Genomic DNA, 144,179 nt, shown 5'->3' with positions numbered 1-144,179 from the left:
GCCATTTCTCTGCATCCTCTCCACCACAGGTTGGTTGTTGATTTGTTGACGATGGCCATTCTGACTGGTGTGAGGTGGTATCTCATTGTGGTTTATATTTGCATCTCTCTGATGGCTAGTGATGTTGAGCATTCCTTCATATGTCTATGGGCCCTCTGTATGTCTTCTTTGGAGAAATGTTTGTTCAGGTCCTTTGCCCATTTTTTAATTGGGTTGTCTGTCTTCTTGGTGTTGAGTCATATGAGTTCTTTATATATTTTGGAGATCAGTCCCTTGTCTCAGGTGTCATTGGTGAATATATTTTCCCATATGGTTGGTTTCCTTTTCATTTGGCTGATGTTTTCTTTAGCTGAGCAGAAACTTTTTAGTTTGATGTAGTCCCATTTGTTTATTCTTTCCTTTATTTCCCTTGCCTTAGGAGATATATCAGTGAAAATGTTGCTACGTGGGATATCTGAAATTTTCCTGCTTATTTTTTCCTATAGGATTTTTATGGTATCACAGCTTACATTTAAATCTTTGATCCATTTTGAGTTTATTCTGGTGTATGGTGTAAGTTGGTGGTCTAGTTTCATTTTTTTTGCATGTCCCTGTCCAGTTCTCCCAACACCATTTGTTGAAGAGGCTCTTTTCACTCTATTTGATGTTCGTTCCCCCTTTGTCAAATATTAGTTGACCATACGAACCTGGGTTTATTTCTGGGCTGTCAATTCTGTTCCATTGATCTATATGTCTGTTTTTATGCCAGTACCAGACTGTTTTGATTACCGTGGCCTTGTAGTATAGTTTGATATCAGGTATTGTGATCCCTCCTACTCTGTTCTTCCTCAAAATTGCTGTGGCTATTCAGGCTCTTTTTTGGTTACATATAAATTTTTGAAGTATTTGTTCTAGTCTGTGAAATACGTTGCTGGTATTTTAATAGGGATTGTATTAAATCTATAAATTGCTTTGGGTAGTATGGACATTTTAATGATGTTGATTCTTCCCATCCATGAGCATGGTATATGCTTACATTTATTTGTATCTTCTTTAATTTCTTTCTTCAGTGTTATGTAGTTTTCTGGGTACAGGTCTTTTACCTCCTTGGTTAAGTTTATTCCTAGGTATTTTATTTTTCTTGTTGCAATGGTAAATGGGATTTTTCTTTCAGTTTCTATCTTCGACTTTTTATTGTTGGTGTATAAAAATGCCTTCAATTTCTTAATATTGACTTTGTATCCTGCTATTTTGCTGAATTCACTTATTAGGTTGAGTAGTTTTTTTGTGGAGTCTATAGGGTTTTCTATGTGCACTATCATGTCATCTGCGAATAATGATAGTTTTACTTCCTCTTTTCCAATTGGGATGCCTTTCATTTCTCTTTCTTGTCTGATTGCTGTGGCTAGAACTACCAAGACTATGTTGAATAGGAGTGGGGAGAGCAGACATCCTTGTCTTGTTCCTGATCTCAGGGGGAATGCTCTCAGTTTTTGCCCATTGAGTATGATGTTGGCTTCAGGTTTCTCGTATATGGCCTTTATTATGTTGAGGTATGCTCCCTCTATTCCCATTTTGCTGAGAGTTTTTATCATAAATGGGTGTTGTACTTTATCAAATGCTTTTTCTGCATCTATTGTTATGATCATGTGGTTTTTGTCTTTCATTTTGTTTATGTGTTGTATTACGTTTATTGATTTGCGAATATTAAACCATCCTTGCATCCCTGGGATGATTCCCACTTGATCATGATGTATGATCTTTCTAATGTGTTGCTGGATCCGGTTTGCCAATATTTTGTTGAGGATTTTAGCATCTATGTTCATCAGCGATATTGGCCTGTAGTTTTCTTTCTTTGTTGTGTCTTGACCTGGTTTTGGAATTAGGGTTATACTGGCCTCATAGAACGAGTTTGGGAGTGTTCCCTCTTCTTGTATCTTTTGGAATAGTCTGAGGCGGATAGGAGTTAGTTCTTTCCTAAATGTTTTGTAGAATTCACTTGTGAAGCCATCCGGTCCAGGGCTTTTGTGTGCTGGGAGTTTTTTGATTACTGCTTCAATTTCACTAGCTGTTATTGGTCTATTCAGACTTTCTGCTTCCTCTTGATTCAGTTTGGGAAGACTATAGGTTTCCAGGAATTTATCCATTTCCTCTAGGTTGTCAAATTTCTTGCCATACAGTTGTTTGTAATAATTTCTTACAATCCTTTGTATTTCTGTTGTATCAGTTGTGATTTCTCCTCTTTCGTTTCTGATTTTATTTATTTGGGTCCTCTATCTTTTTTTCTTGATGAGCCTGGTTAAAGGCTTGTCAATATTGTTTATCTTTTCAAAGAACCAGCTCCTACTTTGTTGATCTTTTGAAATGTTAGTTTAGTCTCTATGTCATTTAATTCTGCTCAGATCTTGATGATTTTCTTCCTTCTACTTGATCCGGGCTTTGCTTGTTGTTCTTCCTCTAGTTCTTGTAGCTGTAGGGTTAAATTTTTTATTAGAGACTCTTTTAGCTTTTTTAGATAGACTTGTATTTCTATGAACTTTCCTCTCAGGACTGCTTTCGCTGTATCCCATAGGTTTTGGGTTGTTGTGTGTTCATTATCATTAGTTTCCAGAAACTTTTTGATTTCTTCCTTGATGTCTTTGTTAACCCATTCATTATTTAATAGCATGTTACTCATTCTCCATGAGTTTGAATGTTTTTGAGTTTTTTCCTTGAGGTTGATTTCCAATTTATGCCATTGTGATCTAAGAAGATGCTTGATATAATTTCAATTTTCTTGAATTTGTTCAGGCTTGTTTTGTGTCCTACCATGTGGTCTATCTTTGAAAATGTCCCATGTGCACTTGAGAAGAATGTATATTTTGCTTCTTTGGGGTGAAAACTTCTATATATATCGACTAAGTCCATTTGATCTAGAGTGTTGTTCAGTGCCTCAATATCTTTGGTGTTTCTTTGCTTCAAAGATCTGTCCATTGTTGACAATGGGGTGTTAAAGTCCCCTACTATGAGTTTGTTGCTGTCTCTATCTTTCTTGGAGTCTTTCAAAATTTTTCTTATATATTTGGGTGCTCCTAAGTTGGGTGCATATATATTTATAAGGGTTATATCTTCTTGATGAATTTTTCCCTTAAGTATTATGAAGTGCCCTTCTTTGTCTTTTTTTATGGACTTTGCTGTGAAATCTGTTTTGTCTGATATAAGTATTGCTACCCCAGCTTTTTTTCATCTCCATTTGCTTGAAATACATTTTTCCATCCCTTTATTTTCAGTCTGTGTAGATCTTTTGTTCTAAGGTGGGTCTCTTGTAGACAGCATATATGTGGGTCATTCTTTCTAATCCATTCAGCTACCCTATGTCTTTTAATTGGAGCGTTTAATCCATTTACGTTTAAGGTTATTACTGATAAGTACTTATTCATTGTCATTTTTCCCCCTTGTACTTGTGTTCTTCTCTGTCTCTCTCTGTTTCTTTATCTTCTTAAAGCAGACCCTTTAGCATCTCTTGCTTTGCTGGTTTGGTGGAGATGTATTCTTTTAGCCTTCTTTTGTCTTGGAAGCTCCTTATTTCACACTCCATTTTGAATGAGAGCTTTGCTGTGTAGAGTATTGTAGTTTGTAGGCCTTTGTTTTTCATTGCTTGGATTATTTTTTGCCATTTCCTTCTGGCTTGTAGTGTTTCTGCTGAGAAATCTGAGGATAGCCTTATTGGAGCTCCCTTGTATGTTATTAGTTGTTTCTCTCTTGCTGCTTTTAGGATTCTCTCTTTGTCTTTGAATGTTGCCATTTTAATGATCATGTGTCTTGAAGTGGGCCTGTTGGGGTTCATCTTCATTGGGACCCTCTGTGCTTCCTGGACTTGCGTGACTCTTCCTCTCCTCATGTTAGGAAAGTTTTATGTCATTAGGTTTTCAAAGAGGTTTTCTATCCCTTGCTCCTCTTCTTCTCCTTCTGGAATTCCTATGATATGGATATTATTACGTTTCATGTTGTCCTGCAGCTGTCTTAGAACCTCTTCAGTCTTGTTCAGTCTTTTTTCATTTTGTTGCATTGTCTGGGAGTTTTTGTTTACGTTGTCCTCCAGCTCGCTGATCCGATCTTCTGCTTCCTCTAGCCTGCTTTTAATTCCTTCTACTGTGTTCTTCAATTCAGAGATCGTATTCTTCATTTCTTCCTGGCTCTTATTAATAGCTTCCATGTCCTTTTTCATGCTCGTGTAATTCTCTGTAAGTTCCTTGTATTTTTTCTGGAGTTCCTTGTAGTTTTCCTGGAGTTCTTTGTAGTTTCCGCTAAGCTCATTGAGCTTCTCCATAATCCATGCTTTCAATTCCATATCTGATATTTTGCTCCCTTCTATTTCATTTAGCACTCTTTCTGGGGATTCTACCTTTCCTTTCGATGAGGGGTTGTTTCTCTGTCTCCCCATTTTTGTGACTCCTATTTTTTGTTGGTGCTTCATAGAATGATTTGCACTTCCTGGATCTGCCTCTGGTAGCATCAGATTATGTACCAGACTGGCCCTAGGCAGCCTATTGGAGACTTTCAGGGATCTACTGCCTTTGTCTGTCTTCTTTAATTGTTAATCTACTCAATATGTGATTAGCCATCAGGCTTAAGGACTGTGGGTGTGGCAGCTTAATTCCTGTAGGCAGGGCTTTTATTTCCCCTTAGTCTGACGCCACTTGGAGGTGAATGGTCTGCCTGCTGTACTGGGGCTGAGTCAGCACTGGCTGGTCCTGGGAGGAGGTTAGTGTAGCTTCCACTTACTCCTCCGCCATCTTGGATCTCCGTCTGTGTTGTCCTTGATGTTATTTCTTTAATCTGTCTGGTTGTATTTCAGCTACTCTTTGGTGGTTTTTTTCTCTGATTAGCTGATTGAGAGTCACTCTGCCCACCTTGTCTTGAGATCTTTTGTGGAGGTGCTGCTAAAACATAATCACACAACCCAGGCAAGAAACCCACACCCTCCAATATCTCCCCCAACTACAATCTCACTATAGGTTGCAAATGAGCCCATATTAATATACTTGTGGAGATATTGGGACTCTTATTTCGTAGGAGAAACAGATAGGAGTTGTTTTAAATGAAGGAAGGGTAATTTTTGAGCAGAAAGTTGATAGGGTAATAATATTAGCAATTAGGATCAAGGTTATGTCAGACACCAATTAACATTTGCACCGTATGTTTGAAAAGGAGGAGAGGGTTACAGTGTGTAGTGAGAAAGTGGAAGTGTGTAGTATTAGGATTATATAATCTGTATATGCTATATGTTTAGTGTGGAAGGGAGGATAGGCACAACAGACATCCAGGCAGACAGACAGACAGAAATTGAAGCAGAGAGTTGAGGAGGTTAGAAGGTAGGAAACAGATTGAGAAAGAATTTTTCAAGAATAATAATACAGAGTAGAAAATAGCAAGACAGGAAGGGAGAGAGGAAAGAGAGAGAGAAAGTAGAGAAGAGAAGGGTAGGAGAGAGAATGAAAGAAGAAGGGGAGGGAGAAGAGGGGGGACCAGATAAAAATTTTAAAATATATATATATATTATTTAAAAAATTAGGAGATTAAAACATGATATAAAATAGCAAGATAGAGAGAATATATAGGGAGAAGAATAAGAGATGGGAAAGCAAGAAGATGGGGGAGGGAAAGAACACAGGGGAGGGAAGGAAATCAAGAGGAAGAGGAGATATTAGGGAGGGAAAGATTGAAATTGAAGAGTTGACAAAAGATAGGATGAAGAAGAGAAATACAAGAGGGAGAGAAAGAAGTGAGGGGATGGGGTGGAAATAGAGAAGGGTTAAGAAGGGGAGGGTGAAGGGGGAGGGGAATAGATTAGAATTAAAATTTAACTATTAAAAGATTAGAATATAAAGTGGAATAGGGAGAGAGAATGAAAGAGAGAGAATATTTATAGGGAGAGAAAGAAAATAAGGGCAAGGGAGGGAAGAAAAACTAATGTAGACTGAAGGGGGACAAAATAAAGAAAGAAATTTAATAAAATTGAAAATGCTTAGCGCAGAGAAAGGAGAGAGAGAGAAAGGAAACTGAGGGAGGACAAGGATAAGGGGGAGGGAAGGGGATTAGAAGAAGGGAATAGGAAGGAAAGGGAGAGAACTTAAAATTAAAAAATTAACAAAGAAGAGAAAAAAAACAAAAAAAATTAAAGAATAGGATGAAGGGGAGACATGCTAAGGGGAGAGAAGTGAGGGAAGAGGAGGGGAGAAAAGGAGAGAGAATAAGCAAGGGCGGGAGGGGCAGTTAGAGAGAGAGTGAGAAATAAAAGAATGAGAGGATTTTAACTCAATTCAACTTTTAGGCACAGTCTCTGGGTATTTTTGATTTGTTTGTTTTTTGTTTTTCCTTCCTTCCTTCCTGAGTCCGCCCCTATTCAAAATTCCTTGGGTTTCCAATCTTTTCTGGTTGGTTGGCTGGCTGTGGGAAGGTCCTGCTTGATTCTGGGATTGCTAGTCTTTTATTCGTGGGCCTACCGCCGCTCTGCTGTGAGCTGCGTTTAGTTGTCCCCTCCTGTGGCACCCTCAGCCCTCCTCAGGCTTGTCTAGCTACTCCTTCCCACTGTTGATCCAGCCTGTGCCTGCCAGCAATCCCCGCCCTGCCTCCAGTCATGTCTCTATTCTCAGGCTACAGCTTCTGCTCTTCCCTGTCTATATGCCTGCGCACCCTACCTCTCTCCCTGTCTCAAGACCATCCCTTTGTTCTGCAGGACTCTGGCACAGTCGGTCAAAGCGCCGGGCCCAGTGGCCCTCTCCTGCCCATGACCTCTCCCCTGGTCTGGAGCTCTGCAGCGGCTTTCCCGCTGGGCTCTTCCCCTTGCCCCAAAACTGTCTCTATTCCGACTACAGGTTCCGCTGGCTTCCCTGTCTATAGGCCTGCGCGCTCTATCTCTCTTCCTGCCCCAGCACCCTTCCTTTGTTCTGCAGGATTCTAGTGTGGTTGGTCAGCGCAGTGCTCTCCTACCCAGGAGCTCTCCCCCAGTCTGGAGCTCCGCAGCAGCCTCTCCCTGCAGGCCCTTCTCCCTGCCCTAAAACCATCTCCACTCCAGAACCACCGCCTCCGCTCTCTTCCCTACTTACAGGTCCTGCGCATCCTATTTCTCTCCAAGCCCCAAACCCACCTTTTGTTCTGTGGGATTCTAGCATGATTGCTCAAAGCTCTGGGGGCATGCACTGCTCTCTTGATCAGGAGCTCTCCCCTAGTCTGGAGTTCCGCAGCAGCTTTTCTATCCGGCCAGTCTCCTTGCCCCAAAACTGTCTCTTTGTTCTGTAGGGCCCTAGCACAAGTGCTGGGTGCGCCCGGGATGCCGAGCTTTTGGTCGGAGGTTGCAGCTGAGGAGGTTTCCCTCTAGACTCAGATCACACAGTTTCTCCTCGTCCTGGTTGTTCACTGTTCTCTCACTCCTCTGGTTTTTTCAGCCAAATCCTCTTCCTAACTCCCTACAAGAATTCACTTATCGGTGTGCCCCTAGCAGGGGGAGCCTCCAAGCAGCTCTCGGCTAGTGAGCTCTCTGGCTTGGTACTGCAGATTCATGGGGTCCCAGAATGACTCAGCCTGCAGTGTGTGGTAAACCCCTCCACCCCCCTCCACGCTGCTCCCACGCTCTCCTCCCTGTTCACGCTATCAGAGATCCACACTCACTCAGTCACTCCTTTCTACATTCGTTCCTGGAGTCTCTCCTTAACAGGAGCGAGCTGAGAACACTGCCCCTACTCCGCCGCCATCCTCAATTTTTTTAAAGTTAAAAAATACTGGACACCCAGCTAAATTAGAATTTCAGATAAATGCTGAGTAATTTTTTAGTATAAGTGTGTCCCATACAACTGCTAACTTAAATTTCCTATGACTGCTTGTTTTCTTCCCAATTGTTCATTTCTCCTAGAAATTAGTAGCAGGAAGAAAAACAAGCAGTTGTTTGATTCATGTGTCTTCTTAAAGGAAATAATTCATGGTCTACGAGGTAGATTTCTCTCATAGGATTATTGTGTGGATTAAATGAGCTAATGGAAATGAAATCCCTTATCATCCAGGAATTGCTCAATAACTGTTACTCTCCTTCTTTCCTTAAACATCAAGAACTTTCAGACATCCTCAGTCTGACTGTGGCTCGGAGATAAAACCCAAATCATCCCCTTGAATTTGGAATGTCATTATTATTTTATTAACTAATGTTTTTATTGAAAAAATAAGACATGGTTAACAAAAATTCAGGAAGTACAAAATGGTATATGATGAAAAGGAAGTTTCTCTCCTACTCCAGGCCACAGACATCCACTTCCTCTCCCTGGAAGCAACTGCTGTTATCAATTTATTCTTCCGAAGGAGTTCTATGCCATATGGATGCCTATATATAACCCTTATTTTTCCCATAAGTGCAAACATACTAGACACACTGTTCTGCACCTTCATACACTATTTTTAGCTCCTAATTGCCTGACTGCAGTGGTATACAGGCAGTTGATCCTGAGGGTCCTTATGATAAACAGCCCGTTGGAACTTGTTCCTACTGCTGTATAAGGATGTTGTCAAGGATGTAGTTCATTGTGTCCCACAGCATCCTCTCGGAGGACCCCCAGGGAGGAAGTCCTGTCATATCTTAGTACTGAGGACAGTTGCCCTTCTGAGCAATGACTTTGTTTTTATCTCCTGGACATTGTGAATTGTGTAACAAGGTTTCCCATTTCCTGTTGGCTGCTAGAAAGCTTAGAGCCAACTTTTGGGCCTGCTCTTTGTGGGAGCAGAGGTTTTTATGATATGCATTTCTACCCTTATTCTTGGCTCCACTTTCTGCCCACCCTTGTTTTTCTATTTTTAACTTACGCTGCCTTAACTTATCTTGTGTGTCCTTGTAAGCTACTTGATTTTTCCTGAGGAAAGATGAAGTTAGAATAATCAAATAACCATCTGGATATACTCACTCACTACCTCCAGTCCCCACCCACCCCTTCCTTCACCCCCATCATATCCTTTCATCATCTTCCTGGTGCTCCTCTATGGCCTGCTTGGCAATTATACTCCTGCCAACCATTTATCTCAGTCAGACTTTATTGCTTTTTGGCCTTGGGAGGCTTCTCTTGCTTCTCCCCACCTCCCCACCCCTCACCTCCATATGCATTATGGGCAGCCTTTCAATGCTTGATTTGATCATTCTAGGACTGAAGATTCTGGCTCCTGGCCACATATTAGGACTATTATTCATCCACCCAAGGCTCAAACTTGTACCCTGGGCAGCCAGGCCTGCATTTGCTAACATGAATAGTGTGTGTTACAAGAAGAGAGCTCTCACAGGCTCAGGTTACCCCTCTGGACTGACCTGGGCAAAGCTTCAAGTGAGAGCTCCAGAGAAGAGATAGATTTTGAAGGGAGCTATATCCCAAAACAGCTAACCTTGTCTCCCACATGAGAGGCGTGAAGGACCAGGACGGCAGAGTGGTACCTGGAAAACAGCACAAAGCCCATGTAGAAAAATTAGAAGCTGTGAGTTGTGTTCCCACACCTGCCACTGAGTGGTTAGGCAACATCAGACAAACCCTGTGTCCTCCCTGGGCTCTGGTTTTCTAACCCATAAAGATCAAAAAATTAGATGATCTCTAAGGGCCCTTCCAGCTTTGACAGTTTATGGTCATATGCTTCCTACAACTTTTTTTGGCCTCTATCCCTGCCCCTGGGATTTTCCAGCCTCTGTTAGCCAGTCAACATATTTAAACAGGTCAGCAAAGTCTTCCCCCATTGGAGGATATGCTCATTCCCTCTGGTCTGCTGCTGGTCGACCAGATCTGGGCTTGATCATAAGATACTTCTACTCCTCAGCCAGAGAAGAGGGGTTCCTGCAATTACCAATCATCTACACTGGCAGAGATGCTTCTATAGACTACAGTATTCCCTCACTTATCGCATGTATTACATTCTAGACACCCCCGCGATAGGTAAAAATCCTCTAACTAGGAACCTTACATTTATTTTAGTATTTATACATATCTTAAGGCTTTATAAACCCTTCTCACAATTATAAACTGTTCCCAGTACTTTATTAACTTTCCCACTCCCTTATTAACCTTTTCCACACTTTTCTAAACACTATGTTCTTAAACATATTCTACACTCTCAAACCTATGTAACTTTAACAACATACATATACAGTACTGCAAAATCCTGCGATATAGTGAAAAATCCGCTATAAATAATTAAATATAATATTTTTTAAAATCCCACGATACAGTGAGGCCATGATAAGTGAACCGCGATATAGAGAGGGACTACTTGTACAGTAGTCTGAATTCCAGTTTAACATAGTAAGAGCCCAGATGGATGGTCTGATGAGTCCACTGCTTAGCTAGTTGCATTTTCCTTTCTATGCATCTGCAATATTGTCTATTTTGCACTGCAGCATTGTGGCTGATAGATGGTCTGGATCACAATGAATGCCATTTTACTGTGGTATTAATTAGCACAGCGATCATTCTTATGGGAGCTGAAATTGCTCAGAAGTTAGTGGTTACCTTTTTCCATGAAATGGAATATATATTTTTAAAATTTAGAAAATCTTCAAACATACAGAAAAAAATAGCTGATTATAATAATCATTTTTATGGATCAAGTCATTCTTTACAACAATCTATTGAAGTTGGTACCACTATAACAAATACCTATGTAGCCATGACCCAGATTTAACAAATGTTCACTTTTTTGCTATATTTACCTTAGATCCTTTAAAGAGAGAGAGAGAGAGAGAGAGAGAGAGAGAGAGAGAGAGAGAGAGAGAGAGAGAGAGAGAGAGAGAAAGGAAGAAAGAAAGAAGAATAAAAAAAGAGAAAAGGAAAGGAAAGAAATAAAACACTGGAGAAAGTTAACATTCTCCCCATCCCATTCCTCTTCTACCTACCCCATTGGCAACCAGTATTCTGAAGTTGGTAGTTGGTGAGAATCTTTCTTATTTATGTTTTTGTACTTTATCACATAGTGTATATCCGTAAATATTCTGTAGTATTGATTTATATTTTCTTTAAATTTTGAATAAATGGTGTCATGATGTACATTTCCTTTTGAAACTTGAGTGGTTAATTTTGTAACTTGCTATAGTAGATGACCTTGTTTACACAGTTCCCAGATCATAAAATGTCAACAATTAGGGCCCATCTAGACTCACCTTCACCATAGAGCTCCTAATTCCCTCAAAGCCTTGGCTTCAAGAGGTCTTCCCATCAGTCTTCTATGGACCAGCTTTATATCCTTTATACTAGGACCAAGCTAAGTAGCTCCCATCAGCCCAGTAGCCAGGAATTTCCTCGACTTCCAGCTTGCTACCCTCCTACTGATATGTGTCCTTATTCACTACCTTAACCATTTTTCTTCCAATTTCATCAATTCACAGAGTTTAAGTGAATGACTCACAAGTCTGTATACAGCCCTGACTTTGCTCCTGATATCCAGGCCTAACTGGACACTCTGGATGTCTTAGAGGCACCCCAGATTCAACTTGCCTCAAACTGAACTATTTCCACCCTCCTCTCTAAAACAAATCACAACTCTTGAAAGAATTTTCTACATACAGTTTTAATGTTTCACTTTCTATTCACTCTTCTTTTTTAATCCATTCATTCTTCAGCCTATTCCCATCTAGCTTCCATGCCCACCACTTCACCAAAACTGTTCTTGTCAAGGTCCCTAATTCCCTCCAAGTTACCAACATGAACGGTCAGTTGTCTGTCCTCAACTTACTAGGCCTCTCAGCACCAATTGGGCAAATGATCACTCACTCTTTGAAACACTTTCTTCATTTTGTTTTTGGAATCCCTCCACACTTTTCTCATTTTTCTACCTCACTGGTTACTACTTCTCAGTCTGCTTTGCAGGACCTTTTCATCATATTTTTTAAATGATTTTATTTATTTTTAGTACTCTAAGAAAGACAATTGGAAATCTTGCAGGAAAAAGTACAAATTCTTACAAAACAAAGAAAATACTAACAACAGAAAGTACTTCTCCATGCTCTGGGCCATGCTTCCCTGCCCATCTCCTGTCTAGGCCTCTACCACACTCCTTATGTTTTGGTTACAGCTGACCACTGGCATGGCTTTCAGCGCCCTTGGCTCCCCCGGCAGTTTCAGCCCTTAACGCACAAATGTCCTAACCTACCTTCCTGCTCTGCCACAGTCTGACAAGCTTCTCTTTCAAGTGTCTACATAAACATCAGCACTGCCTCTGCAAAGTCTTGCCTCAACTCCTCCAGGAGGATTTAGGGAGACCTTCTTCAAACTGTCTCAGCATACTCTGAACATTCCTTTTTCTTGGCCTGGGTACCTTGATGGCAGAGATCTTACTCTGCTTATCTCTGTATGCCACTGTCACCTAGTTTGTAATGGATGAGCAGACTGAAGTGATAGTCCTGACCCTATTAATAAACTCTATTAATATGTTGATTTAACCAACAGGACTAACTAAATATAGGGCTATATACTAATAATCATGAAATACATGGAGTCTGGTTTCTTCTCTCCAAGCCTGGAAGCCATAATCAATGTATGTACCCACTCTGTCACAGGTTCCTGAGGGGAAAGAGAGGTTTCTTAAAGCCAATTGCTGTTGGCAGCTTTCCTGAGCCATATTTGGCCTAAGTGGGAGCCCACCTGGACCTCCAGCTTATCATGCACACAATGGGTACAATATGCTGGGATTCAGGAGTGAAGAGAATACTGTCTATAGCCTTTATATTGTTTAAACTAACTTAACAAAAGCATTTCACACAAGTGGAGTGGTGCCAGACTGAGAAGACTATCAACACAGGGAAGTGGGTGGGAGTGGCCAAAGAGGGAAGTCTATCAGTTTAACACCAACCCTCCCCAGAAAACATACTGAGGTGGCTCCCACTATCTCCCGGATGTGTATTTTTTTGTTTGTTTGTTTGTTTTAATTTCAAAGAGGCAGTAAGGGGAAGAAAGGGGCCCTATCAATAACAGCTCCCATTTATTTAACATTTACTATGCATCAGGCATTTCACTTATGGCTTTCTGTATGTCATACTATTTAGTTCATCATAAGCCTTTCAGATATATATGATCATTGTCCTCATTTTACAGATGGAGAAACTGAGGCAGTGGAGCCAAGTAGCTTGCCCAAGTTTACACAATGAGTGAGCCAGGATTCAAACCTCGGCAGTTTGGTCCCAAAGCCCATGTCCTTAACCACTGCACAACACTGTCTCCCAAAGGCCATTTTGGGTAGCTAAAAAAGAGGGCAATCAAAGACTGACATGGTCTTCAAGGGGAGAGAATATGACCAGAAGTACACAGGGAAGAAATAGAAAATGAAGCCCAAAGAGGCTCACCAGTTAGAATTGGTGCTGGAGATCATTGGCAACAGGGTGGGGGTAGTATGGGATGAAGTGAGGAGTTTTCCTTACAGTTGCTAACAGGTGCACTGAGACAAAGCAGAGTCAGGGCAGAAATCTTCTAAGGCAAGTTTACTCTGAGGAAGGCCAGGCCTGACATGGGGAATGGGCAAACATCCTCAAACTCTACTCCCAGGTAGATATCCCCAAGAACTGAAAGCAGAGACTCAAACAGACACCTGTACACCCATGCTCAAAGCACCACTATTTATAATAGAAAAAAGTGGACATCCAAATGTCTATCAATAGATAGATAAATAATCAAAATATGATATATACGTTCAGTGGATTATTAGTCAGCTTTAAAAAATAATGAAATTCTTACACATTCTGAAACTTGGATGAACTTTGATGACATTAGACTAAGTGAAAGAAGCCAGACATAAAAGGACAAATGCTGTATGAGTCTCCTGATATGAGGTAGCTAGAATAATCAAATTCATAGAGACAGAAGGTAGCATAGTGGTAACCAGGGGCTGGGGGTAAGGGAGGAGTGGGAAATTGTTAAATGGGTACAGAATTTCAGTTTAGGATGATGAAAAATTTCTAGAGATGGGTAGTAGTGATGGTTGCACAATAATGTGAATGTACTTAATGCCACTGAATTATACACTTAAAAATGACTCAAATGGTAAAAACAAAAACAAAAACAAAAAAACAGCGAAAACAGGCTCAGCAGCAGCCTGCTCCATTGAGTTTACAGCCCATAGGGAATGGTGGTGGGTTTTGAGGTCCAGGGGACAGAGCCTCAGATGACAGAAACTGGTCACTCAGAGAGGCGTGGCAGTGAGTGTATATTGCCTGAAGAGGGTGCCAGAGAGCTCCCGGATGGTGAGTTTTCTTAGCTACTTCCTTCCCTTATCACACCACACCTCCAGATACCACTTGAGTGCCTGTACAAACACACACTCATGTACCCCACTGTAAAGCAGACACTGCCCACCAGCCCAGCAGAAACAGAAGTTGGGTGTGGTGTGACTCCCAGGGAGTCGTGGGGAATCCCTATAACTGAGCAAAGGTTGTGCCTGTCTCATCCAGCTTCTTCAGGGAGCTGTCCTTCGCTCTGAGGCCTGAGCAGTCTATTCTCTAGTGAAAAGATTGCCAAGAGGTGCTGCTTGTCCAGTCCTCAGGATTGTCATGGGGGAAGAGGAGGGAGTCCAGTCCAGTGGAAAGATCATGGATTCAGGAGTACACCAGACTTGGGTTCAAATCCTGAATCTACCACTTGGTAGTATCTGACCTTGGGCACACTATTTAACATCACTGTGTCTCAATTTCCTTTTCTATAAAATGTAGTTAGTAATAATACAAGAGTTTATCTTAGAATTGTTGTGAGAATTAATGAGATATGTCAAGTGCTTACAGCAGTGTCTGCACATAGTCAGTGTGAAATAAGTATTAGTAATTCCCTGACAAGGTGTTTGCACTTGAGTTGTGGTAGCTGATGATAATAATAATAATAATAATAATAATAATAATAATAATAATGTTAATACCAGATATCGAGGACCCTGAGCAATCACCATCATGGCCAGGGAAATGCGGAGACCCTGAATGCTACTAGAGAAAGGAAAGCCATGCTTCAGAGTCTCTTGGAAAGACAATGATAGCCAGTATCAAAAAAGCATGCTTTGCATCCAACCTAGATGATTGTTTGGTGGCTCAGGTGGCCAAGAAAGCATGGGGAGGGATCAAAAAACAAGCAGTAGACACTGTTGGCCTTCCCTGCATGGGATGCCTTCAGAGAAGGGGAAGGGGGCTGGTCCACCCAGAGTCTTCAGGGACCAGCTGTACGGTAACAGCCTCTGTTTCAATTCCTCCCTCCGTGTCTAAGCTTGTTTTTGTGGTTGGAGAGGAAAGGCATGGGCGGGGCTCTGCTGTACAGCACGGAGAACCACAAACCCGCCCCCAGAGTAAGGGTACAGAATGTACCGGGACTGCAAACCACACCCTGTGGCTTGGGGAGGCCCCTAGGGCAGGCTAGGGAACTGTCATACTACATTGAGAGCCCTGTGCATAGCAACTGGCCTGGGATTCCACAGCACTTAGACAATGGGATGTCCCACAGTGCCAGGATGGAGTTAAAGACTTCCTGCCAAAGGATATCCCAGGACTGAGTATTTCTCTGAGCTGAAGGGAAGTCCACAGGCCCCTGATACTCTCCTGGGGCCAAATTAGGTCTGAAGCTGGGCTAGGAGCGCTTCTACCTTGAGCCCACCATGAGGGGACACTCCTAGCCACAGCCAGACCCTCATCCACTCCCAACCAATTTAGAGGCACAGATTTGGCCTCCCTCCATGTATCTGCACCATTCCTCAGGAGCTTCACAAGGGTTCCCAGAACAGTGAAAGGAGGGAGGCAGATGGGACATTTGCAAAAAGTGGAGACAGTTTCCCCAGGTCTGAATTGACTTGAAAATGAAAGAAGATTGGGAGGTGGACAACCCCACAGGAGGTGGGGGGAAGAACTTTAAGTTGAATGGGTTGTAGGAAGAAGGTGCTGCAAAACCAGAATGCAATACAATGAGAACAAGTGCAAGGGGGCCGTTAGTGACAAAACCTAACAACATAATTTGGCTCAACACAAATAAACAAGCAATACACCAAGTGAAAGAGGGAGTTGACCACAAGTTGAATATGAATCAGCCTCAAAATAGAGCATGGCTCACTTATGTTGGCCACATTTTCCAAACCAAAGGTCAGGACACATATTTGACAAAGATTAGTGTAATTATGGAGAAACAAGCCTGAGTGTTTGGAATTGAGACTCTCCTCAGAGAACCTAGATCCTAGGTTCTCTGAGGCCATGCTCTGTGGTTGTTTAGTCTTCATCAAAGAGATATGTCCAGAATCTGGAGGAAATGGAGAAAATTCAGAAGAAAAAAAAGAGATTAAAAATGGAGTCTCTGGGCAAAGACCAGTAAAGTGGAGGCTGAGCGATGAAGTGCAAAGAGCTCGGGAACCAACGTCCAGGACCAGGACACTTAGCAACTGTGCAACATCCAGAAAGTTACTTCACCTCTCTGAGCTCTAGGTTCCTTGTCTTTAATACTAGGATAATAATATTTGTCATAAAGATTGTTGTAAAGCAAAATTATAATGTACCATCACAGGTCCCCAGTAAATGCATAGCTGTCAGTTTGGAGAAGGAAAGAATAAGACCTAAGAGGATTTTATGAGATGGCTATTAAGTAGTTATTCCTCCACCTCCATGTGACCTGAAACAAGGAAAAATGGACTCTGGCTGGAGTGGGAAGGATCTTGGTGGGCGTGGGTAAGAACCTGGTGACCATCAGGAATTGAAAACTGGCAACTGACAGGCTGAGTCCAGCCCTCAGGCATGTTTTGTTTGGCCTGAACAGTGTTTTCCAAAAATTTGAATTAGTTGCCAACCTTTTAAAAAGTGAAAGATATCACATAAAAATCCAGATTTCTGGCTTCTCTTAAAAAAGCAGAAAATCTAGCAGTTTTGGACCCACATGTCTGCATGACAAGGATGTGGGAGAGGAGAGAGGGCTGCTTCTTTTAGAAGATCTCTTACATTGGTGCTTCTCAAACTGTAATGTGCAGAGAAATTGCTGGGAATGCGGTTAACATGCAGATGCTAATATCCAAAATAGGCAAATCTATGGAGTCAGAAAGTATAATAGTGTTTGCTCATGGTTGGAGGGAGGAAAAAATGGGGAGTGAATTTGCTAATGGGTGATGTAAATGAAACCAGTTAGATAGAGGTGGTGGTTACATAGAATTGTGAATATACAAAACAAAAACAAACAAAAAACCCACTGAATTGTACACTTTAAAGGAGTACGTTGTGTGGTATGTGAATGATATCTTAAGAAAGCTGTTACTTAAAAAATACACGTGCTGATTCAGTGGGGCTGAAGTAGGGCTGAAGATTTTGTGTTTATAACAAGCTCTCAGGGGTCAAGGCTGCTAGTCCCCAACCAGCTTTGAGTTCTTATGCCACTGCTTTTCAACCTCTGCTGCACATTGGAACCACCTGGAGAGTTTTAAACATTACTCATGCATGGGTCTCACACTGCCGGCATTCTGGGTCTGGGGTGAGTCCTGCACATCAGGAGTTTTCAAGATGGCCCAGGTGATTCTAATTTGCAGCCAAATTTGGGACCCATGATCTTGCATTGCACCCTGGCCACTTTCCCCATCCCCTTACCTGCAGGTGCATTGAACCCTTACCTGCTCAGATCTCAAAGCTTGGCTTCTCAGGCACTGCCCACGACCTTCATACCATTCTAGTGCTGGGATTCTGAGCCAAATATTTCCTCCCAATCCTCCCTCCCCAAGTGCATTGTTAGTGTAGGTTGTTTTGTTTTCTTGGGTGGCTTTGTGTAAGGACATTTGTCACGGGCTTTTGGAAAACCTAAATAACTTCCATCTCCCAGGTACCCCTGGTAGGTAATCCAGGATTCTCCAGGAGCTGCCACTAAGCCTCATGCCACGCCCTCATCTGGCAGTCTGGTGGCAGGAGCGATGGTCCACATGTCCTTCCATGTCCCCCCTCCCCAACTCCCAGGGAGGAGGAGGCAGCATGGGGATAACATGTGCTCACAGAGGAGGGTGAGCAAGAGCTACAGGTCTGCTTGGGCTTGGAAGCTGCCTAAGCACCAACCACAGTGACTCTTCAAGTGGGAGGAGGAGGACCAAGGGAGGGGAAGAATGGGGGCTGGGCGGGGGAGGGGACCTCGCACTGAGGCTGACTGGGTAATTTAGTATATTGCATGAGAGCTTCTTAGAGTGGCAAGGTCCAGACCCGGGCAAGTAATTCCAACTGCAAAGAGGTTATAACCACAAAAGACAGAACATTTTGTTCTGAGTGGGAGGAAGACAGCTGGGCAAGGCCAATGGAAAGCACTGCCCCCCCCACCACGGCCAGCCTTGCTTTCACAGGACTGATACCACTTCCCAGATGTTTTAAGCATAACATCTCTTTTCCCCACCACTGACTACTTAGTTTCTCTGTGCAGTAGGCTTAAATGCAGTTATTTGTGTTCTATTTTTCTCAAGTGTTTGCTTGTATCTTTTCCTAGAGATTGGAAAGGCTATAATGAGATTCCACCTAGAAGGTGCAGTAAAAACTGGGGAAAAACTGGTATTATATCACAGGCTTGATTGCTAAGGTGATGCTAATAATTTAGCACTGGAGACATTTTCACACTTGGTCTTGGTAACTCTTCTGAAGGGCAGGGGCACATAAGTGCCCTTTGGGAGCCTGGTATACAGTTTAGGGAGAAAACAAAGGCCTCTGGGTGTGGGTCACTGCCTGGCCCTCCAGGACCCCCTCTCCTTTCAAGACTAGCTTTGTCCCTTGGGTTTTCAGTGTGTGTTGTGAGTCAGGACACATGGATATGTGCAAGGACAACAAAGGATGACAGCCCCACACTAGGCTGAGGGGTTACCAGAAGGGATATGTGGGAGGTGAGCTTTAGAGTTCTTTGAGCTTCTTTTTCCTCCCTTCCACCGAAGAAATCAGAAATCCTGCTGCTGTGAGGGCAGTGGCTCCAGGGCAGGCCTGCTTGGGACAGAAGCGGGGTGGCACATTCTCAGAAAGCTCAGTTCCTCAGCAGCCACACTGAGAAAGCACTGACAGGGCAGACTCTCAGCATTTCCTCTGTCCCACCTAGCCTAGTCAGCCTGCTCTCTGCTCCTGCCCTTTGTCCTCATCTCTGGCTCCTTATCCAACAATGGTACAAGAGATAACAGGAAAAATACTGAGGTATAGAGGGCAAGTGGCTCTGAATTAGAATGAGAGGTCTGGGCGAATTACCATCTGTGGAGCAAGGAAGGAGTTCCTCAGAGAAGTATCCATGGGGAGGGCTCTGTGGTCTGAAGGAGATAGTTCTCAGCCGTGACCTTGGGGGAAAAAATCTTATGAAGTGTGAGGTAGAACAGAGAAGCAATGGATGATGAAGGGGAATAATTATACTAGCTAAACTTTATTCAATGCTTACTAAGTGCTGGATGCAGGGCAAAATGCTTTACATGGGTAGTTAATTTAATTCCCTCAGCTACCCTAATTATCATGGTTTTATACATTGGTAGCAGAAATTCAGACTCAGAGAATTTGAGTAACTTGTCCAAGGCCACATCTAGTAAGGGGGGAGTGAGGCCGAGAACTCATCTCCATCTGAGTTTAGAGCCACTCCCCTTAACCAGGCAGCCTCCCCACTAATGGCATAAGTGCCTCAGAGGTTACCAAAGAAAGTGCTTGCAGCTCCATCACAGGCCCTGAAGGATGAGTGCATCCCACAGATCCTGGGGCAAGATGGCAGGGTCATAGGAAAATTCTCACCCCCACTCTCTATGCCCTCTTTTGAGCAGCAGAGAAGAGCCCTTCCCTGATGTCACAGCCTCCAGTCCCTGCCAGAGCCATGTGCAGATCCACGTGCACCCAGGAGGATAGGGGACGGATTTCAGCTTGGCACAAGTGTCTGGACTAGAGCAAAACAAATCAACACACAAGCCGGCTCTGCCTTCTTGGCTCTTGTATCCCCAAAGGCTGCAAGTCTTGAGCTAGGAGAGTATTCTAGATATTCCTGGCCAGCAGGGCAAGATGGGGCATCTCTTTCATCATCAGTGCTAAAAATCACCTCATAACAGGCTAACACTGTTTTGATACCTGTTGTTTTATGCCATGTGAACTTTTCCATAAGGATTTACACAGGGGACCCTTTAGAATGTTTTTCTGGGGGGATTGCCTGGTCCTTGCTGCAGCAGGCCAGCCCTTCTAGCCAGGGACAATGAGTCACCCAGTCCAGAATGCATGCATCTGCTTGGGAGAACACTGTGTGCCCTGGACTGGTGCTGGAGCCAGAGGGGAAAGGGAAATGTGCAAGACTGACTAGCCAGGGGAAAGACAGGGAGGGGTTTCTGCTATGGCAGCTAGCTGCTCAGACTCCTCCACCTGAGCTTCATTAGTGAGTGCCTCACCTCCTTTCTTTGGATAGCAGGAGGTCGTGGAAGAAATCACATGATGCTTGGCCAAGCCACCACTTACAGGCTGCTCCTTTGTGGGCCCTGACCATTGAGTCACAACCCCCATATATTAATCCCCAATGTGTACTTATTGCTGATGTAACATCATCTGATTTGAGCTGGGTTGCTCCTAAACTCTAGCCTTTTCTCTGCCCACCACCTCTGTCATTACTCAGGCCTTGATCCTCTGTCCTCTGAATTGCTGTCACAGCCCCCAGCCACCCCCCAACCCATTCTTCTCACCACTACCTGAGCCATCTTTCTAAAAGGCACATCTGATCATGTAAGTCCTATAGTTAAAACCCTTCAGTGGCTCCTCATTACCATCAGAGCATAAGGTAAAGATTTTGGCATGGCATTCAAGACTTTTATGGTTTGGTCCAACCTGTTGTCCCCCAGCATAGTGATGCTCAGTTAAATGTGTATTTCGGACACACAACAAATAATTTTTAAGTTTAAGTATGTCCCTTGTATTTTGTCCTTTATTTTTATTTGCTAAATCTGGAAAACCTACTCCAGCCACACAGCCATTCCTACTGATATAGCTGGGCTTCAGGCCCTTATCATCACTGTCTTTTATGAAGTCACCAGTGTCCAAACTGATTCCATGCTCCCCTCTGCCACAAGATGTTGCTCAGGCTATTTCATTGCTGCCATTGAAGAATGCTGTTTACGTTTTTCACTCCTGTCCAAACCCCTCCCCACCCTCAAGTTTCTTCTTCATGATGCTGTCTCTAAGAGTTTCAACAACAGTCATGCCCCTCTCTTCTGGGCTCCTGACACACCCCACTGTCCCACCTAACATTTGGTCATGTCATGTTTTGCATTGCAACCTGCTGATCTGTGGAGAGTATATCTTTTCGACTACATTATAAGCTCCAAGAGACCTTATCCTTTTGATTATCTACCTTCTCTCACTGTTGCATAATGGGGCCTCAATAAATGCAGGTTGGGTGATCAATGGCTTATTTACTCTCTGACAAGACAGCGAGATCCTCAAGGGCAGTTTCTGGACTGAGTCTCACGCAGTTCTGTTTGACTTAACAAACACTGAGTGCCCATTCTGAGCCAGGAGCTATTCCCGATGTGAGGATACAGAGATGGATAGGTTAGTTCCTGTGCCCTCAAGGAACTCATGGTCTAGTTAGGGAGTTCTGATGTGTATGGATATTTACAAAGCAACATGAGTTGTGTAATGAATAAAGCATATACAGGGTGTAGCATTCTTACAGAGGTGGAAATGATGAACAAAAATTAAGAAATGGGTTGTTGGACACATTATAGCAGAGGTTAGGCCTCTTTAGGTGGAGACTAAGGGCATTCTAGGCAGGAGAATCATAGGCAGAAAGCCATGGAGGCAAGAAAGCATGGTGTGTGTTAGTGAACCATAGGAAGTTCAAGAGCAGGGGCAGGCATGAAGGACCTTGAAAAGTAACAGGAGATGTTTAGATGGTGGATGATGGAAAGCTGTTCAAGGATTTTATTCTCACCAGCTTTATTGAGATATAATTGACACATAACATTGTATAAGTTTAAGGTGTACAGCCTGATGATTAAATATATGCATAAACAGGGGTGGACAAAAGTAGGTAAATTACCAGCCATCATTACATAAAAGATAAATCATAAGTAAGGATACAAATTAATAACAATAATAATAAGACAAAAAATACAAATAGTACAATAATTAATAAATAAGTAATAATACAAAAATAAACCTTGTTTCATGTACTCACAACTGTAAACCTACTTTTGCCTACCCTTGTATTGCAAAATAATTACTACAGTAAGGTTAGTTAACACATCCATCAACTAGTTAACATTTCATTCAAGGGTTTCAACTTAGCAAAATTCTGTATTAATATAGGCAATCAAAGCCAAACAAAAAAGACCACATGATGCTTGATTGCATTTATATGAAATGCTCAGAAAATGCAAATCCAGAGAGACAGAAAGTAGATTAGTGATTGTTTGAGGTGGGGGGTGGGGGTGGGATGGGGGGTTGGAACAGAAAGTGACTGCTAATGGGCACAAGGGACCTTTCTGGGGTGATTAAAGCTTCTAAAATTGGATTTTGGTGGTAACAAGTCTGAATATACAAAAATAATTGGGCTGTACACTTAAAATAAGTTAATTTTATGGTATGTAAACTATACCTTGATTTAGTTGTTTAAAAATAAGAGACCATCAGGCTGGTCACAGTGTGGGAAATGGATTGGAGTGAGACAAGCCTGGGTGTGGCAAGATCAGAGAAGAAACTTCTGCAAGATCCAGGTAGGAGTTAGTGATCTCTGGTACTAAGGCAATGGCAGAGGAGCTGGAGAGGAAGGTTGGGGTCAACAGACATTTAGAAGGTTGGACCAATAAAGTTTGGTAACCAGATTGCCTGGAGGGGATAAGTAAGAGAGACAGAAGAGTCTAGGATTACACTATGGTTTCTGGCTTTGACAGGTGGTCAGAAGGTGGCACCACCAAACTTCACAGCACTTGAGGTTTGTACAGTGCCTGGCCCTCAGCACACATTTGTAGAATGAATAAATAATTGAAAGAATTAATGAAGTACATTCCTGCTATTTCCTCCTGTGCTATTGCTCCTTTTCACCTGTAGGCTTGGCCTTTGGATCCCAGCATACTTGTTTCTACCACTGCCCAACTGGAGACATGGAGCAGTTTGGACATTCTGCTGTTCCTGAGTTCATCTCTAGAAAAACTCTCATCTTGTTTCTTCCCATCTGGCCCAGAAATCCCCTGAGAGATCCGTATCCTGCGGCAGGCAGAACACTCAGGAATAGATGGTCACCAAGACCCTGAGGACTGTTGTCATGGACTCAGGACTTCTCTCTTACACCATTAACCCCACCCTCACTCAGACTCTGCCACTTACCGACAAACTCAGTCTTTCCCTCATCAATCAGTGATGTACTCTTAAGTCCTCAAGATGCACTGTGGTCCTCAGCTTTAAGTTCCCACTTGCATCTGTCATGTGCCAGTCCACCTGACCAATGTTCCTTTGAGTGTTCTCTTTGGACCACCAACCTCAGAACAACATGGGGAATGTTTATGAAATATGCAGATGGTTGAATCCCATGCCTGACCCACACAATCAGAATCTACAGGCTGGGTCAGAGGAAGGGATAGCTTCTGTATATTTCAAAAGTTCTGTGAATGGTGCTGAGATCCAGTAATGTGAGAGTTGCTGTGGTGGATTGTGTGAGCATGGATTGGAGGTGCTTATGGGTCTGCTGTTCCAGCACACAGTGTCTGGTGGCACCTCAATGGACAGAGAGCCCTTTGCAATATGGGCCTCCTTTTTTGAGGCTCAGTTTTTCATCAGGAAAGATCCTCCTATTTTGCTACTAATTGGATTACCCTCTTGCACAATCTTCTGCCCCTCTTTCTTCCCCGAGTAAATAGACACAGGACAATCAGTGCTCAATTGCTCTTTCCTGACTGGTCCTCCCAGGCACTTAGCAAACTGATGTGCATGAGAATTTGTTATTTATATGTGAGCTCTCAAAGAGCCTAGACCAAGTCTGGGAAGACAAATGCCTTTAGATTAGCAGACTTTAGACAGGTCCAGGTATATAGTAGGTGCCTAATATCTACTTGGGGGATCAAATCACTAATGAAAGGAGCCAAGGGCATTCATAACATACACCAAATTGTTTTGTTCTGGGCTTTAGGAGTGACCTCATTTAGAATCTTCCAACAACAGTTTTGCCCTCCTGGCTTATCTGACAGTGAGGTCATTAGGTTAATGTGTTAGAGACCCAGAGAGGGCAGGAACACCGTGACCTGGCTAAGGAGTTGTGGGACAGGCACTGTGGGCTGCCCATGTTTGCAGAGAGTTTCATTCACTTATTCATTCATTCATTCAGCCAATTTTTAGTGAGCTCCTATTATGCACCAGGCACTGCACAAGATACCAAAGATAAAATAGTGAGCAGGACATACAACGTTTCTGCCCTCAGAGAGTTCAGAGTTTAGTGGGGAAGACAGACATTAAAGAATTATAGTTGTGAGAAGTGCTGTGAAAGAAAAGAACAGAGTCTTGTGAAAGTATATAGTAGTCCCTCTCTATATCGCAGTTCACTTATCACAGCCTCACTGTATCGTGGGATTTTTAGAAATATTATATTTATTTATCGTGGATTTTTTGCTATATTGCGGGATTTTGTGGTACTGTGTACGTATGTTGTTAAAGTTACGTAGGTTTAAGAGTGTAGAATATGTTTAAGAACATAAGTAGTGTTTATAAAAGTGTAGAAAAGGTTAATAAGGGAGTGGGAAAGGTTAATAAGGGACTGGGAATGGTTTATAAAGCCTTAAAATATATATAAATACTAAAATAAATGTAAGGTTCCTATTTCACAGATTTTCACCTATCGCGGGGGCGTCTAGAACATAATACCCACGATAAGTGAGGGAATACTGTACATTACAGGAGAACTTGAATGAGCCTGGCAGGAATGGAGGGAGAGAGGCTATTCAAGGCGGGTTTACCCAAGAAAGTGACCTTGAGTCAAGACCATAAGCATGACCAGGAATTAAATAGGCAAAAAACTGAGGGAGGGCATCTTAGGCAGAGAGTATGTGAAGACCTCAGGCAGTTACAAGCTTGGCATGTTTGTAGATATACCAACAGACTGATGTAGCTGGAACAGAGGGAGTGAGGTGGTGGGAGGCAGAAGATAAGACTAGGCAGCTAGATGGGGGCCTTGCAGGTTATAGTAAGGAGTTTGCATTTTATTTAAAGCTGGGGAGTAATACAATCTAATTTGTGTTTTAAAGAATCCCCTGGCTGCCTTGTTGGTAATGAAGGGGGATAGGAGTGGAATCAGGAGAGACAAATCAGGAGGTTTTGATGGTGACATGGCCTAGGGTGGCAACTGTGAAGACTTGAGTGAAGGAGTTCAGCCCACACATTACACAGATTAGGAAACTGAGGCCTAGATAAGGGGAATAACTTGCCCAAGGTCACTCTGTCTCTTGGTCCTCTTCTCCCATGAGAGGGAGGTTAATAGAGAACCAAGGATAGAAAGCAAAGTTAATTCTGGCAGAATAAATTCATTGATGACCTGTGGCACACCTGCAGTTCTGGAAGCCGATGCAGACGCTCATAGTGGGAAGGAAATGAAGCGACTCTGGTATCCATTATTTGGGGTGCTCTGGAATTCTACTGCCTGGTGGTGTAGTGAAGTCAGTGGCATCCCTCAGCTGCACATCCCAACACTGTTTAGTCTGGCCATTGCTCAGCCAGGAGCCAAGTATTTACTGGCCAGTTCCTTCCTGCCTCCATAGTATAACTAAGTGCCGAGCTGGGCAGCACTCCCAGTGCTTCTCAGTCTCAGCAAGCAAGCAACAACCTCATGCAGGGCCATGTCGGGTCAGGGGGGAGGGGCCTCACTTCTGAGCGTGCATGGAATTGGCTGCTCTTGGACACACCACTTCTTTGGAATGCCAATCTCAAGAGCCCCAGCATCCTTGTTCCCCCCTCCCTGCTACTCTGTGCTTGTCCTTGTGAAAACCACAGAACTTCCTGACACTAAGTGAGCTGGGGAGAGAAGTTCCTTCCCTACCCAGCCCCACTCCCAGCCGGAAAGGCCTTTGGGAGTGGTGCCTGGCTCACAGCCCAAGGCAGATGAATGTTCTGCTTCCCAAAGCCAAACATTTGCTCTTTGGGGATAGCTCAGTTGACAAATGATTAGGGATAAGTGACACCAAATGGACGGTCAGCCAAGGATTTGCTGAAATAGCCTTGGGTGTAGATAACCATGAAAATAATCCTAGAGAGGAAATTCTCATAGGCTTCATTTGCTAGCCAGCATTGCTGCCCATTTACACAGCACCAAACAAAATGGGTTTTGTTATCTCCCTGATCTGGGCTCCAGCAGGTCAGGCCTCACTTCACTATCTACCCATCTGCTTTGGGAGTGCCATTCTTTGGGCAAGAGTGGCACCATAGTGGATTGAAAAGGGTTAGGGAAATTTTCTAATCCTGATTCTTTCATTAACAGGCTGGGAAACCTGCATGTCCATTTTTTTATCTAGAAAATGAGGAATCTGAGTAAATGCTCTCCAAGGTCATTTCTAGTTGTGACATGCCAGGGGCCTCATAGCTGCTATGCATCAGAGGCCCAGGGTGAGCATTTTACATTCCTCATCTCATTTAATCCCCACACTAACTCCTATGAGGTAGATACTATTGTGCTCCTACCCCCTCCACTTTAGAGATGAGGAAAATGAAGCTCAGAGAGGTTAAGTGACTTACCCCACATCACACAGCAAGGGGCAGCAAAAGGCAGAGTCAGGATCTGAGTTCAGGTCTGTCTGATCTCACACCTCACACTCATAATTGCTTCTCTAAGCAAAGACTTTATAGGCTCTACACTATCCAAATTTATCTTGAAGCTCTAACAAGCTTGGAATGCCCAAGAGAGAAAATGACTATGCCTCCCCATTTTTCACTTGCAGGGACAGCCTGACATGTTGGTGGAAGCAGGAGGACAGTATGCTGCTGTGAACTGAGGGCTCAAGAGAAGGCCTTTCTCAATTAGCTTGTGATAATGGTGTTATGGTGGGGGAGGTTCTGAGCACCCAGGGAGAAGCAGGAGGGTGCTGGCAGCTGGGAAAGTTGGCAGGAGTGTTTCATGAGAGCATTACCTGCTTTATGGCCTCAGATCCCTCCCTTGTGTTCTGGGATGTCTGGACAAATACTGGACAGGTTCTCAGGGCTCTACTGTAATGATATTAATGAGGGCAAGGGAGCCAGTGAAAATTTAATAGACACATATAAAAAGTTTCACAGACTCTGTCTGCAGAAGTCCTTTTGAAGGTCTGCACAAAGCTGCAAGTGCTGCTTGGAACTCTCCATCCAAGAAAATGATTAACCTTCCTTGTTTCTGGAGAATGATGCAATCTGTTTATTAAATGCCTAAATTAAAGGGAGAGGATGCAGTGCAGTTGGGGGTTTTCCACCATAATTCATCTGAGGCTCTTGGTAAGGGAAATTTGAGCCTGGGGCAGACTTGGCTTCCTGACCACTTCCTGATCCCAGTCTTCCTCTTACCCTGTGCCTCTAATAAGTTCAGGTTTTTCAGAGTTCAGCTCTCATTAACCCTTTGATGTTTGGGTGGCTAAATCAAAGTTAAAGTCCACAAACCACTTGATATACATTAAAAATTGGCCAAGGAAGCAACTGTTCCAGCATGGATGCTTCTATTGTAAGGATCAAACAAGTCAGTGTGTGTGTGTGAAAGCGCTTTGTGATCCTTGAAGCACAGTAAATTACTTTTATCATTATTTTTCTCAATAGGATGGTTTATTTATTCACAAAATGGATGCCTGTTCTTATTATGGGCATTTGAATGAACCAGATTGGTACTTGGTGATCCTGGAACAGTAATAAACTTCCTTGTACTTCCTCCTGTATTCCTCAAGCTAACTTAGCCTTGATTAAGAAGCTTCTGATAGCCCTGTTGCCTTGTACACTTGGAGCCAGTATAATTTGCTTATTGTTTCTCCTCAACAACAACAACAACAAAATGTGAAAGGCACAAGAAGTAGGAGCATTGTCAGCAATGTAGGACTTGGTTTTGTCCATGTTCCTTCTGGGATGGGAATTCTCAAGGGGAAGGACTGTGTGCTGAGTGGATGAGGGGCCTTTGTGCACAATGGGATGGATCAGTCATAGACAAAGACAGGTCAGCAAAGAAACATCACTAGTTAATGTCCTGAGAAAACCCTCTTCCAAAAATGCCTGAAGTGACTCTCATACATTACTGGTGAAAAAGGAAATTGGTACAACCCTTTGGAGGGGCATTTGACAATAGCTCACAAAAATTATATAAGCATTTATCTTTTGACTCACCAATCCTATTTCTAGGGATTTATCCTTGTGATGCACCTCCAATAATATGGAAATCATATGCACAAGGTTATTCATATACCATTGTTTTTAACTGCAAAATATTTGAAACTACCTAAATGTTCTTACATAGGGGAATGATTAAACAGAGTTTGGTACAGCCACAGAATGGAGCACTATGCTGCAGTAAAAAATAATGACGATGCTCCCTATGAACGGATAGGGAGTGATTTCCAGTGTATGTTAATAAGAAAAAAAGATAAAGTGCCAAAAGTATCTTTAATATGCTATCTTTTGTGTACGAAAGAAGGGCAGTGAGAAAATGTAGATGCATCTGCTTATCTGTACAAGAAGAAAACAAGAAGAATAAACCAGAAACTAATGGAATTGTTCACTGACAAGAGTGGGTGGGAACAACGCACAATAGGTATTTCCTGGCAATGACTTATAGATGCTATAGATGACAGTATAGGGAATGGTAGATTCAGCCCAGGAGTAACAAGAAGTTTCTATTGCTATCTTGAAAGATGAGTATGTGATCACCAGGTTGTCTGGCCATAACAGGGAGATTATTCCAGGCAGAGGCAACAGTTACCAACAAAGATCCAGAAACCAGAATGTGGACTTCCTTTTCTACATTGGTAGGAAGTTTGAATTTTATTCTAAGGGAGGTGAGAAGCCATTGTGAGCAAAAAAGTGATATGGGCCTTTTTATACTGCATCAGTCCCTCTGGCTGTAAATGCGGCGTATGGACTGAAAGGAAGGGGAAATAAGTGGAAGCATGGAGACTAATTAGGAGGCTGCTACAGCCATCCAGGTGAGAGGATGGTGGCTTGGACCAGGAAGGTAGTAGTAGAGGTGAAAAAAAGTGGTCATGTTCTTGATATATTTTGAAGGTACAGCTGGCAGAACAAATTGATGGATTGGATGTAGAGGAGAGTGAAAGAGAAAAAATAATCTGGTATAATTTCCATATTTCTGGCTTAATTTATTGGGTGTCTGAGGGAGCCATTCAGCAATATGGGGAACACAGTAGAACCATTTAGGGGAAAGGTGATGAATTGTCTTGCGTGTGTCAAGTGTGAGGTGACAGTGAGTCACCAGCAGTTGGATATATAGGTCTGGGGCTCAGAGTAGAGGTCTGGGATGGGGACATATATTTGGGACCATATAGATGGAGGTTGAAAAGATGAGGCCAGGATGTGAGAACATATTATTATCACGAGAAGAGAAGAGGTCTGGGGATGGAGTCCTGGGGAACACTAACATGAAAGGGAGGCAGTGTATGAAGACTGCATCAAGGTAGCTAAAAAGAAGTTTAATAGAACTAGGAGGAGAACAAGAAAAGGAGAGAAGAAGGTCACGGAGGCCCAGGGGGAGAGAGTTTCAAGGGGAGAGTGCTTAGCAGTGCCTGAGGCTTCAGAGAAGTCCCAAAGATAGGAGCTGCAAAATGTCCATTGGGTCTGGCTTCACTTTTGATCTTTGAGCAAATGGAGGCCGAGAGAGGGATGAAGGCAAACTGCTAGTACTGTTGACTGTGCAAGAAGTGAAGCACAGGCATTGAGGGAGGATTTTCTTCAAAGACCTTTTACCGTAAAGGGAAGAAGTAAGGCAGGATGGCAGCTCAGAGGGGAGGGTAAAGGTTTGGAAAGCCGTTATAAGGATGAGACAAATACTCCCACTTTAGCTATAGATAAAGTCAGTAGACATGCAAGGTTAAAAAAACAGAAAGAAAGGTATTAATCAGTGAAGTCACGTGGAGGTGGGAGTGGGGGGCTAGGTTGCATGGAGAGGTCAGGGAGAAGGGGTAGGCTTGAACAAAAATTGCAGACCTCTTTCTGAAAGGCTACTTTTCATGAAATCACTGTCAGTGCAAAGGGAGCAGCAAAGATCAAATTATCCATGCATACATTGGGGCTCTTCCCAAACTTGGAGAGTGAGGGTGTAATCATGTGTTAATTCAAATAGGACCTTGGGCTTGGGTCATAGGCCTCTGGAGAGGACAGGGCTGACAGAGGAGCTGGTTCTCTACTGCCAACTGCAAACAGTGCACACTTCAGATGTGTTTGAACAGGCCAAAACAGAGGTTAATGTGTGCATGGGAGCCTATGGTATTAATCAAGGTTAAATAAAGTCTCCTTTAAAACAAATGATGACACTTTACAATGAATACATAGTACCTAATCAATGGGTTTTTCAGTTGTTCTTTCCTGCTCTGAACTTTGGCTAGAAGCTTGAGGGCTGAGAACAGTAGGGCAAAAGGCCCCAGGCTCCATTTCTGGTTCTCCCCTTTGAGGCTACCCCTAGCTCTGAAGGTTCAGCAGAACTTGGGACAGAAGTGAGGCCTGGGTGTGACAGCAGTCTGATTTTTTTAAGAATCACGGAGGCCCATTGGTCATGGAGTTTGTACTTCAAGGGCAAAAGGATTTAGGGCTAAGACATTCTGTCCCTTTGCAGATAATGGAGCCTGTAAACTATTTCAGAAGACCTCATGCAAGTCATTGTCTAACTGAAAAACAATGTGCTAGCCCTTGCATGATATATATTGGAAAGAGAAGCAAAACATTTGGTTCGGGCCCAGACTCAGCTACAAGCTTGCTGTGTGACTTCAGGTAAGTACCTTCTGGTCTTTGGGCCTCAGCTGCTCCATCTGCCAAATAAGTAGACTGGACATATGATCTCTAAGGGACCTTCTCTACCCAATCATTTTATGTTTTTTTTTAATTAATAGAATTTATTTTTAGAGCAGTTTCAGGTTCACAGCAATTTGAACAGAAAGTACAAAGCATTCCCATGTGTTTCTGTATCCCCACATATACAACCTCCTCCACTGTGGGCATTCTGCACCAGAGTAGTACATGTGTTACAATCAATGAACCTACATTGATATGTCATTATCACCCAATGTCTGTAATGATGTTGTATATTTTGTGGGTTTGGACAAATTATAATGACATGTATCCATCATTACAGCATCATACAAAATAGTTTTATCGCCCTAAAAATCCTCTGTACTCCTCTAATCCATCCCTCCCTCCCCTCCATTCCTAGCAACTTTTTATTGTTTTCATAGTTTTGCCTTTTCTAGAATATCATACTATAATTGGAACCATTCTGTATGTAGGCTTTTTCAGATTGGCTCTTTTACTTAGTAACATACAATTAAAGTTCCTTCATGCCTTTTGGTGGCTCAGTAGTTCATTTCCTTTTAGTACTGAAAAGTATCTCATTGTCTGCAGTAAAACAGTTTATTTATCCATTCACTTACTGAAGGACATCTTAGTTGCTTCCAAGTTTTGGCAATTATGAACAAAGCTGCTATAAACATCCATATGTAGATTTTTGTGTTGAACATAAGTTTTCAACTCATTCGGATAAATACCAAGGAGTATGATTGCTGGATTGTATGGTTAAGTATATATTTAGTTATTTAAGAAGCCACCAAATTGTTGTCCAAAGTGGCTGTACTATTTTGCATCCCCCACCCCAGCAATAAATGAGAGTTCCCGTTGCTTCATATCTTCTCTAGCATTTGGTGTTGTCAGTTTGGGATTTTGTGCAATAGTATCTCATTGTTTTAATTTGCATTTCCCTAATCACATATGATGTTGAACATTTTCCTGTGCTTACTTGTCATCTGTGTGGTGTCTATTCAGGTGAAGTTTCTGTTCAGGTCTTTTGGCTCCTTTTTAAATTGGATCGTTCATTTTGTTATTGTTAAGTTTTAAGAGTTCTTTGTATATTTTGGATAACAGTCCTTTATTAGATGTGTCTTTTGCAAATATTTTCTCCCAGTTTGTGGTTTTCTTCTCATTCTCTTGACAATGCCTTTCACAGAGCAGAAGTTTTTAATTTAATGAAGTCCAACTTATCAATTATTTTTCATGGATTATGCCTTTGGTGTTGTATCTAAAAAGTCATTGCTATACCTCAGGTCATCTAGATTTTCTCCTACCTTCTAGAAGTCAATATTATCATAGTTTTATGTTTTCCATTTAGGTCTATGATCCATTTTTAATTGATTTTTGCAAAGAGTGTATGGTCTGTGTCTAGATTAATTTTCTTTTGTACATGGATGTTTAGTTGTTCCAGTACAATTTGTTGAAAAAAAAAAAAACAACTATCTTTGCTTCACTGTACTACCTTTGCTCCTTTGTCAAAGATCCATTAAGTATATTTATTTGGATCTATTTATGGGCTCTCTGCTCTGTTCTGTCAATTTCTTTGTGTATTCTTTAACCAGTATCATACTGTCTTCATTGCTGTAGCTTTGTATTAAGTCTTATAGTCGAGTAGTGTCACTTATTTTTGTTCTCCTTCCCTATTGAGTTGGCTATTCTGGGTCATTTGCCTCCTCATATAAATTTTAGAATCAGTTTGTCAATATCCACGAAATAACATGTTGGGTTTTTGTTTGAGATTTTGTTGAATCTTATCTATACATCAAGTTGAGAAAAAGAGACATCATGGCAATATTGAGTCTTCCTATTCATGAACATGGCATATTTCACACTTTATTTTAGTTCTTCTTTGATTGTCTTTCATCAGAGTTTTATAGTTTTCCTCATATAGATCTTGTATGTATTTTGTTAGATTTACACCTAAGTATTCTGTGGGTGCTAATGTAAATGATAGTATGTTTTAAATTTCAAATACCACTTGTTTATTGCTGGTATATTGGAAAGCAATGGATTTTTTGTACACAAACTGTGTATCCTGCAACCTTGCTATAATTGCTTATTGGTTTCAAGAGATTTTTGTTGGTCAATTATTTCTTATTTTCTATGTAGACTATCATGACATCTGTGAATAAAGACAGTTTTATTTCTTCTCTTCTAATCTGTTTACCTTTTCTTGTCTTGTCTTATTACATTAACTAGGACATTCAGTATGAGTTTTAAAAGGAATGATGAAAGAGGCCATTTGTGCCTTATTCACAATCTAATTGGGAAAAACTCTAGTTTCTTATCACTATGTATGCTGTTAGCTGTAGGGTTTTATGTAGATGTTCTTTATCAAATTGAGGAAGTCCCCCCATTCCTAGATTTCTGGGAGATTTTATCATGAATGGGTGTGGGATTTGGTCAAATGCTTTCTCTGTTTCTATTGATATAATCCTGTGATCTCTTTTCTTTTTCAGCCTATGACTGGGATAGATTACATTATTTTATTTTTACTTAAAAATTTTTATTTGTATTGGTTTTGGGTGAACAGCTTAATGGTTTGACAATGATATACTTTACATAATGTTCCCCTTGATATTTCCGGGACCCCTACTGACACCATACATAGTTATTACAATATTATTGACTATATTTCCTATGCTTTACTTACTTCCCCATGACTATTTTGTAGCTACCAATTGTTACTTCTTAGCCCCTTTACCTATTTCATCCAGTGCCCCAACCCCTCCCTCTGGAAACCACTAGTTCTCTTTCCATATCTATGAGGCTGTTTAAATTGTGCCTGTTCTTTTATCGTGTTCTTTAGATTCCACATATAAGTGAAATCATATGGTATTTGTCTTTCTCTGACTGACCTATTTCACCGAGTATAATACTCTCTGGGTCCACCCATGATGTTGCAAATGGTAGAACTTTATTTTTCTTTTACTGCAGAGTACTATTTGATTGTATATATATACCACCATATTTTTATCCATTCTTCTATTGATGGGAACTAGGGCTGCTTCCAAAGCTTGACTATTGCAAATAATGCTGCAATGAACATAAGGTGCATATATTCTTTTGAATTAGTGTTTTGGCTTCTTAGGATAAAACCCCAGGAGTGGAATCACTGGGTCATAAGACAGTTCTATTTTTATTTTTTGAAGGAACTCTATACTGCTTTCCACAGTGGCTGCACCAGTCTGTATTCCCACCAACAGTGCACTAGGGTTCTCTTTTCTCCACACCCTTGCCAGCACTTGTTGTTTGTGGATTTATTGATAGCCATTCTGACGGGTATGAGGTGGTATCTCATTGTGGTTTTAATTTTCATTTTTCTGACAATTAGTGATGTTGAGCATCTTTTCATATATCTAGTGGCTTTCTGTATATCCTATTTGGAGAAGAATCTATTCAGGTCTTCTGCCCATTTTTCATATTTGGGTTATTATATATTTTATAATTGGATTGTTTATATTTTTGGTGTTGAGTTGTATGAGTTCTTTATAAATTTTGGATATTAACTCCTTATCAAATGTATCAGTGGCAAATATGTTCTCCTATTTAGTAGGTTGTCTCTGTTTTTGTTGTTATTGTTGTTTGTTTTGGGTTATTTGGCATTAAACAGAAGAAATTTATTCTTTCATAGTTCTAGAGGTAAGAAGTGTCAAATTAGTTTCCCTGAGCTGAAATCAGTGTGTCAGTGGGACTACACTCTTTTCAGAGGCTCTAGGAGAGAATATCCTCCTTGTCTCTTCCAGGTTCTGTTGGCAGCCAGAATACCTTGGCTTGTGGTTACATCAATCCAATATCTGCCTCCATTTTCCCATTCCCTTCTTCTCTTCTGTCTGTATCAATACTGCTTCTGCCTCTCTTAGTTAAGTACACTTGTGATATATTTAGGGCTCACCTAGATAATTCAAGATAATCTAGTTATCTTATGATCTTTAACTTAATATCATCTGCAAAGTCTGTTTTGTTGCTGTATAAAGTAACACTCATAGATTTAAAAATTAGGATACAGCGAAAATTTTGGAGGCCATTTTTCAGTCTAGCACACTGCCCTCTGGTCACAAAAGTTTAACATCCAACCCACGTATAAAACACAAACACTCTGTTCCCCAAGTTCCATATTTCTGACTCCAATTTAGTATCAGTTCAATTCCAAAACCTCATCTAAGTATCATCAGCTCAGTAATACCCACTCTGACTATTTAATGAGGTATCAGGTAGATCTCAGGGTTTGAGCCCTCCTGGTCAAAATTACATTTTAGACTTGGACACTAGAAAATAAGTAACCTGTTCCCAAAATACAATGGTGGGAGAAGTATAGGTTAATAAGTATAGGCAGTCCCATTTAAAAAGGAAAAAATGAAAGAAAGGAAGAAAAATGTCACTGGTCCCAATAATTGTTAAAACCATTAGGTTTCAAAGCCTAGGAACAATCCTCTGTGGCTGGAGTCTCTATCCTGTGGGAATATACTTCTGCTCTCAGAGTTACTTTTCCTGTCTCTTGAAGGGAAGCACATGTTTATAATTGAGTAGTTTTCTTATTGTTTAAAATATTTTATTATAAAATAAAGTTTATATTATATTAAAGTTTCATGTGTACAATTCTATAATACATTAGCTGTACACTATATTGTGTCATCACCACTCCAAGCCAAGTTTCCTTCCATCACCATTTATCCTCCCTATACCATCTTGTACCTCCTCCCACCTCCTTTCCCTCTGGTAATCACCATATTGTTTTCTGTGTCTATGGTTTTTTCTTAATCCCTTCACCTTTTTCACCCAGCCCCCACCCCATCCCCTCTGACAGTTTTCAGTCTGTTCTCTGTATTTATGAGTCTGTTTCTATTCTGTTATTTATTTTGTTCATCAGATTCCATGTATAAGTGAGATCATATGGTATTTGCCTTTCTTGGACTGGCTTATGTTACTTAGCATAACAATCTTCAGGTCCATCCATGCTGTCACAAAAGGTGAGATTTCCCTGTCTTCCTTTTTTTTTTTTGTAATTTTTTAAAGTGTATTTTATTGATTATACTGTTAAAATAGTTCCATTTTTCCCCCTTTGCTTCCCTCTGCCCAGCACAACCCCTCCCCCAGCAATCCCCCTCGCCCTCGTCCATGTCCATGGGTCATACATACAAGTTCTCTGCCTTCACCCTTTCCTATACTATTCTTTTTAAAAAATTAATTAATTAGTTAATTAATTATTTTAACAATAAAAAATAACAATCCCTCCCTCGCAAACTTAAGATCATTTATAATCTTATAAAGGACAATGGGCAAAGGTCTCGAGCTCCTCTAGCTGCTTCAAGCTGGACATGGTCATCGTCCTACCTACCCTTGGGTCCAGAAATCCCTAATAGGAATGGGGGCATGGAAGGGAGGGTGACCCTTTTGGGGCCATACTTCTCTGTCTCCTCATCTTGACAGGCTCCTGGGTTTGTTTGCCTCTGTGTCTTAGGTAGAGCTGTCGCTCCTGTTATGTTGTAAGGGGTGGGGCCTTAGGCTCTTGTCAGTAGAGGGTGACCTGTTTCACCATGTCCTGGCACTGTATGTGGGGGAGGGGTCTGAGAGGGAACAATGTAGCTTGCTCAGCACTCGCCCCTTTTCCAGGCACTTCTCCCACTTTGTATGGGACTGGCGCCTCTCTACCTGTTGCCCTGGCTGTCGTTTCCAGAGTGGGTGGGTCTGCAGACATTCTAGGACCATGGAGTCCTTTAAACAAGCGGACTCTGCTGAGAGACCGGCAGTCTCTTCCTCCACCCAAACTCCCACTGGTTTGCACAGTCAGAAGCAATGAGGCTTTATTTTCCCTGGCGCTGGGACCATGAGCTGTGTGGTCTGGTTTGGTGCTGTGAATACTCCCCAGGTGTCCCTCCTGACTTTTTTAAATGTGTGACTGCACTTCCTGGCAGCCTGCCACTGTCACCATTGCTGCTGCCACCACACTGCATCCTCTCTGCCCCGCCTCCGCCCCTCCTACTGTCTGGATGAGTATTTCTTCTTTATATCTTTGTTCGTTGGACTTCCATGCAGCTCGATTTTCTGGAACTTCTGGTTGTCTCTGGCTTTGAGGTAGTTGTATTCCTTCTTAGTTGTGGAGGGAGACACAGCATGTCTATTTAGGCCTCCATCTTGGACGGAAGTCCAGGGTTATTATTATTTATTTATTTTTTCTAGCATTGTTCCAGTGCTGACTCATTCCCCATACTGCAGGCAGATCAATCCCCTCCAAATGGCCAGGTCTTGTTTTCTTATCCATTCAGCTACCTATGTTTTTTGTTGGTGCATTTTAAGCCATTAACATTTAAGGTGATTATTGATAGATACATATGTAGTACCATTTTATTGTTAGACTATTTTCCTCTGTTTTTTTTCTTACCCTCCTCCTCCTCCTTCTTCCCCTTTCCTCTTCTTCTTTCTCCTTTCTCCTTTCTCCTTTCTTTTCTTCTTTCTTCTTCCATGTCTTTTAACATTTGTTGCAGTCCTGGTTCATTGTTAACAAACCCCTTTAGCTTTTTCTTGTCTGAGAAGCTCCTTATTTCTCCTTTGATTTTCAGTGATAGCCTTGCTGGGTAAAGTGGCCTCGGATGTAAGTCCTTGCTTTTCATCACTTTGAATATTTCATGCCACTCCGTCTGACCTGAAATGTTTCTGTTGACAAATCAGATGACAGTCTAATTGATGCTTTCTTATACGTAATTACCTACTTTTCTCTTGTGGTTTCAGGATTCTCTCCTTGTCTTAAAACCTTGTCATTTTAATTATGATGTGTTTCAGTGTAGGTCTCTTCGGTTCCAGTTTGTTTGGGACTCTCTGAGCTTCCTGAATTTGTGTATCTTTTCCCTTCACCATATTAGGGAAGTTTTCAGTCATTATTCCTTCAGATAGGTTCTTGATTCCTTGCTCACTCTTTTCTCCTTCTGGTATCCCCATAATGCAGATGCTGTTATGCTTCATGTTGTTGAAAATGTTTCTTAAGTCATCCTCACTCTTGTAAAAAAATTTTTTTTCCTTTTTGCTGCTTTGCCTGGGTGTTTTCTTCTATCCTGTCTTCCAAATCACTGATTTGATCCTCTGCTTCATCTAACCTATTCCTTATTCCTTTCAGTATGTTATTTATTTCAGATATTTATTGCATTCTTTATTTCTGACTGGTTCTTTTTAAATGGGTTTCTATGTCTTTTTTCATGCTGTTGAGTATCCTTATAATATTTACTCTAAACTCTATCTGATAAATTGCTTGCCTCCATTTCATGTAGCTTTTCTGGAGAATTCTCTTGTTATTTCAGTTGGGGTCTATTTCTTTGTCTTCTCATTTTGGCTGCTTCTTTGTATGTGTTTATTTGTATAAGGTAGATATGTAAATACCCTGGTGAATGCCTTTGTCAGATGCTGCTTGTGACTGGCCCTGGTCAACCTGCTCTCAGTAATCCACAGTGTGTGGCTCTCTCTACTGGGCCTGTTTATGTGCAGAAAGAAGCAGACTTTCCACCAAGGCTGGCTTTTATCAGCACAGGACCAGCTGAAGTCTTATAGTGCTCCCAGAGATCAGCCTTACTAGTTGAACTAATCAATTATATAGCCTCAAGCTATAATCAGCAGCCCACTTAAGCTCTACAGTGTAGGGCAGAGTAATTCCTGTGACAAGGCTATTGCTTCCCCTCAGGCTGATGCCACTTGGAGAGGAGTGCTCTATCTGAGAAAGATGGCTACTTCAGTATGGGGGATTACTCAGCATGGGAATGTTATTGGCTGCTCCCTTAGTTCTCTCCCCAAAGCCACCAACCCCAGACTCTCCTCAAGTGTCTCTAGCCCATTCTGCCCTCCCTCTGCCAGAGTACAGGGTAAGTGGCTGCAAGTGAAATTTTGTGTATTGGCCCTTTAGAAGGCTCTGTGAGTTCCAGCTGTCTCTCCCTGGCATACAGAAACCCTGTTGCTTTTCACAGTTGCATATTATCTGGGTTCCTATCCTGGCTCTGGTGCTGTAGGCTAGGGAGCCCAGCTTGGGGTTTAGACCCCACACTTCTTAGTGGGAACCACCTGGCAACTGAAATATGCCTCCAGAACTTCAGCTGCCACCCACGGAAGCCCAGCCAGCTCTCTCACACCTCCTCCGTACTCCCTACTAGTCTTGTTGTGGTGAGGTGGTTTCTTTTGTCTGTCTGTGGTTATAAGGCTTCTCTCTATCTAGTGTTCTGTTGGTTATTAAGGATGATTTCTCTAGTTTAGTTGTAATTCCAGGTTGGTCCTGGAAGGAGGTTACTGTAGCTTCTCCCTACTCCTCCATCATCTTGGATCTCCAATTCCATCTATTCTTAAGGTCTTACGTAACATCATCACACTGATGACTCCCAAATTCATATTTCTAGCCCTAAGCATTCCCCTGAGTTCTAGACTCAAATATTTAACTGTCTCCTCAATCTTTCCATTTGTATGTTTTACAAGTACATCAATATCTGTGTGATTAAAATCAAAATCTTGATGCGCACTTCCCTGAGTTCATTCCACCTCAGTGACATTTGATTTCTTACCCCCTCTGAGCTCCCACAGCCAATGTATTGCTCACTTTAGTCTGCTCAATATCCAAGGCACACCCCAAGTTCTCTCTTTCCAGCCCCATTGCCACGACCTGTTCTAAGCCACCCTCTTCTCTCAAATGGAGGCAAAGCCTCACACCTTAGGCTCCCTGTTTGCACATTGGACTTTGTCTGATTCCACACAGCAGCCAGAGTGACTTTCTTAATGAAAAACCAGATCTTTGTGTTCCTGTACTTTAAGCTTATCAAAGGCTTATCACTGCACTTAGGATAAAGTCCAAACTCCTTCCCACAGCCTACAGATACCTGCATGATCTGGCCTCTAATGACCTCTACAGGCTTTTTGTGTGTCATTCCCCTGCTCTTACCCAGCTCTGGCCTCACTGAACTTTCATTCCTTAAACACACCTCAGAGCCTTTGTTCATGTGGTCCCCTCAGTCTAGAATGCTCCCATCAGTGATGCCACTCCACTATTTGCATGGCTCTTAATTCCTATCCTTCAGCTTACTCTCTTCCTTTGAGAGGATTTTACCCACAACCCAGTCTAAAGAAGTTTTCCCCATTATTGTTTCTCTCTTTGCACTTATCACACATTATAATGACTTGTTCACATAATTTTTTTTTACTGTTTCTCAGCTTTCCCAAGTAAATTGGCCTATTGATTATGTCAGTTATGAAAGCAACAAGCTGTTTATTCTTTCAGAAATTTTTAATTGAGTCTGTTTTAAGTGTCAAGCAAAGGGATAGGCATTGAGGAGACTGTGGCAAATATGAAACATGTGACATGGCCTGTCATGGAGTTTACCTGATAGGAAACAGCATACAGCCTAGTGGTATTACCATGCCTCTTGCCTAGGGAAATCCCGAGTGTTATTCCTTAAAATATTCTAAATGCCCACATTTTTCCATATCCATATTTTAATCTATAAAACTTCATCTCATTATCTGGAGTTACTTGTCAAGCTACAATCTCATTTTAGGAATTAATTAGGATTATTTCTGGTTTAAATAATGGAAAAATTATAACAGTTGTTTTAAAAAGATGAAGGTATATTTATCTCTTCCATAAGAGAAGAAAGTAGACAGTACAGGTTTGGAGATCCAAGATGGCGGAGGAGTAAGTGGAAGCTACACTAACCTCCTCCCAGGACCAATCTGGAATTACAACTCAACTGCAGAAATCATCTGGAATAACCAGCTGAACACTAGCTGGAGAGAAGTTTTATAACCACAGAAATACAGAGAAGGCCACTTCATCACAATGTGACTGGTAGGTAGTGAAGAGACATGAAAGGGCTGGCTGGGCTCCCACGGGTGGCAGCTGAAGGGACTGAGAAACAGTTCAGCAGCTGGGGGTTCCCCTGAGAAGGGCAGGGTCTAAATCCCAAGCTGGCCTTCCCAGCCTACAGCAACAGAGCAGAAAGTAAAATAGAATCCAGCTGAGAAAAGCAAAAAGCCACAGGGTTTTTTGCTGGCCTGAAAGAAACAGCTGGAGACAAAGAGCTCTTAAATGGATCACATATAAAAATACTTTGGCACCCACTTAACCTGGGCTCAAGCAGAGGAAGGGCAGAGAGGACTAGAGATGCTTGGGGAGAACTTGGGGCAGTGGCTATGAGGAGAGAACTGAGGGAGCAGCTGACCGGGTTCCATGCTGACTCATTCCCCATATTGCAGGCAGACCATTACCATTCAAGTGGTTTCAGCCTGAGGGGAAGCAAAAACCCCACCTGCAGGAATTAATCTGCCCCACCCTCGGTGCATAAGCCTGACTGCTGCTCACAGATTGAATAAATTAACAACTAAAGGAGACAGACAAAGGCAGTAGATCTCTGGTAGTCTCCAACAAGCTGCCTAGGCCCAAACTGGTACATGATCTGATGCCACCAGGAGCAGATCCAAGAAGTGCAGATCAATCTAAGAAGCAGCAACAAACAAGAGTCACAAAAATGGGGAGACAAACAACCTCTCATCGAAAGGAAAGGAGGAATCCCCAGAAAGAGTGCTGAATGAAACAGAAGAAAGCAAACTATGAGATATGGAATTCAAAACATGGATTATAGGGAAGCTCAGTAAGCTCAGCGAGCTCAAAGAAAACTACAGAGAACTCCAGGGAAACTACAAGGAACTTACTGAGAATTACACCAGTATGAAAAGGGACATAGGAGCTATCAATAAGAGCCAGAAGTAAATGAAGAATACAATTTCTGAATTGAAAAACACCGTAGAAGGAATTAAAAGCAGGATAGAGGAAACATAAAATCAGATCAGCGAGCTAGAGGACAACATAGGAAAAAATTCCCAGACAGTGCAACAAAACAAAACAAAAAAGGACTGAGAAAGAATGAAGAGGTTTTAAGAAAGATGCAGGACAACATAAAACGCAATAATATCCATATCATAGGAATACCAGAAGAAGAAGAAGAGCAAGGAATAGAAAACCTGTTTGAAAAAATAAGGACAGAAAACTTCCTTAACTTGATGAGAGAAAATGTCACACAAGTCCAGGAAGCACAGAGGGACCCAATGAAGATAAACCCAAACAGGCCTACTCCAAGACATATCATAATTAAAATGGCAACATTGAAAGACAAAGAGAGAATCCTAAGAGCAGCAAGAGAGAAACAGCTAATAACATACAAGGGAGCTCCGATAAGGCTATCATCAGATTTTTCAACAGAAACACTACAAGTCAGAAGGGAATGGCAAAAAATATTCAAGCAATGAAAAACAAAGGCCTACAAACTACTACTTTACCCAGCAAGGCTCTCATTCAAAATGGAAGGTGAAATAAGGAATTTCCCAGACAAAAATAACGCTAAAAGTATACATCTCTACCAAACCAGCATTGCAAGAGATGCTAAAGGGTCTGCTTTAAGAAGATGAAGAAACAAAGAGAGGCAGAGAGAAACAAAAGTATAAAGGGGAAAAATGACAATGAATAAGTACCTATCAATAATAACAAAAGGACTTATGCACCCATGTGTTCATAGCAGCACTAGTCACAATAACCAAGTGCTAGAAACAACCTAACTGCCCATCTGTAGATGAGTGGGTCAAAAAACTGTGGTACTTCTATGCAATGAAGTACTATGTAGCAGAAGGAAAGAACTCCTACCATTTGCAACAACATGGATAGAACTAGAGAGAATTATGCTTAGCGAAAAGAGCCAGGCAATGAAAGACAAACACCATATGATATCACCTATTACAGGAAAGTAATGAACAACACAAACAAATGAGCAAAACTGAAACAGAGGTATGTAAACAAGGAGCAGACTAACAGTTACAAGGCGGGAGTGAGGAGGGAGAGAAGGTGCGTAAGAAGGGGAAGGGTCTAGTTAAAGAACATGTATAAATGACCCATGGACATGGACAATGGGGTGGGAATTGACTGTGGGAGGGGGGAACAATGGGGGGAAAAGTGGGACAACTGTAACAGAAAAAGAAACAAACAAAAATTTTAGTGCAAAAAAATGAAAGCAAAATAAATAAATAAATGAGCCAGCAAATTCTCCCTCCCCACCCTCCACCCCCCAAAAAACCTTCACATATAAGAAAGTGAACAAAAGAAAATGTAAAGCATGGAAGTGCAATTGTAGTGAATAAGTATTAGAGGGACAAGAATTTTCCTTCACACTGTATATTTTTCTCCCTACCTGATCCCTCCAGAATTTGGCATTCTGAAGAAGTATGTAATGACATAAGGTTCTTTGCATAAAACTAATAAGACCACTTGTTAATAGAGGTTTTATTTACAAAACTTTGGCTAGAATGTCATGCCTAAAGGAGGCATGCCTGGGCTCTCATTGTTACCAAAAAACCCTGAGGAACTGGTATTGACTTTCGAAGGTAATAAAAGCCCATGAGAAAAAAAGGCCTGGTACCTTTGTTGGTTGTGCAGTTCATGGTACTCTTTCCAGGGAAGAAACAAAGGTTGCCTTCCTGAAGATGGCTAGAAGGAACCTTAAGGCACAATGGAAAACCTAAAGGACTTGGAAAAGACAGGTGTTTGCAGTCAAGGCTGAATGGCAGGTATGTGGCTCAGCTTCTGTGCCCTGAAGGGCAAACTGAAGGTAACCCTGAAGGTTTCCTGTGTAAGTTCCAGCAAAGCAGATGTAAAGATCATATGTGATCATTTGCTGCTCTTGTTGTGTTTATGCACATGTACAGCATAAGTTAAAACTGGACTTAATGCAGTCCCTTTGCTGACGAGGGTAATCTTAAGGAGAAAAATCATGATTCAAGGAAAATCACAATGCTCAGCGGTAGAGTATAAACTAGTGCACCTAACTGTCTTTAAAGTTTATTTTCATTTAAACTTTATTTTCATTTGAAAGTTAAACTAGGTCTGTGACATCATCATAGATGCTTAATTTATAGGCAAGAAGAATGTCAAATGTCTTGGAAATGGATGTTTTCCCAATAAGATAGTCTCACAGATCTAGAGACTGGTTTGTGGGTCATGTTACATAAATTAACATGTATGTTCTGTTTACATAGGGCATAAGCTTATGATTGAATTACCTGAGTGATTGTCTGTATGTATAGGCCTCAATCCTGTCTGCATCACTGCCTCCTGAGACTCAACGGTTTGGCTGAACTAAGTGGTTGGGTTGGTGAAGTATGGGATGGTCTGTGGGCCTCACTTTAAAACTGGTTTCTCTTTTTTATCCTAATGGCTTGGACAGAAAGGCCTCAGAGGTCTGAGGGGGGAAAGCTAAAAAAGTCCCCTGAGCCCAAACTAAGTATAGTGGGCAAAAGGGCTTTGGACAGGTGTGACATGCCTTGCACACCTTCCTCCAAAGAATCATTTTCTTTTCGAATGTGGGACATTGAAAAATTAATTCTTGCCTTTTGTCATGTAGTGGTTATGGTTTTAATGATGCCATTTAATCCTGTTGCCAAATCTGTTGCCCTCAGAATACAACAAGGATGCCAGCTTGTTAAACCGAGCATGTCGTTGCCCAGAGACAGCCAACTGACCTGGAGCATGAAAGATCCTTCCCCATGTGGGAAAGCCACCCTCCCCTCCACACCCCCACTCTTATTAGGGATTTCTGGACCCAAGCATAGGTAGAACGACAACCCTGTCCGGCTTGAAGCAGCTAGAGGAGCACGAGACCTTCACCCATTGTCCTTTAGAAGATTATAAAGGGTCGTAAGTCTCAGAAGGGGGAGTTGTTATGGAGCGGGGTCCCCCCCCAATAATTAATTAATTAGTTAATTTAAAAATTTTTTTAAATCCTATTAAGCAAACAAGAATAGGCATAGAATCATAGGTATGAGGATTATTTGGAGGGTTATGAGCTGGGAGGGGGAAGGGGGAGAAATGGGGAAATGGTGCAGGGACTAAGAAACATAATTGGTTGGTACAAAATAGACAGGGGGAAGTTAAGAATAATAGAGGAAAGGGTGAAGCCAAAGAACTTATATGCACGGCCCATGGACATGAACTAAGGGGGGTGGGATTGCTGGAGAGAAGGGGGATACTGGATAGAGAATAGGAAAGGGGAAAAATTGGGACTATTGTAACAACATAATCAATAAAATATACTTAAAAAATAATGTAGGCAGTACAGGTTTCATAGGTGGACTTTATAAAGTCACCGGACACCCAAACTTCTTCTAAGTTACTGCTTCACCATATTTAGCATGTTGCCTCATTGTCCATGATGACCGTTTAAGCTTCAGTCATTGTAACTACAATCCAGACAGCAGGAAGGAGGAAGGGGAAGAAAAATAACTCCTTCCTTTTGAGGAAGCTTCCCAGAAATACTGCACACTTCTGCTTACATTTCATTGACCAGAACTTAGTCTGGCCACTCCTCCTAAGGGAGGCTTTCTTTAACTGGGTACATTGCCATCCCCAAACAAATTCAAATTTCTGTTTTTAAGAAAGAGAAGAATGGATGTTAGAGTAAGCAACCAGCTGTTTCTTCTTTCGGTGTTTGGTTATATTGAAAGATGAGAAGGATGGAGAAGAAAAGAAGAGAGCGTGGAAAAGTCTACCAGAAAAGATTCTATGACCCCTGCCTACTCCAATCAGCAAGAACTGGCTGGCAGGTGTGGCGACATGCTTGGGAAACAGAGTGGTCAGAGTAGACCATTGTGGGAGGAGGTGTCCCTGCTGCACAACTGTTTTCCCAGAATTGCCCAGCCAAGGGGACCTTCGGAGGTGACCCAAGAGGCCTCTCACCAGTAAGATTCCAGAAACTGGGAGCCCAGACTATCCTCTTAAATGTTTTTATGGAGGCAAAAGGAAAAGTGATCCCTAAAATAGGCAGTCCTAGATCAAGATCTGGGGCTTCAATTTACAAAGTTAAAATTCCAGAGAAGACCCTCTTAGTTTTTGATGGCTATAAAAGAGACATAAACACATAAATTTCAAATCTTGGGGCTGCAAGAGGCCTTGCAATTCATCCAGTACAGTCTAATCCCACTAATCACCAGTGTCTTCTACCCTTAAGCCTCACACTCAAGACAGACAGGCTGCATTGAGATGTTAATTTGAGGGGATTATTTTCTATGGGAATATATATTTTTTCAGAGTTAAAATATTTTTGGGGGTGGGTAAAATTTCCCAATAACACTCAGTTGCCTGCTTCTGAAAACTTGTTACTTGACTTTTCCCATCTAGTGAGCAAGAATTCCTCAGGCAGAAGAGACCTCCTGCCCCTCCCACAAATGCTGAATATTCTATTTTTTGCCCTTATCAAGAAGCTGGTGAATAACTTCATTCTTTTCTCCCAATTTACACCCCCTTCTTGGCAAAAACAAGGAATTGGGTCACATGACCTAAGTCTATGTGGTTTTGAAGGGCTCAACATCAAGTTTCCAATTGTTGTCAGATATACTTGGACCACAGTTTGTGTTCTGGTTGAGAGGGAAAAAATCTGCTGAGTTCCAAAATTCAGCACATTGTTTTTCCATACACTTCTGATCATCTTAACTCATGTGACCCATTTGCATTCCTCTCATAGAGAGGCATTAAGCTCTCTTAGGAATACATAAAACTAGCCCAGACAGGCACCCTATCATGGTATGAGAAAGGGAGAGTTCACAGAAATTCTCACCATCAAATTTCCAAGGCCAACCCCCTACTTTTGTAGATTCAGTCATTCAGTTATCTGTTTGTTCATTCAACAAATATTAATAGAGAACTTATTGTCTGTCAGGCTCTATGACTGCTGAGGTTCTTGATCTCTTGGAACCTACTTTCTAATAGAGGGAGACAGACAATAAATAAACTAACAAGAATCACATCAGATAGTAAGGAAGCTGAGGAATGAAGAGAGGAAGAGACCTGCCTGAGATCACATAGTCCAGGTCATCTGACTCCCAGTTCTCCCATTTTGTCATTAAATATGTACTGGCTGTTGAGCACCTACATGTTCCAGGCATGGCACAGGCACTGAGAATATAAGATAAATAAGTCACACAACGTTCCTGTTCTCACAGAGCTTACATAATAGTCAGGGAGGCAAACTGTAAACATGAACACACAGAGAAAACCAAAGAGACTTCTGGTTTCCAGTTTGGCATGGGAGGAGCTTAGAAGTCACCACTCCATCAAACAACAATTTAGAAGCTTAGATCCATAAGAGAAGTGAGGTCACAGGGGAAAATGCTGCCACCCAAACTGGAGAGACAAGGAGATACAAAGAATCACAACTTAGAGCAGAAACCTCCATGGGAAGCAGTAATGAGGTAGGAAAACTTAAACTCTCATTGAAGAACTTCTGGTGGCTCAATGTGGACAAGCCTGAAATTCCAAAAAATCCGGGGTCCCAGTCAGAGGGAGGCCACTAAGCTTTTGTCAGTATTATCTCCAGGAGCTCAACCATGTTCTCAGAGTGAATACTGGAAAAACTCCCTTGTGCTTCTGGCAAGGAGAGCTCCATTTCAATGAATGAGAACATTATATTCTTCTTTAAAAGGCCTGACCTTCGAAGAAACTAATTTATCAGCATTTAACTTGCTGGGTTTTATCAGAGCCTAAATGACCTGGGGGAAGGAAATATTTGACTCTGTCTGGCCCTCGCTTTCTATGTGGTGACAGGGAAATACCTAACTTCAGCCCACTCTAACCATCCTGGTCCCAACTAAGTGGGGGGAAACTGAGAAGCACTGGTAATGTCCATAGTCCAGCAGTACAGCATCACAAAAGACTGAGACCTAATCATAAGTTTATAGAATGCTTCCTCTCCCTGCATGCCTTGCTACCACATTACCAAAAACCTACTTACCATAGTTCATTTTACTCAGTACATCATATTCACTTTTCAACAGAAATTATAAGCATACTAAAGCGAGGGACGACCACAGTTTGAAGAGACTAAATACAGGAATGTTTAAATTATCAGACCAGGAATTTTTTTAAACTATGATTCCTATGTTAAGGGCTTTAATGGGGAAAGTAGACAATGTGCAAGAACAGATGGATAATGTAAACAGAGAGAAGGAAAGTCTAAGAAAGAATCAAAAAGAATACTAGAGATTGAACCCAGTAACATAAATAAAGAATGCCTTTAATGGGCTCATTAGTAGATTGAAAACAGCTGAGGAAAGACTCTGAGCCTGAGGATATGACAATAGAAACTTCCTAGACTGAAAAACAAAAACAAACAAAAAGAACACAACAACAACAAAACCCAGAACAGAATATCCAAGAACTTTGGGGAAACTACAAAAGGTGTAACATATGTGTAATGGGAATACCAGAAGGAAAGAGGGAGGGAGGGAGAGAGAGAGAGAGAACAGAAGGAATGTTTGAACCAATATGATTGAGAATTTCCCACAAACTGATGTGAGGCACCAACCTACAGATCCAGGAATCTCAGAGAACACCAAGCAGGATAAATTCTAAAGAAACTACACATGGGCGTATCATATTAAAACTTCAGAATATCAAAAATAAAGAAGAAAAATCTTGAATGAAGCCAGAGGGAAAATGCTTGTCCTATAGAGAAGCAAAAAATAAGCATTTAATTCAACTTATCTTCAGAAACCATACATACAAAAAGAGAATGGAGTGAAATATTTAAAATGAAAAAAAAAGGACTTCCAGCCAAAATGGAGGTGTAGGTAGACATGCTTTGCCTCCCTCCATGACTATAAGAAGAAATACAACTACCTTAAAACTAAAAACAACCAGAATGGCCAGAAAATCAAACTGCATGGAAGGCCAACAAAGATATAAAGAAGTAATACTTATCCAGACAGGTAGGAGGGGCAGAGCGTGGGTGGAGAGGATGCGGTGTGGCGGCAGCTGCAGCAAGGCAGTGGTTGTGGCCAGCTGGCAGAAAGCACAGTCACACATTATGAAAGTTGGGAGGGACACCTGGGGAGTGATCCCAGCCCCAGACCAGACCACGAAGCTCAAGGTTCCAGCACCAAGGAAAATAAAGCTTCATTGCTTCTGACTGTGAAAACCACTTGGGGCTGGGGCGGCAGAACTACTAGTCTCTCAGCAGAGTCCATTTGTTAAGAGGGCCTCCACAGTCCTAGAATGTCTGCAAACCCACCCACTCTGGGAACCACAACCAGAGCAACAGCTAAAGGGGCACCAGTACCATAGGGGAAGTGGGAGAAGTATCTGGTAAAGGGGTGAGTGCTGAGCAAGTGGCATTGTTCCCCCCTCAGACTCCACCCCACATACAGCGCCATAATGCGGTGAAATGGGTCGACCCACACTGTTGAATACCTTTAACAACTGTGACAGCTCTACCTAAGACACAGAGGCAAACACAGGACACTGTCAAGTTGAGGAGACAGAGAAGTATGGCCCAAAAGAGGGAGCGTATCAAGGTTCCAGTGGGAAAACTAAGCAATGAGGAGTTAGCCAACCTAACATATGCAGAGTTCAAAACACTGGTGATAATGATGCTTATAGACTTGACAGACATGATTGAGTATGGCAAACACATGAGGGAAGAAGTGTAGGCTATACTAAGAGAAACAAAGGAAAATCCCAATGAAACCAATGGTGAAAAGGAGGAAGCTGGCGTTCAAATCAACGACTTGGAATATAAGGAAGAAATAGTCAACCAGTACAGAATGAAGAAACAAGAATTGAAAAAAAAAATGAAGAGAGGCTTAGGAACCTCTGGGACAAATTTAAACATACCAACATCTGAATCATAGGGGTGCCAGAAGAAGAAGAGGAAGAGCAAGAAATTGAAAGTTAATGTGAAAAAATAATGACTGAAAACTTCCCCAATTTGGCAAAGGAAATAGACATACAAGTCCAGGAAGAACAGAGAGTCCAAAACAAGCTAGACCCAAAGAGGACCACACCAAGACACATCAAAATTAAAATGCCAAAGTTTAAAGATAAAGAGAGAATCTTAAAAGCAGCAAGAGAAAAGCAGAATAGGAGGTCCCCCTGTCCATCAGCCCAGGTGCGCAACCAACTCACCAGTCGAACTTGCCAGCAGCCGAGGCCAGGTGCCCCTAGGGCCCGCCCCAACAGGCACAAAATCAACGCACCAGCCACCAGGCACAGATACCCATGTCCGCTGTGCTCAGGTGCCTGCGGCCCGACACCAATGGGCGCAAAATCAACTCGCTGGGCACGCAGGCCACCATGCGCAGGCACCCCTGGCCTGCCCCAATAGGCACCAAACCAATCCTCTGGCCACTTGCCTAGGTGCTACTCGTGCACGCCCCTGTGGGCACAAGAACAGCGGGCCAGCCACAGCTCACAGAAGCCCACCTCTGCTGTGCACAGGTGTCCGGGGCCAGGCCCCAATGGGTGAAGAGCCAACTCCCCTGGGCAGAGCTCAGCAGGCGCTAGGCTAGCGTGCAGGCCACTGCGCGCAAGCACCCCCGCTCACTCCAATAGATAACAAAACAACGCACCAGCCACCGTTCACGGGTGCCACCTGGGCACGACCCAGCGGGCGCGAGGTTAGCACCCAATGCTGCACACAGGCGCACACCGCTGCCGCTGTGCCCAGGCAATTCTGGCCCACCCCAATAGGTGCCAAACCAATGCGCTGGACGCTGCACCTAAGTGCCACCCAGTCACACCCCAGCAGGCACAAGACCAGCGGGCCGGCAGCTGCGCATAGGCGCCCACTGCCGCCTCACACAGGTGCCCATGGTCCAGCACCAATGGACACAAAACCAACTCTCCAGCTGCCACACACAGGCACAGGTGCCACCTGGACCTGCCCCAACGGGCGTGAAACCAATGTGCCACCCACCCCAATAGGCCCACAACAAACCTGCACACTGGCGAGAAGAGGCCTCCCCCTCCCCCAGAACAGGAGAGCAACCAGTCTGCCTTGAACCCACCCACCACGGTCCGCAACGGGTAAACCTGCCCCTGGCCTTCACAAGGGAATGCACTCACCTCTGGCTAAGAACAAAGGACAGTGAAATGAACTACAGGCACTTTGTAGTAAGTTTTGGGTGCTGGTTCTTGAGAAAGAGCTGGAAGAGCAGCAGACTAGGTCCCAGTACAGAAGCATCCCAAGTGCTACAGGAGAAATCACTTAAGCAGACTGCTCCCCTCCAAGTGGCGTCAACTGGAGACAGCAGCTCAACAACTGTATACAAGAAGAGTTCACAACATAAAGGCAGAAAATAAAAGCAGAGCAATATAAAAAGGAGAAACAAGACAAGTGCCCAAAATGGGGAAGTGGAATAACACCCCACCAAACAGAAACAACACTCCACCAAAAAGAAAGGAGGAATTCCCAGAAGGAGGGATAGATGACATAGAAGTGAGCAAGCTATCAGACATGGAATTCAAAACAATAATAATGAAGAAGCTCAATAAACTTGATAAACTCAAAGAAAAGTATAATGAACTCCAGGGGAACTATAAGGAGCTCCAAGGAAGCTATATGGAACTTACTGAGAACTACACCAGCATAAAAAAGGACATAGAAACTATCAACAAGAACCAGGAAGAAATGAAGAATATAATTTCCGTACTGAAGAATGCAGTAGAATTAATCAAAAGCAGGCTAAATGAAGCAGAAGATCATATCAGTGAGTTAGAGGACAACATAGAAAAAAATCCCCAAACAATGCAACAAAATGAAAAAAGACCGAAAAAGAAGAAGAGGGTTTAAGAGAACTGCAGGAAAACATGAGATGAAACAACATTCGAATCATAGGGATAAAAGAAGGAGAAGAAGAGGAGCAAGGGATAGAAAGCCTGTTTCAAAAGTAATGACAGAAAATTTTCCTAACTTGATGAGAGAAAAAGTTATGCAAGTCCAGGAAGCACAGAGTCTCAATAAAGATGAACCCAAAAAGGCCTACTCCAAGGGATACCATAATTTAAATGACAACATTCAAAGACAAAGAGAATCCTAAAAGCAGCAAGAGAAAAACAGCAAATAACATACAAGGGAGCTTCGATAAGGCTATCATCAGATTTTTCAACAGAAACACTACAAGTCAGAAGGGAATGGCAAAAAATATTCAAGCAATGAAAAACAAAGGCCTACAACCAAGACTAGGTGAAATAAGGAGTTTCCAAGACAAAGGAAGACTAGAAGAATACAACTCCACCAAACCAGCTTCCAAAAGATGTTAAAGGGAATGCTTTAAGAAAAAGAAGAAAAAGAGATAGGGAAAGCAACACAGCTGCAAAGGGAAATGAATAAATACCAGTCAGTAATAATCTTAAATGTAAATAAATTAAATGCTCCAATCAAAAGACATAGGGTAGCGGAATGGACACAAAAACATGACCCACATATATGCTGTCTACAAGAGACACACCTCAAAACAAAAGATTTAGACAGACTGAAAGTGAAGGCATGGAAAGAAGTATTCCAAGCAAATGGACATGAAAAAAAAGCTGGGGTAGCAATACTTATATCAGACAAAACAGATTTCACAGCAAAGGTCATAAAAAGAGACAAAGAAGGACATTTTATAATACTTAAGGGAACAATCCATCAAGAAGGTATAACCCTCATAAACATATATGCACCCAACATAGGTGTGCTGAAATATATAAGGAAAATATTGAAAGACTACAAGAAGTATACTGACAGCAACACACTCATAGTAGGGGATTTTAATACCCCATTATCAACAATGGACAGATCTTCGAAGCAAAGAAACACCAAGGATATTGAGGCATTGAACAACACTCTAGACAAAATGGACTTAACTGATATATTTAAAACTTTTCACCCCAAAGAAACAAAATATACATTCTTTTCAAATGCAAATGGGACATTTTCAAAAGATAGACCACATGGTAAGACACAAACCAAGCCTCAACAAATTCAAGAAAATTGAAATCATATCAAGCATCTTTTCAGATCACAATGCCCTGAAACTAGAAATCAACCTCAAGGAAAAAAACTCAAAAACATTTAAATTCAAGGAGAACGAATAACATGCTATTAAATAATGAATGGCTTAACAATGACATCAAGGAAGAAATCAAAAAGTTTGTGGAAACAAATGATAATGAACACGCAACAGCCCCAAACCTATGGGACACAGCAAAAACAGTCCTGCGAGGAAAGTTCATAGCAATATAGGCCTACCTAAAAAGGATAGAAGAATCCCAAATAAAAAACCTAACCCTACAGCTACAAAAATTAGAACAACAACAACAAAAAGCCCAGAGTAGAAGGAAGGAAATCATAAAGATCAGAGCAGAATTAAATGACATAGAGACCAAACAAACAATTTAAAAGATCAACAAAAGTAGGAGCTGGTTCTTTGAAAAGATAAACAAAATCGACAAGCCTTTAGCTAGGCTCATCAAGAAAAAAAGAGAGAACCCAAATAAACAAAATCAAACGAAAGAAGAGATATCATGACCGATATCACAGAAATACAAAGGATGTAAGAAATTACTACAAACAACTCTATCACAAGAAATCTGACAACCTAGATGAAATGGAAAAATTTCTGGAAACATATAATCTTCCAAAACTGAATTAAGAAGAAACAGAAAGCCTGAATAAACCAATAACAACTAGTGAAATTGAAGCATAAATCAAAAAACTCCTGGCAAACAAAAGCCCTGGACCAGATGGCTTCACAGGTGAATTTTACAAAAACATTTAGGAAAGAAATCCTATCCTTCTCAGATTATTCCAAAAAATCCAAGAATAGGGAAGACTCCCAAACTCTTTCCATGAAGCCAATATTACTCTAATTCCAAAACCAGATCAAAACACAGCAAAGAAAGAAAACTACAGGCCAATATAGCTGATGAAAATAGATGCTAAAATCCTCAACAAAATATTGGCAAACCGGATCCAGCAACACATTAGAAAGTTCATACACCATGATCAAGTGAGATTCATCACAGGGCTGCGAGGATGGTTTAATATTTGCAAATAAGTAGACGTAATACACCACATAAACAAAATGAAAGACAACATCCACATGATCATATGAGTAGATGCTGAAAAAGCACTTGATAAAGGACAACACCCATTTATGATGAAAACGCTCAGCAAAACATGAATAGAGGGAGCATACCTCAACATAATAAAGGCCATATATGAGAAACCTGAAGCCAAGATCATACTCAATAGGCAAAAACTGAAAGCATTCCACTTGAGATCAGGAACAAGACAAGAATATCCACTCTCTCCACTACTATTCAACATAGTCTTGGAAGTTCTAGCCACAGAAATTAGACAAGAGAAAGAAAGAAAAGTAATCCAAATTAGAAAAGAGGAATAAAACTGTCGTTATTTGCAAATAACATAATAGTGTACATAGAAAAACCCTATAGACTCCACAAAAAAACTACTCGAGCTAACAAGGGAATATGGCAAAATAGCAGGGTACAAAGTCAACATTCAGAAATTGAAGTCATTTCTGTACACAAACAATAAAATATCGGAGACAGAAACTAGAAAAAAAATCCATTTACTATAGCAACAAAAAAAATAAAGTACCTAGGAATTAACTTAACCAAGGAGGTAAAACAGCTGTACTCGGAAAACTACCTAACATGGAAGGAAGAAATTAAGGAAGATACCAATAAATGGAAGCATATACCATGTTCATGGATGGGAAGAATTAACATCATTAAAATGTCCATACTACCCAAAGTAATTTATAGATTCAATGCAATCCCTATTAAAATACCAATGACATATTTCACAGACCTAGAACAAATAGTTCAAAAATTTATATGGAACCAAAAAAGACCCCAAATAGGCACAGCAACCTTGAGGAAGAAGAACACAGTAGGAGGAATCACAATACCTGATACCAAACTATACTACAAGGCCATGGTAATCAAAAGAGTCTGGTACTGGCACAAGAACAGACATATAGATCAATGGAACAGAATAGAGAATCCAGAAATAAACCCAGGTCTATATGGTCAATTAGTATTTGACAAAGGTGTGAGGAACATAAAATGGAGAGAAAGGAGCCTCTTCAACAAGTGGTTCTGGGAGAACTGGACAGGGAGATGCAAAAAAGTGAAACTAGACCACCAACTTACACCCTGCACCAGAATAAACTCAAGATGGATCAAAGACTTAAATGTAAGCCACGACACCATAAACGTACTAGAGGAAAAAATAGGCAGAAAATTTTCCAGTATCCCAAGTAGCAATTTCACTGATATATCTCCGAAGGCATGGAAAATAAAGAAAAAAATGAACAAATGGGACTACATCAAACTAAAGAGTTTCTGCTCAGCAAAAGAAAACATCAGCCAGATGAAAAGGGAACCAACCATATGGGAAAATATATTTGCCAATGATACCTCAGACAAGGGATTGATCTCCAAAATATATAAAGAACTGACATGAATCAACACCAAGAAGACAGACAACCCAATTAAAAAATGGGCAAAGGACCATTTTTCTGTTTTCAAAGAACACACACTTCTCCAAAGAAGACATACAGAGGGTCTAACGGCATATGAAAAAATGCTCAACATCATTAGCCATCAGAAAGATGCAAATAAAAACCACAATGAGATACCACCTCACACCAGTCAGAATGGCTATCATCAACAAATCAACAAACAACAAATGCTGGCGAGGATGTGGAGAAAAGGGAACCCTAGTGCACTGTTGGTGGTAATGCAGACTCGTGCAGCCACTATGGAAAACAGTATGGAATTTCCTTAAAAAACTAAAAAGGGAATTGCCTTTTGAACCAGCAATTCCATTGCTAGGATTATACTCTAAGAATCCTGAAACACCAATTCAAAAGAGCCTATGCACCCCTATGTTCATAGCAGCACTATTTACAATAACCAAATGCTGGAAACAACCTAAATGACCATCTGTAGATGAGTCGATCAAAAAACTGTGGTACATTTACACAATAGAGTACTATGTAGCAGAAAGAAAGAACTTCTACCATTTGCAACAACATGAATGGAAGTAGAGAGAATTATGCTTAGTGAAATAAGGCAAGCAATGAAACAAAATACCATATGATATCACCTATTACAGGAGAGTAATGAACAACACAAACAAAGGAGCTAAATTGAACCAGAGGGCATAAGCCTATGATCTCATTACCTGAGTGATTGTCTAATACAACAAGAATACCAGCCTTTTAAACTAAACAGCCAACTGACCTGGAGTCTGCAAGATCCTTCCCCATGTGGGAAGGCCACCCTTCCCGCTACACCTCCACTCTTATTAGAAATTTCTGGACTCAAGGGTAGGTAGGACAACAACCATGTCCAGTTTGAAGCAGCTAGAGCACGAGACCTTCGCCCATTGTCCTTTATAAGATTATAAAGGATCTTAAATCTGAGAAGAGGGATTGTTATTTTTTATTGTGATAAAAATTAATTAATTAATTAAAAAATAATATCGTAAAAGGTGAAGCCAAGGAACTTATATGCACGTCCCATGGACATGAACTAAGGGAGGTGGGATTGCTGGGGAAAGCGGGGTACTGGGCGGAGGGGAGCAAAGGGGAAGAAAACTGGAACTATTGTAACAACATAATCAATAAAATATACGCTAAAAAATAAAAAATGATTTAACCTTTGTTTCAAAATAGAATGTTCTGATTTTCTTTAAAATTAAAAAATAACAGATAATGGGAAATTACAAAAGCTGTGTGGATAGAAGTTAGGAGGCTACAGAAATAATCTACATGGTTCAGACAAGATAATTATGGAGAAATGGGTGGAGAAAGTGAGATGTGAGATATCACTGGATTCTGAAAATACTTTGAAAGTATAATGAAGAAGACTTTATGATGTATTAAACAGATAATATGATAAAGAGAAGTCAAGGATATTAAAGTGTTTTACCTTAACGTCTAGAGCAATGAATGTACCACTTACAGAGAACTCATTGTAATAAGAGTAGGTTTGGGAGAGAGTGTCAAGAGTTTGGTTTAGAACTATTTGATATCGTAAAGATTTTGAGTAGTTAAGTATATGTATAAATATGGAATTTTGAGAAGACATTTGGATTAGATATGTAAATCTAGGAGTCATAACAAATAGATGACATTTAAAGCTATGGAATTTGATGAGGTTGGAGGAGAATCTTTGGATACAGATGAGAAAGGAAGAAAATAAAATAAAAGAAAGTTTGAGAATTGAACTCTGAGGCACTTCAAAATTTAGAGGTCAGGTAGATGAGAAAAACAGCAAAGGAGAAAAAGAAGGAGCAGCCAATGAAGAAAAAGAAAAATTAGGAAATTGCAGAATCCCAGAAGCCAAGTGAAGAAATGTTGTGGATAAAATTTTAAAAATTTAAAAAATAAATGAAATAGGGGCAGCACTACAGATCCCATTGAAATGATAATAAAGGAATATTTTATGAACAATAGTGTGCCCTAAATTTAATGACCTAGATAAAATGCACCAAGTCCTTCAAAGACACAGCCTTCCAAAATGCACACAAGATGAAATAGACAATCTGAATAGACCTATATATATTAAATGAATTGAATCAATAATTAGTAAACATCCAAAACAGAAAGCACCAGGCCCGGATATGTTCACTGGTGAACTTTTCAAAATTTTATGGAAGAAAGTATACCAATTTTCTACAATATTTTTCAGAATATAGAAGCAGAGAAAACACTAACTCATTCTATAAGGCCAGTGTTATCCTAACACCAATACAAGACAAGGACTTAATGATAAAAGAAAACTATAGACCAATATCTCACATGAACACACATGCAAAAATCCTCTATTATCAAATCAAATCCAACAATGTATAAAAAGAATTATATACTATGACCAAGTAGAATTTATCCAAAATATGCAAGGCTGGTTCAACATTCCAAAATCAATTATTAGGAAAGGGGGATACTGGGTGGAGAGGAGCAAAGGGAAAAGAAATTGGGACAACTGTAACAACATAATCAATAAAACGTACTTTAAAAAATCAATTATTGTAGAGTATTCTCAACTGGTTGTGGCCAACCTGGTTGCCCAGTGCAGAAGAGTACCCAGGAGGTCTGAGCAAACTCTGGGTAAGACTGAATTGTGTGCCTCTTGGATGGGGCCATTTGATTCATGCACGCAGTGGACCAGTGCCACCATTTTGGTGCAGAGCTCTCCCATGACACAGCCAAACCCTGGTCTGTGTGGACCTGATGAACACTATTGGCCTCACTATGATGAATCCCTGAGACCCTACCCCACTACAGAGGTTCACAGTGAGTGGTGGCTAACCTTGGTGTACCTCAAGACTGTTGTTGAGTGGTCTCAAGCCCAGCACTGGTGCCAAGTTTGAATCTGTATCAATCTGAAAAACACTACTCAACCCTACCTAATGACTCACTGAGAGTCACCCTCAAGCAACTCATGTACTGCCAGAGGCTCTTTCAGTGACTGAACCTAACAGACAGCCAAAAATTGAGGGCAGGTCTCAGGAAGCCTTGAGCCTTTTGCTGACCTGCCCCTGGGCATGGTGCTGGTGGAAACCTGGGCCTCTTCCACACACATGCAGGCTCAGCACACACAGTCACAAACTACTGATCTCTGTGTGGCTCCAAATAGGTGGTTCAGGGCCTGCCATTGGAAAATCCTTACATCAACTATGTCCCCTTCCAAGTGGCGCCAGAAGCATCATAATCAGTATCTCAGACCACATCAGAACATGATCCAATTAACTCCAGAAGTGGTACACAAAAAGGGAGATTTCAGCAGACACCAGACCCTATTGGAGCAAATTCAGCTTTGTAGAGCCAGCCCCCACAAAGAAGTTCATACATTGCACTCCGGGTCAATTCTCATATCCATTGGAGGGGCAACTCCACCCACAGATGGACCAACAGTAATCAATACTCAATTCCAACAGGAGGGTTCACATAATCCACACGAGGGACATACCTGGAGCACTTAGCTCAGGCAATTAGGGAGAATGTGCGTCAGAGCCCCACAAGACACCCACTAATAAGGTCACCATACCAATGCATAGCAGAGAAACCTAAAACACAGAAACAAATACACAGAGGAAGCCAAAAATGGGGATATGAAGAAACATGCCCCAAATGAAAGAACATGAGAGGTCCCCAGAAAAAGAACTAAATGGAATGGAGGCAAGCAAGCTACCAGAACACAGTTCAAAAACAATGGTTAAAAGGATGATTAAAGAACTTAGCAAGAATTTCAACAGCATAAGAAAGGACACAGACCATAAAAAAGAATCATTCAGAAATGAAGACTACAATATTTGAAATGAAGAATACACTAGAAGGAATCAGCAGTAGGCTAAATAAAGCAGAGGACCACATCAGCAAACTGGAAGACAATATAGCAAGAAACACCCAATCAGAGCGGTAAAAAGTAAAAATAATTTAAAAAATTGAGGTTAGTTTAAGGGACCTCTGGGGCAATATGAAGCATAATAACATCCACATCATAGGAGTACCAGAAGGAGGAGAGAGAGACCAATGTATCAAGAATTTACTTGAAGAAATAATGGCTGAAAATTCCCCTAACCTGGTTAAGAAACAAGACAGACAGGTCCATAAAACACAGGGAGTCCCAAACAGGATTAATCCAAAGAGGCCAACACTAAGACTCATCATAATTAAAAGACAAAGAGAGAATCTTAAAAACAGCAACAGAAATACAGTAAACTAGGGGAGCTCCCATAAGACTGTCAGTTGATTTCTCAACAGAAATATTTCAGGCCAGAAGGGATTGGCATGAAATATTCAAACTGATGAAAAGCAAGGACCTAAAACCAAAAATATGTACCAAGCAGGCCTATCATTTAAAATTGAAAAATAAAAAATAAAGAGCTTCCCAAACTACAAAGATAGGAAGTTTGTTAGCACCAAACCAGTATTGCAAGAAATGTTAAAGGGCCTGCTAGAAGAATAAAGGAGGAGGAGGAGGAGGAAGAGGAGAAGGAGAAGGAGAAGAAGGAAGGGGCAGGAGAGGGAGAAAGAAGGAAGGAGGAGAAGAAACAGATGAACATAGTTCATGGAGGAGATCGAAGATGGTGGAGTAGCAAGTGGAAGTGACACTAACCTCCTCCCAGGACCAATCTGGAATTACAACTTAATGGTGGAGAAATCATCCAAAATAACCAACTGAACACTAGCTGGAGAGAAGCCTTATAGCATGAACAGACAGAAAAGACCACTTCATCACAACGTGACTGATAGGAAGTACAGAGACACAAGAGGGCTGGCTGGGCTCACACAAGTGGCTGTTGAAGAGACAGAGAAACATCTCAGCAGTGGACGGTTCCCCCTGAGAAGGGTGCAGTCTAAACCCCCAGCTGGGCTTCCCAGCCTACAGCAACAGAGTCGAAAGTAAAATAGCATCCAGCTGTGAAAAGTGAAAAGTTGTAGGAATTTTTGCTGGCCTGAGAGAAACAGCTGAAGACAGAGAGCTTTTAAATGGACCACATACGAAAATACATTGGCACCCACTTTCCCTGGGCTCCAGCAGGGGGAGAGTGGAGTGGACTAGAGATGCTTAAGGAGAGTTACGGATGGTTGCTTTGAGGAGAGAACTGAGGGAGTGCCGACCAGGTCCCAGTGCTGACTCATTGCTCATACTATAGGCAGACCACTCCCCTCCAAGTGGTGTTAGCCTGAAGGAAAGAAATAGCCTCACCCAAAGAGAGCAATCTGCCCTGCCCTCAGAGTTTAAACCTGACAGCTGATCACAGATTGAATAGATTAACAACTAAAGGAGACAGATAAGGACAGTAGATCTCTGGTAGTCTTGAACAGGCTGCCTAGCCCCAGACAGAGACATGATCTGACGCCACCAGGGGAAGATCCAGGAGGTAAAGAAAGTGTACCTCTACAGCAGTATACAAGACGTGGTGGGAGGAGTGACTCTCAATCAGCTAGCCAGAGGGAAGAACCCAACAAAGAGCAACAGAACAACAACCAAAACCCAAGAACAACCACACTTCCCAAATAAACGGCTTAAAGGTCATTCCTAGAGATCAAGTTCAGGAGAGCGAGGAGACTGCACCACTGAATCCCACAGGTCTCCAAACACAGAAGGTCACAACAAGAAGACAGGAAGTCAAAGAAGACCAATTTTAGAAACAGAAACAAACAAGAAGACTCACAAAAATAGGGAGACAAAGAGACACCCCCCCCCACTGAAAGGAAAGGAGGAGTCCACAGAAAGAGTGCTAAATGAAATAAGAGGAAAGCTAACTATCAGACATGGAATTCAAACATGGATTATAGGGAAGCTCAATAAGCTCAGTGAGCTCAAAGAAAACTACAGAGAACTCCAGGGGAACTATGAAGAACTCCAGGGAAGCTACAAGGAACTTAATGAGAACTACACCAGCATTAAAAAGTACATAGAAACTAACAATAAGAGCCAGGAGGAAATGAAGAATGCAATTTCTGAATTGAAGAACATGGTAAAAGGTATACAAAGCAGGCCAGATGAAGCAGATCATATCAGTGAACTGGAGGTGAACATAGAAAAAAAATCCCAGACAGTGCAACTCAATGAAAAAAGACTGAAAAAGAATGAAAAGGCTTTAAGACAGCTGCAGGACAATATGAAATGTAATAATATTCATACCGTAGGAATAACAGAAGGGGAAGAAGAGAAGCAAGGGATAGGAAACTTGTTTGAAAAAGTAATGACAGAAAACTTCTTTAACTTGATGAGAGAGAAAGTCATGCAAGTCCAGGAAGCACAGAGGGTCTCAATGTAGATGAACACAAACAGGCCCACTCCAAGACACATCATAATTAAAATGGCAAGACTCAAAGACAAAGAGAAAATCCTAAAAGTAGCAAGAGAGAAAAAGCTATTAACATACAAGGGAGGTCTGATATGGCTAGCATCAGGTTTCTTAACAAACACTAAGCCAGAAGGGAATGGCAAAATATATTTCAAGCAATGAAAAACAAAGGCCTACAACCAAGACTACTCTACCCAGCAACGCTCTTTCAAAATGGAATGTGAAATAAGGAGTTTCTCAACAAAAGCAGGCCAAAAGAATAGATCTCCACCAAACAAGCATTGCAAAAGTTGCTAAAGGGTCTTCTTTAAGAAGATGAAGAAACAGAGACAGAGAGGAACCAGGTACAAAGGGGGAAAATGACAAAGAATAAGTACTTATCAATAATAAACTTAAATTTAAGTGGATTAAATGCACCAATCAAAAGACATAGGGTAGCTGAATGGATAAGAAAACATGACCCACATACATGCTGTCTACAAGAGACACACCTCAGAATAAAAGATCTACACAGACTGAAAGTGAAGGAATGGAAAAAAAATATTTCAAGCAAATGGACATGACAAAAAGCTGGGATAGCAATACTTATATCCGACAAGACAGACTTCAAAACAAAGGCTATAAAAAGAGACAAAGAAGGACATTGCATAACATAAAAGGGAACAATCTATCAAGAAGATATAACCCTGGTTAAACATATATGCACTCAACACAGGAGCACCCAAATATATAAGGAAAATCTTGGAGGACTTCAAGAAGGATATTGACAACAACACACTCATAGTAGGTGACTTTAGCACCCCATTGTCAACAATAGACAGATCTTCCAAGCAAAGAAACACCAAGGATACGGAGGCATTCAACAACACTGTAGATCAAATTACCTTAATTGATATATATAGAACACTTCACACCAGAGACGCAAAATATACATTCTTTTCAAATGCACATTTAACATTTTCAAAGACAGAACACACGGAAGGACACAAAACAAGCCTTAACAAATACAATAAAATTGAAATTATATCAATCATCTTATCAGATCACAATGGCTTGAAACTAGAAACCAACCTTAAGGAAAAAATCCAAAAACATTCAAATTCACGGATACTGAATAACAGGCTTTTAAATAATGAATGGGTTAACAATGACATCAATGAAGAAATCAAAAAGTTTCAGGAAAGAAATGAAAATAAATGAACAACAGCCCATAACCTATGAGACACAGTGAAGACATTCCTGAAAGGGAAGTTCATAGCAATACAGGCCTACCGAAAAGGATAGAAGAATCTCAAATAACCAACCTAACCCTACATCTATAAGAACTAGAGGAACAACAACAAATAAATCCCAGAGCGAGTAGAAGGAAGGAAATAATCAAGATAAGAGCAGAATTTAATGACATAGAGACTAAAAGAAGAATTCAAAGGATCAATAAAACTAGGAGTTGGTTCTTTGAAAAGATTAACAAAATCGACAAGCCTTTAACCAGACTTATCAAGAACAAAAAGAGAGGAGACTCAAATAAATAAAATCAGAAATGAAAGAGGAGAAATCACAACTGATACCACAGAAATACAAAGGATTGTAAGAAATTACTACGAACAACTATATGACAAGAAATTTGATCCCAGGGGAAATAGAAAAATTTCTGGAAACCTAATTTTCTAAAACTGAATCCAGAAAAAGCAGAAAACCTGAATAAACCAATAACAACTAGTGAAATTGAAGCAGTAATAAAAAAACTCCCGGCACACAAAACCCTTGAGCCGGATGGCTTCAGAGGTGAATTTTATAAAACATTTATGGAAGAACTCCTATCTTTCTGAAACTATTGCAAAAAATCCAAGGAGAGGGGAGACTCCCAAACTGTTTCTATGAGGCCAGTATTATCCTGATTCCAAAACCAGGTCAAGACGCAACAAAGAAAGAAAACTATAGGCCAATATCGCTGATGAACATAGATTCTAAAATCCTCAATAAAAATTTGGGAAACCGGATCCAGCAATACATTAAATAGATCATACAGCACGACCAAGTGGAATTGATGCCAGGGATGCTAGGATAGTATAATATTCACAAATCAATAAACATTAATACACTACATAAATAAAATGAAAAACAAAAATTACATGACCATATCAATAGATGCTGAAAACCATTTGATAAAGTTCAGCACTCATTTACGTTAAAAACGCTCAGCAAACAGGAAATAGAGGGAGCATGCCTCAACATAATAAAGGCTGTATATGAGAAACAGGTTACCAAAATCATACTCAATGGGCAAAAACTGAAAGCTTTCCCCTAAGATCAGGAATAAGACAAGGATGTCCACTCTCTCCACTCCTATTCAACATAGTCTTGGAAGTTCTAGCCACAGAAATCAGACCAGAAAAAGAAAGAAAAGTCATCCAAATTGAAAAGGAGGAAGTAAAATTATCATATTTGCAGAAGACATGATAATGGACCTAGAGAACCCTATAGATTCCATGAAAAAACTACTCAACCTAATAAGTGAATTTGGCAAAATGGCAGGGTATAAAGTCAATATTCGGAAATTGAAGGCATTTTTGTACAACAACAATGAAATATCAGAGGTAGAAACTAGAAAATAAAATCACATTCCCTGTAGCAAAAATAAAAATAAAGTACTTAGGAGTAAAGTTAATGAAGGAGGTAAAGGATCTGTACTCAGAAAACTAAAGAACACTGAAAAAAGAAATTAAGGAAGATAAAAATAAATGAAAGCAAATACCATGTTCATGGATGGGAAAAATTAACATCATTAAAATGTCCATACTACCCAAAGCCATCTATAGGCTCAGTGCAATCCCTATTAAAATAACAATGACATATTTTATAGACCTAGAACAAATACTTCAAAAATTTACATGCAACCAAAAATGACCCTGAATAGCCTCAGAAACCTTAAGAAAGAAGAACCAGGTAGGAGGAATCACAATAACTGATACCAACCTATATTACAAGACCATCGTAACCAAAACAGTATGGTACTGGCATAAGAATAGACATATACATCAATGGAAAAGACTAGAGAGCCTAGAAATAAACCCAGATCTCTACGGTCAATTCATATTTGACAAAGGGTGAAAGTGAGTAAAATGAAGTAAAAATAGCCTCTTCAACAAATAGTGTTGGGAGAACTGGATGGGGACATGCAAATCAATGAAACTAGAACACCCACTTACACCATACACCAGAACGATTTCAAGATGGATCAAAGACTTAAATGTAATCCATGACACCATAAAAGTCATAGGCAGTAAAATCTCAGACATCCCACACAGCAATATTTTTGCCAATATATCTCCTAGGGCAAGGGAAATAAAGAAAAGAATAAACAAATGGGACTACATCAAACTAAAAATTTCTACTCAGCTAAAGAAAACATCAGCAAAATGAAAAGCAAGCCAACCATATGGGAAGGCACATTTCCCAATGATACCTCAGACAAGGGTTTGATATCCTAAAATATATAAAAAATTTATACGACCCAACACCAAGAAGAGAGAAAATCCAATTTAAAAATGGGCAAAGGACCTGAACAGACACTTCTCAAAGGAGATATACAGGGGCCCATAAGCCTATGAAAGAATGCTCAACATCACTAGCCATCAGAGAAATGCAAATTAAACCACCATGAGATACCACCTCACACTGACCAGAATGGCCATCATTAACAAATCAACAAACAAATGTTGGAGAGGATGTGGAAAAAAAAAACCAAAACCCTAGTGCACTGTTGGCAGGAATGCAGGCTGGTGCAGCCACTGTGGAAAACAGTATAGAATTTCCCCAAAGAACTAAAAATGGAACTGCCTGTTGATCCTGCAATTCTGCTGCTAGGATTATACCCAAAGAATTCTGAAACACCAAATCAGAATGACCTATGCACCCCTGTGTTCATAGCAGTGCTATTTACAATAGCCAAACACTGGAAACAGCCTAAGTGCCCATCAGTGGGTGAGTGGATCAAAAAACTGTGATACATTTACACAATGGAATACTATGCAGCTGAGAGAAAGAAGGAACTCCTACCTTTTGTGACCACATGGATGAAACTAGAGAGTATTATGCTTAGTGAAATAAGGCAAGTGGTGAAAGAAAAATACCATATGGTCTCACTTAATACAGGAACCTAATGAACAAAACAAGAAAAAAAATGAGAAAAATAGAACCAGAGGCATGGAAACAAGGAATAGACTGACAGTGACCAGAGGGGCAGGAGAGGGGGAGAAGCGGGGAAAGACAGGGTAGAGTCTAGTCAAGAAACTAGTATGAATGACCCATGGACATGGACAACAGGATGGAAATTGACTAGGAGAGGAAGGAGGTGGGCAGGGCACGGGAGAGCAATGGGGGAAATATGGGACAACTGTAATCATACAATAATTTTAAAAATGGAAAAAATGAATAAAATGGCAATAAATATGTACCAACCAATATTCACCTTAAATGTAAATTGCTTAAAGGTTCTAATCAAAAGACATAGGGTAGCTGAATCAATAAGGAAAAGAGACTCAAATATATGCTGTCTACAAGAGACCCAACTCAGAACAAAACAAAATGAAGAGACAGAGAAGTATGGCCCAAAAAGGGGAATGAATCAAGGTTCCAGTGGGAGAACTAAGTGACGAGGAGATAACCAACATAACAAACAAGGAGAAAGCCAACTTAACAGATGCAGAGTTCAAAACACTGCTGATAAAGATGCTCACGGGCTTAACAGATATGCTTAAGTACAGCAAATGCATGAGGGAAGAAGTGAAGGCTATGCTAAGTGAAATAAACAAACACAAAAATCCACACAAAACCAATGGTGAAAGGAAGGAAACCAGGGTTCAAATAAATGATTTGGAACATAAGAAGGAAAACAACAGTCAACCAGTACATAATGAGGAAACAAGAACTGAAAAAAATGAGGACTGGCTTAGGAATATCCATAGGAAATAGACATAGAATTCCTGGAAAAAAGAGAGTCCCAAACAAGCTAGACCCAAAAAGGACCACACCAAGACACATTATAAATAAAATGTCAAAGGTTAAAGATAAAGAGAGAATTTTAAAAGTAGCAAGAGAGAAGCAGAAAGTTTCCTACAATGGGGTCCCTATAAAACTATCTGCTGATTTCCCAAAGGAAAATTTGCAGGTAAGAAGGAACTGGCAAGAAGTATTCAAGGTGATGAAAAGCAAGAACTTACAATCAAGATTACTCTATCCAGCAAAGGTATTACTCAGAATGGAAGGGCATATAAAGTGCTTTCCAGACAAGGTAAAGCTAAAGGAGTTCATCATCACCAAGCTATTATTATATGAAATGTCAAAGGGACTTACTTAAGAAAAAGAAGATCAAAATTATGAACATAAAATTGACAACAAACTCACAACTGTCAACAACTGAATCTAAAAAATAAAAACAAAATCCAACTAAGCAAACAAGAATAGGAACAGAATCATAGGTATGGGATTCATTTGGAGGGTTATCAGCTGGAAGGGGATAGGGGGAGAAATGGGGAAATGGTGCAGGGATTAAAAAGCATAATCGGTTGGTACAAAATAGACAGGGGGAAGTTAAGAATAATATAGGAAAGGGCGAAGCCAAAGAACTTATATGCATGACCCATGGACATGAACTAAGAGGGGTGGGATTGCTGAAGGGAAGGGGGATACTGGGCAGAGTGGAGCAAAGGGGAAAAAATTGAAACTACTGTAACAACATAATCCATAAAATATACTTAAATATAAAAAAAAAGAAAAGAAGAACTTCTGGCCAAGATGGAGATGTAGACAGACATGCTGCGTCTCCCTCCACAACTAAGAAGGAATACAGCTACCTCAAAATTAAAAACAACCAGAAGTTCCAGAAAATAAAACTACATGGAAGCCCAGCAAACAGATATAAAGAAGAAATACTCATCCAGACAGGTAGGAGGGCCGAGCCGGGGCAGAGAGGACTCGGTGTGGTGGTGGCAGCAGCAGCAACAGCAGCAGGCCAGTGGAAAGCGCAATTAGACATTTTAAAAAGTCAGGAGGGACACCTGGGGAGTGTTCCCAGCCCCCCCCCCCTTGGCAGACCGTGCACCTCACTGTCCCAGCACTGGAGAAAATCAAGTGTCATTGCTTTTGACTGTGCAAACCAGTGGGGGTTAGGACGGAGGCAGAAACTGCCAGTCTCTCAGTAGAGTCCACTTCTTTAAAGGGCCCCCACGGACCTATAACATCCGCAGACCCACCCACTCTGGGAACAATGGCCAGGGCAGCAGCTAGAGAGGTTCCAATCCAATACAGAAGTGGGAGAAGTTCCTGGAAAAGGGGCAAATGCTGGGAAAGTGGCATTGTTCCTTCTCAGACCTCTCCCCCATTGCTGATGAATACCTAAGGCTCCACCCCTTACAACATAGAAGGAGCAACAGCTCTCCCTGGGAAACAGAAGCAAACAAACACAGGAGACTTCCGGCCAAGACTGACATGCTCCGTTTCCCTCCACAGCTAAGAAGGAATACCACTACCGCAAAACCAGAAATAACCAGAAGTTCCAGAAAATAAGTGGAAGTTCAATGTATGAAGTTATAAAGAAGTGGTGCTCGTCTGGATAGTTAGGAGGGGTGAAGCCGGGAGAAGAGTTCAAGCTGTGCTGTCTGCAGCAGTAGCAGCAGTGATGGAGGCAGGACAGCAGTAAGCACAGACACCTGTATTTAGGGGGAGGCGAGAAGCTCCTGGGGGGTACCCCCAGCTGCAGACCAGATCCATCAGCTTGCGATTCCAAAGCTGGGGAAGGCAGACCTCCATTGCCTTGGACTGTGAGGCCCAGAGGGGGTGCAGACGGAGGAGGAAGCTCGCAGTCTCTCAGCAGAGAGTGAACGGCAGGAAACCATATTGGACCCCCACCCCCAAAGAAAACACCACAGCGTGGTGAAACGGGTCACCCGGCTGTGACGAGTATATGGGGCTCTGCCCCCTATAGTGTAGGAGGTGTGACAGCCCTGCCCAGGAAGAAAGATAAACACAAAACTGTCAGGATGGCATGGATCATGATAGAGATCCTGGTGATGCAGCTGACCAGACAGCAAATATCTAATCTAACAAAGCAGCAGATAGGAACCTTTCTGAGGCTCAGTTCAGAGATTTGGTTATAAAAATGCTTACAGACCTAATAGCAGAGCTTAAACAAGACAGGGATGGAATGAAGGCTAGTCCTGCTGAAATGAACAAAAACACATACGAAACTAGTGGTGAGGGAAAGAAAACCAGGGATCAAATCAATAAATGGGAACATAGGGAAGAAACAAACAGTCAACCAGTGCAGAAAGATGAAACAGAAAGTGAGGAAAATGAGGAGAGGCTCAGAAACTTATCGGACAGCTATAAGCGGGCCAACCTATCCAATCATGGGGCTGCCAGAAGGTGAAGAAGAAGAACTAAAAATTGAAAAATTATGTGAAAAGATAATGAAGCAGAACTTCCCTCAATTGGGGAAGGAAATAGACTTACAGGTCCATTAAGCACAGAGTTCCAGAAAAACTGAACCCAGGGAGAACCACACCAAGACACATTATAATCAAAATTTCAAAAACTAAGGATAAAGAGAGAATCTTAAAAACAGCAAGAGAGAAGAAGAGAATTACATACAAATGGGTCACAATAAGACTATCAGCTGATTTCTCAAAAGAAACTCTGCAGTCAAGAAGGGACTGACAAGAAATATTCAAAGTAATAAAAATCAAAAACCTACAACCACGATTACTCTATCCAGTGAAGCTGTCATTCAGAATAGAAGGACAGAGAAAGTGCTTTCAGGACAAAGTAAAACTGAAGGAGTTCATCAGATCCAAACCACTGTTACATGAAATGTTGAAGGGACTTGTTTAAGAGAAGAAGGATCAAAACTATGAACATTAAAATAAAAATTGTATCACAACAACCAACAACAGAAGCTAGGGAATTGAAACAAAGGCAGACTAAGTAGGCAACAAGAGTGGGAAAAGAACTATAGGTATGGTAAACATTATAGGGGGAGGTCAGCAGGGAGGGGGAAGGGGGAAAGGGAGGGAGATGGTACAGTAATTAAGCATAGTAGGAGGGAGTACAGTAGATAGGAAGATGTTAAGAAGAACTATATGCACAACCAATGAACATGGACTAAGGTGGGGGGGCAACTGGAGTGAGGGGGGGCCACTGGGTGGAGGGGAACAAAGGGAAAAGAAATTTGGACAACTGTAATAGCATAAACAATAAAGCATGCTTTTTTTAAAAAAAGGAAAGAAAACAAGACCTATCTCAGATCGAAAGATACATGCAGACTAAAAGTAAAGGGATGGAAAAAGATATTTCATGCAAATAGAAAGAAAAAAAGCTGGGTAGCAGTGCTTATATCTGATAATATAGTCTTTAAAACCAAGGCTATAGTAAGAGGCAAAGAAAGACACTACATAATGATAAAGGAAACAATCCAACAAGAGGATACAACACTAGTAATCTTTTATGCATCCAACATAGGAGCACCTCAATATATAAAGCAAATATTGATGAACATAGAGGGAGAGATTGACATAAATACAGTCACAGTTGGGGATTTTTAGCACCCCATTAACTTCAGTGGATAGATCTTCCAGTCAGAAAATCAACCAGGAGACAGCACCTTAAACCACACACTAGATCGAATGGATTTAATTGATGTCTTCAGAGCATTTCATCCCACAGCAGCAGAATATACACACTTTTTAAATGCACATTTAACGTTTTCTAAGATAGACAACATGTTAGGACATAAAACAAGTCTCAATAAATTGGCAAAGAATGAAATCATATCAAGCATCTTCTATGACCACAATGCTATGAAACTAGAAATCAATCACAAGAACACTGAAAAACACACAAAGACATGGAAGCTAAATAACATATTATTAAACAATGAATGGGTCAACAATGAGATCAGGCAAGAAATCAAAAGGTACCTTGAAACATACAAAAATGAGGACACAACAATCCAAAACCTGTGGGACACTGGAAAGCAATCCTAAGAGGGAAATTTATAGCATTACAGGACTATGTAAATACAAAAAACAAAAAACAAGAAAAAGCTCAAATAAACCAACTAACTTGACAGTTAAAGGAACTTGGAAAATAATACTACAAAAAAACCAAACTGAGTAGAAGGATGGAAATAATAAAGATCAGAGAAGAAATAAGCGAAATAGAGTCTAAAAATCGATACAAAAGATCAATGAATCTAAGAACTGGTTCTTTGAAAAGATAAACAAAATTGACAAATCTTTAACCAGCCTCTTCAAGAAAAGAAAGAGTATCCAAATAAACTAAATCAAAAATGAAAGAGGAGAAATAACAATCGACACCAAAGAAATAAAGAGGATTGTAAGAAAACCATATGAACAATTATGTGTGAACACATTGGACAACCTGGATGAAATAGATAAATTCCTAAGAAACATACAATCTTCCAAAACTAAATCAGGAAAAACATGAGAATATGAATAGACAGATTATACCTAGTGAAATTGAAGCAGTGATAAAAAAGACTCCCAAAAAACAAAAGCCCTGGACTGGATGACTTCACAGGTGAATTTTACCAAACATTCCGAGAAGAACGAACACCTCTCCTTCTCAAACTATTTCATAAAATTCAAGAGGCAGGAAGGCTCCCAAACTCTTTTTACGAGGCCAGCATTATTCTAAGTCCCAAACCAGATAAAGACACTACAAAGAAAAGAAATTACAGGCTAATATCCCTGATGAATATAAATACTAAAATCCTCAAAAAATACCAGCAAACCAAATACAGCAATGCATCAAAAGTATCATACACCAAAAAAAAGTATCATACACCATGATCAAGTGGGATTTATGCCAGGAGTGGAAGGTTGGTACACATTTGCATATCAATTTTATGTGATTTACCACATAAATAAAATGAAAAATATAAACCACGTAATTATATCAATAGATGCAGAAAAAGCATTGGATAAAATTCAACACCTGTTTATGATATAAACTCTCAGCAAAGTATTTCAGAGAACTAGAACAAATATTTCAAAAAAAAAATTTTAAAAATGGTTTATTGATTATGCTCTTACAGTTGTCCCAATTTCTTTTCCCTCTGCTCTCCTCCACCCGGTGGCCCCCCTCCCTCCAGTTGTTTCCCCCCTTTTAGTCCATGTCCATTGGTTGTGCATATAGTTCTTCTCAACCTCTTCCTGTCTACTCCATTCCCTCCTACTATGCTTCTTGATTCCTGTACCATCTCCCTCCCTTTCCCCCTTCCCCCTCCCTGCTGACCTCCCCCCATAATGTTTACCATACCTATAATTCTTTTTCCATTCTCATTGCCTACTTAGTTTGCCTTTGTTTCAATTCCCTAGCTTCTGTTATTGGTTCTTGTGATGCAGTTTTCAGTTTAATGTTCATAGTTTTGACCCTCCTTCTTCTAAACCAGTCCCTTTAACATCTCATATAATAGTGGTTTGAATCTAATGAACTCCTTTACTTTTACTTTGTCCTGGAAGCACTTTCTCTGCCCTTCTATTCTGAATGACGGCTTCGCTGGATAGAGTAATCGTGGTTGTATGTATTTGATTTTCATTACTTTGAATATTTCTTGCCAGTCTCTTCTTGCCTGCAGGGTCTCCTTTGAGAAATCAGCTGATAGTCTAATTGGGACCCCTTTGTACATAATTCTTTTCTTTTCTCTTGCTGCTTTTAAGATTCTCTCTTTATCTTTAATTTTTTGACAATTTGATTATAATGTGCCTTGGTGTGGTTCTCCCTGGGTCCAGTTTTTCTGGAACTCTCTGTGCTTCCTGGAGCTGTAAGTCTATTTCCTTCCCCAAGTTAGGGAATTTCTGCTTCATTATTTTTTCACATAATTTTTCAATTTCTAGTTCTTCTTCTTCACCCTCTGGCAACCCTATAATTTGAATGTTTGTTTGCTTATAGGTGTCACAGAGGTTTCTGAGCCTCTCCTCACTTTCCTCACTTTTTGTTTCGTCTTTCTGCACTGGTTGACTGCTTGTTCTTTCCCTATGTTCTGATTTGTTGATTTGATCTCTGGATTTTATTTCCTCACCACTTGCCTTGTATGTGTTTTTGTTCATTTCAGTATGAGTAGCTTTCCTTCCTTCCCTGTCTTATTCCAAATCTTTTGTTAATATTGTAAGCCACCTTATGACTATAGCTTTGAACTGAGCCTCAGAAAGATTTCCTATTTGTTCATCTGTCAGGCCTCGCATCTGCTGCCTGGTGAGCTGCGTCATCTGGATTTCAATCATTGTCTGCTTCATTCTGACAGTCTTGTGTTTAGCTTTGCTTCCTGGGCAGGCTATAAGGGGCGGAGCCCCATACACTCATCACTACCAGAGGGGATTCTCGACCTTTTCCGCTGCGCTGTGGCGCTTTGTGTGGGGGCGGGGATCCAAGATGGAATCCTGCCGTTACTCTCCATTGAGAGATCGGGATCCATCCCCCCGCCCTCTGGGCCTCACCATCCGAGGCAATGGGGGGGGGGCTGCCTTTCCCAGCATTGGAATCGTGAGCTGCGGGGTCTCGGCTGCAGCCGCGATTGCTCCCCTAGCGTTTCTCGCAGTCCTGCCACTATCCACACTGCCACCACAAAGAGCACTGCGGCTTCTCGCCCCTCCTACCCATCGGGACGAGAACCGCTGGTTTATAACTTCATACATTGGGCTTCCATGTAGTTTTATTTTCTGGAATTTCTGATTATCTTTTGTTTTGAGGTAGTTGTATTCCTACTTAGTTGTAGAGGGAGACTGAGCATGTCATTCTAAGCCTCCATCTTGGCCAGAAGTCCTCTATTTCAAAAATTTATATGGAATGACAGATGGTCCTGCATAGCAACAGCGATCCTGAGAAAGAAGAACAAAGTGGGAAGAATCACACTACCTAATACCAAACTATACTATAAGGCCACAGTATTCAAAACAGCATGGTACTGGCATAAAAACAGACATATAGATCATTGGACCAGAATAGAGAACCCAGAAATAAACCCACACCTTTATAGTCAATTAATATTCAGCAGAGGAAACAAGCACATACAATAGGCTAAAGATAGTTTATTTAATTAATGGTGTTGGGAAAATTAGACAGATATGTGAAAAAAATGAGACTAGACTACCTTCTTATACCACACACAAGAATAAATTCAAAATGGATCAAAGGCTTAAACGTTAGACCTGAAACCATAAAAATCCTAGAAGAAAACCTAGACAGCAAAATCTTAGACATTGCTAGTGGCAATATTTTTTTTATAATTTATTTGTTTGTTTATTTATTTTGTATCTAGAGAGAGGGGAAAGGAGAAAGAGAGGGAGAGAAACATCACTGTGTGGTTGCCTCTCACTTGCGCCCCCAACTGGGGACCTGACGTGCAACCTAGTAATGTGCTCTGACTGGGAATCGAACCAGGGACACTTGGCTCGCAGCCCAACGCTCAATCCAGGGTGCTAGTGGCAATATTTTATCAGATATATCTCCCTAGGTAAGGGGAAGAAAAGAAAAAATAAATATATGGGACTGCATCAAACTAAAAAATTTTATATAGCAAAAGGAAACATCATCAAAATAAAAAGACAACCCACAGAATGGGAGGATATATTGGGCAATACATCTGATGAGGGGTTAATATACAAAACTTATAAAGGTCTTACAAAACTCAACACTCAAAAAACAGACAATCCAATTTTAAAAATGGGCAGAGGACCTGAATAGACACTTCTCCAAAGAAGATATACAGATGGCCAATAGACACATGAAAATATGCTCAATGTCACTAATCGTCAGAGAAATGCATATTAAAACCACAGTGAGATATCATCACACACCTGTCAGAATGGCTATCATCAACAAATCAACAAACAACAAGTGCTGACGAGAACGTGGAGAAAGGCGAACCCTAGTGTACTGTTGGTGGGAATGTAGATTGGTGCAACCACTGTGGAAAGCAGTATGGCAATAACTCAAAAATGTAAAAATGGGCCTGCCTTTTGCCCCAGCAATCTCACTTTTTAGAATATATCTGAAGAGACCCAAAACACTAATTCAAAAGAACACAAGCACCCCTATGTTTATTGCAGCATTACTTGCAATTGCCGAAATATGGAAGCAGCCCAAGTGTCCATCGGTACATAAGAGATAAAACAACTATGGGACATTTATACAATGAAATACTACTCAGCCTTTAAAAAGAAGAAAATATTACCCTTTGGGCCAGTATGGATAGACGTGGAGAATATTATGCTAAGTGAAATAAACCAGTCAGAGAAATACCATATGATTTCACTCATATGTGGCACCTAATGAACAAACTGAACTAACAAGGAAAATGGGGACAGACTTATAGATGGAGGGAAGGATGTCAGCAAGGGGCAGCAAGGTTAGGGGGTGGAGGGATTGAGCAAAAAGGAAAAAGGACTCATGGACAAGGATAACAGTGTGGTGATTGCGGAGGGTGGAGAGGTGCATAAGGGGATAAATGGTAACAAAAAATACAATAAAGAGTAAATTTTAAAAAAGAAAAGATGGAACCCACCAGAGGTAAAGAGTGTAGAGAAGGTAGAGGTGAGCCCAAAGGCATTCCAGCAGATATCGGAGAAGCCTACAAAGGTAAATCGAGGAATAAAAAAGATTATTTGTATAGTGCCTGTCATCCATAACAGAATGTTTTAGCATTTAAGGATGCTGATTAATAGCATCTCTTGTCTTCTGCCTGAAATCAGAATCAATCAAGAGAGACACACATATGAGTCAGTCAGGAGATAAGCATATCACCTTTGTTAATCGTAAAGCTGCTTGGAGAAAGAAGAAAGAGTTGCCTCTGAACAGGCCTGCTAATATGAGCAGCTTATTTCATCTGCTCTCTATTTAGGTGAATATGAAATGAGCTCCAGGAACACAGATCCCATGTCTGACTTGGTCTGTGCCTAGAAGAGTGCCTGGCACACAGTAGGTGCCAATATTTGTCGAATGAGTGGATCCAGATGTTAAGATGGAGACAATACTCACAGATCAGCCAGGAATCACCTGTGGCGCTTAAAAATGCCTCTGCCCATATTACAATCCCAAACCAATTTTAGCACCATTTCTGGGGATGGGGTCCAGCCATTCATACTATATTAAACTCTCTCCAGGTGCTACCAATGCCCAGCCAAGGTTATTTTACAGATGAGAACACTGAGGCCTAAAGAAAGAGGGTCATTTGTAACAATACAGGGCTCATCCTGGCTCTGCTGTTGACTGTGTGAGTGGCTAGGACAAGCCTGTTTTTCTCTCTGGGGTTTTAATGTTCTCCCCTTGGAAGTGAGGAGGTTGGAGCAGTTAATTTCTAGAGCCCCATCCAACTGTAATGACATATTACTCTATTCTCTGATCCCAGGTGTGACTTAACTCACTGGAACATCACCTACATCTCAAGATGCTTCTGCACGATGGTTAGATTAGTTTTGCACTTAAATGACTGAGTTTTGTATTACAATGGACAGGAAAGAAGAGATGTTTGGGACAGTTCAGGACCCATAGAACTGGTGGTGGCAGCAGGAAGTTCACCAGTGGAACAGTAACAAAACAACAGAGGAGCCAGGTGAGGAAAGTCCAATGGGCTGGGGCCACCCTCTTTGGTAACATTTCACCTATTCTAGTTCTTTTCTATCCCTGATTGCTCTCTTGCAGTTAACTGTTTTTCATTCCTTTCTTGTCCTCTCCATTTATCTGCATCAGTCACAAGTCTTTCAAAGGCAAGCCTGTTCTCCCTGCCTACCCAAGACAGCCTCCATGCAACCTACCCACCTCCTTCCCATTTGAGTTGAGTGACCCAGCTCTTGTAAGTGTGTTGTTACAATGTAGGCAACCAGAAGTGGTTCACGAAATGAGCAAGGCTGGGAAGTAAGACTGTAGGTGATTCCTTCCTCTGCAAAATTACATGGGTATTGTGGTGCGCAGCCATGTATTGGTCTTTTAAAGTGGATGTTTCTTCAGAAACTTGATAGCACTTGATATGAGGATAGGAACTGAAAGGGAAAATGAAGCCTTGAGCAAAGAGGTAATGTATACAAGCCTCACAGCTACAGGGCTCTTTGGGCCCAGTTACTTATTAAGCACCTTACTTAGAAATGATCCTGGGTAACCAGTTTGTTTTGCAAATTGGAAAACTGAAGTCTGGAGATACCCACACTTGGGTATGCCCAAGCTTTGCCCAATGTTATATATCTTGTTAGCCAAAGACTAGGACTCCTGACTACTCTTCCTAGAATACCTCAGATGCCTCAGTCTTCCCCAAAGTGACTTCTAGGGACTAGTTTAATTTTATAAGATGGTGGGGCTTGTGGTAATAACTGTGAAGAGGGAATGTCAAAAAGAAGACACAAAGAAATAAAAATAGAGAGATCACAAACCTCAGTGTTTCCTTGTTTGTTTGTTTTTTATCTCCATCTTTCACACGTTTCAAGTTGACCTGTCCTTCTCCCTCACATGGACTCACTGTGGGTGGCTTCCAAAGGGCATGCAAGGCTCTGGGCCTGCTGCTTGACCTCCTCTGTACCCGCTTCCTGGGGCACGTCTTCTCACATCACTTCAGCTCCTATGACACACACACAAACCTGTATCTGGTGCTCTAGCCGCGGATTTCAAATTTGTCTCCACAGGTGGTTCTGAGATATTTTTTTATGTATATATGCTTAGCTCAACTGGAAATCAAAATTGGGATTCATCTTCCTTCGGAAAATCTGAAATTTTTTCCTACACTTGGTTCCTTCAGGACTTCTGTAGTCTCCTCTTCCTCCAGACTCAAACTTTCATGTCACAGGAGGCTGGGGGAAGGTAGGAATTGGGAGTTAGTATTTAATGGGTACAGAGTTTCAGTTTGGGAAGATGAAAAATTTCTGGAGATGGATGATGATGATGGTTGCACAGTAATGTGAATGTACTTAATGCCACTGTACTTAATACTTTAAAATGGTTAAAATGGTAAATTGTATGATATATATATATATATATATATATATATATATATATATATATATAACAATCACTTAAAAAATACAAAAATGAAAACCAAAAACAAAAAGTCTTTCGAGTCATCTTCAATTCATAGCTACTTTGCTCTCTCCTCCCCAGCTCACTTTGTTACCAGCTCATGCTGATTTTTCAATAGTGGAGGTTCCTCAAACTCACATTCTCCATCATCATGAGGGGAGCTTGTTAGTTATCAGTTTCTAAGTGCTACTACTTTTTAGTCTGGGAGTGGGACCTGGAATTTGCAGATGTACATGGACATGGACCACACCGGGAGAATATACTGCCTTTTGGTGTCTTGTGGCTTTGTTCCTTTGTCTCCTTTCCACAACTTCTCCTGTTCCAGCTTCCTCTCATCACCTCACACCTGTATTACAGCAACAGCTGGCCTGCCTTCAGCTATCCTTTCTCTGCTACAGACCCTTCAGCTGTCAGGAATCATCTGCAAATATTTTTGGCATCACATCACTTCCCTTCTCAGAAGCCTACCATGGCTCCCTCAGACCTATTAGATCCTATCTTGATTCATTTGGCTGGGAGCCAGCCAAGTTGACCTCCCATTCTCCCTCTTTCTTCATTCCTTGTTCACTCCCATCCCTCCAGACTCATTGGCCATTTTAAATCTTATGTTAGCCTCTCTGCTAGTTTGGGGTGGTCTCCTTTCTACCCTCTCCTCCCCAGCTCCAAAACACTTACCTAGTCTATGAGGAATTATGAAAATTGTCGAGATTGTCCATCCTTTTCTCTCAGTACATTGTCTTCCCTCCCCCTAGTTCCAAATCTTCCATTCACTAGATGCATGATTATTGGCAAATTGTTTTACTTCTCTGTGCCTTGATGTTCTCATTTTCTCATCTGTAAAATGGGAATCTTAATGGCATATCTTCATAAGTTTGTGGAGATTAAAAGAAGCAATATATGTAAAAGGGCTTAGAACAGTGTCTGACACCAAGTAAGTGCCATGTAAGTGTTAGCTATCATTATTAATTATTGTTATTATGGTCCTTCCCAGTCAGCTCCCTGGAAACCACTTCTGTTGGAATACCTAACTGATGGAGCTCTCTATCAAACCTTGCCTGATCTAGCAGAGGTGGTTAAATATTAAGTATTTAGGTTTCAACAAGCTTCTCTGCATGAGACAACCTGAGGAACTGAGCTGCCTACAATGATCTAATTATGTCCATTAATTTCTAACAAACTAGGAGGAGACAAGGAGAGATTTGAAAGCAAAATTTTCCAGAATAAGTAGGATGATGTTGAGATAACTTCAAAACACCCTAAGAAACAATGAGTTGTGTACCTTCTTTTCTGTGGTCTTTCTAGAGTCCTTCTCCCTACATCCCAGGTTCTAATGGCCCTGCTTCCTCATCTGCTCATTCCCTGGGTTTCTTCTCAGACCCCAACAGGGAACGTCTTCCTTGGTGGTAGTTCCTAGCCTAAGAGCCTTGTACCTTGTACCCCAGTAGTCCTTGTATGTAAGTCATCTATCACCAACAGTTCTGTTTTACTTTTCAAATCCACCTCTTTGCTTTTGTAGCAAATACAATGCAGTTCTTTAAAAGCCCCTACTGGATTCTCATTCACTGTTTGTCATTATGTGTTCTCTTTCTCTCTCAATGAATGCCAAAAGTTCAACTACTATGGGCTGGGGGCAGGGTTGAGGTTATTCTTGACATTAAAAATGGGCCCTGTGGTCACACAGGCTGGGAACCACTGCCCCATGGAATATGTGGGCACTGTGGAAGCATCACCGAACTCTCTGGTTTAGTTTTCTTGTCTGTCAAATGGAGGTAAATCTTAACTGCATCTTTTTCTAAGGGCAGAAAACAAAATGTTCTATGTTCATGAGAAGAGGTGTGGAGGAGTGCTCTTGTGATTCTTGTTGACATATGAGGAGTGCTGCTGTGAGGATCAGATGAGATAATAGATAAGAGGGGCCAGGGGAAGAGGGCATGTCCAGGCAGGGAAACATTATTACTGCTGTTCCTCTTGTTCTTTTCCTTGTTCTGGGTCCAGCTGGACCAGCTGAGCTCAGAAACCGTGAAGTTCTTTCCAAGAGCAATGTGTTCTTTTGCCTTTCTCCACCCCTAGTTGTTTTTCTGTGGGATGAAAAAAAAAAAGAGCTGATCTTATATGTGACTAACAAACAACCACAAAGTTCCTCTTATCTAGTCTAGGAACTGCTGTGGCCTCCTCCGAAGTGGCAGTGTTTGTCTCTGTTTAGTCAGGGTTGCCTAGGAAACAAGCTGTTCTCTCTTTCCCACTATGTGACTGTGGGCAATTTCCCCCCCCCCCTTTCTTGTAGGGAAGGGCTGGATCACCAGAGATGGCTGTGCGTTTGTTGGGACATCTTCTGAGGGTTTTTATATCATCTTTCGGCTCATTTGGTTGGAAATTGCATTTGGGAAGTCTACAGAGGAGCGAAAGAGTCAAAAAGTCCCTTAGCTCATCTTGAAAGAAGGAGGGGTTTGGGAATAAGTGGGGACTTCAGAGAGCCAGTCTAGTTTGGGGGTGCATGCTGGTCCAAAGTGTGTATCCATTTTAGCAGCTGTGAAATTTGCACACCATGACCAAATTGTAGACAATGAAGTTGGCATCATGAACAAAGATTAGAAATGGGAAAAATTGGGATTTGAAAAGCCACCAAGAAGGTGTTTGTAATATTCTGAAGAGGAATTTGTTGATTAGAAAAGGATAGGCCAACATGTATGAGCTTTACATGTGAAAAAAACATGACATTTTGAATTTTGGCTGATTGGTACAAAGAAGGGGTCAAGACCCCTCCTTTGAGGTTTGTGATGCAGGAAAATCAAGGAGCCTGTTCAATTTCAAGTGTAAAAGGAATAGATATATACACTATAGGAGGTTGAAATTGAATGACTCACTCAAATAGGGATGATAGCCTCTGTTGGGAACATGGTGGGTCTAGAACACAGGTCAGGGTCCTGGTTAGGGTTTGGTAGACAACAGATACTCATTGATGGCTAATCAGAGAAATGGTAGGACTCTGGATGCCAGAGACATGGGGCCAGGGAAAGGATGATGGATAAGGATGAACTCCAAAGTGAGGCAGATGAGGGAAGCTGGAATCAGGGTCCTTAGACTTGGTCCTACCCATGTGACTCGTGAGTTTTTCTTTTAAATTTGAATTAATTAATTAATTTTTAGAGAGAGGGGAAAGGAGAGAGGGAGAGAAACATCACTGTGTGGTTGCCTCTCACTCGCGCCCCCAACTGGGGACCTGACGTGCAACCTAGTAATGTGCCCTGACTGGGAATTGAACCGGCAACACTTGGTTTGCAGGCTGATGCTCAATCCACTGAGCCACAGCAGCCAGGGACACAACTCATGAGTTTTATGAGCAAACTTCCAGCAGTGACAAGTGCAGCAGCAGCGACTGAGAGCATCTTTCTTTGGGGGAGAGGGATGGAGTTTTGACCACCACGTGCATTCTGTGTCTTTTTCTAAGGCCCTCTTAGCTCCTTTGCAAGGTCAAGCGTCTATGTGGATTGGTATTAAAGTGAATGCACTAAATGATCCTGATGTTTTAAGAAGAGGGGAGAGGCTCACTCGTGTTTATTTGGTTCCTCTCTTCTTTCTCACTCATATGTATAACCTTCACTTTTCTTTTGGGCCTTTTTGGAGTATCCTTCCTCCTGAGTCACCTCCTCAAGTTGAAGTTATATATTTGTAGTTACCTTGCCACTCACTCTGAAGATGTCATATGAAAGCAGGGGCAGGACAGAGAGGGGTGGGTGTGGGGTTGAGTCCCGATTTGCCATAATAGCTGTATGATTTTGGGCAAGTCACTTAAACTGGCTGAGTCTCAGATTCCTCACCAGAACAATGTGGGTATTGTGACAGTCATGCAGAATCATGGAGGTAGCACAGGCCTGCCACTTAGGGGTTGCTCATGAATGGTCAGTGAGTCAGGAAAACAGTGCTCCCAACCACATGAAGGGCATGAAGGGCCCTTACCACCCACTCCATTTATACTCAAATCAGACACCAGGTTTATTTTTAGAAAAAAAGAGCACAGTTTATTGAAATTTTAAGCTACATCCAAGAAATCAAAATCCAAATCCTGGAGACATACATCAGGATAAGGTGTCAGAAAGTGGAAAGTGTTCACTGTCACAGAACTTCCTAGAGACAAGTTCCCTGAGCACATCACCCAGGCACCATCAGGTCAAAGTCATTGCCTTGTTTTTCCCTTGTCCACACAAACACACACACACACACACAATCAGCAAGCCAATCTTCACTGGGAAGTTTTCCATAAACATAAAAAAAAAAGTTTTTGAATAACAGTGTGAAGTCCCAGCATCTCTTCTCTCAACCCCATTCTATGTAGTCAGCACCAGTGAATGGTGGGTTTGGCATTCAAAGTAGGACCTCACACATCTTCAGTGGACAGATGGGGCAAGAGTTGCAGCAGCAAGGCATCTGTGGCCACAATCAGAGACTAGCCCTCTCCCTGCCTTTACTTTTTAGTCTTACTTAACCTAAAGAACTAACTGGGTCAATTTGGTAAGTGAACACAGTCAAAGAATTAGCCTTAAGAGATAAGGGGCTGGTCAATACTCCCAAAGCTAGTTAGGCCCTTCAAAACGTAGGTGTATGTATATATGTATACATCACTACACTAAGATATAGATCTAGCCCTATGGGTATATATACGCACGTATGGCTATACAGAAAAACTATGCCATTACTAACCAAACAGAACTTTGTAGGCGGTCATCCCAAAGCTGTAATCCCACACTGGACTGTGCACAAAGCCATGCATTATACCATATTAACCGACAGAAGGCTGACTTGGCTCAATCTCACCCATTGTGGCCCTGCCTTGGCAAGGGAGGGGATAAGAGAGAGGATGCCTCTGCTTAAAACACAAGTGGCTTCTTCATAGGAACAATCGTTGTCAAGTGAAGCTGTTAAAGATGTCCATGGAAATGAAAAGCAGACCCCCCTATACTTTCTGGACCAAACTGGCATCACATCTCAAACTACCTTCCTCCTTTGCCAGTCACAGCAAAGTTGCCTGGGCCCTGGGAGCCCCCAGGGCACAGTGGCATTAGAGGCTCACTGGCTTGGGATGATGAGGCCCCATGCAACTCAGCCACCAAAGACCTGCTCTTTGTCAGGGGTCTGTCATTGGAGTGGACCCAGGTGGCCATGTCCTTGGGACATCTCTTGACACCAGCTATGCTAGGTGTAAAGTTCTCCACGTGAGATGACGCTTGGGGAGCCAAAAACAAACTGGAAAGAACTAGGTAGAACAACTTTAGTGGCTCTGCCCACCCTAAGGACAGAGCCACTTATACTGCAGAACCACCAGGGGCCTCAGGCGATTGTGGGGTTTTAGGAGCTGGATCTTCAGGGCTCAGACGGGACTGAAACTTCTCCAGCTGCTCTGGGCTGGCCAGGGTCTTCAAGAGGGTGTTCTCACGCTCCAGTTGGGAGTTCTTCTCCACCAACTCTCGAATCTGCTCCTTCAGGATCTCCACCTCCTCTCTCACAGCATACATCAGATGATTCTTCACCAGATCCTATCACAGAGAAAACCACAACAAAGCCATTCATTAGCTATCAATGGCCCCTGTGCAGCACTTTCACCTTGCCATCAAGGCGTCTGTGATGTCCCTCATGCCACTGACCTCCAATCTTCCCTCAGTAGCCCCATCAACACATTGGCTCTGCAGCCCCATTCCTCCTGCACCCTTCTCTGAAGCACCTAAAAGCTTGCTTGGGAGAGCTGCATGACCAGGGCAACGCCTGACTTGGGAGCCCAGGTTTGAGCTACATAGGATCCACCCTGCAAATTTCTAATGACTTTCACAGCTGGCCAATTAGGGGCATTTTGGGAGAGACTTCTGCTGGTTCCTGGTGGTTGGCTATATCCCCATTTCCACATAAGTTTCTGCTGCTGGCCCAGATCCCAGAGAAGACCTGCAATGCACCCCACACTGTTCGTCTACTTTACACATCTTTACCAAGACAATACAATTTGCAATTTTGGACTCTCCTCTCCACATGACCCAGCACACTTAAGTTTCAGCTGTCCTGAAGCCTGGCAAGACAAGACACTTGCCCTAGAGGGGAAAGTACCTGATTGCAGCATCATCTCTGAATTCCATGATTGCACTGGGGTCAGGGAACTGTGTCATTAGGCTCCAGGGCACAATTAAGTGCTGCTAGCTGCTATAGGACTTAACCCTCTGTAGCTATTAAGGATGCTGGGTGGAGTTTAAACTCTACCTGGTGAAGGGGTAGGGAAGGGTTGGGGTGCTTTGTTTCCTGTTCCCTCCCAACTCCTGACCCCAGCCCAGACTCTGCAGAGGCACTGCAGTGCTGCTGCATCCAATGAGCTCTGGCCTCTTCCAAATGCGAGATTCACACAAATGCAAGTGTCTGACTTCACAGGTCTGCAATGGGCCTAGGAGCTAGCCAGAGGCTGCTGCAAAGCTCCAGGATGGGTGAGGAAGAAAGAAAGGAGAGAGCCCATCAAGGGTAGACAGTAAATGCCCTCAGAGGTGGCACTCTAATGGGACTGTACTTAAGGCCTACAAGGGGATAGAAAGCAGCCTTTCAGCTTCCTCAGACTCTTGGCTAATTGCTTGGGCACCCACCCCCTAAATCATGCCGAATTACATAGTAGCAGCTACAACTGGGGATGGGAATGACACAATGATGCCACTCACCATGGCCTGCTCAATTTTGTTGTCTATGGCCACCACGCTGGCTCCAGAGGCACTGCCAAGACAAAAAACAAAGCAACCGCGTTACCCATTCCGTTCCACTCTGAGTACCTGGCAGCTGTGGCCAAAGTCTTTCGTCTGCCCCAGCTCTTCTTCTGTCTGGCCTTCTATTTCCAGGTACTTTGTCCCTAGGTCCCTTCATGGCCCCTGCAGGAAGCTGCACCTCCCCACCCAGGCTGGCTCCCCTCCGCCACTACCCAGAGCTCAGTGTGCAGCGGCGCATGGGTCTCCGGGCGCATGGGCCAGCGTGGCCTGTTCGCTAGCCCGGGCAACAGGCAAACAATGGGGCGCGTGGATCAGGGAGTTCCCCACCACTGCCGGCCCTCTGCGACTTTGGCCTAGAAGGTCCTGGGTAAACCTACCAAGCTCCAAAGCTAGCTAGGAATTCAATTCCTTCTGTGCTCGGAAGCTTCTGGTCTGCTCCCCTGCAGCTCGCAGAGCAGTCAGCCCCCTGTCTCCGGCTGCAGCAGCTGCTTCTCACGGCACGGAGGCCGCAGGGACGCTCGGACGGCGGGTCCCAGTGCGGCGGTGACCGCCCCCTCTTCCGCGTACCCTACTCCCGCCCCTTCCCAGGATGCTGCACCGCGGGGAACCGGGACCAAGGGCACGACACTCGCTCAGAGATCCCGCTTGCAGCTCACCCCCCCACCAGAGCCTCTCAGGGAGCTTCGGCCAGCAGTTTACCTGTTGTCCAGCTTAACGGAAACCACATCCCCTCCAAGCATGGAAGAGAAGAAGGAGATGTTGAAATTGTGCAGCTGATAGACCGCCACCTCCATGGGGGTCTGGTACATTTTGGTGTTCATGGCTGTGCTGCTGGGCAGCTCTGGTCAGCTTTGGGCCGGACTGGACGTGCTGGGTGGGCTGGAATGCCTGGGCTGGTGGCAGAGGCTGCTGGCGCACTGCAGGGGGCTGGGCTCTGTGCGTCTGACCCTGGGTCTATGAGGGGGCAAAGGCTGCCAAGAAGACCCAAAGCCAGGCAAGCGCTCCGGACTTTGAAGGAAAGTGACTCGAAGGGTGTCACCTAGTGTATCACAAACTCCACAGCCGCCAGTCCAACCCAGAGTCGGAGATATTTCAGCTCCTGCTTCTTTATATAGGAGGAGCCAGCTGTGTCACGTGGTGTCAGGGGTCATGCAAATGAGTTCTGTACAAGGCTCCGTGGCCCAGTGAAACCACATCCTCTCCCTGAACCTGAGGCTGGGACTGTAAACAGTACAGCACTTTCTTGTGCCAACTAGCATCTCCAAAGAGCTCTGGAGATTGGTAAAAACCAAACTGGAACTGATTTCTTAGAGAAATTGATACAAATGCCATAACAGGAGATAGGAAGCATGCAGTAGAGGGCGGTGCTGGTTTTAAAAACTTCTTTAGGGGTTAACCAGTATACCACTATGGTTTTGCAATGCCGTCACATGGTACACTCGCTGAACACCCACCCACCAAGAGGAGCCTCACCTTCTTCCCACCACCAGACTTCTTAGTCTCTCCTGCACACATACTTTTTCACCTGCATGTCCCCTCATCCAGCTAGTGGGTTTGCTGACTTGCCCCAAGTCCAGCACTTGTACACTCAGCTCTTCCTTTGGACGTGCCTATTTGTGTACTGACACATGCACAGGTCTGCAACATGCATGGGAAGTGTGCAGTTCTTAGCTAATCTGTGCATGCCAATGGGTCTGTGCGGAGGAGAGTGTCCAGCAGCTCAGATGAAAAGAGGAACATGTACAGGGAGAAGCTGGGGACCAAGAAGGTGACAGATGACAGGATAGGAGATGGTAGGGGTGTGGGCACTGGACTCATCATAAGATGCCAGCCGTTTCCTCTGGTTTCTACACCCTACTCTGCAAAGAAAGTACATACATTATCCAGGATTTCATGTCCTTATTTTTAAAAACATGATCCTGTTACTTTCTTATAAATAGCAAATTACAACAAAACTACCAACCAAAACTACATATATATATATATCATCCCAGGAAAACACCTACCCTGTGATGATGGATCCAGCCATACATAGGATTAGAGGGTACTTCAGGCACATAACAATTACAGGTCACAAGGAAAACGAGGTTATTGTTACCAATTAAGAGTTGTATATGTTCCCATCAAACTATATTTTCATCTTTTCAGCCTCAAGCTTAGAAAATAAAAAAACATCAGAGGCTTCAGGCCCTTTTCTTCAGCTCTTTCCAATGTGAAGCCACCTTGTGGAAAAACACAGAATTGCAGCCAAAAGGAGAAACGGGGACAGAATAGTAGACAGGTGATGCAACTGGGAGTATTATTTATACCAACTTAGGGCCATAAGGAGAACATTGGGTTCCACCATATATTCAATAGTTTGGTTGAGGTTAGGGCCAGTACTCATGAATCAGTTTGTAATTAAGGCTGTGGTCCAAAGAAATACCTTAATGCAATCTTGCTATTGGAAAAGTACTGGGGTTCTCTTATCAGCAAAGAAGCTAATTATTATTTGCTTCAGGATATTTCTTCTAACCAGGTGCCTGGCACCAACACCTGGCCAAGGCCCCAGTGAAGCCCAGTCTGAAAGCCTTAATTTTTCTCCAGGCTGCCAGGGCAGTATGCCACGAAACAGCCAATATTATTTATTTATTTATTGTTTTTCTATTACAGTTGTCCCATTTTTCCCCTATTGACCCCTTACCCAATATTTTTCATTATGACGTGGGGCTTCTATTGAACCCCACTGGTGGTAATATGTGCACAAGGGCCATTCTGTTTGAAAAGGGCTGACAAACAGAATTATTCAAGACAACCTACTACACTAGCCAGGGTTGGTCTTTTTCTTCATCCCAGTTGAGGTGGGAGACAATCCCAATCTCAGGATATTATGTTACAGTTAGGTTACAAGCTGTCTGAACATAGTCTTTGCACCAAGACCCCTGTGTAGTAGATGGAACAAAGTCTAGACTATATCTAAAGGTCATCAAGAGCATTAGCTGAGAAAAAAAAAAAAACCTTCTTAAATCAGGACCTTAATTGATATTGGAATTCCCTGATATATTAGCGTGCCCTCTGTGCTACATAGAGCTCTTAATCCAGGAAGAGTCTCTGAGTTGACCTTTCATCAACTTATAATTTTTTTCTAAACTAACTGTTACTACCCACCCCAAGATTCCAAGGGAGACAAAAAGAAAAAGAGAGATAAATAAGCTGGGTTGGCAGGATAAAAACACTACCAGGAAAACAAGGCATAAGACAGAAGCAAAAAAACAGCTCCTTTAGTGGAGATGGAGGTAAAGAAATCCAGGTAGTGTAGGTAAGGAAAAGAAAAGAGGTTAAGTTTGCTAGCCAGCCTGTGTTTGAATTAGATGTTAATTATACTTCAATTAAAAATAAGCTGAGTTTGAGGTCCACTGACAATAATAGCTACCATTAATGGAGCATCATTGGCTATGAGCCAGACACTGTGATGGCCACACCACAATCCTGTGGAGTAGGCTCTGTCACCATCATTTTACAGATGAAGAAACCAATGGTCTGAGCCTACTTTGCCCAAGGTGGCACAACTAGTAAATTGTAGAGCTGGGATTCCAGCCCAGGTCTTCCTGACCTAGAGACTAAGTTTGTTCCTACTATACTTGTCCTATGACGCAGGGATAGGTTTGTTCAATGGGTGATTCTAAGTAGTTGGGGGATGGGATGGAGGTGCCAGGAAAGTGGTGAAATGAAAGAAAGGGTGAGGGGCAAGAGAAGTGCCCCTGGGACTCCAGTAGCACTCTTAGAGAGTGGTCCAAGAGGCTGACTTTGAGCTCTGTGAGTGCACCTGGCTTTTCTGACACTCACAGCAGGAGAGAGCAGCATTGGGGGCCAGGAAGAATATCCAAAGCATCCAGTTTTTTAAATAAGAGGGCTGTGTTCACCCACATCATTTTGAAAAGCAGCCACACAACCCTCAAAGAAAGCTCTCACTGTCAAGGAAATTGAAAACATTAATCCAACCAGGTGGCTCCCAGAATGGAATATGCAGTCCTGGGGCATACAATATCCCAAATAAGGTTATGGAGGCTTAGAGTACTCCTCACAGTCCAGTCTGACCTCCAGTTCCCAGAGCCCCACAAACTGACACCCTTAATTAACTCCTTTTTTTCTATTCCTGCTGTGCTCAGCTTTTAAGAGAATGAAACCAACAACAAGAAAACAAGCTCATGTCAGGGATTTAGTTTAAAAAAACACACACACACACACAACTTTGAAAGGATGTCCCAAGTTCAGCCCACACTCAGCCAATCTTGCATCCCTTCTACACCTCTGGTTTGCCAGCTGCCAGCTGAGTGAAATTACTCCTTGTAATCCTCCCTTATCAAACAGTGGCTGGATCCCAGGTTCCCAGGATCCCAGGGCTCCCTAAGGCAGGACAATGGACATAAATGTCCCTCTACAAAGATTTTCAAAGAAGGGCAGGTGTGGGAGGACCAGAAGTAGGAAGAACCCAAAAAGTTTTTGCTGAACCCTCAGCACATAGAAAAGTCCTCTGCCCAGAATAGCTGTATCATAACTTGCAGTGAGTGGAAGCTTGCCCTGTACAAGGTATCTATGACCTGATTTAACTTTTCTGAATCAAGTGCTGATCCATGAGGCTTTCAGCATCCTTGTGTCCTGTGGGCTTTAAGGTGAGCCCCAGGCAGTAAACAGTGGACTAAGAGTACAATTGCACAGAAACCTTATGTAAAAGTTTCCAAACTCCCTGCCTCCCATCCTACATTTACGAGGTAGGCTGGACCCAGAGCCAGCAAAGCAAGAGCACCCAGCTGAGGAGCCAGGTCATTGCGGGCTCTCAGTTCTAGCCCTGCAGCCATGGGATTCTGCATTTAAATAGACACAGGTGACCCTCTCTCAGGGGCAATCTTCTAGGTGGAAGGTGGAATAATGAGGATGGGGACAAATTCCTCCATGTCAGCAGGCCCTGCAAGCCAACTTGTCCCCTTTGATCTAGAAGAAGTGTCTCAGCATTCCCACTGGTCTGTTCTACTTCAAAAACCAGACTTTAGGACAAGAGTCCTTCCTACTTTGGGTTCCCACAGGACAGTAGGACTGAGACTAGACAGTGTGGGCTGCAGAATCCATGGGCAGGATCACAGTAAGCCACCAAGGGGTGGAGAGCAGACGCAGGGTGGGTGTGGTAGGATGGGGGTGGTGATGAGAGGGAACATCTCACTTCCCTTTTTGTCACACTTGAAGCATTGTGTACCATGAAGCCCAAAGGAAGCTATTTATAGGCAAGTCTTGCTTATTTTCTACAGGGAATGTTCCACCCAAAGATTCAGCAATGTTGCCAGCAAAACAGAGGTTCTAGTGTCAGGAGAAGTGGAAAAAGACACGATGCAAGAGGTGTGGGACAAGCCACAAAGCAAATACTGGGTTACAGCTGGAAAATGAAATAAAAAAGGATATCAAGCATGGGAGCGTTAGCACTGTTAATAAGACATGGAACGTCTGCAAAACAGCCCTCCCCACTTACTCCTCCTCTAAGGCCCCCTTCAGGTGGAAGCTCTGTCTACTTCTAATTACTTGTCCCTTTTTCTGAAGAGGCTAGGAGAATAAGGAGGCTGAAATGTCCTTGCTTCTCTGTTCTCCTCTGATTCCACTCCAGTGTGGAAGACTATAGACAGAAAGGCTGCTGCCACTTACATTGTTACTTTGACTTCATGGAAAATCCCCAACAAACTCCAGAAGAAGGAAAGCAAGAAGGAAAGATAGTGACAGAGAAAGTGCCTTGTCCTCTGTGGGTCATGTAAATGTCCCTGTATGGCCAAGACCCAGAACCCCGACTTTGGCGGCAGAAAAATGGGGAGGAGGATGTGAACATATGCAGAAGGCGATGGTAGAAGCCCAAGGAGAGTCCTGGTGGAGATAAACACACTCTCTTGGAAAATCAGCTCTAGTACCTGATTTGGGCCAAACCCTGGTACTGAATGATGGCAGGAGCAATGAATTGTGCCTTTCAGCTCCCTCTAGGACAGGGTCCCATGTAAGCTTCACAAGCAATCTCTGAGTGACACTAGGGATGACAGCAGAACCAAACCCAATTTTCAGAGAAGTCAAAGGTGCTCTTGTCAAATCACCTTCATCATCCCAACTTTGGTGGCTAACTATGGGTGAAATTGGTTTGTCCTAGACTGGAAGTATTGGCAATGTTATCCAGAAATGCAATTTAGCTCGGTGGATCTTAAATTTCATGAACCTTTTGTCAACATTTACGCCTGTCTCCCTTCCCCTTATGCCTTGCAGCTGGGAAAATTTACCTGCATAACATTTCTAAGCCCTCTCCTTTCTCATTTTTCGTTACCCATCTACAAGTATGAAATAGATATTCCTGAAAAAGAGATTGCAAAATTAACCATGGTAAATGGAATCTCTTCCTTCTCCTGGCTCCCCACACTTGTTCCACTATCATTCAATTCAATTCAATTCAATTCAATTCAATTCAATTCAATTCAATTCAATTCAATTCAATTCAAAGTTGCTTGAAAGCCTATTCTAAGTTCAAGGCACATGTCAGGTAAATTTTTAAAAAACTGGTAGTACAAGTCAAAAATTGTGCTTTTAGAACCCCCCAAGGGTGCTTGGGAGGGTGGCCTGGGGTTTGGGAAGGCCAACACCACTGCCATCCTTGGGCATCACTTCATTCTCAGGATTGGGTGTGCTTTTTTCCTTTCCAATCTGCCCTTTGGCCCATGCTCATCTTGATGGGGATAACACACAGCCATGAAGCTTGGAGTTGCTCTTGGACCTAAGGCTCCTCTGACATTGTGGCCAACAGTGCCCCTTTGATTCCCTTCCTTAACTCTTGGGATTTGTAAACCAAAGAAAAAAGGTCTCTGTTCTTTGAGTTGCCAGTTCCTTTCTTCTGAGAAGGAGGTCTATGTTTAGTGTGGAAGTCACCTCTACCTACTAACCTCTTGGCCCATCTTGCCATGCAAGACCAGCAAGCATCTTCAGGTAGGCGAACAGTCCCTCTCCTCACAGTCCACCCTCTGGGAATCCTCTGAGTGCCTACTGCACCCTCCCTATGGGCTGGGAAAGAAAGTAGCAAGAAAATGGCTGCTCCATGCTTGTCTGCACCACCCTTCCACCAGCTTATCTGGATATCTTCCCCATATCTTCTGCCCTCTGGAGCAATCCCAAGAGTCAAAATTCTAAGCCACTTTTCCCTGGCAGTTGCCAAAGTTACTCTAAGTGGTATGTGAAGGTCTTGGGGCTATTGGCAGTGCTTGGAAGACAAGAACCAGGAGGATCTTGTTGGGGATGTGAGGCCAGCAGACAAGGGGCCTGTGAAGAGGCCAGGGACTCTGAGGTGGTGTACCTGGCTCCACTGTGAACCCCACTATAGAATGAGTGACCTTTGAAGTAGTACAAATTCCCTGAGGAACAAAACCACAGTAATAATGCCAACTTTTTCAGGCACTCAGCTCCTGGGCCATGATGGGTAAGAAGTATGAGCCTCCCAGGGATCTCACATTGAATGCCTGAGGCCCTTTCTTACCTCACAAAAGGGCTATTCACCATGGGCTTATTTAAAGTAGCTCCTTGATCCTCTGTTGTGGGACTCTATGATGTAGGAAGGGGAGCTCTACAATTCCTAAGAGTTCCTGACTCTTCAGCCACACAATCCCACCTTGGGCTTCCTGGATGGAAAGAGGGCAGCCTAGCTGGGAGCAGTGGCAAGAGGGGGGAGGGGGAACACTACTCCAGAACATAGAGAGAGGAGAGAAACAAGGCAAACTCCTCCCTGGGCAGGGCCACCCAGCTATGGGAACAGAGCCAGGGTTCTGAGTTCTGAAAAGGGTGCTGGGAGGGGTTAAGGAATGCTCCCAGTCGGTTTGAGAATTGCTGACAAGGAATACACACACCTTTATCAGGAAGAAAGAGAAACATGGAAGCACGCAAGCATTTATGCAAACACCCTCTCAGTCTTTCACAAAGTCTAATTCATAGAAATAACCAGGCAGAAGGGCATAATTCATTCTCTCTCTTTCTCCCCTCTCTCTCCTCTCCCCACCTCTCTGATATTGCCAGCTTCTGCATAACCCAAAAGGGGTAGTAAAGCAACAGGACATGGCAAGATTTCAAGGCAGGACACTCTAGATAAGGTATCAAAACCCATAGCTTCTGCTCTCTCTGACATTCAGGGCAGGCTGCATACTATGCAGCAGTGATAGGTGATAGGGTCTCAAGGAAAGCTTGAGGTGGCAGTCAGGTGGATACAAGGGGAACCAGCTTGCAGCCTTACACTATATACCAGGAGTAGGAAGTCCTGGTGCTTCCAAGGTCCATAGTTTTCAAAGATGTAAATCACACACTAAAATGAAAGAGAAATAAAAACAAGCACTATTTGTGCCCAATCAATCAGGTGAACACCTAAGAAATGATTCCTACAGGCTCCTTATGAGGACTTCTGACTTGAATCAGTATGGGCACGGATGCCGTATGTGACTGGCTACCTGAGAAGTGTGATTTGAAGGGCACTGAGATAAAGTCCTCTCAGTCCAAGCTGTTCGCCTGACCTGAATATGACAGTAGTCATCATCCGAGGTTCTAATGGAGTTCTTTACACTTTGAAGAATTAGACTCTTTTTTTATCTAATGCAAAAATCGCTGGGAAAGTGCCACATTCTGCCACTATCATTTAGAAATACTTAAGCATGAACTAAATTATCATATTACCTCCAAGAGTAGCCAGTGCCTGATCAATATTAGAAGACTAGTGGTCTCACAGCAGATAAACATTGCTGGTAGACTATGGGTTGGGGGGAAAGAAATTAGATTCTTTTTGTTTCTTTCTTTTTTTTTTTTTTTGACTTTTTCTTTTCTTCTTTTTAATTTTATTTATTGTTTTTTCTATTACAGTAATCCCACTTTTCCCCCATTGTTCTCCCCCCAGCCCACCACCCCTTCTCCCTCAGTCCATCCCCACCCTGTTGTCCATGTCCATAGGTCATTCATACCAGTTCCTTGACTAGACCCTTTCCCTTCTTTCCTTCCTTCACCCCCCCACCCCCGGTCACTGTCAGTCTGCTCCTTGTTTACTTGCTTCGGGTTCAATTTTGCTCATTTGTCTGTGTTGGTCATTAGTTTCCTGTATTAGGTGATATCATATGGTATTTGTCTTTCGCTGCCTGGCTTATTTCGCTAAGCATAATACTCTCAAGTTCCATCCATGTTGTTGCAAATGGTAGGAGTTCCTTCTTTCTGCTGCATAGTATTCCATTGTGTAAATGTACTACAGTTTTTTAATCCACTCATCTATAGATAGGAACTTAGGCTGTTTCCAGCACTTGGCTATTGTGAATAGTGCTGCTATGAACATAGAGGTGCATAGATTCTTTTGAACTGGTGTTTCAGGATTCTTAGAGTATAATCCTAGCAATGGAATTGCTGGATCAAAAGGCAGTTCCATTTTTATTTTTTTGAGGAAATTCCATACTGTTTTCCATAGTGGCTGCAGCAGTCTGCATTCCCACCAACAGTGCATCAGGGTTCCCTTTTCTCTACATCTTCATCAGCACTTGATGTTTGTTGATTTGTTGATGATGGCCATTCTGACAGGTGTGAGGTGGTATCTCATTGTGGTTTTAATTTGCACCTCTCTGATGGCTAGTAATGTTGAGCATTCTTTCACATGCCTATGGACCCCCTGTAAGTCCTCTTTAAAGAGGTGTTTGTTCAAGTCCTTTGCCAATTTTTTACTTGGGTTGTCTGTCTTCTTGGTGTTGAGTCCTAAAAGTTCTTTATATATTTTGGAGATCAATCCCTCTGAGGTATCATTGGCAAATATGTTTTCCCATACAGTTGGTTCCCTTCTCATCTTGCAGAAATTAGATTCCTAACATCAAGATTGACTAGGGGGGCTAGTGGAAAATACAGATGTCCTGGGATTTAGCCCCAGAAATTTTAGTGAAATAGGTCTGTGGCTAGGGAAAGGTATTTTCAGGTGATATGGATGTAACTTTTTGGCCCCAGTCCATGGAACTACTTTAGGGAACCACTAGTCTAAAGGTGAGAACCAATACAAAGTCCACATGAAAAGCCCCAGTAGTGCCAGAGTCACCAAGACCTACTTTGGATGATGCCCCATCATGGGGTTTTAGCATATTCCAGGCCTAATATCCTGTCTGTTCAGCCATCTCTTTTCCTGTCAATCCTGAAAACTTGATCAGAACATGAATGAGAGGTGCTTTTAAAAGGAAAATCCTAACCTGCTCTGATTTACAAGTCAATCTTTGGCATTTCCCCCCTCTCTATTATGAAGAACAGGTTGCTACAGCTGTTGGTGGGAACTCTTGGCCTGAGAGGTTGGGACATGGGGGCGGGCATCACAGGGTGGGTAGGAAGAAGAACCCGGGCATGGGGAGAGAAGTGGGGTGGGGTTGATTTTTCTCTAACAGCACAATTTGGTCAATTAACTAGCTCTACCTACCTTCTACAAATGCCAGCTTTCCTCCAGCCCTTGGCTGTCACCACCCATCAAACATTGGTCCATTCAGAGGTTGGCTGGAGGGGTGTGACTCATTCCCCGGCAGGAACCTACTGGAGCTGAATACAGAGACTTGCCAACATGCCCATCCCCACTCTGATCCAAGCCTTGCTCTCCTCCCCGCTATAATCCTTATCCCATCCCTGGCCAGGAAGCCCCACTGCTCACAGACTCCCCTCTCCCAGGGGAAAAACAGAAGGGGAATTTGCTGTTCTCTGTGGTACTCATCTGGCCTGTGTTTTGTTATTTTATTTTATTTTATTTTTATGTTTAATTTATACTGCCTGCTAGATTTGGGGCTTGAATAAACAAAGGCTATGGTTTCCCCCAAGGCCTGGACTTCCTGGTTGCCTGTCAGCAACAGATTGACCTTTTTAACCTCTTTTCTTGCTCCTTGAGACAGGCAGTGTTGGGGGTGAGGGTTAGAAGAGGAAGACATCTTGGGTCAAAAGCCTGGAAGTTCTTAGTGCCAGCCTAAAATACAGTCCTCAACCCCCTTCTTGACAAAATGAATGTTAATTCCTGAAGCCACCCTACCAAGTACAGACTTCTTTTAAAGGCCACAGCAAGACTGTAACGGTAAAACACAAAAATGGAAAATTCAAAGTATTTGCCTTGATTGTTTGAAAAATCTATTTACAAACATATTTGTACCACCAAGCAAAGGAGAAGGGCCCAGGTTTTCGTAGGCAGAGCCGTAAAGGCACAGCAGCCTTAAAGGTCTATAGACTGAGCAGAGGGCGGTGGGCCTGCCTGAGAAAGGCTTCCTGCCAAAGCTCATACATCTTAACAAAATAAGAGGAACACTGGCCCCTATGTCCTGGGATAGAGCTCTAATAGCAAAGTAATGAATCCTGGTCAACAGTTCTGACATCCTGTTATTTGCTACATTCAATAATACTGTGGAGTTTGTTGACAGAATTGCAGAAGAGCTAAAGTAAATATGGAAACTGAGGAATGGCCAAGTATAGGCAGTTACTAGCTCAACAGTTGAGAAGAAGAGAGTTTCACAGATACTCTGTGGATGTCTTGGACCACTGGAGCCTGAGCATAGTTGGGAGATAATTCAGAGGCATCTGTTATGTCACTAGGCAAACTTTCTCCAACAATGCACTGCTGCAATAATGGGCTTGACTCATGGAGCAGGTCCTGAGCCCTCAGATAGAAAGTATAGGCTTACCTTGTTTCATTGTACTTGACAAATATTGCATTTTTTACAAATTGAAGGATTGTGACAACTGTGTGTTGAGCAAGTTTACTGGGCGCCCCTTATCAACAAGCTCAGATGATCATTAGTATTTTTTAGAAATAAAGTATTTTTAAAGATTTTATTTATTTATTTTTAGAGAGGGGAAGGGAGAAAGAAAGAGAGGGAGAGAAACATCAATGTATGGTTGACTCTCACACACCCCCAATTGGGGGCCTGGCCTGCAACCCAGGCATGTATCCTGACTGGGAATTGAACCCACGACCTTTTGCTTCACAGGCTGGTACTCAATCCACTGAGCCACACCAGCCAGGACAGTAATAAAGTATTTTTTAACTAAGGTATATATATTGTTTTTTAGACATAATGCTCTTGTACACTTAACAGACTACAGTATAGTATAAACATAACTTATATATGCTGAAAAAGAATTGTGACTTGCTTTATTGCAATGTTCACTTTATTGCAGTGGTCTAGAACTGAACCCACAATATCTCGGAGGCATGCCTGTAATGATAAGAATTGAGAGGGACTCCCTTAGTGCATATTCCAGGGTTAGGTGCTCCCTGAGAAACACAGTTCCAGCACCTATTCTAAATGAACTTGGTCAAGTGAGAAGAAAATATGTCCTTTTTCAACCTTGGCCAGCTGCAGGGGCTGCTTAGTAGGTCTGTAAACCCTCTATGCTGCCAGCTCCTTATTCATGAAATGTGAATGATGCTTCCTTCCTCAACATATACATCATACAAGGTATATATGCTTATGGATACCAAAAAGTCTGGAAGTATATATATATATATACACATACAGTGATCCTCACTTATCGCGGGCATTACGTTCTAGACCCCCCTGTGACAGGTGAAAATCCGTGAAGTAGGAACCTTACATTTATTTTAGTATTTATATATATTTTAAGGCTTTATAAACCCTTCCCACACACTTATAAACTGTTCCTAGTCCCTTATTAACCTTTCCCACTCCATTATTAATCTTTTCCACACTTTTATAAACACTACTTATGTTCTTAAACATATTCTACACTCTCAAACCTACGTAACTTTAACAACATACATATACAGTACTATAAAATCCAGCGATGTAGTGAAAAATCCGCGATAAATAATTAAATAATATTTTCAAAAATCCCACGATACAGTGAGGCCACGATAAGCAAACCGCGATATAGAGATATAGAGAGGGACTACTGTATATATAGCCTATGTTTCCAGACTGGGCAGACATCCTATAAGCAGCATAGCTGAGTTCTTTGCAGAGTAAGAAGGGCTGTGTGAATGTTATATGCTTCATGATGAATAAGGGCCCTGGCCCACAAACACTGCTGGCAAAATGGCTCACCAAATGAGCTGCCCTATCACGGCTGTTTCAAGGTCTAGCATTGCTAATTTTCTGTCCGGTTCCAATTCTCATTTCCATGGTTTCACAAGTTATTGATACTGCTTATTGGGAGGGAGTGGTTTGAGGGATTGATGATAAAATGGAATGACCATTTAAATTTAATCTTTTGAAGGTCTTAGCAACTCTTCCCTGAACTGAGAACCTGTAATATGCATAAGGTTCTGGTCTCGAGAGCCTCTCCAATGGCACAAGCAGTAAGTAATCGGCAGGACTTCTCATCTTTCAAATAGTACTGAAGGCACAGCCGAATAAGACCATTACCAAAAGTGAGTAGCACACAAGTTCTTAGTACTCACTAAGTATCAATGGGATTCCTAGACAAGCACTACAGGAACAGGGGCTTATCTTATTCACTACAGTACTCTCAGGGTTTGGGCCAGTGCCTGGCAGACAGTCTCAATGTAGTAAATATGTGCGAAATAAATAAACAAATAAATAAATAAAAGGTTTGGATGTATTAAACTATAGGCTAATCCATGAGTTGCCTTGTGTTAACACTTTAATTTGGGGATGATTATTAGTGCCTGAGAGACACTCCACAGTTAAACACATGAAAGACTTGCCCTGGCCAGTATGGCTCAATTGATTGGAGCATTGTCCTGTAACTGAAGAGTTGCAGGTTTGATTCCCAGTCAGGTCAGGGCATGTATGGAAGGCAAATGACAGATTATTTTTCTTACATTGATGTCCCTACACCCCCCTCTGTCTCTGTCTCTCTTTCTTCCTCTCTCTCTAAAAGAAATGAAAAAAATGTTCTCAGTTGAGGATTTAAAAAAACATAAAAGACTGGTGAAAATCAAACATAGTTGGGAAATGTAACACAAACATAAATTAATTAAATAAAAGGCCACTAATGACCTGGAAGTAAGCCTCAGCTTCTTCAATAAAAGAAATAACTCATCTGTGTGTGTGTGTGTGTGTGTGTGTGTGTGTGTGTGCATGCACGCATCTGTGCGTGTGCTCCTGGTTCTCCACTAACACTAAGACTTTGGTCAGTTTCCATCTTTAGCTAGAGGCAGTTGGGAACAGGGAACCCACAGGGAGCAGTGGAAGCTGATGAAGCCCAGGAGCAGCACAGCCAAGTCTCAGCTGGCAGCAACATCAAAGAGGGATTTCGGGCCAGCAAGGCTGATTCTGAGCAAGTGACAGCCATATAACTGGAATGATGGGGGAGGTGGGGACAAAGAACTGCCCTGACTAAAAATATCCTGATGCCCACTAAGATAAAGGGCATCCTCACCATTAATGTCACCCTTGGGTTTGAAGTCTTGAGGATCCCTGTTAAAATGAAAATTTCTTGAAAGGGAAACTGTTTAGTTTTTTTCTCAGGGAAGAAACATGATGATCTGTTCAGTGTGATCTGAATAGTGCAGGATTCTGGGAGAAGTGACCCAGGATGACTAAACAGAGACTGTTGGGTGCTGCTTGAGGCAAAGCTTCACAATGGATCTTAGTTTCTGGACTCGCTGTCAAGAAACCAAACTGCCGAAGTGTCCAGGGTATCACACTCATTTGCTCATCAAATGGACAATTCCTCCTCAAGTTCTGCTTACTCATTTATAAGTTGGCATAGGTGAGAACTTGACCCCCAGAAAGATTCTATGACTGATAAGGGGCTGTTGGGTCCTCCTTCCCCAGGGCAATTTTTTTTTTTAACCAAGAACTTCCTATTAACTCACAGGAATGAGTCTGTCTGAGTGGCTAAAATGCCATGCATAAGGGGAGGTTTCTTTGGCCACTTTCTGCCACTGTCTGTTGGCAGTTCCTTCTCTGCCTATGCACGACACAGTCCTGGCAGAAGACACAAGAGTCACACCAGAGTTGTCCAGGACAGCCCTGGTCCCTCAGCACCCCTCATTTTTACCCTTGTAAAACTTTGGTGCCCTAGAGCTCCACTTTAGCTTGACCAGGTGATGGCCAACTGCCAGCCACCAGGCGGAGCTGGACCAATGGAAGAAGGCTGGAGAGTAGGGCTGAGTAACCCCTCCCTGTCCCCATGGCCATGTTCTGAGGCAGTGACAGCTGAGAGAGGACTTGAAACCAGTTAGCCTGAGGCTCCCAGCCAGCAGTGTATTTTCATCTTGTTTTGACTGGGACTGACCGCCCCTGTGTAAACACGTCCATGTAAAGGAGAAGAAAATGTATAACAGCTTAAAATAGGTGGGTGGCATGCACCTCTCCCATGAATCACCAGCACATGGAATGCCTTGCAGGTGGGCTTTACTTTAAGCAAACCTGACATATTGAAAACCTCGATTCAACAAGAAAGCTGGGATGGACTGCTGTTTGGTCTTGACTTACGGCTGGGAGATCTCAAAGCCACATCTGGTCCCAATAATAATATCAGTAGCTCCCATGTACTGATTACTGAGCAGGCATTGTGCCAAGAACATTATATACATTAACATTTTGAACCTTGTCAACAGTTGCATAGCTGACAGTAGGAACTGGGTATCATATTATCATTAAGCCCATTTTTTTAAGATGAAGAAACTGAGGCTCAGAGAGGTTAAGTAATTTGTCTGGGATCACCCAGCTAGTAAGTGACAGAGGCCAGAAGTGAACCTCTGGTATGTGATTCTAAAGCTCTAGGTTGTTTCTAGCTGGGCATTTCACTTAGTTTTGAGGAGATTTCCAGGTAGGGCTACATTCAAGACATGAATGTCCCTTCCCACTGAACTCCCTTTGTAACACCTGTGGGGGAATTGGAAACAGGCCCTTATGAGGGTCAGGGTTGGGAAGCCCTCCAGTAGGGCTAGTTCTTTCCATTGACTAAAGGATTCCCATTGCAATTCCCTGGAGAGGAGCACTTCCTTTAGCATGCCGGGATAGGATGGAGCTGCATTTCAATTCAGGGGCTGGCAGAATGTTTAAGGGCAACTGCTTGACCAGACTCAGGGAAGGCCCCTCAGAAATCTAAGTACAAACTACTCAGTTACCAGGCCATGGAAGAGACAAAAGACTCAGTATAATCCAGTATAAGGAAAGATCAAATGTAAACATGTATTTTGAAACAAAATGTCAGCAATCACTGTACAGGTGCAGGGTTGGCCAGAAGGCTAAACTGTGAAATAGGAGTCTGTCTTCAGAACCTTCCTGCTTCCTTTTCAGGTACGGTATTCCCTCACTTATCGCGGGTATTATGTTCTAGACGCACCCACGATAGGTGAAAATCCGTGAAGTAGGAACCTTATATTTATTTTAGTATTTATATATATTTTAAGGCTTTATAAACCCTTCCCACACACTTATAAACCATTCCCAGTCCCTTATTAACCTTTTCCACACTTTTATAAAATGCTACTTATGTTCTTAAACATATTCTACACTCTTAAACCTACGTAACTTTAACAACATACATATACAGTACTATAAAATCCCGCGATATAGCAAAAAATCCGTGATAAATAATTAAAAATAATATTTAAAAAAATCCTGCAATACAATGAGGCCGCGATAAGTGAACCGCGATATGGAGAGGGACTACTGTACCTTCCTCTTGCCTGTCCCCTCAGGCAACCTGTGCCCTCCTCCTGCCTGGAGTTACATGGGCCCCTCACTACTATTTAGAGGGCACCCTGCCCTTCCCAGCCATGCCTCCCTTAAGGGGATTCCTAGTCTCCCCACCACAAATCAACCATACCTGACCTTTGGGCCAATCCTAAGGGACAAATCAGAGAAATGTGTTTGTGTAAATGGCAGGTAATGGCTCAACAGGTTTTGCTCAGTCAAATCACAAGAGCTTAACCCGAAGATTTCAGTCAGTGGTATAATTTTAGGTATGGGGATGGGGAGGAAACAAGCTGAGGTGGGGACAACAATGGAAGAAGGGAGATTGTTTATCAAATCTTACCAAATAGGCCTGGTGCTACTCTAACTATATAGTAAGTCTGACTCTACATACACTTTCCAGAACATGGTGGAAAAAACACTGGAATAGTAGTCAGGAGACCTGGGTTCTGGTCTGGTTTTGCCCATGGCTACTAGAACAACATTGGAAAAGTCCCATATCCATTATGGATTTCAGTTTCTCCCAAATGTAAAATGAGATGATCAGGGCTTCAAATTTCCTTTTATTTGGGTGCGTATTTGATTAATGATACCCTTATTTAGACTGGAGCTCCATGAAGTCATATACCAAGGGCCTATAATAGTGTCTGATACATAGTAAGTGTTTAACAAATGTAGTAATTGAATGAATGAATGGCAGAAGTGACTTCTAAGGTTGCTGCTAGTCCTAACAGTTCCAGCCTTGATCTCCTCAGATGCAGCTATTTACAAATGTGCCTCTGAGTGGAGAGGTCCAGGCCAAGGGCTGAGTGAGGCCTTCAAGCCCTTGCCCTCAAGACCACCCCAGAGCAGCAGCCTCTGGGACCAAAGGCAGCAGGCAAGAGTTTCCATGAGGCCCAGGAGGCTTGGAGGTGGTGAGAGCAAGGTCAGACAGGAGAAGCCCAGAAAGTAACGTGTATATAGTTTTCTGCAAAAGGGGAAGCCAAGATATGAGACCTGATGCGTGTCTGAGCTGAGGTAGGAAAAGTGCCGAATTGCATGGTGACTCAAGGTCAGGGGCTGGAATGGGGCCCAGAGCTCTCAAGCCTCAGCTCAGCCCCTTGGGACTAGCCCCTGGCTCCAGGCCAGCTCCCTGAATAGCTCCCCGACCCCCACCCAACCCTGCACAATTCTAGCTTCTTAGGCCAAACTGCTTCCTTGTCTACCCACCACAACTACATGGAAGTCCTCCCCCAGTCTCCCAGTCTCCCTCCAAGGACTCCAAGTGCATTCACCCATTTAAGCACTCCTAGGCTTAAATGGACAGACATGCCCCCCTTCTCAGTGTTGCTAGCATTCACACTCTGATGCAACTTCTCCGTTTCTTACGCAAAAGGAGGTTTGCCAGTGTTGCTTCCCCTCCTCAGCCCTCCCCTCCAACACACCCCCTGATCTCCCCTCCCCCAACCCACTCCAGCCAGGGCCCTCTCTTAAGTACACTCTTAGGTGCTGAAATATTCTCCTATGCTCCCACTCTTTCCTCCATGTCTTAACAGGAGCTACAGTTTCAAACCAAAAGATGAATCTGTAAGAGTGCAATTACAGGTATTAGTGACCTGAGAGGAGAGAGACATATATATGGGGCAGAGGTTCTTTCCAGAACTCCTGAGATAACACTATGGAGATCGTTACCTCCATTCTCTGGATGCTCATTACATCAATTCTGACCTCGTTGCCCTGAGAGTCAAGAGACATAAGTTGTGGTCCCATCTCTGCCATTAAAACTGTCTGTGTGACCTTAGGCGAGTCACTTAATCTCTCTGAGTCTGTTTCTTCACCTGTCAAATGGGAGTATTTACCCCATGCTCTATCCACCTTGACAGGGCTGTTATGAAACTTAAGAGACTGTGTGTGTGTGTGTGTGTGTGTGTGCGTGTGTGTGTGTGTGTGTGTGAGAGAGAGAGAGAGAGAGAGAGAGAGAGAGAGAGAGAGAGAGAGAGAGAGAGATTGCTTTCTAAATAGGTCCTGGACAAATATCAAGGATTATTATATCTCCCCCCTGCTGTGTTTGAAGGACTCATTCAGGTTACACAGTAGAGTCCTCTTCAAAAAGAAAAGCCAGTGTGCCTTTGGCCTGCTCCCTTACTTTCTCCCATCCTTTGTCTCTCCTCCAGAGCTAGGCCCTTAGCCAGATTTGATCTCCTGTGTGCCTCCACCCTGCTTTAAGAGCATCTCCTGCCCCATCCTGGCCACTCATCCTATCACCCTCAGGTTTTCCTTCATTATCCAAGTGTCTTTTGCCACATACTTTCTCTGGGGCCATTGGTGTGCTAAATGACCCCAAATTCCCAGCCCTGACCTTAGCCAGTCCCCATGGAAGCTTTTAAGAAGAAAGACTCTAGGGAGTGGAAGGGTGGTGATGACTGCACTTGACAATTTGCTACAGAGGCTGAACACAATGTGCAACACCTAGCATGTGCTCAAGAAACATGCCATTGTTTGATTACATGTGCTTGGGGAAATTTGGGAGTGGAGTCTGGTTGGGGCCCATGAAATTGTGCCAGATAGGCAACTGCCTGATCCATGTCTAAATTGTTCAGGCTCCATCCATTTTTTTCTTCCCACCCATCTTTTCCTTCACCTCTCAACCCAGAGAATGGGGTAGGCTCTTTCATCTCCAGGACCTGCATGCTACAATGTGATTTCAGGCCTCCCTGGCCAAAGTGCCACCGAGTTTCTCTGGTGACCCCACCTATCCCCCAGGGACAAGAGGTTGGAAGCACTTTGGGGCACCCTTTGAATTTCTAAGCATAAGCAATCAGCTCCATCTGAAGGTCTACAACCAGGAGTATTTTCACTGAGGAAACATGTTTCCTTCAGCAGAATTAGGGGCCCCTGAGCTCTTCCTAAGGTCTACAGAATGATGCCCACCATGGATCAGCACGGATCTAATAGCTCTGCTCCCATACTAGGTGGTGGAAATCCTCTTGGCTGTAATGTCTTTTGGTCTCACAAATACTCTAGGGAAACTTTCTCCCAATTTGTGAGGGCAAAGCCCTGATTTCATCTGAGTGTTCCCTCAGGCTTTCATTTCAACCCTTCTCTCCCCAAAGGAATAGATTAGAGGCCAAAGGTGACCTTGCTAGACCTTGCCAAGGAACTGGTCACAGGGCAGCAATGCATAGCCTCATGTTGTTGGCCATTGCTACCTGTCTCCCTCACTCTGTCCATTTCTGGGGTCCCATGTCAGCAGGCAAGTCAAGAGGAAGTGGGACTCTGAGGAGAAGCCACTTGGGAAAGTTGGTCCTATAATGGAGGTGGCGAAGGTGGTCTCAGAAACTCAAGGCTTAGCGGCTGAACTGGTGGCAGGATTCTGAGGTGATTAAAGAAAGAGAAGTTGATAGTACAGAGTATAGGTCTTTGGTGGGCGTGGGAGGTTGGTAATAAAGATCACAAACTCTAACATTTGTTAAACCAGTAAATGTAAAAGTAATGATGATAGCTACTACTTATTGAATGTTTATTATGCTCCAGGCACTGGGCCAAGCACTTTTTCATGCATTATTTCAATTATTCCTCAAAACCCTATGTAATTTTTTTAGTTTGTTTTACAAATTACAGATGAAAAAACAGAAGCTCAGGGAGTTGGTGACTAACCCAAGGTCACACAGATGGAGCGGAGATTTGAGAATGAGTTGATTCCAGAACCCACACTGTTTACCCCTACCCAGCCCTCACTGCCCCTGCCCCAAGCATGGGCTCTATGGCCAAATGGCTCACGGCCATGCTAGAAAGTTCGGCCTCTCAAGGCCCTGAGAGCCTCAGCTACCTGGAATTGGTTTCTCTTCACTCCATTTCTTCCCCTTAAGAGGCCAACAATTCCAACCAGAGATTTGTTTAAGAGCAAAAAAAGGAGGGGGCAGGGGTCACCAAAAGAACTAGGCTCTGAATCAGGAGGAAGGCCAACTTTTGCTCCTTGTCTTGCCATGAAATTGTCATGTGACTCCAGGCAGGTTGAATCCCCTCTCAGGATCTTAGTTTCTACACCTGCCCAAAGTCAATCTCTGGGTCAGGGCAGGGATCAGTGATGTCAAAAATCTATGAGTATCAAATACTTAGGAATAGGCTCCTGATCACCCTCTCCTCCATGGAAGGCCTGCCAACTTGAAAGTGTTCCAGCTCCCCACCCTCCACTCTGGTCTTAGCTTTTGGTGAGGCTGCAATGGTACTCACCACCACCCTTAGCATCTGGTCTGAGACCCACTCAAGACCTCCATGCCAGGTGGTGGTTCCTATCATCAGGACCTCCAGCTAAGCCCTCTCTCATTGAACATGCTTCAGTGTCCCTTCCAATCACTCCTCTGAGATGACCTTGCCTTGTCTTTTCCTTCCCCTTGTCCTTCTTTTCCTTCACTAACCCCCGCCCCCTGCAAAGTCCACTATTGCTCTGGGTACACCACACTTGTTTTCTCCTGGTGAATGTGTCTGACTCACACTGGCTGGCTTCCTCCTTGAATGTGAAATTCTTCCCTTTGGCCTATTTGGCATATTCTGGTCTCTTTTTGCTGTGTTTTGTTTACCCAGATAATCAGAGAGATGGTGGCAACCTTAAGGATCAACTAGTTCAATTTCTTTTTGTGGGTAAGGAAACTAATTTGGATAAAGCAAATGACTTGCCCATGGTTATATAGACAGGCAAGGCCAGAGCTAATATTCCATACAGGTCTGTTTCATTCTGGGGCTGCTGCTCTTTTATTCTTCTCTTTTGCCCTTTAGGTAAGGTCTTAACCTATCAGCCACCATCACAAAGCACCCCTTCTCCAAATGCACCTATTGTCAGTGTCACACCACTGAGCACTGATTCTGTTCCCATTTATGTCCATATGTTTCCCAACGAGAAAGTCTGGTGGGAGCTGGGAGCTAACTCATTCCTCCCACTTGAACGAGGTACAAAGAGGGCAAGTAACCTGCCGAAGGTCAAACAGCTCATTAATGGTAAAATTGGGAACACGATCTAGGGCTCAGAGTCTGCACTCTGGGCCACTTTCACTTCACCACAACGCAGCACACCTCTTTCTCTCCCACTTTCCCACTTCTGCACTGTACTAGAATGTTACATTCTTGCTCCTTCCTCTATTCTTTATATTCTTCTCCTTCCTAACTTCTGCATTGTCACTTACGCATCTATCACTTAACAGACCAGGAGAGAAGTCATTTGCTTGAAGTCAGACAGCTAATTAGCGGTCCAGCTGTAATACAAGCCCAAGTCACCAACTCATAGTTCAGTGCTCCTTCAAACACCTTCTTCCTGTCTGAACTTGATGTCTAGAGTCCTTGTAGCTTGAAAAGCCCACCTCTCCTGCCATCCAGGTCCAATCACAGTGCTTGGACCTGGGGTCATACTGTCCCTAGGAAAAGGTGGAAGGAACAGAGGCTTAGAACCACCCACATCCTCCCATGTTCCACCCCAGGAGGTCCCTGCCTGGCCTTGCCAAGAGTGGTGACTGTCAAGTATGTATTGAAATAAAGCCATAGGCTCTTGGATTCTCAGTTCATGGCCTAGACAGTGGCATCAAAGCCCAAGCCAGACATAAAATGAGGTCAGCTCAATGTCCTCCCAATGGAAAAATCTTGTAAAATCACTAGCACTTACAATGTCAAAAGACCTGAAGACCTTTCCTCTGTTTGTTTTTCCTTCCTGGGCCACTCCTTCTCACCCACCCTGCTGTGAAGGCATAGACAGCACAGGAATCTGGCAAGCGAAGCTATCAGGAGCTATCAACGTCAGACCACGGCTCCCAGGACCCTGAACTGAAAGGAGAGACGAGTCCCGTTAAGGTATGAGCGACTTAGGAAGACCCCAGCCAGGGCCCTGCTGGCTCCCTCAGGCAATGCTAATCAGATTCAATGCCTTCCCTCTCAATTGGCACCTGGTTGGAAATAAAGAGAAGCCACCCAAAGCTCCAGTAGAGACTCTAGAAGTTCATTCTTACCCTAGCTTTGCCACAGAGCTTTCACTAAGGAAGAGAACAACTCGAAAGTCAATTAGACACCACCATGGGGCCTTCCTGTACTGGGAAGTGTCTGAGGCCCTCAGACTGAAGTGTATGTTGGCCCTTTTCCCAGACATCCTTCCCCCACCCCTCAGTGGGTGTATCCTACCTTCCCTCCATACACACAGAGGGTGGCTGCCCCATGCTGTTTTTTGCAGGGTCACATACAAGCTTCTTCCTTCTGCCCCTGAACTGGTCCTATAGCAAAAGCTAACATTTCTATTAAATTCAGTCTTTTCTATAAAAGGATTGTGAATTTATTCCAGCCTGGATTTATTTTAACATATATCTATTGAGCATCTACTCTGTGTCAGACACTGGTAGCTTCTATCAACTGTGTTTTTTGCTATTGAAGGCTGTTGTACCTTATGAGTCCTCACTGAGCATGTAGGGAACAAACAGCTGACTTGTTTCTACCAAGGAAAGGATGCTTCAGGGATGAGATATAAAGGCAGGTCCTGAAAGTAAATATGGGCCTTGGTGTGGGTCTCTGGACATTAGGGATAGTGAGGTATGTGTGCCTATGTTGGTGAGCTTGGAAATGCCTCTTCCAGACAAGCTCTTAGGAACAAGGACAAACATCACACTCCAGATAAGTTGTTTTGGGTGATCATAAGAGGCTGAAATGAGGACAATCACAGGGCCTTTCCCAGCTAAGGGACAATTGTGACTTCCACCCTCAGTCCCTGTAGCAGGAATCCTTGCCTGTTGGCCCTCCAAGCAAGACAAATGACAGGACATTTTGGAAGAAATGGTTCTCTTTTTTCTAATATGTCCTCTGGGCACCTTTGCTGGTCAAGATATATCCCAGGCATTTAAAGGTAACTAGGTAGCTCTTCAGTAGAAAGTGTTTGTGGTTAAACACTCCACCCCACCTCCCAAAAGCATGAACTAGATTTTGCAGCTCTTCTTTTTCTAGGCAAGTTCTTGGCATTGTGCCTGCTCCTCCAGTCCTGCCCTCTGGGTGATCTTGCTCAAGGACGCCAAGGGAGTTGGTGGCAGGGGTTGGGAGTAGAGCCCAGGTTTCCTGGATCCTTGCCTGGCACTCTTGCCACCAAACCTCACCACCTCTCCCTTTCCTCTCTTGCCCTTTAGGCTATGTCTGTACCTCCTGGAGGCGCATGCTCTGCACCCCACTAGCTTCCACTGGGCAAGGTATTTCTGTCCAGCCCTAGTTAATGGTTCAGCCAAATGGAGCACAGGAAATCTGGATGTCTGGCCTGAGTGGGGAGGTGGAGGGCAGGCCACTTTCCTGGTCTGGGACCTGCAGAGATGGGTCCTTAAGGGTTTTTTTTTTTTTTTTTTTTTTTTTGCCAGAGGCACTAAGTGTAACCCCTAAGCTTGGCATCTGACAGCTAAGGCCAGGTCACTACTACGAGGCTTGTTGCTATGACATATGGTTCTACAAGTGCTGAGCACCATTGTTAGGGCTGGATGCAAACGGCACAATGCAGGGTCTAGCTGTGAGCCAGTTGGCCAGCTGACATTTCAGGGTCCAAAGAGCTTGTGTGTACTGGACAAGTTGTTTATTGTGGCCTTGGCACTGCCTGGCCCTTCAGACAGCAACAAATTCTCCCAAACTGGGCAAGGAGAGGAAATAAGGAATCAGCTGTAGCCAAAGAAGACCTGTTATCTCTTCCCTCACACCATTTGCTCCTTGCAGCTGACATGCTGCTGGTGTCAACCATTGGAAGTGACCCCATGAGGAAACTGGAGGGGGAAAACCCCACAAACCTCCATTCATGAAGTCTTAGATCACAAATTGTCTACATGTCCATGTCACCATCCTTCTGACTGCCCAGCTGTCAAGAGGCTGCTGCTGAGAGATGGTCCAGAAGTTGGTATTTGGTTTGGACAGAGTGAGAGATCTTGATGTCACAAGCCTTAAGCATGGAGAGGAACTGGTACTCCAAAGCTTCAGGCTCTAGACACACACACACACACACACACACACACACACACACACACACACTGAAGATGGTCATCAATGGGCCATGATAAAAATGGTCCTTCTGAGTCCTGGCCCCGTGCCTTCAGATACACTTAGGGTTGACAACATACTGGGAAAAATGTGGCAGGTGCATGTGTGTTATGGTGGGATGGACAGGTGAGACAAAAAGGATCCCAAATTAAGGAAGCCAGAAAGCCAGAGTTCAGAGAACTAGTGGGGAAGGTAGAGCTTCCCAGAAGACATTTAGCCCCATCCATGCCCATGAGCACGTCTAGTCAGTTTTATGGCCTGGGGGAAAGTGTTACTTAGGAGGGAGAAAATCAGAAATAAAGGGCTGAACTGTGCCTTAGGCTCCTGACTTGCACACCTTCTTCCACCCAAGATTGTGGCTACAAGGACTGAACAAATGGAATGGCTGAAGTGTCTTCTGACTGTCTTGGTCAGCACCAGCACTTCTGGTTTGTGTGTGGTTTAGCATGTGGTCAGTCCTATCAGCTCTGTTGTGTGTGATAGCCATCTTCAACACACACACACATACACACACACACACACACACTGCAGCAGTATTGAATACCAGTTTACATTCGTTGAGTGTCTACTTTGCTTCAAGCATAGTTCAAAGCACTTCATATAATGTTTATATATTACCTCAATTAACCTTCCTCAATGTGCTCATTATCTTACAAGGCTCCTGTGACTCAGTATATGAATGTTTCTGTCTGTATAAAAAGCCTCAGGGAAGGAAGGAAGAGGGGATAAGATGGGAGATACAAGAACTTGGCCTTGGGATAACCATGATGGTGGGAGAGGTTTTGCAAGAGGGGAGATGGGCAGCAGAATGTCCAGCAGGTGTCAGAAGCTAATATTCCCTCAATTTGTGACCTTACTGCTATTGGTAACTTCACCATCACAGCCCTCAGCATGGTGCCTGCTCACTGGTAAAGAATGAATAAGCCCAACACAGCATCCTTAAGGAATACACAGACAAACTTGCTGCCTCCCACTTGATAAGACCCAAGCTTTAAAGTGGCTTCTCCAGAGGCCAGGTCACCAGACATTACTTAAGTCCCCAGCACGTGGCAGGCATTGGGGGTATAGAGATGAACCCAATAGGAATCCTGCCCTTGAGATGTGGCTAGGTTGGTAGAGGAAATGTTAGATTTGCCTTGAGCCATTCCCAGGGGGCCACTGGGGCAAAGGGTGCAGGTTGTGCACAGTAAGGGAACAAAACAAAGCCCTTGGGCCTCCCCAGGGACAGGGCTGCTGCCTTTAGTTCCACTTACAGAGCTAGGCAAGCCCACTGGCACCATTCTTCATTGGGTTGCTTCTACAAACACAGCTTGAAGCTCCCTTTCAGGGCTCTGTTCATCACTTTAGCTGGCAAACCGAGAGCCTGAAATAGGTGAGGGCTGGGAGAAGGGGTGAAGTCACAGGAGGTTACCCTCACTGTCTCTCTCCTTAGCACCTGCCAATGGTCCCCATCACCAGAAAAGGGAGAATCCCCTTCTTCAGAGCTCTTCCCCACCTGCACATCATCTCCTTCCTTCCTGGGAAGCCCAAGGCTTAGAGAAATGAGTCCAAGTAATTAGCTAATTAATGAATCTGGATGGCAAAGTTGCTGAGGTTGCTGGAAAACACACTGTTGCTGCCAATACACACAGCCCAGCCAGGCACTGCCTCCCACCGTGAGCAAAAGAAGAAGGCAGCAAAGGAGCTACTCAATTGTCTCCCCAAGGCTCCAGATACATCAGAAGGACCCACCACCCAATAGCCCCTTGCCCAGTGCCAGGAGACCTGTGTCTGGAGAGCATATCCCCTCACAAAGGCAGCCTCTCCCACACCAGTTGGGGCTGTGATCTGCTTAGTTCCTCAGCGTCAAGCATATTCTCTCTCCGTGGTCCATGGAAGTCTGTCTGTGGGCTCTCCCAATGCAAAGTGAAAGACTGCAGAAGGATGGATGGTGATAGGAGAAGGGAGGGGACAGAAAAGGAGGAGAGACAGAGAGGCACACACAGCTGGCAGGAGCCCATCTCCAGCTGTTGGACGGGCTGTTTCCTTTGATAAAGCACTTGGCAGTACTCCCAGTTCTGTAGTTTCTGGCCTGCAAAAGCACACCGAGAGCACGGAGCACGAGCCTACTTGTGGGAGGACGTTAGCCTTGCTTTGTTTTCTTTCTTTCCTTTTTTTAAGCTTCAGAAAGTGCCCCTCCCCTTCCAAGGAAACTTGTCCCTCCTCCACACTTGGGCCAGGTGAAGTTGTACCAACAGGTCATGTGGGCTGGGCCACAGGGGTTTTGTCACAGAAATTCAGTGGCACAGAGCCACACTTGAGGGCAGGATAGTTGTGCAGTGAGGTTTCAGCACATGTGTTTGTGAGTGAGTGTGTGAATGAGAGCGAAGGAGAGAGAGAGAGGGAGAGAGAGGGAGAGAGAGAGAGAGAGAGAGAGAGAGAGAGAGAGAGAGAGAGAGAGAGATGTGTATTTGTGTTTGAGTGGATGTGCCTGTTTGTTTTGGCTGATAGATACTGCCTTCTGTGTGGCAAGCACATCATCACTCTTATTCCCACCTAGGCTCCTTCCAGCTCACTAATCTTTCCCTAGGAAGGACTAGGTAATAGGGGTAGTCCCAGAATCATGTGATCGTATAGAACAACAAGCCCTCCTCCAACTCCTAGTCCTGTGGGTTCGTGGAAGACTGCTTCCTCTCTCTCTCATGAAATGAGAAGCCTGGCTTGAAATTCTCCAAGGTTCCTTGGAGGAATCAGAGCATGATGTGTCACACAGCCCCTTTCGCCTCCTTTCCTCTAGGCTCATTTACAGCCTAATGGCAAACCACCCTCAAGCCCACAGTTTGGTCAGCCCCCAGAGAGCCTCTGTCAGTCCCAGTTTCCCAGATTCCTGAGGGGAACTTTATTCAACAGAAGAGCTGGCACAGTCTCTTCACATCGTCTCCAGAAGCCCCAAGAAAAGTGCCCACTCCCACCCCAACCAGCCCCAAGCTGCCCAGTGGCTGGGGTCTTGGAGGGGCCCTCTCAGGGTCAGTTCACCAGACTGCTGTCAAGGGGAGGGACCCCTGTCCAGTCAGGAAGGATACAGTGGCTCCACCAGGAGTGACAGAACTTCCTCTGAGACTTGAGGGGAAGGCGGCTGCCCTGTCTGGAACAGCTCAGAAGGGCTATGAACCACTGACCCTCTACCTTGCCATGTTCATGGCTCAAACCAGAGTGGTTGCTGGCCCTTAGTGATGGGAGAAAGCAGTTGAAAAGAAGCAAACACAACACAAAAACTAACACAGCCTGGGAACTTTGGACTGGTTTCCAAACTGAAAGTCCTCAAATGTCCCTTGCTTCTACCCTCTTAAATTGTTTACTTAGGAAAAAAGGGAGAATATTAGACTCCAGGATGGCAAAGCCAGAAGACATCTAGTCCAACCATTTCATCTTACATATGGGGAAACTGAGGCCCAGAGTAAGGCAGAGACTTCTGCAGGTTAGCAGAAAAGCTGGCCTTAAAAGTCGGGGCATTTTCCCAAAGATTTCTGGGTCCTGACAATAGTGGAAAGAAGATATACAAACCTGAGGCCCAAGCAGGAATTTTGGGACCCAGAAGCTGTAGACCCAGCTCCAAGGTAAAATGAGCAGTGTTGTCTGGTGAGATGAGGGTGGCTTGAGGATGCTGTGGGCTGTGAGTACTTTAGACTCCTTTTACCTGTCAACAGATATGCCTGTTGACACTACTGTGCCAGGTATGCATCACATCTGGGGCTCAATCTCAAGCCTGAGTTGGGTTGGGGACCCTTGTTCTTCCCTATATTTACCTTTTCTATAGTATTTAGAGTATTATTCCTACTGAAGGCTCAAGCTCTGAAAGGGGATATAAACTTAGCCATGGTTTCTCCACTGGTTGGGGAGACAGTCTGGGGGACAAACCCAGGTATGCAGCCTTTGCACTCCTTTTGGATTTAGAACCCACCTTGCTCCTTTCCAGCCTAGATATAATACTCCAATTGTAAACAAGAAGAGGAAATGAGTATGTGGGATTGCCTACCAGCTTCAAAAAGGTGATGAGCCACGAATAGCTTTCTCAGCCTTGAGCAAGCTCTGGGGCCAGATTGTAGATAGATGGCTAACCCTGGCATGCCCAGGCCAAAATTAAATCAACTGAGTCTGCCATCAAGCCATGAGCTGGGGATGAAGCTGAGTTGATTTTGCCATCTCTGACATGGCCAACCCTACACTACTAGAAGCCACCCATCCTTCACTATGACCAGCATGGAAATAGCACATGCAGTTTTCTGAGACAGGGTGATCTAGATATCTGGAAGAAGCTCTATTAAAATACAGTGCTCAGCATGGAAGGCAATCATGCTTACTACTTTCAATACTTGAAAACATGCTTTGGAACCTGCTCCAACTACTTCTATTCCCCTTGTTCTTGATGAGGGTTGTGGTATACAGGTGACAGTTAGAACAAGGTCCTTCTTGGCCTTCTACTCATGTTCTGCACCAAAATTCCAGATGGTCACAATTGTCACTTCATTTCACCTGTCATTTTATAGAGCCCATTATTTTATAGGACATTTTGATAATTTTGTTTTGCATCCATGGACATATATCTTTATAATTGTTCTTGAGTGATTTCTCTGCATGTATTCCATCTTCCCAACTTGACCCAAATCTCCAGAAGGGTGGAAAGCAGGCCTTTGGTGGTTTTTCTCCCCTCCTCCCTTCCCCTGTGGCACTCAGGACAGTGGTGTGGCCAAGAAGATGGTCTCAATAGTGCTTGTTCAACTCAGTAATAACAATTGGGGAGGCCAGTGTAATTTCTGAATTCATCTGCAAGTGTCTCCATTGATGACTAAAATCTGCAGCTGAATTTATCTGTTGCAGCAAAGAAAGAGATACTCTGGAAGGGAGGGTCACCCAAAGTCAGCATGTCAGTTGACTTAACCACTCCCTCCCTGTCACATCTTGGTGAAATAACAAATAAGCTATTGGAACAAGGATGGGGTGCCTCACATCAAGAGGCCATTAAATCCAGGATCTGGACAGTCCATTTCCCAGCATTCTCTACTCCGTTTCACCCATCTCTTTGGCAACAGACTGTTAGGCTGCTTTCTAGGTTCATTTCCAGAAGTGTCAGTCTTCCTGGGTCTAGCTGCATAACTATATTGGATCCAGAGTGGTTATTGATAGGACATTACTTGAATTTAGAGATCATGTTTGCTCATTAATGGGTATTTACATATTCCTTGTTTATGGGTTTACTTAGGAGAAAATATAATGGGGCTGTTTTTTAAAAAAATAATTTATTTATTTGTTTGTTTGTTTATTTACTTTTAGAGAGAGGGGAAAGGAGAAAGAGAGGGAGAGAAACATCACTGTGTGGTTGTCTCTCACTTGCACCCCCAACTGGGGACCTGACGTGCAAACTAGTCATGTGCCCTGACTGGGAATCAAACCAGTGACACTTGGTTCGCAGGCTGACGCTCAATCGACTGAGCCACAGCAGCCAGGGCTGGGACTGGTTTTAATATTAGACACATATATATGGATGGGATCCTTGAGTATTTCAGAATATTTTTCCTAAACACTCATTTCAATCAGAACTGTCTTTAGGTTGTCCTCCTCTACTGTTTTACAAGTGTCCTCATGGGCTGAGTAGTTAGAAATCTTTCATTTACTAACAGGAAGAATACAAAGGTAGCCTGGAAACCTATGTTATAACTAAGAATGAGAATTTAGATAATATCTATAAAGAGTGGACTTCTTACTATTAACCAAGTCATTAATAAGGGCCATGTTTGCACCTTAATTGTCATCCCCAAACATCTGTTTATTTAAAAGAGGTCACTTTAGTTTATTACAGTTATAGCCACTGGCGAGATAATCTGATTAGATTTCACAGGCATGTGTGAATTGCCTACCTCAGCCCTTATTTTCACAGAATAAGAATTCTCTTGAAGGCACAAGGTCAGACTAAAGATAATAAATGATTTTTCTTCTCAATAGAAGTAAAAACAAGGCTTTAATTAGGTCACTAAAATTCTAGGATTGGATATCTATATTATATTTCTTAATGATGTTAATCTGTCCAAGAGTGACCCACAGGATTCCCATTGCTCCAAGAATAATCTTTAGGCAGACATTTCATTGGCTCAGAAATTGTTTCTTAATCACCGAGTGTTGCTCTTCTCAACAGTAGAGTCACCCTCACTGTGTTACTAGAGATTGCAGGTGGCCTGGGAGAGAGGGCAGTGGGGTGGGGGATGATAAAGATCACAAAACAGAGAAAGGGCAGATAAATGCTATAAAGCATCTCCTTAAGGAAGAGGAAAAGAGGCAGAGGATTTAAAGCGATCTGGGAGTGGAGAAAAAGGAATGGAGCCAGGCAAGCCTAAGACTTGAGGATAACCCATACATATACACCAAACTAACCCTTACCAGACACACACACATGCACACACACACATGCACATGTTCACATACCTTTTTCATATATACTTTCCTCACCCTGACTCTCAAGCCCCATATATGGGAATAGACTCAGATGGAGCCACACACATATGTCTCTCACACACAAGAACACCAACCCTCCCAGATGCCGTCCTTCCAGCTATCCCTTCACCAACACAGGTATCCCCCCCATACATATATAAATATAGTTATATTTACCATATGTCTTGCCATACCTTTCTGGCACATGATTTCAACATTTTTATGTATATCCACATTATAACCCAAACCCCCTCCATACACTAAAGTCCTGACATATGTACACAGCTACACACATACACACACTCATATACATCCTTCCGAAAAAGACAGAAGAAATCTTTGCTCAATAAATTCTAGTGCTTTCTTTCTTGGTGGATGGGATTTAAAGGAGTGACTGGATAGCTAAGTGAATAAGAGAAGTACTCTTTTTAATGATGCTTAGCATAATGGAAAAGTCCATGAAGGACATTTGAAATCCCTCACACAGTTCACTCCCTTGGCCTATAGACAAGACACCAGCAGTAACCTTTAGTAATTGCCAAAAGCTGCTAAGACTTTCCTGGTCCTGCTATGCTAGCTGACCTTTGCAGGGAATCCTGGGCATTTTGAGCTAAGACCATTTAGTATAAGAAACAAAACAACAAAACCAAACTCGTTCCCTGACATTTAAGAACAATACTAAAGTGTCTCTCCAAAGTGGCAGGCCTGGCCTACGGCAACCTGGTGAAGAAAGACAAGTTGATTTTAAAGTCCACCACACACCTGGGTGTCCTCTTGGAACCTGCTCCCTTTCCCCATCACCACACATGTCCTGGAAACTCATCTTCTCTCCTGTCGACACGCTGACTCTGTGCTGGCCAAAAAAGAATAAAATTGGGAAAAGGCTTTTGGATTTGACTAGAAGAAAGTCATGGGGAAGCTTAGAGGGAGCAGTGAGTCCATTAAATCTAAGATCCAAGTGGCAGGCACCGTGATCTATGCAGTGACATCTGCATAGGAAATCTAGGGTCTGGTGAGTTTTTCTCCACGTCCCACCAGCTTGCACATTAAAAAGTTCAAATGTGGTTTGGTGAAAAGCAGTCAGATCTGTTATTCATACTCATTCTGAATAGCGTGGAGGACTAAAGGCTTTCTTTACTTAGTTCACTAGTTAGCTAACAAACATTTTTCCAAGCACCTACTGTGCACAGTGCTCTGTCCCAGACACTTCGCTCTTGCCCTCATCGCTGTTGCTGTTGAATTTCTGAATATAAGCTGTTGCCAGACATCCAATTTTCTGAGTGCTTGCTCTGACAGGGAACAATGACTAACGAACCAAACATCAGGGAGGGTCCTCTGATCTCTAGCACAGAACATGCCCATAAAGGCAGAGTCTAATTTGTTCAGCAAGCAGCTGCCAATTCTTCTGGGATCTTAATTACCTGGATCAGTTTATATGGGTGAATCCCCTTGGGAAAGAAACCCTGAACCCTGTCTTTCTCAGACCCCAGGCTGCATAAATGGCTGTAAGCCTCAGCCATTGCACATGGGTACAAAGTCCAGGCCACAGCAGTTCACCAGACAGGTATTTGGACACTGCACACTGCCCTTCTTCACACTTCTACACACACACACACACACACACACACACACGGTGGGGACAGCAGCGGATTATAGCAGAAAGTACTCTGGACTGCAAGTTGGGATATCTGGGTATCAACCAAGCTGTACCTCAGCTTCCCTGTGTGATGTTGGCCAAGGCTTTTTCTGTTTCAGGGCTTCTGTTTCCTCTTATAAAATGGTCGTGAAGCTCTTTATGGATCTTTCTAGTTCTAGGACTTAAATTCTGCTTCCTGGGCCTCAGGATAGCTGTGTGCCCAGGTCAGATTTGTAAAATGGAGGTGAGACAAGGTGGGGGTAGTAGCTGGCTCAGGAGCTCAAGCAATCACCATCATGGAGAATGGAAAATCTATCTGCTTCCTTGAGTCAGCCCTTCCCAAATTCTATACTATTTCCAAAGAGTTTCACAAACCGAGCTGGTAGATCTGGTGGCACTGTGGGTCTGCTGTTCCCTTCTGCTTTATCTCCTTCCCCTGTCACTGCTTTTATAACCTTTGTTCCATCCAACTCTCATTTTTTTTAACCAGCCCTTCAGCTCAAACTGACTAGTTTCATTTAGCAAGTTCTACAGAGAAGATAATGAGTAAATGGTCTCAAGAGTCTCCTGAGTCTGTAAAATCTAAATAGTACTCTCTGTCCTGGTGGCCTTCATGGGCTTTCCAAAGGATCAAATAAGATAAAGTCTGTGAAGGTGCTTTGGGGATTGTCAAGTGCTATGCAAATTCAAGGGATTATTATTAATGATGGGTGAGAGGCAGCCACGTCATCCGAGGAACAGAGTGCCAATTTGCCTGCTCTCCTCTTGGTCTCCCCTGAGTGAAGGCATTGGCATTGCCAGCCAGTCTGTAGTCAAATATCACATCAATTGGGATGGTTACCCCCACTGTCCCCTAGCAGAGTTCAAAAGAAAGAGGACAAGAAAGGAGTAGGTCAATTTGGATATGAAGACGGGCCTAGAGTAGTGATTTAAAAAAAAGTGGACCCTTCTTTTCAATATGTCTCACTTGGTGAATCCAATTTATGAAACAGATTAAGCAGAGCTACTCTAGTTAAGGTTGGAGCAAGGGGCATGGATCCCCAGTGTCTGGGCCCTCCACTTGCCCTTGAGAATAGTTTGGTGGGTCCCTAAGATTCCAAAGAAGCATACTGAAAAAAACCAGTGTGCAGAGCAAGAGCTCTGGCTTGACACCTGGTGCTCTGGGCATTTAGGAGGCAGCCACAGGCTGGACACTGGAGGGCAGGAGTTGTAGGGCACAGAGAAGGGGGGTTGAGAGAACATTATAGAAAAGCAGAAAGGGTTGAGTGCAACATCTTTTGTCTACTCAGCAGCTTTGTCTAGGGTCCCAGGCCTGTATTCTTGGGTTACCCTAGAATGGGGTTGTAACTTTGTGAATAAGCACTGGAAGACCTATGAAAAATGTGGATCTATAAACGGGTAAAACAAAGGTCTGGACCAAATAAATGTGAGCAGTACTCCTGCTTTCTCAGCTTTGAGGAGGAAGGAGTTGTTCCCCAGGGTGGGAACAACCTTGTCTGCTGAAGCAACCGCTTCCGATTTGTGGCCCCACCATGAACAGGCATCCCTGACATAGTCAAGAGGAAAAAGACAGAAAAAATTGGCCAGAGAGCTTTAGGTGGGTTCAGTAACTAGGCAGATAGAAATATACAACCAGCTGAAGGGCTGGGCAGAGGAGAAGTGTTGGAACTGCTAGCTGAGCACAACAGCAAACCCTGCGTTCCAGGCAGGGGATATTGAGCATGACCATGACTGGAGCCCAGAAGCCAGAGACTTAGAACATGGAGAGAGAGTTAGACAGTTGGGGGGCAGGGAAATAGAGAACAGCTCCCTCCTAGAGCACTTGCTCCATTTTCCTCCCCTCCCCACCCAAATAGGCTCAGCAACAGGGTACAACTAACTGACTAGGGAGAAACTGATTAGATACTGCAGGTACAAGCTTAATAGTCCAGGCTGGATAAGGGTATGTGTGCCCAAGACTTTCATAGGCAGGACATGGGTGGTTGCTGACTCCGTAAGACAGATGGAACAGTCTCAGAGATTTTGTTAAGGCTGCTGCAATGAGAAAGATATAACAACAACAACAACAACAATAATCATTGAAGAGTAAATGATGTTGGCATCCTAGAAATATCCTGTCCTGATTTTTCTATATTATTCATGCCCTTTGCACAAAGCCCAGCATCTTTCTCTAAGATATTCTTATTCCACATGTGTCTTCCTCTGATTCCTTTTCCACATGTGGTGGCCCAGAGCTCCTTCTCAAATTACCCTGAGGTAGTTGCTACAGAGAGACATGTTTGCTGTGCCAGGGCTGAGCAGGAAATGGGTAACCCAGAGCAGAGGATCAGCAGCAAAAGCCATTTGTACTTGAAGGAAATGAGAGTGTTTGGAATTCCGGTGTGCTTGGGTGGAGGGGAAGAGGTTGTTACATCAGCTCAGACAGTCTTTGTCCTTGCTCTTCTGGAAGGGAGCAGTGAGACCATCTCGGAAAATGTGTTGGATGACAGAATCACTTGGCTAGAGGTTACTTCCCCTGCATAGGCCTGTATGAGCACAGACACAGGGAAGGAGGTGGAGAGGGGGGCTCCTGAGGGGCTTGGAGAGGAATAGAACTCAAGGAGGAAAGAAGAGCAACTGAGCCAAAAATAGCTTTGCAACAGACCGTTCTGAGGGACTGTAACCATTGTTCTGTAAGTGGTTAGAGTTCCTCCCTTTAAGGGAGAATGGTTTTGCTATTACAAGTAATTGCCTCCCTCTTGCTTTCTCAGATATTTTTAAAAAGTCAACTGAGTCAGGTACACGTGAAGGGAAATTTCCAGTTTTCCCCTACATCTTCCAAAGTGCCTGCCTGGCTAGTGGGGGAAGGACACAGAAGCCCAGGCTGACTTCAACTACCTGATCTGCATGCTAAGCTGGAGCCTTCATCCTGACACCCCTCACCCCTTGTTTCTGGGCATTTAGGATGCCATCTGTTAAAGTCAGCTATATCCTTAGGGGTGGTCTTATGCCTATATGGAGAGGGTGGCTGCCTGCTGCCTGCTTGATATGATTTGAAGGGCTAAAGGTCAGAGGAAACTTGGCCGAAAAGGTCAGCTCCACTAGCCCACAGCTGAGCCTGCATTTCTTACCTTGCTTACCCCTTTCGATAGAACTGTGAATTGGGAGGGGTAGGATATTCAGTTACTACCACCTTTATACACCTTAGCTGGATTCATTCTGTCACATTAGCAGTGGCAGAAAGCAAGTCTCCCCCTGGGGGATGGATAAGATCCAGGGAGATCATGAAAATTCTGGAACATGAGCTATCACCTTGTAGTTGAGAGCCCTGAATAGCTAGAGATGGTTTGAGGGACCTTGTATGAGGAGGTAGAATGGGGGAGAAAAGAGTGTTAAAAACAAAATCTTCCCTAGTTCACCAGCTTCCAAGGGATGGCTTTGCCTCCTCTACCCTAGCTGACAGTGCTTCAGATTTGGCAAGTAGGTTTACAACAAGGGATAGCCCATCTCCTCTCCAGACTGAGGCATTGCCTCAGAACTTATCCTCTTCTCCTCTTACTTAGTGCAGAGACCATGAGGGTCCCTGTAGTGCAGGTTGAGGAGGGGTGAGGTCTGGAACAAGCATGCCATTCACCTTCCCTACGGGTCTTCAAAACCCAGCATGGCTCACCCCTTGCTTCCTGAGAAGAGGAGCAAGAAAACAGTCCTTCGTTCTTTGTCATGGGAAGTGGGGGTGGAATTTGCTCCCTCGGCCAAGCCTCTGCCTGGAAACAAACAATAGAAAAGGAATGTACAGAGAGCTGCACCTGGAGGTCAGGAGTATGTCTCCACTGATGCCAGGCACAGACCTGAGTGGAGTGGGTGCTCCCAAGACAGCTCGGTTGGACTTTGAAGCTAGGGTGCCTTTGCACTGGTGGAGGTTTGAAGCCAGCCATCTGGACAACTAGAGCCCTAAAGATGGAGCACAGCTGCCCAGCTTAGAGTTCACAGAGATACCACCACCATGAAAGCCTAATGAGGGTGCCAATGTAGTGGGTCTGGAAGCCTCACAGCAGGGGAAGGGATGTGGAGCAAATACAGTCCCAGGCTCAGCAGAGGGCATATAGCCAAAATATGCCTGGCAGCCAAAAAATGTAAAAATCAATTCACAAAGACAGCAAGAATTGAGTCTAGATAGAGTCTGACTGAGTGAATTCCACGGCATTTGTGGGCTGTAGAGGCTGGAGGAACCCCATCCATCCATATTGCCACAGTACCACAGTGGAGACATGGCATCAGCTGCAAGTTGCTGTGGCTAGCTCAAGAGTCTGGGACCCGTCCCCTTGGCCTCTAACTGCCAGGCAAAAAGCAAGCCTCTGCTCTCCATCCTTCACCTACACCTTGGCTCTTGACAGGGTGCACCTGGCCAGCTCTGCTCTATTTTCTTAAGGTTCACTGAGCCAGAAAGGAGCCAGTGAGGAAGGGAGGAAGGGCCAGGATGCCAGCCTCCTGAGTAGCACATATTATGAATGAATACACTACTGACTGTGAAAGGTAGTAGGGCTGCCTCTTCCAATTCTAGCACTTCTGGGAGTCACTTCTCAACTTGCACTTCCCTCCTGTGACAGACACATAAATCCCTGGCTGAAGAGGCTGCTGTGCCCCTTCCTGTCTCAGATGTGATTTTCCTCAGATGAATTGCATCACCTCCTTCAGACTTGCATAGGTCAGATGACCAGACCAGGCATAGTGATACAGCTATCAAGCTATTATGAGGGAGAAGGGAACTATGATTTACTGTCAACTTCCTGGTGGCCTTGTGTCTCCCCAATCAAACTAGGTACCAGTAAAAAGGCCCCTTAGACCTTCCTGGAAAAATCCATGGCATTAACAAGCACATGACATGTTTCACATAGACACACAGAAAAAACTTCTGTATGTCTGAAAACCAACTCTCTGGTATTTCTGGGTGGCTTTTCCACTTGTGAAAGGTCTCTTGACAATGCTTGGTTTCATCTTAGCTACTCCATGCATCATGTTTTTCCTCCTAGTTTCTGTATACATGAGGGATGCAAGCCCATTTTCATATCAGCCCAAATTAGGAAGACAGAACTACTTAAAAATTAGAACCATAGTGCAGTTTCAAAGAGTTGTACATGATTTTTTCATATTATACTGTATTTTGGACTATTCATTGAACAAGTCTGATGTTACCTCAGCCACGTAAAATTCAACTATGATTGTAGTTGGAATCAGTGTGTGAATGAATAATTTATTTTTGCAAGAACCTTATTTCTTTATGCCCGACTTGGACTGGGGTCAAAGTGACCCTGCATGCCTGAATACCCAGAGACTAGCTAGAACAGTGGGGGAACCTGGGATTTAGTGACTGCTATGAATAATCCACAAAGTGAATAATGAATATAAGAATAATAAAAATGTGGTTCTATCTAGATACAAGAATAGGGCTTTATAGGTGGGCAGAGCGGCTAAAGACAGAGGCTGAAGTGAAATGTTAGCATACAATTTAGTATCATTAAGGAACAAGCATGATCCTAGGTGCTCTAAATAGGAAAAAGGCATGTAGGAACTATGAGATCATCTTCTTTCTCTATTCCATGGCCATCGGCCGCTAATGAAAACTTACACTACTCCACTCTCTTGTGGGACAGCTAGTTCAGGGTAAGGTTAGGGCAGGTGATTGGGATCTCCACGGTTGAGTTAATTTTGCTCCTTTCTTAACCTGCCATCTTGCAAATGTGTGTGACTGGTCAGAGGAGAGATTGGGGTGGTGGCTAAAGGCAAAAATGGGCCTGCTACACTCCCAGATGCTACAGAGGACAGAATGAAATCTCTGATGGAGAATTTGTAAACTGTCTAAAGGATAGAGAAAAATACTAGCTCGTTCAAAGCCTTTTTATTTTTTTAAATAGACTTAGCTAATTTGGAAAAGAAGGCCAACAGGGGACATAATAACTACCATTTAAGCATATTAAGTGGTGTATAAGAAGACTGGACAGAATTTATGAGGAACAGTTTCAGAGGGCAAAGGTTATTAAACACTGGACTGTATAACCAAAAACATTAGAAGTGTTTGAAGCTCAGCTGTCTCCTCTGGATCCTTTTGCTAAAGACAGTTGCAGAGCCAAGACAACACAGGAAAGTCACATGAGGCTCCTGAGGCACACAACCAGCCAGAAAGCAGACCAGACCTTTATCACCTCTCCACTTCTCTTCAGGGCTCACCCTCATAATCTTCCAGGAGCGCCTTGGGAGGGAACAGGACTAATAATCATGTTCCCTATCTCAGAGCAATGGAAGGAGGAAGTGGACCAAAGAGCCTATCACAAAGTCCCGCTAGAAGTGGGAACCCTTTTGTCCAGTTTGGTTTTATATAAATTTCCCACCAAATCTTGTCCAAATCTGTCTAGAAATCGACCCAAGTTCACATGAAATTGCTGCAGTGATGTATTTCCTGTCCTGCTATGGCTTTGTGCATTCAGAAAAAGATTCTAACTTCTTTGACTTGCTTCCTGGAAACACCTCCTTACATTTGAGTTGAATATGCCCATGAACAATGATGAGAAGAAATCCGTGAAAGCTGATGAGAACAACCTCAACAACCTTCCAGTGGCTGCTTCCCTGTGTGTGCCGGTGTGTGATAGAGACAGTGACCTGAAGCAAGGGAAAGGCTTGCTGCTAATCTGGAGTGTTGAGTGTCACGGGGCAGAGCAGGACAGAGCAGTTATAAATATAGCAGGGTGTTCTTACATTTGCAATAGGGCTGTCAGAGAAGGCCTTCAAGCTAGGTGTACATGGACAAGATAATCTCAAACCATACGGTATGGCTTCTATGACCCTCTGACTTCTCTTTCCCACCTCTTTGGCAGTGTAGTATATGACCCCAAATCCAGCAATTTGTCTACCACTGTCAAGATTTTGGCCATATCTGAGTACCACTGCTACTGTTATTTGTTCGAGATTTTCTCTAAAATTACCTGAAGCAGATTCACTTCTTAAAAATACCTTTACCTTGAAATATTTTTGAAATCATAGGGTGTATATATTAGATAATTCTCCCCCTCAATACATGTTAAATAAATAAATAGCTATAAAAATAGAAAAAGAAAGTTGGTCCACCTACCACATAAAATAATCTTGCACACCACCAGCATATGTTTACCGAGCTTGGGGAAACAGTGGTCTCTGTATAGTGCACACAGACGGTCCCCACCATCAACAAGTATGGCTTTATTTCTTTCTCCAATGTAAAACCGGCAGGGTTTTAGACCGCCTGAATGGTCCAGGATACCATCATGAACCTACCTCCCTCGCCTTCCTCTCAGGGCTAAAGCCCTGACCCTTATTATTTTCCTCTTTTCAGTTGCCAGACCCAGCCAAGGCTGGAGTTTATAACAGAACACAGGGCCTTTATTTTATGTCAACTGCTCCTTCCCTCGAGCTATTTTCCCTGCTGAGGATTCCACACTAGACCTCACTTAACTTGGACAGTGTCTTCTGTGGCGTAGACTTCCTCTGTTTTGGCCTTGGGGGTTGCTTCAGCTGGAGTGCCCCAAGCCCACATCAGTAGCCCGGAGCTCACACAGGCCCCAGCAAGCAACCTGTGGCTGAGGGAGCCAGGAGCATGTGGGTCCTCTAGCTGGAACACTATGTTCCCTGGGAAGCCGCTGACTCCCACCTCTCCCTGAGCCTGCTTCCCAGAAGGTCAGGAGACAGAGGCCCATAGCAAGAACATGAGGGTGGGGGCAAAGCACTTTGCCAGACTGAAAGATGTATGTACGATAAATGCTAATCCCAAGGACTATCTATCAGGGCTGATCAATAAGGGAGCCAACTTCTGCACAGATGCCTTCAAGCTGAGTCGGCATGTCCATCACCTGGGAATGCTGTCCAAGAGATTCTTGTTTCAGCTGGAGAGTTATGGTCTTCAATGGTTTAAAACTTTTTATTGTTGTTAAACAGATAAGCATCCCCCATCCCTCCCCAATCTAACATGGATACTCTTAGGGTGTCTGGATATGAAGTCCTTAGAGGAGCAGAACTGCTCTGAGGGAGGTGGGGTTGAGGTTAGGAACTCTGTTAACTTAGTTCCCAGGACTCTCAAAGCCCCTTAATTTCCACCACCTATGGGGAAATGCCTTCTAGTTCATGGTGCCCAGCTTGAAAACCCTCTGGTGAGGAAAAACATGCCAGGTGCAGACACAAACCTTGCAAACTTTAGTACATATGTTGCTGAAGCGAGCACAAACCTTGCAAACTTTAAAGGACACGTGTGGATCCTTATTTGTCATCTTGTTTGTTTGGAGGTATAAACCTCCATTTGGTGAGAGCAATCTATCTCCCCTCTTCCTTTTTGACTTCCTCTAAACTTTCTCTTCTCTTTCTCCTCTTTTCTCCCCTCCAGCAGCCTCAAAGAGCCAAAGAGAACCACAAGGGCTCTATATAGTGCAGCCCTATTCCCTGTGGGAACTTTAAGAATCCTTTCAACTGGAGGAATCTCTGATTGATTAACTGAGCCAAGAAGAAGGAGGGCTAGCAGGGAGGAAACAAAGTGTGTAGTGGTGAAGGTAAGGGTGCTAAGGCAGTGCGCAGGTGTCTAGACAAGTAGGGGTGGCTCCTGTTCTATTCACTCTCCCCACTGCAAAGCTCCACAGCAGTGGAGATGCTGGTGAGTACATGGTTGGCAGAGGACATTGGAAATGGTTGGCCATGTAGGGAGACCCAAGCTCTTATGCTTGGGCCAGCAAGGATCTTTCTGGTTACCAAAGTGTCACCTACTATGGCTTATAGACTTGGATCATATAAACTAGAGAGGGATGACCAACTTTGAAGAAATCAGAATACAGTGAAACACCAACAATACTAAATACCAACACTCACCAAACACATTGGTTTTTGGTAGCTCCTCTGTGCATTAGTGGGGGAGAGTAGCTATTTATAGCAGCCATCAAATTCTGATGAAAGTGGGGGTTTACCAAGGTGCCAGTCTTCTTAGGCTCTATTTTAGATCTAAATGTGAACATCGAAGACCTGAAAATACCTCTAATTCAATTGAGAATTTCCGCAAAGACACACATGAAGAACTCAAGAAATGCATTCTGGGTTGAATACTTGAGTTTTGGGGCTGAAGGGGCCACTGGGAGACATTTGGTTGAGGGACTTATTAGCAACTACACATTGACCACATCCCCAACACCCTGGCTCTTATTCTAACTCATTCCAAGCCCATCATTCTTGACTTTTGAAAATCACTTCTAATGTTCTATTCCGCCTGGACATCCTCTTGGGGTCAAGACTCTTAACACATTTACCACCTTCTCCTCCCCTTTTGTTGTTCATGTGAACCTCATATCCCCCACCTCACCATTTTAACGTTCAGGGGTTCAATGACTTATTCAAGTGTCCATGCATCCTATCCACACACATCAAGATTTTAGAAGCATGATCTTCCAGAATATCTGAGTTGGATGAGATCCTAGAGACCATCTTGTCTTTCCCCACCCGCATTTTGTTAGTAGGGAAAGCAGCCCACAGGAGGGCAGGGAGTTACTTACTCAAGCTCAAGCATCAGATTGGTGGCAAAGTCAGGACTAGAACCCAGATCTTCTGGATCCATTTCTGACCCACTTTCCACCACCTCAAGCTGTATCTCCTCCAGGAACTGTGCCTCCTCCATGAGTCCAGAGTCCTCCCCAAGCTGGGGCTCCTCCACAAGCTGGGGCTCCTCCAGCCTTTCCCCCTTCATCTCACCACTGCCCAGGGAAGCCTTGATTGTCTGGCTGAGGTCAATTCCTTTCTGTCCCTCTCTCCTTTCTCTCTAGTTCTCTCTCTCTGTAGCTGAGCTGCCAAGCTAGGGTGGGAACAACTGAAAACTCTTTCCCAAGCTCAGAAGAAAAAGTGCTCTGGTAGCCTCGGGGCCAGCCTGGGCTGTGGAGGAGGGAGGAAGTTCCAGGCTCTGAGTGCCTTGGGGGCTCCCAGGCACTGGGGGAAGGTTGGAGCTCCTGGGGCAAGCGCTACCCTCCAGATCATCTGCTGAGGCTGGGCCAGCTTCCTAAACTAACTCCCAGACTGAAGGGGAGGGCCAGATCCTCCAGGGGTGCCCAGACAGTGGCTCTGCCAGCCAGCCCCTGTGGTTGGAACTTTCAAAAAGTCCAATGTTTCAGCCATTGATTTCTTTTCCAACCTGAACAGCAGGCCTTTCTGTCCCCCTTGCATGACTGTGGCTGTGGCATGCAGCCCCAGACTGAGCAGGAGCAAGATTCCAGGGCTGAGACTTTATAACACCCAAACCAATGGTCAATTTCATTAAATAAAATCAAATAAAAAACATTTTTTTTGGCATCAGGTGGATCTAAAGCTGGTCTCCTGGCACGGAGTGCTTGTGTAACTACCGGGATGGGATGTGCACAGCCATCTAGAGATGAGAAGTCAGAAGACCTTTGGATCAGGGAATCAGGAGATATGGTTTCTCTTTTCAGCTGGTCACTAATTGCTTGTTTGGTTTGTGGCAGGTACCTACCCCACTCGGCCTCACTTTCCTCATCTGTAATTGGAAGGGGTCAGAACAAAGGCCTACAAAAACCCTGTAAGTTCTAAGCTTCTGTGTCTTTGTCTAAGATGTGTGTGCAGGCTGAAGGCGCCAGCAGCCAACCCTGTGAAGGGGAAAGCTCAGAATCTTGAGGAGGCAGTCGCTACTAGCTTCACTATGTTCCGGAATCCTTCTCCATTTGGTACCTATGCTAGTATGGTGACTGCGTACTTCCGTAAGTTTTGATCTTTGGTAAACATTTCAAAGCTCCTGGCAGCTCTCCCTTCCCCATGCTGGAGGAAAACTTCAGTCATTTATTCCTGATTGTGAATGAAGAAAGTTCAGAGAGCAAGCCTTGACAGGGAGAGAGCTTGCCAGACTAAGTTGCAAGTGTTAGCTGGCTCTGAACAGGAGAGGGTGTGTTATTGATGGAACAATGGGAGGGGTCAGTGAGGGGGACTTGTGACAAAGGGAGACAAGGCAAGTCAGGGAAGGTTTTGTTCTGGTTCTGCATGACTTGCCTAATGATAAGAGAGCTTCACTTGACTGAGTTCTTCCTGGGAGCATTCTCTTTTAACCTTCTCAACCACACTTCCTTTATTTTTTTGATGAAGAAGCTGAGGTCCAGAGAAATTGTCACTAGGCAAGTCAGAGTCTGTCAATGGTAGGCTATCAGATACAAAGCCCCTGTGCTTTATGAGCACACAGTGGCTAATGTCCTCTGTTCCTCAGAAGCCCATTTCAAGGTCAGAGAAGCCCATCCCAGTTCCCTCACAGGAGCCAGCACTGCCCATCCTGCTCTATGATCCTGGTTCCCCAGGAGTCAACAGCCCTGGGCTCACCTTGCAGCTAATACTAGAATATACTAGCATGGGGACACCTCCTACATTCAAATAGGAGACTGAAGACATACAATTTGGAGACATGGTTATTTCTGGGAACCAGTTTCAAGTATAATTTTCAGCATACTAGTTCTTTATTCTCTTCACTGACCTTCATCCTGTTCATCTCGCAAGTGATGAGCTCTTCAATATCTTCCTGATTTTGATTTTCAGCTGATAGGCCATTATAGCCCTTAGAGAATCATGCTGCCTAAATAAAGGCTGCTTGATCTTGGCAATAAGAAAATTTCTTTGGAGGCCTGCTCCTAACTGAGGGCCTCAGTGACCTGGAAGAGCTTCAAAATCCAAATCTTTGGGCATTAGCAGTGATTGGGTTCATTTTACCTTAACTTGCTACTGACTTGGGGAGAGAATTCCTCACAGATGGGCATATGCAGTGCCCAAGGTTTTAACAAGATGAATGTTGTTTTTATAGATTTTCTGACCCTCACAGAACCTCCCATAAGTTGTGTTCTTGCTGTTTTCTGCACTTTTTCTTCATTATGATAAATTGCAATGATATGGTTATTTGTGTAATTATTATTCAATGTCTGCCTCCACCACTAGATTTTAAGTTTCTTGCTCCAGGATCCTGCCCAGTTTTTTTTGGTTGCCACTGTAGCCCCTGTGTCTAATCTTTATTGTGCTCATGGAAGAAGAAATCATTCTCTTCCACAAATACCTAGGGTGGGCAGTCTTACTCCAATGCCCCTATGGGTGTTCTCCAAAATTGTTAGACTATGAAGGATGGGTGCCATTGTTGAGGCTAATTTAGCCAGGAAACGAGAAGGCTGAGGATGTGAGAATGGACTCCAACAGCTGTTTAGTCTAGTCCCCCACACCATTCCAATCCCAGGAGAGCATGTTTGTTTTAATGAGTTATCTCTGATGGAAATTTTACAGACATTTTTATTTTGGAAGTATTTTCATGAAAATACTTTCATATATCACACATTCACTTCCCTTTTCCTTAGAAGAATCTGCTTCTGACTCCTTTGCTTTTCCCACCTCTCTGTTCCCTTCTGTCCATGGTCCTTATAATCATCCTTCACAGTTTTATCCAGTTCTTTATTGTTACTGTCACCACCATCCCTATATTTATAAATTGATATAACATCCCATGGTAATTTCATCTAACTTCTCTGAATGCTTGTAGTCAGGAAGTACTTTCTGCTATCTAATCTCAATTCTTCATGCTACAGTACAGGCCTGTTTCCTCTTGTTCTGTTCCTAATGGGGTTTGAAAACAGCTAGTCACCATCTCTGAGTTGTGACATTTCTTATATTTGAAGATCAACCTCTTTTCTCTCTCCACCACCCTCCATCCCATCCTTAAACTCCTCTTAGAACAATCCTCTTAGTTCCTATAGCTTAGCTCCATAGCCCCTGGAAGTCCCAAGTTTACTTCTGGATGACTAAAGAAGTCCTGTCAGCCTTACCTAGACCCTTTATAATCAGACTCCCTTGGATCACACCGAGCTCTCAGCTGTCACTTTGCTTTGTCATTGTGGTGAGGCCATTTCTCTCAAATGAAAGCTCTTTAGAGACCCTTGATCAATTTCTTTGCCCTTCTTAGAGGTGTCATCTCCCCTGCTTCTGCATTCAGGCTGTTTTTTAGACAAATACCTAACATTTGCAGCCCCAAAAATTTACACCTCAGGCACCAGAAAGGAGTGCAGCCTGAAGCTCTGTGCCCAAATGCCTCAGTACAATGAAAAGCATTCATAACTCAGAAGGAGGCCTATAAAGGGAAAAGAAAACCCAGATGATCCTCCCCTTTCTTATTTCTTTACAGTAAATAATTCACAAAAAAAAATTATCCTCCACATAGGCAATACCCACTTTATTATCAGTCCCCAGGGATAGCCTTTACACATTTCTATACTGTCATGAACTATTTTTAGCAAAGGATGACACTAAGTACTAGTTGCCCTATGGGCTTCAAACTTATTTCTTCCTCTTGTCAGAATGTTGTCAGTCCTCTCCTTTTGGACCTGCTGGCCATAAAGCTACTTCTAGGGGTGCCGGCAGCTACCTACATGGTATGACTTCAGGGGTTTCTTAGAAAGTCATCTGTCTAAAAATGTCTCCTTTGGCCTGTATCTGATTATTAGAATTTCAGCATTAGAGATTAATTTCTTTAGCTTCAGTAGCACTTCTTCAGGAAAGCTTGCCTGATCCTTTGTTATACTTTCTGACAGAAGCTTATTCATTTTCTCTCTTGGCATTTAGTTTGAAATTATCATTCATTGGTGTGATTATTTGGTTAGTGTCCATCTCCCTCACTACACTGGCTATTCCATGATGGCTGTTTTCCATTATATTCCCAGTGCCTAACACTAAGCCTGGCACATGGGAGGTATACAAGAAATATTTGTTGCTGACTGAATATGTTCATGAACTTAAAGTGTGAATTCTCCAGAGCACTGGTGGAAAAGTGTGGGCACAGATGCCCAGGATAGGGCCCCAGAAAGCCAGGGAGAAGTGCTGACTATAAGCAGAACCCTTCTTCCCCAGGTGACCTGAGACTGATTCTTTTTGCTACCTTAGCTTCCTCCCTTTTCTTGTTTGCTCTAGGCTTCCCTCTTTGCTCAGTCCTACCTCAGGGCCTCTGTTTATAGGGCATCTGGGAAATAAGGGTTTGACCAATGTGCAAATAAGGCTAAAATGATACCCTGAGGGTCCGCCAACAACTTTTTTTTTTTGGAGAGATTTGGGTGAGTGGTATATATGTTCTCATGGGATCACCTTGAGATCCCCTTTGTTCTGTTACCCACTTCAGAAAGGTTCTGGTGGAGACCAAGGCCAGAGGTGCACAGATATAAAGCCATACTCCCCAGGCTCCTCTAGTAACCATCCTTGACTGCACTAGCAAGCTCAACCCTCCTGGTTCCACTGGGCTTTCTCCAGGCAATGAAGAAAAGTACCTTCCTGCTCCTAGGCCCCAATGGCCTCAACTCACAAGGGCTAGCCCAGGACCCAGACAGACTGCTAGGGACCACCCAAGTCAGAGCGGGGCAATGAGAAGTGGGCCAGTGTGGACCTTTTTCTCATTCCTGAAGCTTGGTGACTCTGGGTTCTAGCCCAGGAAGAATGGAAAGTTTTCCTCACCCTCCGCACCCCAGGCCAGCTCTTTCCTACCCATGAGCCCTGCTGGACTGGCAAGGTTCCCTTCCTCTCTCCCAACCAGAAAGCCCATAGCTGCTTCCCTCAATGTCAAAGCCAGCTCATTTTTCAGAGCCCTGCTGGAACCTACCACCATAAAGAGACTCTCCCTTCCTAGTTTGCTTGGCATTGCCCAAGCTCTGGATTTGTAGGCTCAAGGTACCATAAGCAGCCTTTCTCTCAAGGAGCAAGAGTTCCAGTGGAACTGCTTTGTTCCTCACTTGCCTTGAGTACAGCTGCTCCACTGCCCCGGCTACACTCTCAGTTCCCCACAGCCCAGTCTTAGCCTCTGCTACATCCAATGTCCTTTGCTGTGGTTAGCACAGAGGCATTAAATAAATCCATGGTAGGCACTTGATAAATATCAGGCCCTTGGTCAATAAATGATAGATCGATTCACTGAAGTGTTTGGTTGTTCAGTACAAGGCTGAATGAGGAGGTGCTGCCATCATTAATTTGCTAAGCACCTGGGCAGGCAGAGTATGTTGCTTTAAAACTGAGCAGGGTTTTTTTTCTTACTCTTTTTTTCTTCTTCTTTGTTTCTTTTTCTTACTGCAACTGACTATGAACTGAAGGGGCAAGGGGGATGGGGGAAAGCAAGAAGCTGGAAGCCTGAGAGGGGTCTCAAGAAAGGGAAATTCTGTACCTACACGTTAGGCCAGCCAATCTTGACTGGATTCTGGCTGTGATCCAGGGGACTTGGGGTGCCCAGCTCTCCTGAGCCCTGAGAGGGTGGTTTTGAACTTGTCTGAGGATTTATGTGTCTGAACTTTGGATGCAACCATACCTGCTAGTTATTCCCACACCACCTTTTTTCCTTGTTTCTTTCTCTTTCCATGACTGGAGAGAAGTGTCCCCAACTACCTTCAGCTGGTGAGCCATTTACTCACTGGCAACACAATGGGACAGGCTGGTTAAAGACAGGGAAGAGAAGAAGAGGACTTAAGCTTTGAGCCAATGGAATATTAGATTGATTGAGGTATTCTGTGTTGCAGATAGTCAAATTTGCTTATTAGGAAAACATGTCATAGAATCTAGCCAGCAAGAATTCATGGGGGTCTCACTTGCACCATGCCAATAATATAATTTACTGAATAGGCCAGGAAGAGAGCTAAGAATCATTGTGAATTCAGGCCAGCCTGGGGACTTTGAGACTTCATGGAGAATGGATTGGGAATTGGCTCTTTTAGGGCCTTCCTTTAAATAGCTCCTCCACCTTTTGGTAAACCCTTCTGCCTGGAGTCCCCAGAACAATCTCTGAACCATCAAGCAGATACAAAAGGAAGAAGGACTTCTGAGATTTGTTCTGGGGCCCTTCTGGATGCACCAGGCTATCCTTTTACCACTGTATTATCAGGTGATAGCAAAAGACTCCCTGTTCCCCTCTTCCCCCACCACACCCTAAACCACACTAAGTCCACAGCAGCTCACCTGACTGCTTAAATTTGCTGCTGAGTGTGGGAGTTCTTGAAGGATCACCTTTGCAGCCTGGTACTTGCGTCTGAGCAGACAATTGGCTTGACCTAGGGAGAGCACACCTTTCTTTTGGGAGTATGATAAGCTTGACTTCGATCCCCAGCAGACTTCTAAATGCCTGGCCCAGGGAGGCCTGCCACTGAGCAAGCATAAGTTTGATGCCTCAGTAACTTATCTCTGTTACATAAGGCACTACACGGGATATGAGTCAGGGCCCTCTGGCTGGCCTAGGCCCAACCTAGTCCGTGAAGGAGACTAAATGGGAGGGGGTATGCGGAGTGTGTGTGCATGTTTCTCTCTCTCTCTCTGTCTCTTTCTCTCTGTCTCTGTCTCTCTCTCTCTGTCTCTCTTTCTCTCTCTGGAACCATTTCCCTTCCTCTCGCTTATCACCCCCTTCTTCCTCAGGGATAGCTATAGTCAATCAATGGCCTAGAGAGCTTGGCAGGAATCCAGACCAGAACCCTAAACTGTGAGCAGGTGCTCTCCATTCCCCCTAAAGAGAAGACAGGAAGAAGCAGATTGAATACCCAAGGCTATTTCATAAGTTCTTCCTTCAAGGAAGGATGGGGAAGGTCTCCATAAGGCTCTGTCCACAGGCAGGGGCCTGATTTCAAGCTGGGCCTATTTGAGGAAACAAGCTCCCAGGGGAGGAAGGCTGATAGTGTGCCTGAAGCATCACTGACCAAACAGGCTTCCAACTCTTGTTTCCTTCCCTTGGGCTAGTGTGGGCACAAATGGGAAGCTTCCCATTTAGTCTCCCATGCTGGCTGTGATTTCACACCTTTTAACACTGTTACCAAAAGAGCAATAGCTACTTAGGGGCAGGGATTTACAGCCAGAAGATAGAAGTGAATCTGCCCTGCCAGCTGATAAAGGTTCTCTCCTGCATGGATTAGCACTTGGAAAAGCTTGCTTTCTGCTCTCATAGACCCCAGTCTCATTCCCACTCTGACTCTTTAGCTAAGCTAGGTTTTGGTGTGGTTTAAATGGCCTCCATAAGCCATTTTCCCTGCCCGACTCCTTATCTAACCTGCTTTGAGGCTGGGATATAGCCTTCTGGCCTTCACAAGGTTCCTATTAGATGACAGGGTTCTAAGGAGGACCTGCTTTGCCAAAGCTGCCCTAACCTTTGTTCCATTATTGCAAACATTGGGACAGCACAAGGTGTCCTAGGCTATTACTGCTCTCTTCATCTAAAAGGGAAAATTTGTCTTTTTGACCTCTGTTGTCATGGAATGCTCTCCCTTGAGTTCACTGAGGCACACAGAGTGCCCCATGCCCCACAAAATGGGCCCAAGCTTTAGTCCCACTAAGCCTGTTGGCTTCTCTGGGGCTCAGAAGGTGATACTGCATGACACTAACCACTTGGTTATGCAAACCCAGCAAACCATGGCATATTATGGCTTTGTAGTTAACTTGAGTTATGTCATACATAAGAGAAAAAAGTTCAGATAGGAGCAGAATTGCGATGAGCAAACAGTGCAAAGGCCACCACCAGTTGCAGACATAACCAACCTCATTCCTCTTAAACAGCCCACAAGGTGGGGTCAAGTGTTCTGCTGGACTCCATCACTCAAGAGACCCGGAAGCCCTGGTAGTCTTGGTCAGACACACCCATTTCCATTTACCCAGACTACTTGGCCTTCAGGGCCTTCTGAAAAGGAGCCAACACTACCTGGAATTGAGAACTTGTTAGTTTATCTGGAAGTGCAAACATAAGCAGGAGTGTTAACCTTCTCTTCAGGCAGGGAGGGAAAATAAGGTCACTCTGGAAAGAGTTATTTTCTGAGATGTAGACTCACATGGATCCACTCCTGGCAAACTACAGAAATAGGTAAAATTCATGCTCTGTTCTTGCCACCTTTCTTTAACAGCACAAACCTTCCATCCAGACCTCTTGAGCTCTCATGCTGTCCAGAGCCCCATACTGTAGTAGTCCTTTCATGGATTCTGGCCTCGTCTTTCTACCTTTCTTTTCCAAGCTTGTCTTTTCTACATCTCATTCCCAGAGAACACAACTCCCTGTGAGCTATCACCCTGAACAAAGTTCTGATAAACAAAGTCACACAAAGTAGTCATTTATGAGTAAATATCTCACATGGTAGTCTTTTTAAAAGTAAAACCTGGGAAGTAAACCAGGGTAGACCCTGACCATTCATGAGAGAGACAGTAAAACTTTTGCCACTCCCTTATTCATGAGCATCCAGAAAGCACATCATTTCCCTGTAAAACTTGTATTTCTATCACTTTGTTAAACCTTTTTTGCTTTCTTTTCATTATAATCACTAGCACTAGCAGCTGACTCAGGGAGGGGGCATTCTCCTCAAAGACACAAATGTTTGCTCATTTCATGAGAGTTAACTACATTTGTATGGACTGACTCTGAGTAGAAATTGGGTTGAAAAGAAGGTGCTGAGCAACTCTACTTCTAGGTAGAAACCCAAAAGTTTTGAAAGAAGGGAGTCAAAAAGATAACAGTACACCAGTGTTCATAGCAGCATTCTTCACTCAAGCCAATAGGTGGAAATAACCCAAGTGTCCATGGATAGATGAATGGATAAACAAAATGTGGAATATACTTACACTGAAATATTATTCAGCCATAGAAGAAGTGAAATACTGATATATGCTACAACATGAATGAACCCCGAAAACATCATGCTAAGTGGAAGACGTCAGACACAAAAGGCCACATGTTATATGATTCTACTTATACAACTAGAATAGGGAAATTTAGAGACAGAAAGTAGAATAGAGATTACCAGGGTATGGGGATAGGGAAGAATGAGGAGTTATTGTTTAATAGGTACAGAGTTTCTGTTTGGGATGATGAAAAAGTTCTGGAAATGGATAATGGTGATAGTTGCACAGCAATGTGAATGTACCTAATGCCACTGAATTGTATACTTAAAATGGTTAAAGTGGCAAATTTTGTTATATACAATTAACTGCTATATATATGTATTATGTACTACATGTGTAGTACATAATACATATATGGTAGGTGTGCTAGTAGAGCACTAGGGTCACTCATAGGCAAAAGTCCCTTATAAGGCACATGGAATTCACATCTGTTTCTCAGCATGAAGACAGTTTATTTCATATCAGGGTTATCTTGAAGTGTTCAAACCATAAATGTTAAGTTGCAAATGCGTTTGTGTTTTTAATAGGAAATGTGCCTTAATCTGAATGCCTATTTTTTGTCAGACCAATAGGCACTCAAGAAATGGTTATGTTATTGATACATTATCTTGGGCTAGGGAAAGACTTTCGAAGCTTCATGCCAAAAGCAAAAATCACAAAGGCAAAGAATGGCCGGCTTAACCATATAGAAACAAAATCCTTCCTTCAGCAAAAAACTCTATCATCAAAATCAGATGACAAATTAGTTGACAAAAGGTTGCAATCTCTAATTCAGAGTTTTTCATGGTGTGATCAACAGACCACTGTGCTATAGGAGACCTGCTTTAGATGGTACCTGGACAGAGAATTGAATGTTAGAGTGTGACTTGAGGCACAACAGCAGGCAGGCGGGAGAGTAGTTTTGTCCATCAAATCACACCGTGTAAGTGGCTACATCCTCAGAAGTGAGGTCCAGAAATATACATTTATGAAATCATGAATTCTGAGACTCACTTAAAGAAGCATAAATAATTTTTACGCAATTTTTTCCTTGGAGATCTGATCTTTCCCTTTACTATTACATATCAATTCAATAGGGAAGGTTGAATGAATTAGCACACATAAAGCAATTAGAAATCTTTGCTATTGTTATTTTCTGAGCATCTAACTGTGGGAACCAGTTGGTGCCAACTCAGAAGCTTAAAGGTAGGCTTCTAGGGCTTTTCAAGCTACAAGGGAATTCCAATTCAAAATATCTCAGACCACCCTGCGCAGGTATTTTCAGGAGCCAAAGACAGCAGAATAGAGCTGATTAAGAAGTTTTGGATGAAATCTTAGAAATAAATTTGAGGCTGCAATAACAACAACGACAACAGCAAGGTTTCAACTTGCTACCCCTTACTGATCAGAGAACTAGATCCCCTCAAATTTCGACTTTGCTAGTTCTTTCACAGGCTGTTTGTCCAGCATATTCTATTTGCCTCCTAAGTTTTCCAGTTTTAGAAGCACATTCAAATGAAAGGTGGAGTCCCCTCATAATAGGGTGACCAACCATCCCAGTTTCCCTGGGACTGTCCCCATTTGAACATTGAAAGTTCCATGTCCCTGAAAGACATGGTTGGTCACCCTACATAAATAGGACATTTTAAACGTTTTGTTAGTTTCTCAGCTAATACTTACCTCTGTTTAATGTTTTCTCAATAGACAATTCTTTAGTGTCTGGCTGATGTTAGGTGGAATTTTGCTCTGTTCTTGATTGTGAGGCATCGGGCAAGTTACTTAATATTCCCAAGCCTCAACTTCCTTCATTATAAAATGAGGAAGAGGATATCAGTATCTATTTCATGGGTTGTAGAAATAGTAAATGAGATTATTCAGATATAATGCTTAGCGCAAACTGTAAATGCTCAATAAATATTAGCTATCAATCTATTATAGTTATTATTACCTAACACAAGTTATTAGTTACCTAACACAAGATTGAAGGGCTAGTGTTTAAAACACACCTCCCAATAGTTTAGACATCATTTACATACCAACAAGCCACATGCCCATTACCACTGAGTTATGTGTATTACATACAGCACTGTCCATCAGGACTTCTCCCAGGCTGTTAGAGTTACATATGTGGTTCAAACCAAAAAAATCACATGTAAACCTTAATAAGGATTTTCCAAGACTAGGTAAAAGTTGTAAAATCTTTACAGTTTACAATTATTACACTAAAAATTAAGCAGTCATCTAACCAGAAAAACCTTTATTGCATACTGGCTGTATAACTAGAAACTCAGGGAAAACCAAGTGACTGTAAAATACAACCATACCCTCAAATTGCTTACTCTCTTGTGTTCCAAGGATACCAACAGCTAAGCTGGGAGCAAGGGACAAGTCAAAGCAGAAGAACCAGAGAGAAATAAAAACTGTGCCTTTCCCTTCTCTCCCAAGAATATAATAGCCCTTCCAGTAGGGAAATCGGCTGCAGGAGGAGAGGTGGGGAGTTTCTCCAGCAGAAGAGGTGGCCTTGAAAGTAGACAAATTAAAGGAAAAAAAGACACCCCAATAGGAATTTGAAAATCATTAAATGGAACATAAGTAGAACTCATGGCTTAAGTATAGAGATAGAAACCCAGGGAATAAATGAAGTAAGGAAGAGGACATTTTCACTCAAGAGAAGACTGTCCAGCTCAGATATTGGAAAAGCCCCATGACCAGCAATAACAGTCTCCTACTATTGCTAATGAGCATGTGACTCTAGGTAAAATCTAAGCCAAATTCAGTATCCCCAATCTCTAAGGTCCCAGTTATCAAGGAAAATGTGAGAACACTTTGTCCTGCTAGAAATATAAGGTTGTTACTACAGGACCTTGTCACACTTCCTAGCCTCACAAAATGGTTTTAGATGTTTAGGACACTGAGTTGCTCTGATCCCAAGAGGCAGGGTACTCAGGTCCATGTTCTCAACAATTCACCCTGTTCCCTCCACCAATGCCCTCAGTGCCCTCACGCTTACCCTATAACATTTCTATGCTTTGCCAAGAACCAAATGCCAATAGACAGGTGTCAATGGACTAGGTAACAAAGGAGGTCTTTCCATTCAAAAAAAACCCAGACAACTAGAAAGCCTTCCAAGGTGTGGTACAAGTAAACACTTTGATCTCAGGCTCTTGGCCTCACACCTCACTCACCTAGATCCAACCTTCTTAGGCCCCAAGCCTAGTGAGCTGAGGGTAAGTCCCTTCTTACACATCATCAAGGCCATTTCAGGGTGGTTTCTCTCCCAGTTGAAAGAGTGCAAATGTGACAGAAGCTCTTTCCAAGTGTCTCCTCCACTGCCACTCTCCTACCAAACTGAGCTGGATTATTAGGCGCCTGTTAGGGCTTTTGCTCAGCAAGGTTGCAGCATCTATGATCTGAATACACTAATAGTAAGCTTTCACCAGAAATGAAGGTTCCCTAGAAACCTGTTCGTATGCAGCCAACTTTCTTGGAGACAATGAAATAAATTGATGTCTAAAGTGAAATAATAGATGAGGAAGGGCTTTGATGATGTGGAAAATGCTAACAAAGTTGGCAGCCCTGCTTGTCCCCTCTTGGAACTTCTGTGGTTGCAGAGGTAAACCTGGTCTGAACACTAAGTGAGGGTAGTTTCTGCCTATGTTGATTGCTTTTAAAATTTCCTTTTTGTGCCTCACTGAAAAGCCATCCAATTATTCAGATGTTCTGTGGCGCTCACAGTTTCTTATTACCTTGTCTGAGCATACCACCTGCCCATGACTTGGAGTCTCAGAACTAGGAGGAATTTCAGAGACCAGAGAGGTCAGATGACTTGCTCAGGCTCACACAGTGAGGCAAAGCCATAATTGTACTACATATAACCCAGGTCTCCCACCGGGGTGGGGGGGGGTTCTCTTTCATGTACATAACCTGTGTCATTGAGAAAAAATAAAATCCACCACCCACACATATCTGTGCTCTGTTATGATAGCTTCAAAAACACCAGACCCACTGTGGCTGGGTTTCCTGGAGTTGCCTTCCCTGCCTTGAAATTGCCTCAGTTGTCCCTCCAAAACTGGCTCTTATCAGAGTGTCTCAGACTAGAGGACTACAGGCACCTTGGGGCTTCCCATTGTGTTTCTTCCCTCCCCTCTCAACTTCCTTGCCCTTCAGCAAAATTTCTAGAAAGTCTGACGCGCACTCTCCACACTCTAACAAATACCTGTGATGACATGAGTTCATTCATCTTCCCATCTGAGGATGTTCTCTGGGTCTGCTTTTAGCTATTATTGGAAATTGAAGGCTGTGATCTGTGGAGGAGGTGCAGGTTCCCCACCCAGAGTCTCAAGAAATTCTCAAGGGTCTCTAATTTTTCTTATTCCCCACCTGCCCCCCACATCAGCAGCCTCTCAATTTGTCTTGACATTTTCCTTGTACGTACAGTCAGGGCCACTTAGTAATTTCAAGGCTCTTGCAGTTTCACTTCGAGTTCACATATTTAAAAATGGACTATTGAGAAGGGTGAAACTTAGATCCCAAGAGCGTCCCACAGCAGAAACTCTACAGTAGCAGTGGAAATTATGCATTGGAGGAGGGGATGCAGCTAGCTACCACGAGACAATCTAGGGTTCTGGCCACATTCTAGGTTCCAGTACCTCCCTAGGAAAGCCTCTGCAGGAACACTTCAAAATAGAATTCCTACCTGCCAGGAGTTCCCTCAAACCCACAGGACTCCAGGTCAGTAACAGCAGCCTGAGAGCTTGACCTCCTCAGTGCCCCTGGCGAACTTCCTGGTAGCCACTTTTATTAGAAGTGAGGGTCCAGCAGAGGCTGGTTTGAGCCAGGACACGTGCCCACCCGTCTTCCCAGCCACCCACCTGTGGAAGAAGAGCAGGATGGAAAGCATGGTCTGATCGATGTTTCGGTTGCAGATGCCCTCGTTAAGCAGGTAGCAGGGGTCCCGCAGCACTGGCTCTAGTGAATCCTGACGCATTATGCTGTTGAGCTTGTCGGTGTTGAGGTTCTCGAAGACCAGCTTCTCCTGCAGCTGCCGAAAGTTACTCACGGTGGGGCTGCCTGGGTTGTTTTTCTCCCTGCCGTTGTCTCCCTGGAGCCCACTCCGGTGGGCCAGGTCCAGGCAGCAGTTGCAGCAGTCGAGACCGACAGGTGAGCGGCAGTCGGTCTTGGGCTGGGCCATCTTCTCAGACTTGGGGGCCGCCTGGTCTGCCAGGTCCGTGGCGGCTGGCAGGTGCGCGTCGGCTGTGGGGTTGGCCTGAGGAGACTCCAGGGTGTCTGGAAAAGGCAAGCTGCTAAGAGAAGAGTTGGAAATTAGCGCCTCCAGCTAACCACTCTCTCGGATCGACCCCCTTCTGGCTGTGCTGTTCAGGGTACGAACAGAAACAGCTGGACAAACAGCTCGAAGCGGATCCTTGGGGCTCACTTCCTTTTCTTCCTCCTCCTCCTCCCTCTCCGATAGAGGCCCAGGCCCCTCCCGAGGTGCCACACGCTGCCCCAGCGCGTCCTAAGTTTCCCAAGTATGAACGGGACTCTGAGTGGACCTGTGGCAGCAGGATGGGCGGGCAGCAGGTCAGAGGGAGAGTTGGGGCGCGCCCTCGTTCCCTACTCTTTACTCCCTCCTTCCTCGGTTCGCCCGCTCTCAGGCTCCCCTGGGTTGTACCGGCTGAACGGTGGCAGGAGCCCAGAGTGAGTGAACGAGCTGCTCGACCAGGAGCCCTCAAGGGGCCGTGACAGCAAGTAAATTACCCTCGGGGGGCCGGGAGAGACCTCTCCAGCTTCCCCGGCAGGCGCCGGCCCTAGGCCGGCTCGGTCCTGCCCTCAACCCCCCCGCCCCGCCGCACCCAGGCGCCCTCGCACGCACACCGCACCCTTGTCGGCTCAGTCGGGTCTGGCTCCTCAGCTCACAGTCTCTCGACCCTCAGGGCGCATCCTCCACCAGAAACCTAAGAGCGGCCGGGCAGGGGCGCCACAACACCCTGCTATCGAGTTCCGAGGGAGGGCAGATATCCCTGATCCCACCGCGGACGGGTCCCCCTACAGGGGAGACGCCGCCCTCCAGAGTTTTTCCTGTTACAGCCTTACACCTCCGCCCTCCACAAGCCTCTTATTTTGGGGGGGTGGAGGGGAGAAAGCATGGTGTCGGGGGAGAAGGGTGTGCAAAAAGAATGAACGGTTGCTGATACAGAGAGTCAGAGCGTGCCGGAGACACTTCAGGAGTACCCAATAAATGCCTTAAACAAAATTCACAGAAGCACGGTCAAACTACCCTCGGTTTTTGTCCCTTTCTTCTCACTTCACTTACCTTCCCCTCTCCGCCTCCCCCACCTCCACTTACTTGCTTTCTCCTCTCTTCCCTGAACCCTACCGGAGGCAATTTCTGTCCCGGCTTCCGGGAATGTAAGCTCCCGGGCCAGTTCTCCAATGCCGGCCAGCCCTCCGATGCCTGGCGGCTTCTCCCTCTTTTCTCTCTTAACAGTTTGTACTCTCCCCCGACCCCCATCCGTCTCTCTTCGCTTTTTCTCTCATTCTTTTTTTTTTTCCTTTCCTTTACCGAGTTCTCCTCTCTTCCCTTCTTTTTTGCCCTCGTTTTTTACTTATTCATTTTTCTTCTTTTCTGTATTTCCTCATTTACTCCCTTTTACCGCGGTCCTTTTTCTCTCCTTGACTTCTTTCTTCTTTCCACCTTCATTTCCCTCATTTTATTTTCCCTTCTCTTTTCTCACTTCAACACCCCCCCCGCCTCAACTTTGTCCCCTTCTCATTTCACTTATCTTACCCTATTTTTCAAACTTGCTCTCCCCTCATCTTTCCTAATAGTCATCTTGCCACCGTAAGTGATCTCTACCCTTACCCTTTCAAGACGTGTGGTAATTGGCTTTTCATGAGCACAACAGTGTTCTGAAACTGCCAGCTGAGGGGTTCTTTGCTCTGCGAAGGTTACTCTGGAGCGTCTGACGTAAGGTTAAAGGTCAGATTTGTGGAGAGCAAGGCAGGTTGGTGCTGGAGGTCTTACTCTAGCCTTGTGAAATGTAGAAATGTGTGATAGACTTCCAGGACCTGAAGACTTGAAATACTTTGAATATATAGGATTCAATAATTATTTGTTCCTCAAAAAATTCAAAGTATTTTTCATCAGTTTTCACATAAAATTCAAATGGATTTCAGTTTCAGTCAGTACTCCCCACCCCCATTCAGCTCACTAAATTCACTTGTATACATCCCTTGCAATAGAGCAGTGTATACTGCCATCTTGTGTTTAAGACATCGAACATTTCCTGCCTGGGACAACGTTAGATTTTGGGAGGAGCCGGAGGTGCCGCATAGTGGAATACACACTGCATTTATTCTAAGTAGGAGAAAAGGGATGGCAGATCCTTTACACTAAGAGGCCCCATGGTCAAACGGTACACCTGGACACCAATCAGGGAAGAGTCATGCTCCTTCTAGTGAAGCTACATTTGCCCGAGTCTCTGTAGATTGCACTGCCATAGATTTTAAATTCCCTTCATGTGCCACAAGCGTCAGCCCTGTGATTAGGAGCAAAGGGCAGTCGACAAACTCGTGTTCCCAAGTGATCTTTTATGGGATCTATAAAACTTTGTGTGTTTTATATGGGTCCCCACAGTTTCCAGAAATGGAGGGAGAGCAGTACTCTCTCCACTGTTAGGGTCCAGAAAACCAGAAACAAGCTGTACCCCTGGCTCTTGACAAGATCCCAAGATCAGAGATGAAAAGCATTTGGAGTTCATTGTCCAGACCAGCAGAGCTAAGAGTGTACTCCCAGTGTACTCAGATTGCTGAGGATTCTTCCATTTGATTTCTCAAAAGCCAATCCTTTAGATGTGTTAATTTTCCCTCTTTTTCTTTTTTAATGTGTTTTCTTTTTTAATGATATATTAATTTTCCCTTTTCTTCTTCATTGTCTTTTAAAAAAATGTTCTTGGGTAAAAGCCAGAGGAGGTAGAAGAATATAAAATTTCATATGCATTGTGTAGACTTATAGCCTACTGAATTGTTTTTTAATTACAGTTTTTATGATTTCCCCTCTTGTTTATAATTATGTTAAAAGTTATAACAAAATATATTAGCTCCATAAATGTTTATTTAAATTTTGTTTTGAGAACTGCTGAGGCCTTTTGGTTTTATACATGCCTTAGTCATCTTATCTTTATGCATAACCTTGGGACGAGGACCTAGTGGAAATATTTTCTTCTTGGCATTTGGCACCATTAAACTCAAGATTTTGTCCCCTTGACATTTCTCTTGTTGTCATCCTTGCTCTCAAAAAGTATTGTTAATAATTTAATACAGCTTTGCATACTATATCCAGGTTAATCAAGAGCAAATATAACT

At 43.2% G+C, this 144,179-nt stretch overlaps 1 protein-coding gene across 6 annotated transcripts; it reads right to left on the bottom strand.

The window, feature by feature from the left end:
- Positions 1-81,668: 81,668 nt before the first annotated feature.
- TSC22D3 (TSC22 domain family member 3) lies at positions 81,669-142,749 on the bottom strand. 6 transcript variants are annotated; one of them, XM_090264736.1, is made up of 4 exons: positions 142,678-142,749; positions 140,687-141,115; positions 84,360-84,411; positions 81,669-83,207 (listed from the first exon to the last, which is right to left on the bottom strand). In XM_090264736.1, exons 1-4 carry the CDS (start codon positions 142,707-142,709, stop codon positions 82,977-82,979), a joined length of 744 nt encoding a protein of 247 aa, XP_090120862.1. In that variant the 5' UTR covers positions 142,710-142,749; the 3' UTR covers positions 81,669-82,976. The 6 variants fall into 6 exon arrangements, with proteins under 6 accessions (XP_090120862.1, XP_090120861.1, XP_090120864.1 ...); XM_090264735.1 differs by having other exon boundaries at positions 140,687-141,118; positions 142,678-142,746; XM_090264738.1 differs by lacking the exon at positions 142,678-142,749 and adding an exon at positions 141,695-141,923 and having other exon boundaries at positions 140,687-141,118.
- Positions 142,750-144,179: the final 1,430 nt, after the last annotated feature.

Source organism: Furipterus horrens, unplaced genomic scaffold, assembly GCF_987537825.1.
Source record: "Furipterus horrens unplaced genomic scaffold, mFurHor1.1.pri manual_scaffold_17, whole genome shotgun sequence".
Classification (NCBI taxonomy): Eukaryota; Metazoa; Chordata; class Mammalia; order Chiroptera; family Furipteridae; genus Furipterus; species Furipterus horrens.
This window is presented reverse-complemented; position numbering and strand designations above follow the sequence as displayed.

Excerpts from the sequence above, each read along its gene's own strand:
- TSC22D3 (XM_090264735.1), bottom strand. The coding sequence starts at position 142,709 with ATGAAAAGCCAATTACCACACGTCTTGAAAGG. Across the intron at positions 84,412-140,686 it reads ATCCTGCTCTTCTTCCACAG|TGCCTCTGGAGCCAGCGTGG; the intron begins GTGGGTGGCTGG and ends TTGTCTTGGCAG. Across the intron at positions 83,208-84,359 it reads ACAAAATTGAGCAGGCCATG|GATCTGGTGAAGAATCATCT; the intron begins GTGAGTGGCATC and ends TCTCTGTGATAG.